Consider the following 144,179-nt stretch of genomic DNA (forward strand, 5'->3'; position numbering starts at 1 on the left):
GACATAACAAGGACTTGTTTTATATTATTCTTGAAAATCCTGCAGCATAATTTAAAACAAGCTGCAAACAGGAGTTACAGTTCATTAATACAAGTTGCATTAAAGTAGCCATGACAGGATATAACCTTACAATTGCATGAATGACTGTTTCCATTTCAGCAGATACAAGCTTATCTGAACTACTGATTTTGTGTTTGTCTGAACTAAGATTGCAATCACACAACAATGGCATCGATGCTTGTTGTCTGTTTGTTTTCCATCACATGGCTCCCTCTCAAACAGTGTATCAAACACCTCTTCAGACACCTCACTGTCTGTCTGCTTCCCATTTGTTCCAAACATCTGCCTGTGTCAGCTGCTCTGCAGGAAACAGGGAAGATTATTCCTCAATTAATTAACAACTCTGTTGGACGTCTCACTGTCTCCAAGTCTCCTGAGAAATATATGAGATGTGAGATAGTATTTGTTTGCACAATAAAACAAAGCAGTAGAAACACAACAGAAAAAGACACAAGTTGTGCAGATGAGAATAAAAAAGCATTAGGAATAGCAATGTACGGTGGCCCTGAAGTGCAAGTCACCACAGCATTTCAGAAAACACAACAGCATTTCACAAAACGCCACAGCATTTCAGAAAACACCACAGCATTTCAGAAAACACCACAGCATTTCACATTGGACGGAAAGGGTATTCCTTAGGAGAACACTTCTTGTTTGTGATTGGACAGAGCCAGCCAGAGAAGCACTGCTGTGATTGGTTGTTTTTGCTGCCAGTCAAGAAATTACGCTGCGTGATTGGCCCAACACATCAGCCGTTAGCTGTTAGCAGCACACACTCAGAGCTCACAGCTCCTCATATCTGTTCAGAAACTGGACAAAAGTTAAACATATACAAAACACAGACTGTCTATGTCATTTCGAATACAGTCGCTGCTTTATTTATGTCTGAATGACGTTGTTGTGAGTGTGGACGGAGCAGCTACAGGTTAGTTAGCCTAATTCTTTCACACACAGTGACGTCACGAGCTACCCACAATGCAACACGCGCCATATATATATATATATATATATATATATATAAATACATATAAATACGCCATTTTCCTGGAGGTGCAAATATCCTGGAAGTGCAAATATAAACAGCTAGCTAACGTAGCCAGGCAGAGCGCACTAGGTTTTTTTTCTGAATTAACGACCGAAGAAATCGCTGCATGTCTTCGGATTACATCTCTGGACTTAAGGGGTGTGCTCTAGGTAAAGGGTCGGCAACAGGCGGACCGCGGTCCGGATCCGGACCCAGAGGCCGACCTATACGGACCCGGAGCTATAATCAATACATTAATAGGGGATTTTTCGGCGCCTCCCGCTTTTGTAACGCTGATTTGGGTGACTTGCGTAATTCGTGGAGAACCGAAGAGTTTTCGTTTTGGGGGTGGGGGGGGGGGGAGGGAGTCCGTCCGTCAGATGGACAACTTCTCACTTCAAAAAAGAAGAAGAAATCTAGACCGCAAAAATAATTAAACAAGCGAGTACCTGTTTTTCCTGGCCAAGGACAGGTTCATGAACACAACACGAGCGTAACGTGTCTTCACGTGGTATACGTCTCGTCTGAAAGGAGTGCTGACAGAGAGCACCGGAACGCCGCTCCAGCCCTTAACATATTGCAATACCCATAAGGAGCCGTACACATGCCGCAGTGTTTGCGTGGCTGTGTCTTTAGTTGTAAGCACAGTGGCGATCTGTTGTTATTAGCATCTGGTTAGCTAGCTATGCTAACGAATTTAAAGAGCTTTTCTACAACCAGGTGGAAGAGAGCTATCTCCTGAGAGGCTCAAATAACCTCAGCTCAGTGAGGTTAAGGCACACCTTGATATGATCATTATAGTTAATGAGACTAAATGAAAAACAGGTATAAAATACTATATGACAGCAACAAAAAAGTTGTTAAAAATAACAAGAATAGAGTTTAAAAGGGGAGTGATTTGTAAAATATCCAAAAAGGAAAATATGCTACAGTTCTGTTTCATATGGGTGTTGAGAGATGTATCCATAGATCTCTTAATGTTGCTCTCAAAGTGCACCACATTGATGCATTTAACTTCAATATTTAAACATTACACATATCCACAGTATTTAAGTAATGTTAATTGACAATAAATATTGTTGTTTTTGAATTGTACTTTCTTTATTTGATTGACAGTCAGTTGTTGATTACATGCAGACGTTGATAAAGCTACAGGTCACTTCAATATATATCACACTAATTCATGAAGCAACTTAGACATTTTGATGTTCCGGACCTTTGCATGGGGAGATTTTCTCTAACTGGACCTCGTTGAATTTTAGTTGAAGACCCCTGCTCTAGGTCGTTACCAGCGTAAACTAGAGCTGTGTGGGTTGTCGGATTGCCCTTACAGACTGCCTGCAGATGTATGGAAAAACGACAGTGGCCTTCGTCGATTTTGGCTGCATCTTCGTCTAATTTCTGGAACCACCAGGTGAATACCCCACTTGTCACAATAATATTATCATGCCATTGCATATATGTGGTATTTTAGAGTTGACTAGATATTGATTAAGGCAATAGACTATGATATTTAGTACCTGAAGCTTAGCAACACCTAGACGGTGTACGGTTGCTTGCACCTCGCGTAAAACGGCGGATACCGGAAGTACGGTGTCGCGCTCGGCCCAATACCCGTATGTGTGTGTGAAAGAATCGATCCGATTCCGATAGGATTTACATGGAGATACGGCCCGCCCCCTCTCCAGAGTCTTGTTTGAATGACAGGAGTAAACACAGAATTAATGCTTTATTAATTCATGGTTTTTAAGGGGCTTATCTCCATGTAAATACTATGGTAGACCACCCAATCGCTCGAGTTTCACCGCGGCTGTCAGCTGTGTTTGCTCGGTTTGCTCTGTCATTCAAACAAGAGGCGCTGGAGAGGGGGCGGGGCGTATCTCCATGTAAATTCTATGGGAGATACCAACAACAACAAAATGAACATATTTTACCGTGATTTAATTGTAATACACGTTTCAAAGTGATGCCGAAGTAACTACATACTGATAACGGTTAGTAAAAACCATGAATTAACGCTTTGACAAGTCTGCGGATAAGACGGCAGGCGAAAAGCTTTTAAAATGCGTGTTTTCTGAATGGAATCGGACCCATCAGGTTAAACTAACCTGTTGCTGCTCCGTCCACACTCACAACAAAGTCATACTGTACAGACATAAATAAAGCAGCGAATGTATTCACCATGACATAGACAGTCTGTGGTTTGTACATGTTTAACAATTGTGTCCAGTTTCTGAACAGATATGAGGAGCTGTGAGATCTGAGTGTGTGCTAACGGCTAATGTGTTGGGACATATTTCGCTGTCGGGTGTTAACCAATCACGAAGCGTCATTTCTTGACTGGCAGCAAAAACAACCAATCACAGCAGTGCTTCTCTGGCTGGCTCTGTCCAATCACAAACAAGAAGTGTTCTCCCTAAAGGAATACCCTTTCCGTCCAATGTGAAATGCTGTGGTGTTTTGTGAAATGCTGTGGCGTTTTGTGAAATGCTGTGGTGTCTTGCACTTCAGGGCCACCGTAGAATGGCTATATATTCAACAAAAGTAAACAAAAAAAGCAAAGTAGCCTACAACATGCAAAAAAATACAATTATTTTGAGTGTTTGCATACGTGTGTGCAGTTTGCCTATGAGTGTACAATATAACATTTGTTAAAATATGAGAACTACAAACGCTAACAAATAATACCCAAACAGATCAAATTTCATAAATATTTATTACATATCAATGAACAGAATCGACTACTTTCACAGCAGTGGTCTACAGCACTTGTTTAAAATAATTGCTCAAATAATAATCATAATAATATAGTTGTTTCATTTGAGGCCACATTTGATACACAAACATTTACAAGTAGTACTTGGCATTAAAAACGATGGCGATACAATATTTTAAGACACTTGGTGTTTTTTTTGTTAATTTTTCTTTCGTTTTGATATCACAGAGAGGTTTAGCAACAGTCTAAACAGTAAATATATAGATTCAAATACAAATAAAACTAAACAAAAAACTGTGAAAATGCCAAGGGGAGGTAGGAACAAAGAGTACTCGACAGAAATACAGGAGAAACATCGTAAAGTGGGAGAAGCAGTGTGACAAACAAACTGCCAGGCATCCCACACTCAGAGTAATAAACACTAAAGTACCTTTTTATAAAAAATCCCCCCGTTCTTCTTCTTCTTCCCTTTTTAGTTTTTCTGAGTTATGTTATAGTGTTGCAGGGTTCACACTGAGACTAGCAGGAGAAAGGAGGAGAGGCGTGAGGAGAAAGAAGAGGAGGCTCATGCAAGATCTGAAGGCTGCTGTGAGAGAAACCACCACAGAGGGGCGCTGTCATTCCTATCAGCAGAACCACTGCTCCCAGTCTGATGCCTCGCCCACCAGTGGATGTTTAAAGACTTCTCTTCCGGTTTTACAGACTGTCTAGTGTCCATCACTTAGACATTTCCCCCTATTTTATGTTAAATTCAGCGTTGTGACAAGACGTATGTAAATATCTGAGGTGCAAAGGAAAAGAAAATGTGTACTAGAGAATACAAGTGCAATGAAAGGCTTCAAAATAAGTATTTTAATAATAATAATAATACATTACATTTATAAAGCGCTTTTCCTGGTGCTCAAAGCGCTTGAAATGAAAATGAGTACTTAAAACTGAACAGGGCCCAATTATGTTTATTTTCAGGTTCATATTTGTATTTTGTGCCTCTCCTGGGACATGTCTCCATGCCTTAATGTTCAAAAAGCTCTTTATTTTTCTCATACTGCCTGTGCTGCAGCACCTCTTTTCACCCTCTGTCTGAAACCAGAGTCCAGTCTGCTCTGATTGGTTAGTTTGCCGGCTCTGTTGTGATTGGAGATGTCCGCACTTTAGCTTATCACGGGGAGATACTCCCTCTCGAGGGGTCTTTGAGATTTTAGCCTTTGCAGACCATTTACATGGACAAAAACCTAATCACCATACTACAGGAAAGAGAACCCCCCCTCAAAAAGCACAATAGGGCCGCTGTAAGTGTATGAAGAATAGTTTATGTCTGAGTGTGTGCATTATTGTCATCACTTAAACCCTTGCACTGCCTTAATTAAAGCCTTATATAGGGACTGCAGTTCGAAGTTTACTATTAGCTAAAGTATTTGTACCGTTTCTTTCTGTGTTTGAACTTTAGATTTGTATTTCAAATGTGTAGTTTTGTCTACAATTCTTTTTACAGACACAGGACAGTCTAGTAAAACATCCACACTTTTTCTCTCATCTCGGTTTGCTTTATGCTGCTCTGTTATGATATCACAGACCTCGTGGCTTCCAAAGAAGATTTTTTTTTGGTGCAGGAGTCTTAATACATGTAGCAAAGGCAGGTCATGCAGAAGTAAGGACGTCTCACTCTGTGTGGCTTTAAAAGAGTGCCTCCTGTAGGTGAATTCAAACTGAATGGAGATGTGGGACACCATAGTAATCATATAGGACTACAATCATGGCTGCTACTCTCAAGACACCAGATTTCGGTGGCTGTTAAGAGGTGTACTTCAGTGGAGGATGCTGGGAAATGGCACTTGTGGGAGACTTTGCCTCCAGCCCTGTCTACCTGTATACTGTGAATAAGGAGAAGAATAAGGACTAATATGTGCAGAGAGCATAACACATCCTACTTTTACTAAATATGGGAATAAAATGATTTTTTTCTATAATATCTATAAATATGCATCACAGGCATGACAGGCATACATGCCCGTCACTGTGTATGCACTCCATCTATAAACAGATGTACACATACATATATGCATATCATACAACAGTTGTAAAGGAAATATCACATAATATACAACACATATGAAGCTCTAGTAACTTCAGAGGGCTCTGTGAGATTTACGTCGTGCCTCGGTGCGCAGATTTACATTCAGTGTGTGGTTTGTGATCAAACCTTTAACATTACCTCAAGGCTGTTGCAGAGCTCTGAATAAACTGCGGCAGCTCACACAGCCTCAACGCCTCTTTGGGTTATTTGCTGTGGGGGGGGCCACACAAACACCCGAAACACACAGCGGCTGAAAGACTTGCTCGCGGAAACAAACGAACACATCCTCACCCCCCGCTGCACCCATCTTGTCTGACGAATGGGGAGACCCAATATACAAGGATATAATCAACAACAAAAAAATAATTCAACAAAAGCAAACCAACCAAAACATGAAATAAAGGTGACAGTATGGGAGTGGGGGGGCAGAGAAGTGCACGGTGGGATTGTCTTCATTTTAGGTCCAGGACGTCTTCTTCGAAGGATGTGGAGAGGGCGAAGGCGCTGGCGAGAGGCGGGCTCTCCGTCAGCAGCACCACCTTCTCCGGCTCCACCTCCGGAGCGGACGTACAGTGCAGCTGCATGTCCAGCTCCGCCTCTCCAGACTCTGAGGCTAACCTGGGGGGCATAGAATTATTATTTAAAATGTACATTAAAGTACCCTATTATACTCTTTTTCATCAATATATTATAGTTCTCAGATATATACAAAACTTGTCTCTGAAGTGTTTGGCTTGAAATACCAAACAGATCATTGTAATCCCATAATCCCATCTGTTTCAGCCCTGTTTCAAAAGTGCTGATTCTCTGTCTGTTACTTTAGATGAAAATAAGGAGCCCCTCCCCACGCCACTCTGTGATGTGATTGGTTAAAAATAACACAATGGTGCTAGGAGGAGATTCAGGTGATAGGGGGGGGGGGTTACCTTGGTTGGTTATTGGCTTAACACAAGCCAAAAAAACATGACATCACAAACTCTGATCAGCTAATTTTCTTATGAGCTAATAAACAATATTTTTAGGCTACAAAATGAAGAGCATTAACATGAACAGTGTTTTCCACCACACCTGTCACTGTTTGTTGACGTCAGTGCTCGTGCTTTGGGCTCTTCCTCCGTGTTCTTCTTGCTCATCTTCCTCTGTTTGACCGTCCCACTGTCTGACTTCCCACTCGGCTCCTCTGTCAAGCCTTCGTTAGTATGAGGTAACAGGAAATATGTTAAATCTATAGAATAGTAAAAACGTTTCTGGGGAATATGTTCATTTGACCAGTCAAAACAGTTAGCCTGGCCTTTTCCTACCCCCCCTACTAACAATGCTAAAACTCTATAACTATCATTATCATACATTGAAGACAAAAGAAGATACAAATCTATTTAAAACAGTTTTATAATGTATTAACATTGAGCAAAAGAGCTACATGTGAGAAAAAGTTTATTTAATTTAAATGAATGTCTGTATGTATAATTTGCCAATACTTAGAAGGAAAGGGGTAATGTGTATGTGTATGTGAGCAATAACGTGTAGATTGGAGTGCACTGTAAACTGAGGCGGGTGTGATTTGTATGTACATCTCCATGTATGTTATCATTTTGTGGAATAAAAAAAAGTAAAAAAAAAGAAAAAAGAAGTGAATAAACAGAAACAGATGCTATTTATCATTACCATTAACATGTGGTTTGTTAAACTTTCAAACTAAAAAGGAATAAAGAAGCATAAAAATCTTTTTTTATATCCAGTTTTTTCAGAAAATAACAGGTTTAATGATGAGCATTAGAGTTGTTGCTAGCTTTAGATAGAGCCAGGCTAGCTCTTTCCCTCAGCGTCCAGTCTTTATGCTAAGCTAGCTAACAGGTGCTGTGGTTTCATGCATGCAGAAATGACAAGGTATTGATCTGATAATCCAACTATATTTGAATATTTCCCAATATGCAAAACTACTGCTTAACACCAGGATTAATGTTTTGACATTATAGAAAATAAATAAAACTAAGTGTGTTATTTCATCTTTACCGAGCAGCTCCTTCCGTGTGCGGCTGGCGATCTCCTTGATCTCCATGCGGGACAGGGAGAGGGAGTGTGTGGCGGAGATGAGGGCAGTGGGGGGAAGCATGGTGGGGGCCGGCGTGGTCAGCACCTTGTTGACCAGAGGGGACTTCAGGGGTCTTTCAATGCTCCGGCCCACGAGGTTACACAGAGGGATCTTGAACATGTGCTTACATGCTGATTCACCTGCAGGGCGGGAGACCAGAGGGAGAGAAGAAGGGAGGAAGAGGAGAGAGCAGCGGGGAGAGTCAGGTGACAAGATATGAACAAGGAATAAAAAGAGCAAAGGTGGGAATAGTGTCGGGGAAAAGACACATATAAAGGGTGAGACGTGTGTAGCAGTTAATGAGAAATGTATGAAACTCTGCCGCTTCAAGCACATAAGTGTTTTTGCATTATTTAGCTTATTAGCGACATTATTGCATTTCTATTAAAAGCACATCTTCACAGACTTTTTACACTTTCAATTTTGAGAAATTATATTGCCGTTGCATGGCAATGAGTTGGGAGTAGTGACTATTTCTCGAAATAGCTTGAAGTTTTGGGAAACATTTTTATTTATGTATTGCAAAGCGTTACATGAAGTCTGTCCGGTAACGAGGATCATTCTGACTTATGTCCATGCACTGGGTTTACCAGTCCGATTATAATAAGCTAGTATCCTATAAAGCATATATATTAGGACTTAGAATAAAAAGTCAAAAAAGATTTGAAAATACAACACTTTTTGGGATCAAATCAGTCGGATGGCAAATTGATATAAAAACTCAAACAAAAAAGGAATAGCATGCCTATACATATACTGTCATTGTACTTACTCTTTGCCGAAATTACACAAAATTGAGATTAGAGACTATTTCTTATAATTGTTTGACATTTTCGTAAATATTTCCTTTTTTATTCCTTGCAGAGAGCTAAATAAGAAAATGGTGAACACTCTCGCACGTGTAAAATAGGTGCCATTGACTCTTGTCAATGCATTAGGTATTTACCTTTAATAGAAACATTGGCTTACATCTTTTGAATAAAACGCTAATAAATAAGAGAAACAAACTGGGGCTAGATGTTTCCCTTGCTGATACTAATTACCCTTTTCATGTATCTTGATATTACCAGGACAGACATGATATCAACCTCCTCATGTAATCCTTGGCAATTATATTTCCAAATGTCAAACTATTCCTTTGAAACCCTCTTGGTGGTGCATTCAAGGACCCTTCAACATTACTCTCATGTGCTCACTTCACAAACACAAGCAAACGTCCTGCGGAGGTTGTTGAAATCATAACATGACTGGTTATTTCATGTATTTCAAATAAAGTCCTTGAATGCACCAATAAAGAAGGTCCAGAGTGTTGAGCGTGAAGGATAAACTGATGTCGAGCAAGTTTTCTAGTGGATTTTCATAGCACAGTAAAAGATAATCGCAAATAATGTCTCGCTAGGATGGTAGAAATCAATCAAAATTATTTGCAAAATGCCCTTTTTTGTGACTGAGACTAAGTTGATGAGCTGATAAAATAAACTAACCCTCCATATTCACACGAAGACACTCTGAAGTGATTAATAGTCCTATTTACCGAAACAGCATGTGATCTTAAAATTAATCATCCTTTCTACAGAGAGCTAACTGTTCAGTTGTAGCCATTTATAGCAGCCCATCTATTATTCAGTGAGGATATAAAGGCTTAAAAGTCAGTTTGGGACACAATAAATGTAGTTTTCATGATCTGCAGCAGTGTGCCAATGTGCAGTGAACGAATCGTGCCACATGAGAGCAGTATTGCAATTGAGCAGCCAAACTCTGCTTCTTTTGAGGCAGGCTGATAGAAACACGGATGAATTGATGCGGAGGCTACAGCGTCGCACAAAGACGACTGTCTCTTCTGAAATGTCAGCGGGTGAGAGGTGAGTGAACAGCCATGGAGGAAAACAGAGGGTCACAGCTGATGTTTGACAAGAAAACTGTGTTCCTGTTGTTACAGATCCTCTCTCCTGCACCCGCGCTGTCACACAGTGGGAATGGCAATAATGTGAAGGGGGAAAGCATGCAGTTATTTTGGAATATACAAATCCCTCAGATCAATATATTCCACATGCGCTTCTGGACCGGGGGAAGTGTCACTCTGCATGGAATCAAATATAAATATTGGGGGTGTTTTTTGCACTAATTGGAGTCGAATTCTTCCCCTGCAGGGGGGGGTTTCGCTGCAGGCGTTTGGTCGCAGCCACATCAGTACCATCATCTTGTTCACATTACTGATGCGATTACATCATGAAACCCTCCCCAAGGAGCAGATACGGCAGGCAGTTAGAGGATGGGATTTTTGTCAGCACCCCTTCTACCTCTCCCCCCCTCCCAGATTGTGGCACCGCTGTTTGGACTTTGGATCGAAGAGTGGGCTGACAAAAGTCTCCATAGCGACAGTGCAATCTGTAAATCATGCTGCGGCAGACGTGTCTTCTCCTTCCTCTTCTCTCCCTCCTTCTTCTCTCCCAAGCTTGTACACAACCCCTCCCTTTCTCTCTCATGCATACCTTCTCTGCATCCCCCCCCAACCTCTCCTCACTCCTGTAATTAAAAAAAACCCTCCTCCCTTGATCGACGTTATCTCCTCTGCCTCACTTTTTCACTTTGCACTCCATCACCTCCCTCTAACTCTACCCCTCGCTGTAATTCTTTAATTAGTTAAGACAGAAAGGAGGTGGGGGGAGGGGATGGGGAAGACATAATGTTCACTTAACATTCGCCCAACGTTCAAGTCAACATGCCGCCGAGGAGCAGACAGGGTGGTGCACTCTGGGAGCTTTTGCATGTGAGTGGGGTTAGCGTTATGAGCGTTATTTTCATGAGCATGTGGGGAAAAGTCCTGCAGTACCTTCAGCATCCTTAGACATGTACAGGGAAAGCTTGGTACCATAGGGGATCCGAATAGAATCTGAACCAGGGATGAAGAAGAGGGTTACACAAACTGAACACACACACACACAGTTTGTCATATGTTGTCCTATATTCATTGTACTACGTTTTTTTTTATATCTATATATTTATATATGGTGTGTAATTGTCTTTATTTTAATTTTTATGCCAAATATTTTAATTTTTTAAATATATAACATTGTTATATTTTGTACCTTCTCCAACAACTTATTTTCTTCTATGTTGTTTATGTTGGCACCATAATACACCACAGCAAATTCCATGTACGTTCAAACGTACCTTGTAATAATCCCTTGGAGAGAAATGATAACCCGAACCAGCCTAAAAGCAAAAAGCCCGTCCTGCGCTAATTACAGCAGCGACAGTCATACCTGCCTCCCTGTTAGCCTTAATGTGACCTGTGAATAACCGGAGGGAAGCAGAGAAAACTGCCTCCATGCTGCACACATGACATTTTAATTTGTCTCCTCAATCCTCGTCCTTCCCTACAGAATAACATCCATGTATCTGGGGACGACTTTGTGGTTTCTGTAGCTGAAAATAAGCTGAAGTTATGGAGAGCTAAAGTATTGGCTGATTTGAAGGCATCTCCCATTGACTTCAATGTAAAAAAAAGAGTTTAAAAAGCTGAATATTCAAAAAGTATGAAATATTTTGAAAAGTTGAAGGTTTCCCATTGATTCCTGAACAGGCTGAATAGTTTAATATTTGAATGGTTTCTGTAGCTGAAAATAAGCTGAAGTTATGGAGAGCCAAAGTATTGGCTGAAATAATAAGGGGAAGAAAAAGTTTTGAAGTACTATAGTGGAATGCTGTAAACGCATTCACACTAATTAAAAAGAAAAGAGCCGAGTTGTGTCCTACTTGTCTATACTATGATGCTTCACTGATTTGGGTCATTAGGTCATGCACATAGCTTGGAAGCAGTTGAAAATAAATGAGACGTTTTAATAAAGGAACTGCTGAATATTCATAACAATATTCATAATAAAACTTACAAAATTGGCGTATCATGAGGGCAGTAATATAATGCTGCCTGATTAGGAATACATAACAAATGATAATTTATGTTTTTTTTATAGTGCTTTCCTGGTGCTCAAAGAAGCTAGTAACTTAATTAATTGATGTCACATGAATGAGATTAGAAAAGTTTGGACTTTTGGAAAAAATTCAATACAAATAAGTTTGTCCAATGGAGGCACTGGATCATGACATAACAAGGACTTGTTTTATATTATTCTTGAAAATCCTGCAGCATAATTTAAAACAAGCTGCAAACAGGAGTTACAGTTCATTAATACAAGTTGCATTAAAGTAGCCATGACAGGATATAACCTTACAATTGCATGAATGACTGTTTCCATTTCAGCAGATACAAGCTTATCTGAACTACTGATTTTGTGTTTGTCTGAACTAAGATTGCAATCACACAACAATGGCATCGATGCTTGTGTCTGTTTGTTTTCCATCACATGGCTCCCTCTCAAACAGTGTATCAAACACCTCTTCAGACACCTCACTGTCTGTCTGCTTCCCATTTGTTCCAAACATCTGCCTGTGTCAGCTGCTCTGCAGGAAACAGGGAAGATTATTCCTCAATTAATTAACAACTCTGTTGGACGTCTCACTGTCTCCAAGTCTCCTGAGAAATATATGAGATGTGAGATAGTATTTGTTTGCACAATAAAACAAAGCAGTAGAAACACAACAGAAAAAGACACAAGTTGTGCAGATGAGAATAAAAAAGCATTAGGAATAGCAATGTACGGTGGCCCTGAAGTGCAAGTCACCACAGCATTTCAGAAAACACAACAGCATTTCACAAAACGCCACAGCATTTCAGAAAACACCACAGCATTTCAGAAAACACCACAGCATTTCACATTGGACGGAAAGGGTATTCCTTAGGAGAACACTTCTTGTTTGTGATTGGACAGAGCCAGCCAGAAGAACACTGCTGTGATTGGTTGTTTTTGCTGCCAGTCAAGAAATTACGCTGCGTGATTGGCCCAACACATCAGCCGTTAGCTGTTAGCAGCACACACTCAGAGCTCACAGCTCCTCATATCTGTTCAGAAACTGGACAAAAGTTAAACATATACAAAACACAGACTGTCTATGTCATTTCGAATACAGTCGCTGCTTTATTTATGTCTGAATGACGTTGTTGTGAGTGTGGACGGAGCAGCTACAGGTTAGTTAGCCTAATTCTTTCACACACAGTGACGTCACGAGCTACCCACAATGCAACACGCGCCATATATATATATAATATATATATATATATAAATACATATAAATACGCCATTTTCCTGGAGGTGCAAATATCCTGGAAGTGCAAATATAAACAGCTAGCTAACGTAGCCAGGCAGAGCGCACTAGGTTTTTTTTCTGAATTAACGACCGAAGAAATCGCTGCATGTCTTCGGATTACATCTCTGGACTTAAGGGGTGTGCTCTAGGTAAAGGGTCGGCAACAGGCGGACCGCGGTCCGGATCCGGACCCAGACGCCGACCTATACCGGACCCGGAGCTATAATCAATACATTAATAGGGGATTTTTCGGCGCCTCCCGCGTTTTTAACGCTGATTTGGGTGACTTGTGTAATTCGTGGAGAACCGAAGAGTTTTCGTTTGGGGGTGGGGGGGAGGGAGTCCGTCCGCAGACTGACAACTTTTCACTTAAAAAAGAAGAAGAAATCTAGACCGCAAAATAATTAAACAAGCGAGTAACTGTTTTTCCTGGCCAAGGGACAGGTTCATGAACACACACGAGCGAACCGTGTCTTCAGCGTGGTAAATGTCTCGTCTGAAAGGAGTGCTGACAGAGAGCACCGGAACGCCGCTCCAGCCTTAACATATTGCAGTACCCATAAGGAGCCGTACACATGCCGCAGTGTTTGGCGTGGCTGTGTCTTGGTTGTAAGCACAGTGGCGATCTGTTGTATTAGCAATCTGGTTAAGCTAGCTATGTCTAACGAATTTAAAGAGCTTTTTCTACAACCATGGTGGATAAGAGCTAATCTCCTGAGAGGCTCAAATAACCTCAGCTCGTGAGGTTAGGCACACCTTGATATGATCATTATAGTTATTAATGAGACTAAATGAAAAACAGGTATAAAATACTATATGACAGCAACAAAAAGTTGTTAAAAATAACAAGAATAGAGTTTAAAAGGGGAGTGATTTGTAAAATATCCAAAAAGGAAAATATTGCTACAGTTCTGTTCATATGGGTGTTGAGAGATGTATCCATAGATCTCTTAATGTTGCTCTCAAAGTGCACCACATTGATGCATTTAACTTCAATATTTAAACATTACACATATCCACAGTATTTAAGTAATGTTAATTGACAATAAATATTGTTGTTTTTGAATTGTACTTTCTTTATTTGATTGGCAGTCAGCTGTTGATTACATGCAGACGTTGATAAAGCTACAGGTCACTTCAATACATATCACACTAATTCATGAAGCAACTTAGACATGTTGATGCTCCGGACCTTTGCATGGGGAGATTCTCTCTAACTGGACCTCGTTGAATTGTAGTTGAAGACCCCTGCTCTAGGTCGTTACCAGCGTAAACTAGAGCTGTGTGGGTTGTCGGATTGCCCTTACAGACTGCCTGCAGATGTATGGAAAAACGACAGTGGCCTTCGTCGATTTTGGCTGCATCTTCGTCTAATTTCTGGAACCACCAGGTGAATACCCCACTTGTCACAATAATATTATCATGCCATTGCATATATGTGGTATTTTAGAGTTGACTAGATATTGATTAAGGCAATAGACTATGATATTTAGTACCTGAAGCTTAGCAACACCTAGACGGTGTACGGTTGCTTGCACCCTCGCGTAAAACGGCGGATAACCGGAAGTACGGTGTCGCGCTCGGCCCAATACCCGTATGGTGTGTGAAAGAATCGATCCGATTCCGATAGGATTTACATGGAGATACGGCCCGCCCCCTCTCCAGAGTCTTGTTTGAATGACAGGAGTAAACACAGAATTAATGCTTTATTAATTCATGGTTTTAAGGGGGCTTATCTCCATGTAAATACTATGGTAGACCACCCAATCGCTCGAGTTTCACCGCGGCTGTCAGCTGTGTTTGCTCGGTTTGCTCTGTCATTCAAACAAGAGGCGCTGGAGAGGGGGCGGGGGCGTATCTCCATGTAAATTCTATGGGAGATACCAACAACAACAAAATGAACATATTTTACCGTGATTAATTGTAATACACGTTTCAAAGTGATGCCGAAGTAACTACATACTGATAACGGTTAGTAAAAACCATGAATTAACGCTTTGACAAGTCTGCGGATAAGACGGCAGGCGAAAAGCTTTAAAAATGCGTGTTTTCTGAATGGAATCGGACCCATCAGGTTAAACTAACCTGTTGCCTGCTCCGTCCACACTCACAACAAAGTCATACTGTACAGACATAAATAAAGCAGCGAATGTATTCACCATGACATAGACAGTCTGTGGTTTGTACATGTTTAACAATTGTGTCCAGTTTCTGAACAGATATGAGGAGCTGTGAGATCTGAGTGTGTGCTAACGGCTAATGTGTTGGGACATATTTCGCTGTCGGGTGTTAACCAATCACGAAGCGTCATTTCTTGACTGGCAGCAAAAACAACCAATCACAGCAGTGCTTTCTCTGGCTGGCTCTGTCCAATCACAAACAAGAAGTGTTCTCCCTAAAGGAATACCCTTTCCGTCCAATGTGAAATGCTGTGGTGTTTTGTGAAATGCTGTGGCGTTTTGTGAAATGCTGTGGTGTCATTGCAACTTCAGGGCCACCGTAGAATGGCTATATATTCAACAAAAGTAAACAAAAAAAGCAAAGTAGCCTACAACATCAAAAAAATACAATTATTTTGAGTGTTTGCATACGTGTGTGCAGTTTGCCTATAGAGTGTACAATATAACATTTGTTAAAATATGAGAACTACAAACGCTAACAAATAATACCCAAACAGATCAAATTTCATAAATATTTATTACATATCAATGAACAGAATCGACTACTTTCATTCAGCAGTGGTCTACAGCACTTGTTTAAAATAATTGCTCAAAATAATAATCATAATAATATAGTTGTTTCATTTGAGGCCACATTTGATACACAAACATTTACAAGTAGTACTTGGCATTAAAAACGATGGCGATACAATATTTTAAGACACTTGGTGTTTTTTTTGTTAATTTTTCTTTCGTTTTGATATCACAGAGAGGTTTAGCAACAGTCTAAACAGTAAATATATAGATTCAAATACAAATAAAACTAAACAAAAAAACTGTGAAAATGCCAAGGGGAGGTAGGAACAAAGAGTACTCGACAGAAATACAGGAGAAACATCGTAAAGTGGGAGAAGCAGTGTGACAAACAAACTGCCAGGCATCCCACACTCAGAGTAATAAACCTAAAGTACCTTTTATAAAAAATCCCCCGTTCTTCTTCTTCTTCCCTTTTTAGTTTTTCTGAGTTATGTTATAGTGTTGCAGGGTTCACACTGAGACTAGCAGGAGAAAGGAGGAGAGGCGTGAGGAGAAAGAAGAGGAGGCTCATGCAAGATCTGAAGGCTGCTGTGAGAGAAACCACCACAGAGGGGCGCTGTCATTCCTATCAGCAGAACCACTGCTCCCAGTCTGATGCCTCGCCCACCAGTGGATGTTTAAAGACTTCTCTTCCGGTTTTACAGACTGTCTAGTGTCCATCACTTAGACATTTCCCCCTATTTTATGTTAAATTCAGCGTTGTGACAAGACGTATGTAAATATCTGAGGTGGCAAAGGAAAAGAAAATGTGTAACTAGAGAATACAAGTGCAATGAAAGGCTTCAAAATAAGTATTTTAATAATAATAATAATACATTACATTTATAAGCGCTTTTCCTGGTGCTCAAAGCGCTTGAAATGAAAATGAGTACTTAAAACTGAACAGGGCCCAATTATGTTTATTTTCAGGTTCATATTTGTATTTTGTGCCTCTCCTGGGACATGTCTCCATGCCTTAATGTTCAAAAAGCTCTTTATTTTTCTCATACTGCCTGTGCTGCAGCACCTCTTTTCACCCTCTGTCTGAAACCAGAGTCCAGTCTGCTCTGATTGGTTAGTTTGCCGGCTCTGTTGTGATTGGAGATGTCCGCACTTTAGCTTATCACGGGGAGATACTCCCTCTCGAGGGGTCTTTGAGATTTTAGCCTTTGCAGACCATTTACATGGACAAAAACCTAATCACCATACTACAGGAAAGAGAACCCCCCCTCAAAAGCACAATAGGGCCGCTGTAAGTGTAGAAGAATAGTTATGTCTGAGTGTGTGCATTATTGTCATCACTTAAACCCTTGCACTGCCTTAATTAAAGCCTTATATAGGGACTGCAGTTCGAAGTTTACTATTAGCTAAAGTATTTGTACCGTTTCTTTCTGTGTTTGAACTTTAGATTGTATTTCAAATGTGTAGTTTTGTCTACAATTCTTTTACAGACACAGGACAGTCTAGTAAAACATCCACACTTTTTCTCTCATCTCGGTTTGCTTTATGCTGCTCTGTTATGATATCACAGACCTCGTGGCTTCCAAAGAAGATTTTTTTTTGGTGCAGGAGTCTTAATACATGTAGCAAAGGCAGGTCATGCAGAAGTAAGGACGTCTCACTCTGTGTGGCTTTAAAAGAGTGCCTCCTGTAGGTGAATTCAAACTGAATGGAGATGTGGGGACACCATAGTATCATATAGGACTACAATCATGGCTGCTACTCTCAAGACACCAGATTTCGGTGGCTGTTAGAGGTGTACTTTCAGTGGAGGATGCTGGGAAATGGCACTTGTGGGAGACTTTGCCTCCAGCCCTGTCCTACCTTATACTGTGAATAAGGAGAAGAATAAGGACTAATATGTGCAGAGAGCATAACACATCCTACTTTTACTAAATATGGGAATAAAATGATTTTTTCTATAATATCTATAAATATGCATCACAGGCATGACAGGCATACATGCCCGTCACTGTGTATGCACTCCATCTATAAACAGATGTACACATACATATATGCATATCATACAACAGTTGTAAAGAAATATCACATAATATACAACACATATGAAGCTCTAGTAACTTCAGAGGGCTCTGTGGAGATTTACGTCGTGCCTCGGTGCGCAGATTTACATTCAGTGTGTGGTTGTGATAAACCTTTAACATTACCTCAAGGCTGTTGCAGAGCTCTGAATAAACTGCGGCAGCTCACACAGCCTCAACGCCTCTTTGGGTTATTTGCTGTGGGGGGGGCCACACAAACACCCGAAACACACAGCGGCTGAAAGACTGCTCGCGGAAACAAACGAACACATCCTCCCCCCCGCTGCACCCATCTTGTCTGACGAATGGGGAGACCCAATATACAAGGATATAATCAACAACAAAAAAATAATTCAACAAAAGCAAACCAACCAAAACATGAAATAAAGGTGACAGTATGGGAGTGGGGGGGGGCAGAGAAGTGCACGGTGGATTGTCTTCATTTAGGTCCAGGACGTCTTCTTCGAAGGATGTGGAGAGGGCGAAGGCGCTGGCGAGAGGCGGGCTCTCCGTCAGCAGCACCACCTTCTCCGGCTCCACCTCCGGAGCGGACGTACAGTGCAGCTGCATGTCCAGCTCCGCCTCTCCAGACTCTGAGGCTAACCTGGGGGGCATAGAATTATTATTTAAAAATGTACATTAAAGTACCCTATTATACTCTTTTTCATCAATATATTATAGTTCTCAGATATATACAAACTTGTCTCTGAAGTGTTTGGCTTGAAAATACCAAACAGATCATTGTAATCCCATAATCCCATCTGTTTCAGCCCTGTTTCAAAAGTGCTGATTCTCTGTCTGTTACTTTAGATGAAAATAAGGAGCCCCTCCCCACGCCACTCTGTGATGTGATTGGTTAAAAATAACACAATGGTGCTAGGAGGAGATTCAGGTGATAGGGGGGGGGGGTTACCCTTGGTTGGTTATTGGCTTAACACAAGCCAAAAAAACATGACATCACAAACTCTGATCAGCTAATTTCTTATGAGCTAATAAACAATATTTTTAGGGCTACAAAATGAAGAGCATTAACATGAACAGTGTTTTCCACCACACCTGTCACTGTTTGTTGACGTCAGTGCTCGTGCTTTGGGCTCTTCCTCCGTGTTCTTCTTGCTCATCTTCCTCTGTTTGACCGTCCCACTGTCTGACTTCCCACTCGGCTCCTCTGTCAAGCCTTCGTTAGTATGAGGTAACAGGAAATATGTTAAATCTATAGAATAGTAAAAACGTTTCTGGGGAATATGTTCATTTGACCAGTCAAAACAGTTAGCCTGGCCTTTTCCTACCCCCCCTACTAACAATGCTAAAACTCTATAACTATCATTATCATACATTGAAGACAAAAGAAGATACAAATCTATTTAAAACAGTTTTATAATGTATTAACATTGAGCAAAAGAGCTACATGTGAGAAAAAGTTTATTTAATTTAAATGAATGTCTGTATGTATAATTTGCCAATACTTAGAAGGAAAGGGGTAATGTGTATGTGTATGTGAGCAATAACGTGTAGATTGGAGTGCACTGTAAACTGAGGCGGGTGTGATTTGTATGTACATCTCCATGTATGTTATCATTTTGTGGAATAAAAAAAAGTAAAAAAAAAGAAAAAAGAAGTGAATAAACAGAAACAGATGCTATTTATCATTACCATTAACATGTGGTTTGTTAAACTTTCAAACTAAAAAGGAATAAAGAAGCATAAAAATCTTTTTTTATATCCAGTTTTTTCAGAAAAATAACAGGTTTAATGATGAGCATTAGAGTTGTTGCTAGCTTTAGATAGAGCCAGGCTAGCTCTTTCCCTCAGCGTCCAGTCTTTATGCTAAGCTAGCTAACAGGTGCTGTGGTTTCATGCATGCAGAAATGACAAGGTATTGATCTGATAATCCAACTATATTTGAATATTTCCCAATATGCAAAACTACTGCTTTAACACCAGGATTAATGTTTTGACATTATAGAAAATAAATAAAACTAAGTGTGTTATTTCATCTTTACCGAGCAGCTCCTTCCGTGTGCGGCTGGCGATCTCCTTGATCTCCATGCGGGACAGGGAGAGGGAGTGTGTGGCGGAGATGAGGGCAGTGGGGGGAAGCATGGTGGGGGCCGGCGTGGTCAGCACCTTGTTGACCAGAGGGGACTTCAGGGGTCTTTCAATGCTCCGGCCCACGAGGTTACACAGAGGGATCTTGAACATGTGCTTACATGCTGATTCACCTGCAGGGCGGGAGACCAGAGGGAGAGAAGAAGGGAGGAAGAGGAGAGAGCAGCGGGGAGAGTCAGGTGACAAGATATGAACAAGGAATAAAAAGAGCAAAGGTGGGAATAGTGTCGGGGAAAAGACACATATAAAGGGTGAGACGTGTGTAGCAGTTAATGAGAAATGTATGAAACTCTGCGCTTCAAGCACATAAGTGTTTTTGCATTATTTAGCTTATTAGCGACATTATTGCATTTCTATTAAAAGCACATCTTCACAGACTTTTTACACTTTCAATTTTGAGAAATTATATTGCCGTTGCATGGCAATGAAGTTGGGAGTAGTGACTATTTCTCGAAATAGCTTGAAGTTTTGGGAAACATTTTTATTTATGTATTGCAAAGCGTTACATGAAGTCTGTCCGGTAACGAGGATCATTCTGACTTATGTCCATGCACTGGGTTTACCAGTCCGATTATAATAAAGCTAGTATCCTATAAAGCATATATATTAGGACTTAGAATAAAAAGTCAAAAAAGATTTGAAAATACAACACTTTTTGGGATCAAATCAGTCGGATGGCAAATTGATATAAAAACTCAAACAAAAAAGGAATAGCATGCCTATACATATACTGTCATTGTACTTACTCTTTGCCGAAATTACACAAAATTGAGATTAGAGACTATTTCTTATAATTGTTTGACATTTTCGTAAATATTTCCTTTTTTATTCCTTGCAGAGAGCTAAATAAGAAAATGGTGAACACTCTCGCACGTGTAAAATAGGTGCCATTGACTCTTGTCAATGCATTAGGTATTTACCTTTAATAGAAACATTGGCTTACATCTTTTGAATAAAACGCTAATAAATAAGAGAAACAAACTGGGGCTAGATGTTTCCCTTGCTGATACTAATTACCCTTTTCATGTATCTTGATATTTACCAGACAGACATGATATCAACCTCCTCATGTAATCCTTGGCAATTATATTTCCAAAATGTCAAACTATTCCTTTGAAACCCTCTTGGTGGTGCATTCAAGGACCCTTCAACATTACTCTCATGTGCTCACTTCACAAACACAAAGCAAACGTCCTGCGGAGGTTGTTGAAATCATAACATGAACTGGTTATTTCATGTATTTCAAATAAAGTCCTTGAATGCACCAATAAAGAAGGTCCAGAGTGTTGAGCGTGAAGGATAACTGATGTCGAGCAAGTTTCTAGTGGATTTTCATAGCACAGTAAAAGATAATCGCAAATAATGTCTCGCTAGGATGGTAGAAATCAATCAAAATTATTTGCAAAATGCCCTTTTTTGTGACTGAGACTAAGTTGATGAGCTGATAAAATAAAACTAACCCTCCATATTCACACGAAGACACTCTGAAGTGATTAATAGTCCTATTTACCGAAACAGCATGTGATCTTAAAATTAATCATCCTTTCTACAGAGAGCTAACTGTTCAGTTGTAGCCATTTATAGCAGCCCATCTATTATTCAGTGAGGATATTAAAGGCTTAAAAGTCAGTTTGGGACACAATAAATGTAGTTTTTCATGATCTGCAGCAGTGTGCCAATGTGCAGTGAACGAATCGTGCCACATGAGAGCAGTATTGCAATTGAGCAGCCAAACTCTGCTTCTTTTGAGGCAGGCTGATAGAAACACGGATGAATTGATGCGGAGGCTACAGCGTCGCACAAAGACGACTGTCTCTTCTGAAATGTCAGCGGGTGAGAGGTGAGTGAACAGCCATGGAGGAAAACAGAGGGTCACAGCTGATGTTTGACAAGAAAACTGTGTTCCTGTTGTTACAGATCCTCTCTCCTGCACCCGCGCTGTCACACAGTGGGAATGGCAATAATGTGAAGGGGGAAAGCATGCAGTTATTTTGGAATATACAAATCCCTCAGATCAATATATTCCACATGCGCTTCTGGACCGGGGGAAGTGTCACTCTGCATGGAATCAAATATAAATATTGGGGGTGTTTTTTGCACTAATTGGAGTCGAATTCTTCCCCTGCAGGGGGGGGTTTCGCTGCAGGCGTTTGGTCGCAGCCACATCAGTACCATCATCTTGTTCACATTACTGATGCGATTACATCAGATGAAACCCTCCCCAAGGAGCAGATACGGCAGGCAGTTAGAGGATGGGATTTTTGTCAGCACCCCTTCTACCTCTCCCCCCCTCCCAGATTGTGGCACCGCTGTTTGGACTTTGGATCGAAGAGTGGGCTGACAAAAGTCTCCATAGCGACAGTGCAATCTGTAAATCATGCTGCGGCAGACGTGTCTTCTCCTTCCCTCTTCTCTCCCTCCTTCTTCTCTCCCAAGCTTGTACACAACCCCTCCCTTTCTCTCTCTCATGCATACCTTCTCTGCATCCCCCCCCAACCTCTCCTCACTCCTGTAATTAAAAAAAACCCTCCTCCCTTGATCGACGTTATCTCCTCTGCCTCACTTTTTCACTTTGCACTCCATCACCTCCCTCTAACTCTACCCCTCGCTGTAATTCTTTAATTAGTTAAGACAGAAAGGAGGTGGGGGGAGGGGATGGGGAAGACATAATGTTCACTTAACATTCGCCCAACGTTCAAGTCAACATGCCGCCGAGGAGCAGACAGGGTGGTGCACTCTGGGAGCTTTTGCATGTGAGTGGGGTTAGCGTTATGAGCGTTATTTTCATGAGCATGTGGGGAAAAGTCCTGCAGTACCTTCAGCATCCTTAGACATGTACAGGGAAAGCTTGGTACCATAGGGGATCCGAATAGAATCTGAACCAGGGATGAAGAAGAGGGTTACACAAACTGAACACACACACACACACAGTTTGTCATATGTTGTCCTATATTCATTGTACTACGTTTTTTTTTATATCTATATATTTATATATGGTGTAATTGTCTTTATTTTAATTTTTATGCCAAATATTTTAATTTTTTAAATATATAACATTGTTATATTTTGTACCTTCTCCAACAACTTATTTTCTTCTATGTTGTTTATGTTGGCACCATAATACACCACAGCAAATTCCATGTACGTTCAAACGTACCTTGTAATAATCCCTTGGAGAGAAATGATAACCCGAACCAGCCTAAAAGCAAAAAGCCCGTCCTGCGCTAATTACAGCAGCGACAGTCATACCTGCCTCCCTGTTAGCCTTAATGTGACCTGTGAATAACCGGAGGGAAGCAGAGAAAACTGCCTCCATGCTGCACACATGACATTTTAATTTGTCTCCTCAATCCTCGTCCTTCCCTACAGAATAACATCCATGTATCTGGGGACGACTTTGTGTCCCTTTTAAAATCTACAAAGTGAGGTCGCCATGATCCATCAGTCTGAATGACAAACCTCCAGGCCCTTAACGACCGCCGTGCATCGTAAATATGCCCACATTTTCAGACAGTCGTGTCAGACTGAGGGGGAGGTCAGCTGCAGGGGGAGGGGAACGGTCAAATACAGAATAAAAGATGGAGGAGCGAGGGAAAGTGGGCTGGAGGGAGTGGCTCATATTGATCCTCCATCATCCGTGAAAGCATTCTTTTCCTGGGAGGACACTTACTGTGTGTACACGTGATGGTGGAGGGTGATTGGTCTGTTCCTCCTTGTGTTATTTGTGGTCTGTAAGACTGGAAAGGATCATAGCGATGCTTTTTAGACCTTTAACTATATTATAATTAAATAACAGCCAACCATTTTCCATATAGATTGGATTATTGTGCTGCAACCGCAAGTCTCCATTTATTTAACTAATGAGGAAAATCAATTTGCAAGAGCGTCAATAGACATTGATGTTTGTCATGTTTTATATGGATGATTGTTTTAAAAATCTGTTTTCATTGATGCGCCAACATGTGATAGTTGGCATACTTTAAAGAATAAGTGAGAGTGATATTCCATATTTTTCCCTATTATCAACAAATCCCATGACAATGGTTCCCTGTGTAACCAAAGTCTGGAATAATGTATTTCTCTGTGCCATAGATCTCCATTGTTATCCAAAACCATTATAAATGATCCAAGCTTGCAACGAGAAAGGCAGACGTGACAGTTAAACAAAGGCACTTCATTTTTCAACAGTCTTTTTGGCATACAAGCTCTAAAAACAGTGTTTCAAATCAGCTCAAAATGCAGAGGATCTTTCACCTTGTATTTTCCTATCTGCTTTTCCCACTGAATGTTTTTTTAATTTATTATTTAAATATACAAAATTAAAGGGAAATAAATAGCTGCATAGCTGGGGACTAATCACAAATCTTAATACAATGGTCAGCCTTAATGTCAAGTTATAACAGGATTTGAAGATAATAGGCTAAAATACTGAAAACCATGCTAGCAGTAAGTTACAGTAGAAAATAGAAGCTAAATACTGTCTGAAGATCTTTTCCAGTAGCGCCAACTATGAGGGCATTTTGTCATAAACTATATTATGTCATGAGTGAGAAAGGATGAGGTAATAATGAAAGGGGAGATTTATGCAATTAATTATCTTGCCCTAGAAACCCACACACGATTCCACTGTGGGAACCTCTAGCTGCAGCTTATGTAAATGAAACTCCAGCTTTAGGCTAACTTGGCAGCATCCAAAGTCACACAGCTCTGCAGAAAATACTGACAATTGAAAACCTTTAATAACGAAGCTTTTACTATCAACCTCCCGTGGTGCTTTCACTGAGCGTCGGGGCTTACCATCGCCGAGCGGGGAAGGGAACACGGGCATCTCGTAGCCCGTGGGCGTTTGTGGGGAACTCTGGGAACTGGTGTCTCTCGAACTGCAGTTTGAAGCTGAGCTCACCGGAGCCGACGAAACAAAATAGATGTCCGACTGTGGGCGGGAAACAGAAGAGAGGAAATACAGGTCAATATAAAGACATGTAAAGAGAAAACATGGACCTAAAGGATGGTTAGAAGGTGAAACATGGAAAGAAAAAACAACGGAATTATGATAAGTAAGGTAGCACACTATGATAAGTAGATTGGTATATAAAAGAGTATTCTCATTTATTCTGAATATTTTATAGATTATGTTGATCTGAATTTTAAAGTAATTTTGTAAATCTTGTAGATTGAATGTCTGTCTGTGTGTCTGTCTGTGTGTCTGTCTGTCTGTCTGTCTGTCTGTCTGTCTGTCTGTCTGTCTGTCTGTCTGTCTGTCTGCCTGTCTGCCTGTCTGTCTGTCTGTCTGTGTGTCTGTCTGTCTGTCTGTCTGTCTGTCTGTCTGTCTGTCTGTCTGCCTGTCTGCCTGTCTGCCTGTCTGTCTGTCTGTCTGTCTGTCTGTCTGTCTGTCTGTCCATTTATTTATTTATGTATCTATCCATCTATAAGTAAGGGACATGGTGTTTGTGGTATGCCATGTGCACTGTGATGTTTTTCAAATGTTCTATGTGTATGAATGATGAGTGCATTATGGAGTCGTAACCATGCAGATTGCCAGCCGTATTTCCCAGCAGGGTAATAAAGATTGATTGAAATGAGGGAGCTGAAACAGCAGTAATGCAGAGAGGCCTCCGAACCCTCACGAGATAAAAGGGCTTTAGCTATAGTGCAGTGTTTCTCAAAATGTTTCATACCAAGGACCACTTCACCAATAAAAAAACACTCACGGACCACCTAACTCCACAAATATCCAAAAACACATCGTTTTTCTAGAACAGATTACAAATCGCCTGAAAATGATACAAACAAGTGGCAACTTGTGTGACGAAGGTGTTGCGCTGGGCTATATCATGCAATCGAAAATGAAACTTAACCTCGCTCCATTGCGGATTTATTTCCGTGAGAGTGCGGACAACTTAAATTAATTAATTAATTTCAAATTAACTGGTGAAATGTTACCAATATACTCACGGACCACTAGGGGGCACTCACGGGCCACCAGTGGTCCGCGGACCACTAGGAGGCACTCACGGGCCACCAGTGGTCCGCGGACCACACTTTGAGAAGCATTGCTCTAGTGAAACCTAGTGTCAAGTAGGTACACTCATAATGCACTTTCTAATTAACAACACTTTGACTATTTTCGGACCTAATTACACAAGTATTAATAATTATTCATTATGTGTTGACCAAGACTGCCTTTTATCAGTTGCACAATAAAGCAAAGGTAATCACTACTGATCTAGCGACATGCAGTAAAGTTAAAATATGCTTTTGTTTTTACTAATCTTACGTACGAGCAAACTAAAACCATGTCCCATTGAAAAAAGACTATTCAAAAAGCTGCTACGAGGATTTTAACGAAAAACTAAAATAAGATATCTTATAGCTTTTGTTTTACACAATCTACACTGGTTCTCCATATCTTTTAGAAGTGATTTAAAGCTTTTCTCTTATGTTTAAAAGGCATTTGATGGCTTGTCCCCTTTAAACTTATGATCTTTGACCAAAACCTCAACAGCTGCTCTTTTAACTGTACTCATACTTTGATATTCTATGCATGCAACGTGCTATATAAATAAAGATAGTTCATTCATAAAACAATAAAATAACAATTTTACATCAGTTCCGTGCAAATTGTTATCAAACAGACATGATATCGTGTTAGCTGTTGATGGTACTGACCCGTGAAGAGGCCAGCTGCAGCTCAGGGACCACCGCGGTGTAAACCAGGTTTCCATTCACCACCAGCCGGATCTCAATGGAGTCCGTTGTGAAGGCCAGGATGTAAGGGAACGCACAGACTGCAAAGAATATATGAGCATATTACTAAACAAGGGAGAGGAAATGGGCTCAGCTGCCCAACTTTAAGCATACCATCCTGGGTGAAACCATTCACCATAACATGTCATCATTAGCCGAGGACAGAGGCATGAGGATGGAAGTCTTCAATTCTTTATTTCTGACTAAAAAACAACATTTACTTTTTCTGCACTTAAATTACTTTGAACAATCATCATTTTACACTTATTTATCAAAACTGCTGTTTGAAACTGAGGCTCTCCAATTGTGTCTGTGTGTGTATCTGTGAGAAAAAATGAAGACAGCAGCTTGTTGTTATGAACTGGGTCAGCTTTACAGATTTAGAACCAATTGTATTTGCTTGTTATCGCCCTCTGCATTCATAAAAACATGACACAAACATAGACACAGACACACAGACACAGAAACACACAGTGTTTCCATGGCGACAGCAAGCCCAGGTCAGAAGCATGGACTGGGTGCGGCCTGGGCTCTGTTGCCGTGGTAACCTACCGATCGCATTGGGCATCTGGTTCCAGCTGAAGTGGAAATCAGAGGTGTTGGACTGGATCATCGGCGTGGAGCCGTTAAACGGACACACTTTCTTATAGGAGCAAATATCTGCAAGAGACACAGGAAACAACTTCAAAATTCAAAATATACTTTCTTACGTTAACTGTTCCTTTTTTGTCAAAGTATTATAGAGCTTTACATCTCAAGTAGGTGTTTGAAGGTGCGTTTTAAAACCAATCACTGAATTGAGCTAGGTCCAAGGGGGATACCTTTAAATGTCTTTTTTTTTCAGAAACGCAAAGATATTCATTTTATAGTGATGCCAGCTCTAGAGTCCTATTATTGAGGATGCTGAGTCAATTTCTGACATTTCAAGATAATAAATGGCAGTTTTAACCAGAAACAGCAAATATTTGTACTCTGAAGGCTGATTTTGACGAGTTTTGGGACGATTTTAAAGATTTCATTTAGATTGGACAAATTGCCTATTTATTTGAAATATAATTGTCCACAGTAGAGCCAATCATTGTTAATGTTGTGCTCTCTATATACAATGGTGGCAACACTATATAGGTAGTCCAAATCAGCCCACCGAGAACAAATATGCCCACTTTTTAAACTGCAATTTTTTTTATCCTAAACATTTCAGAAATTGATTCAGCATCCTCTATAACACCAACACCACTCCAAAACTGTCCAAATCGGCTTCTTGTTTACATAGTCTATAATGCCATTCATTTAGCAACTTATGCTAATTGTGCAAATTGTCCAACATATGCAAGTTAGCACCCGGCAGTTTGTATGTGCTGGGGACCCGTACTATAACTTATGTGTACTCAACATTTCAGGGTTCACTAAGCTGGCAACTAGACTCTAGACGAGATTAATATGATGAAAAAAGGATGAAACGTTTATATTTGCGAGATGAAAAGCACCATTTACTATCTATCATTTTTTGCCTTAAAATGACTTAAATAATAATGAATTATACAAACTCATCCTTCCAGCAGCAGAGTTAAAGAGGGACTCACAGTTGTAACACAGCAGCAGGCCTGCCTCTCCGTCTTCATACACATCGATGGCTGCTACAAAATGTACCTGCAGGCAGAGACAGTTTAGTGCATTCATTTCAAAGGTCAGGTGTTGGGGACAAATCATGCCAAGTCACAAACGCTCAAGTTACTGCGCAACACTCCAGGCAACAGTTTGTTTCTCATTGTGTCTCAAAGTGGAAATGGTCAGAAAAAGCTGCTTTATTGGAACAGCTGCTCGTCCTCCCCACTCTCCAGCTGGTGGCTGTGAATGACAACGTGTTGATTTGCCCTGGCTGATCTGCGGCTAAATAAAGATGCTAACTGGGCCATCTCAGATCTGACAAACTTTAGCAGACAACACATGTAAGAAAAGACAAAATGTGCCTCACCCTGTTGGCGTCGACGTGATGTAGCCGGTAGGCGTCTCCCGTGCTCTCGTTGATGAGGTCAAACTGATGTTTATAGGCCACGCAGATCATGTTGTCGTTCTCCCCCGTCGGCCCGTCCACCAGCGCCATCACCACTGGGGGGTCGCACAGACAGATCTCCTGATTGAGGGAGGAGACGGGAACAAATCTTAGTCTCAAACACATGGATAGGCTTCATTATTTTATAAGAAAGTTGTCATTATATAACATGTTGGTAGATTTAGAAGGGATTCACCATGTGGATTAAATTCTACTTGGTTAAGAAAAGAAGGGCGTTGTTTAACAAAAAATGTAAATATGGGGCTGCTTATTTTTTTCTGGTGATGACTGCATAAAATAAAAGCAAAAATATTGCTGTTTTACAGTATTTAATTACTTGGACTTGACAGATAACCATGCTCTAAGTTGAGGGCTAACCTGAACCCCATTTGTTATTTGTTGACATTTGTCAAGTTTCAATCATTAAAAGCATGCAAAATTAGCTATTAGCAGCTCCTTCTTGCAACCTATACAAGCATTTCCCATCCCAGGATTATTTGATACCGAAGAAAAGATACATAACATACAAGTTCAAAATATAAAAATAGTAATAAACTAGACTACAATAGAACATGTTTTGGGCAAATTGGGGCAATATATATTACAAAAATTACCCTAATTGCCGTAAAAAGGGACAGTACATTCTATTTATTCACTCAAGAATCCATACATCTATCCAATTATTGATTATTGAGTTTTTTTTGGTACCCGTATGTACTGAAACTCCTCCACCGGTGACTCTGCTCCCGGGGCTTCGAAGCGGGGGTGTTTCCTGGTGATGAGGAGGAGTTTGTTCCTGATGGCTGCTACTATCCTCAGCTCGGAGCCGTGGTGCGTGTTGATGGAGTACAGATGACAGCCTGGGACAGAGAGGCGGAGGAGGGTAAGATAAAAGAGAAGCAGACAGAACATGTGCTGCAGGTGGTGTTCCCTGGCTCCATCCCACAGATCAATGCACCCCCCACTAACATCTGGCCTGACACATGCGGCAGGTCAAAAGTTTCCTTTTTGCGCTGGCAAAAGGACGTTCATAAAGGTCGCCGTATCTGCTCCAGGCCCACATGTCTCAGTGCATTACGAAGGATCTCTCAATGGCAATTCACAATCTCTGAATGTGAACAGGAGGAATCATTTAAAGCAGCTGAATCAAAGTACATTTTACATTACGGAATGTTTTTGGGATCTCATCAAGGCTGACCCATTATTCTCTGTGGGCAGTGGACTTAACCATGATCAGTGCTTATTAGGGGGGCACCATTTTGAAAAAATTGCTAAATGCCAATATATTGACTGGTATTGCAAGAAGGATTTCTTCTTCTCTGCAGCACCACAATACCTTATACAGATATATTCATATTTTATAACCTTCTTATTCTATTTAAACTTGTTTTAATGTATATTCCTGTGACCTTTTAATGAGGGTATTGAATGTGTTTAAATGTCATTTTATAATGCGTTTCTGTCGCTTTACATCGTAATTCCCCTATTGTTGTGAACGATTGAATAGCCAAATGTGTATCTATCTATCTATTTATTATATTAGATATACTTTATTGATCCCAATTTCGGAAATGTTTTCCTCACAGCAGCAGCATGTATGTGTGTGTGTGTGTGTGTGTGTGTGTGTGTGTGTGTGTGTGTGTGTATGATCTATCTATCTATCTATCTATCTATCTATCTATCCATCCATCTATCTATCTATCTATCTATCTATTTATTATATTAGATATACTTTATTGATCCCAATTTGGGAAATGTTTTCCTCACAGCAGCAGCATGTATGTGTGTGTCTCTGTGTGTATGTGTGTGTGAGTATATCTGTGTGTGTGTGTGTGTGTGTGTGTGTGTGTGTGTGTGTATGATGTATCTATCTATCTATGTAATGTTTATTATCTTTCACAAGTCTTTTACAGTCTACATTTCTCATGTAAGTTGTAGGGTTTGGGGATGTGCTCACTATGTTGATTTTTTAAGTTTTACCCTTAGTTTTCTCCAGTTTGTTCTCTCGGCTGTCACACTTGCTCCTGACGATCTGCTTCTCCTCCAGGCCTTTCTTCAGCGAGCTCAGTCTGTACACATAGAGCCGGGCGTCCTTCCCTGGAAACAAAACAAAAGACACTTCTGTTTTTTTTGCACGAAGGTTACTCCTAATTTGCCGTCTCCTTTTTAAGCATCCTCCCACGGCCAGACAATGGTGTTGTTCTGCAGGAGGATTACTCGTAGGCTTGTGCTCTCTCAGAAGATTTATCAAAGCCCACACACAGTCGTGACAAATGTTTGCGCTGCCGTCACATAATCACCATCAAACCCGAGTCCACCCTGTTTGTCAATATAAGGGTTAGCTAATCATCTGCAGGGTAATTAATGACATGCTCTTCTAGTCGAGGCAAACAGGGGAGGAATCCTAAAGCCGTCTGTTAACACACAAAGAATGTGAGTAGATCAGAAGGGTCCAATTATGTTAGGGTCAGAAATTGGGTCAGAAATTGGACAAATAAATTAAATAAAATGCACACAGTATTAACAAATGCATTTTAGGGATTTTCCGAAGCAGACAAACATATTTATCTTTTTATATAAATGTAAGAAAAAGGAGGAGGGTTGTTGGTTCGATCCCCAGACCCTGCAGTCAACATGTCAATGTGACCCTGGGCAAGATACTTAACCCCCAATGGCTCTCAACGGCCAACTGTGTTAGTGCGAGATTTTGGGAGTGTGTGTGGATGTGAGTCTCCCTGAGACTGTGTGGCACCTTGTACAGCAGCCTCTGACTCTGAATGAATGCCGGCTTGTATATGTAAAAGTGCTATCATGGGTCACACTGTGTGTGTGTGTGTGTGTGTGTGTGTGTGTGTGTGTGTGTGTGTGTGTGTGTGTAATGGTGGTAGTCCTACCTTTATCGGCCCTGGTGATCAGCAGGTCCTGAGGCTCAAGGACGTGCACCTGCTTCACCACCATGGTTTTATCAAACACCTGCACCGGGGGCACGGACTGCGACTCTGAAACACAACGCATACATCACCATTAAAATACAGGTAATATCTGATGATATGTCACAACTTTGGTTAAATATTTTTACAGCATACATAATCTATTTTACTGTACATTATTTAAGTTTACATTCAGTTCAATAATATACTATTTTGAATCTACGTTGTATTCTAATTGTGTCTTTTATGCGCCACCTTCACTGTGTTTACCTTCATTAGAACGGCTGAATAGAGATCGAGGCTGCTACGTTTTAACCACACACACACATCGAACTGCCCGATTATTCCCCCTATTACTCGTTTTATGAAGGAGATGTGCGGTCACCAGGGCGCATGATGTGTAAATAACCCAATTTGTGTTCTGTGAAACTGAAAAGGATATTACATTGTTTTTGTTACTTTCGTTGCAGTTGTATATATGTCTTAAATGTAATTTAGGTTAACTTCCTGTTTTATTTAGATCCTTTTATTTTGAAGGCGAGTTTACGCTATTGACAGGAAGTTGTTGTTGCTATGGAAACAACGTGACGGAGAAAAGGAGCAGAGATTAACGGAGAAAGTAAAGGATAAAGTCTATGTTTAAGTGTTAGCACCCCCCGAAGAGGCACAAGCTCTTATGTTGATATTGGAGATTTCAATAAATTCATATCATTAGTCAAGTCTTCGACCATTATTCGGAGGGAAATGCTACATGATGTGTGTGTGTGTTTGTGCTCTGCTCAGCTCCGCTCTGTGTGTGTGTTCGGTGTATGTGTGTGTCCGACACCGGCATTTGTTTTCAAATTACCATGAACAGTAATTTACACACAAACACAAACACACACGCCCTGGCAACCGGACTTCTTCATAAAACTAATAATATGGCGTAATAAACGGCAGTTCCCATAAGAAAATGTATCTTGTGCGCACGAGAAAGTATCTCTTGCGAACAAGAAAGGGTATCATGCGCACGAGATACTTTTTTTTTCTTTCCATGAACCTTTAGGGGCTCCGTAAGATCTGATCAAAATTTTGTTTCTTTTGGTCAGATCTAAAAATAAAAATGCCACATATTACAGCCCTAATCCTCTTCCGTAACGTTCAGTATTACAACAAATATTTAGTTTTTTAACGGTGGGACTGAATATTTGCATTGCCAACAACTTTGCTGTATCTATTGTGCAGAGGACAATACAACATTTGAATCCTGAGAGTCTTTAAATCTTGTGGAAAAAGAGAAATCCTCAGAGAATGTTCTACTCACCAGCATTGGAGGAGGCTGGATCAGGGCCTGAAACAACATCATCACCATCACCATCACCATCACCATCATCATCATCATCATCATCATCATCATCATCATCATGATCAAGTTATTGTTAGCTTTGGCATTCTGCTGAGTGCAGTATTGAATGGATTTGGATGAGTGGCTTTATTTTAGAGGGCATAGGGAGATATTGATTATGGGATGACCTCACCATCTAGCAGCATGACCCCCGCCGCGTCGGTGGCCGCAAGCAGAGACTGACCCCAGGAGTCTGAACACACGATCTCATAGGGGAACGTGCTGCAGAACAGCTGGGACTCCCATGGCTGCAGAAAAAACATGCACATATGAACATACAGACACATGTAGATAAAAACAAAGATACAAATAGTGTGATAAGGATCTACTTGCTTTGGCAGGATGTTGTTTTGGAAATATTCTTAAAAGAGTTCTTTTTAGTTTGTTAAAAAAAATACACCTGATCTGTTTTCTTGGTCTTTTGTCTAAATTCTTTACTCTCTAGTTTATATGACTTTAAAACATGTTTTGAAAATATTTAAAATGTAAAATAAGGCATATGTTAGGCATAGAAAGTATATTACAGTCTTGACTGGCAGGTTAAAAACCACTTCCGGTCGTTCATTTTCTGAGTTTGATTAAAATTATTAGCACTCCTGTTTTATGACTAATAAAAACGTATAATAAAAAAAGTTTTGTTAGGGAATTTTTGATTCGTTTTTTTGTTGTTGTAATCAGGGTAGGAATTTCACATGACGGCCGCTTAGGGCTTTTGTTAAAATAAAGGTTTTTAGATTCAGTAAGAGATTAAACTAGAGAATGCAATTCGAAGAAATTGCTAGTAGGAATGCTTTATGCTGAAAAGCTGATGCTGAACTGCTATGCTGAAATGTAATGTGTAAGAAGTTTTGATTGAAATGATACATGAACACTGGGGGCTTGAATGTGTGATGAGAAGAAAATAAAGTAAAAAGGCTTGGAAAAGCAGTAGAATATTTGAACTGCAAACTTTTGAACTAACCTTATGGTGAATGATCTGTTGCCATGGCAACAGTATTTGATGACACCCCATAATACGCTTAGATGTGTTGATGGCTGCATCGTTACCAAACATGTGAAGTTTTGGGCCGTTTGGAGCATTTTCACTGAAGTTATGAGAAAACCGTGTTTCATGGCCAGCATTGTGTTGCCATGGCAACGGCATGTAGATGTCTTCACGGCTGGACTGTTAGCACACATGTGAAGTTTGAGCACTTTTGACCATTTTGAGTTATAGTAATATCTTGTTTTATGGCGAGGGATGCGTTGCTATGGCAACAGTTTTGAGGAAAACTCACTAATGGCACATAGACATGTTGAGGGCTGGACCATTAACCATCATCTGAAGTTTGGTGCTGTTTTGACCATTTTCATAGGCGTTACGACAACATCGTGTTTCATGGCGAGGGATGCATTTCCATGGAAACGACATATGGTGAGATCTCAGATTTGGTGTAGAGCTGTTGAGGCATGGACCGGTGATATACAAGTGAAGATTGCGGGACGATTGTACCGTGTCCATTGGAGTTACAGCGACATCGTGTTTTATGGCGAGGGATGCGTTGCCATAGTAACACCACATTACGTAACATCAGATTTGATGTAGAGCTGTTCAGGGCCACAGTGTTAACCATCATGTGATGTTTGGTGGCGTTCTGAGCATGTCAGTTGGAGTTATGACATCATCATGTCATATGCTTCAACGTCACGCCAACTTAAGATCCATCTTCAAACATACAGATTGTAAATGGTACAAGTTGAAGCGTTTGCTTTAACAGTTTGCAGGAGGCAGGTACTTGCTTTCAAGCAGAACAGGGCAAACAAACTTAGCGGGAGTGTTTTACGTGTTCGGTGTAATGACGTAAAACGGCCTGGACAACTTCTGTAGTCCTATTCAGCCACTTGTTAACAACCATCGTTTTTCAGACACGTAAACTCTTCAAAAATCACCAGCGGGGTCACTGCTGATGTATTTAATGTCGTAGAACAAAACGTGATCTGTCTCTTCAGTGTGTCTCAACCACAGACCTTATTTGGAGCTATTTTCCAAAATCCTATGGAGAAATTGCATTGCTTTTTCTCGAAGGAACCGGACGTGGTAAAAATGCTAACTTACTTCCGGGTTTTAGGACGCGTCACTGCGGTTCTCTATGTTTGAGGTAACGACGTTATGAAACACCTGTGCTTGAGCCCAGAGATCAAAGGTTTCCATGGTGATGTGCAGTAATCAGTGAGAGGAGAGCCTTTCCATTGATCTGAATGAGAAATAAACCTCTTACATGTGAACGTTTTGTTGAAGAACCGTAACAGATATTGGTGAAATTTCAACGTGTGAAGCATGTCAAGGACCTTGAGTATCTGAATGTGCTTTTTGTGTACTTTCGGGTCAATAATGTGGCCTTTTTGTCAGATTAACTAAAGGTGTGCGGCTGATGCTGTGAGGAAAGATCAGGCTGAATTTACAATGGGCCTTAATGGAGACATGTTGAAAGTTTTTGTCACTTCATGGCCTGAAGAGGCATTTTGTTTAATTTTTTTGCTTAATTCTTTTTTAATTTTTCAAGCGAAGAGATGCTTTCCTACGTTTTTCAGGAAAAATGATGTCCAAGGAGTGTAGGTTTGGGAATTATGGCAGATTAAAAAATATATATGAAGGCGAATTTCAAGCTCTCCTCCAATCTAGCTGTGACATCACGCACTCTAACGGCCCGTCTACACTACAGCGTCGACAGCGTCGAAAGCTCCAATCTGCCCATTCACTTTGAATGGGGTGACGTCACGTAGCCGCGCTTTTTCGCCGAACTGAATTGTGGGTAGCAGAGCGGTCCGTCTCAGGCGTCTCCGGCGACAGAAGTTGAACAATGTTCAACTTCTGTCGCCTGAGACGCCGGAGTAGCCAGCGCCAGCCAATCAAATCCCGTTTCCCAAAATCTGACAGCTGAAGCCGTAGCCAATCAAACCGCGTCTAAGCTGGGAGAGATATCCCGCCGTTCATTTCTATATTTCAAAAAAAGGCAGAGGAGAAACTAACTATCGCCGTAGCAAATCACCCGGTTTTGTATGACCAGACCCTCTTCACCTACCGGGATACAAACCGGAGGAACCAAGCATGGAGGGAGGTGGCAGAGACAGTGGGGGAAACTGGTAGGTTTTCGCCTGTTTGGGGAGTTTATATATATATTGCTCCCATACAATCCCCGGGGTTTTTTGCTTTGTATGTCGGGGGCGGGAGATTCATGTGATTGGTTGTTGGCCGTGTTGCTTGAATAAAATCCCCAAGCTCCAGACACGCCCAGCTCCAAGCTATTTTTGAAGCTGTAGTGTGGACGCTCCGTAAGCCTCAACGAGTTGCGCAATACACACAAATGTTAAAATCTGAAGAAGGCGTCTTTACCAAGGTCTGAACAATGTTTGGTATCTCTAAAAGTACAAATCAGAATTTCGTGCGTAGAAGAACAAGTAGTGGGAATGCTGCTAAACTACGAAGATGTCGTGTCATTTAAGGTAAAAATAGATGTGCTCTCACCTCTTTTCTGCACAGGCCGGTGGTGACAAGGCTGGTCGGTGCATCTCCTCTCACAATGGTCTTCAGCTTCAGCGCCTAAAAAACATAATGCCATCAGATATGAAACAGCTTAAAGTGCTGGAAGAAGAAGACGTTACATAGTGCATATAGATGCTTTCCAAGAAGGACAACAGGGGACCGACCTTTCTGAATTATACATCTTTTATTCGTCACTAATATTAATCTAGCCTGAGTCCTTGTTTCCTGATTATTTTGGCAGCGAAACTGTGAAAAACACAGAGGTGGAAAGCAGACTGGCCACAGTAAAACATCATAATACACTAAATTAAAGGTGTAATTGCTTTAGATTTCAAATAGAATAATGTTTGCACAAATGCTCTACAATCTGATCAGATTGAGCATGTCCATCCGAGCTGCACAGTCAAGCATCTCTATTTACATATCTGCATAAACAGGCAATCTGGAGATAATGAAATCAATAGCACCCGACAGAACAATGGTCAGGCTGTGCTGTGTACTTTGCCATCCGTGGGAAAATATCCATAAAAATACATATTCTGACCTATCAGGGGTCCATGAAAACATGAAAGCATTGTGTTAAATGTGCATTGAGGGAGTCGGTTTAGTTGTTTAGTTGAGGACAAACGCCTCGTCTCTACAGAACTAGATAATCAATGCCTGGACACGTCTACCTTCCTTTGTTTTCATGCTTTACAGCACACTGTGTCGATGCCTCGGCTTTGTGTTTATGTGCGGTGAGCGACAGGAGCAAGAGAAAAACAGTAACACCAACAAGAACATGGGTTAGCAAATTAAGATAAAAAACAACAAAAACAAGAGGGACAGAAGTACTTTGGACACATAAACACGTGTTTTTAGAAGCTAGTAAAGTGGCCCTTTATGCTCATTTTCAGGTTCCTATTTGTATTTTGTGTCTTTAATGTTCAAAAAGCTCTTCTCATACTGCCTGTGCTGCAGCTCCTCTTTTCCCCCTCTGTCTGAAACCAGAGCCCTGTCTGCTCTGATTGGTTAGCTGGCCGGCTCTGTTGCGATTGGTCAACCGCTTAGAGATGTCCCGCCCCTTAGCCTATCGTATAATGTGTTGCAGCGCTAACCAATAGAAGCACGAGTGTTACATAGTGATGTCATCATGTTCCGGGGCATTAACATGCACACAAATCTATATAACCCACTCCATAACAGAAAAAAGAAGCATAACAGGGCTCCTTCTGAAATTGCAAACCCACCTTCTTTTATCGCTGTTACTCAGCTGAACTAATAACATATTCCTTAGAGCTTTTGTATATGGTATGGTGAGGGTATTCTGTAGTTCACAACAAATCCTGATAGATTGGTCTAATTTAGTATTTTTCCTCGTCATCACAACAGGCCACAAATTGCTACCTTATTTATTTTCTCAGCATTTTAATCCTGAAATACAAATATCTCGTTTTTTGTTTGGTTTGCTTGGGTAAAAAGACCCAATATCAACAACAATGCCTGATTACTAATATGTTTTAGCTTACAACAGACCACTCATTTGCCCCAAGAATATCAATTATTTTATCAACAACCAGAGACTTTTATTTCTATAATGCCGGAGGTCATCTAGGCTCAGCACCAGGGACAGTTCTTAACTCTTTTCTTTTCTGTGCTTTCAGACTTAGTTCATGTATAATCATAGTTATATCATCTGTAGGTGCTTAGAAAAGAATCATAATGGTGATTACATCAGCCCGTAATGAGTACTAGACAGAGTCTCAGAGATCTGTTCCTGCAGTATATTATTTCACCCTGACCCTCCTGAGAGCAGGTGTCCAGTTCACTGTGATGTCTGTCTGGAATTACAGCTCTTACATGATGTCGTATAAAGACTCAGATATTCCTCACAATTGAGAGAAGCTGGTTTCAAAAGATGTCTGTTGCTTCTGCTACAACTGCAGTTTCTCTTTATTTTTACTTTGGACTCGCTATTCTTAGAGTTTTTTTACACTTTCCTTCTAGACTCTGAAATGCACGTTTTAACAAATCAAGGACTGAGGATTTTGTCCCCCAACTCTGAATCTATATTACATTTCAATGGTGGCAAATAACTTCCCCCCTGTTGACTCAATTTACGAAAGATGAATATGTTTATTACAAAGTGTATGTATAAAATGTTACATGTCACAAGTTAGATAAAAGCTTAATGTAAACATCTGTGTAAACATGTGCATAGTGTTTAAGTTTCCTCACTAGGTGTGTTTCACCCTGTACACTCTTTGTGAGTTTCTACCTTTTATGTGGGTGTGTATCCTGGATTCCATGTGTGTGTACAAGTGGGTGTTTCTCTAATTGGTTGGTAATACCGCCTTTGTGTGTGTGTGTGTGTGTGTGTGTGTGTGCGTGTGTGTGTGTGTGTGTTTCACTTCCTTACCTGCCCTATTCTGACAAACTCTGCCTGCCGTGCCTCCTCCTTCTTGCGTGCAGACTTCGGAGACTCGGGCAGCACGTCGCTGAAGGACCGCCGGTTTAACATGTTCTGGGGAGAAAAAGGAACCTAAACGTGGAACACCAACACACAAACACAGACACACGTGAAGGGGAAAAAGAAAGCAGAAAGGAGACTTAGAGACTGACCCTGGCAGGGGGTGAGACAGCAGCAGTGAGAAGGACATTGTGTTAGCAGCAACATGGAAAGAAGGATAGGGAAAAAACAAGAGAATTAAGATAAAGAAGTGACGTGAGGAGAGAGAGCCCTGCTGAGAAAGTCAGCATTGCAGCAGTCCAGTGTGGCGCAGTATGCAGAGGGCTGCAGTGGATACAGCAGAACACAAGTCAGCAGTGACTGAAGTGACAAGGAGGAGACAACTTGGATAGTAAAAAAAAAAAGAAGGACGTTCATTCAAGAACGAGCAGGACTCAGAGTCACTGGGCAGCGGTACCTTGTGCAGGTCAGGCATGAGGTCTTGGTAGAGCGAGCGGATCAACATGTCCAGTGTCCGCTGGCGCTTCTGGGCAAACGTTGGCGTCTCCAGTGTGGCTTTCTCTCCATTGATTACTGCAGGGGACGAAGACAGATCACATGAGGACATTAGCATATCAGGGTTATTGAATGGCTGTCTTTGTATGCGTCTTTCCTCAAATGTCCTTACGTTTGACTAATAAAAAGTCCCTGAATTCTTGGTGATCAGTAAACACAGGTGGAGATGGGAGAGGGGGTCCAAACAGTGGAACGCTCTCCTCTGAGAATATCTTCAACCTGTGACAAAGAGCAGATATTTGAGATTTCTCTTACACTTATAATGGATGTCAAGCACATCAAACAGTATGCAACATGAACAGCTTGTTTGAAAGAGGACATATTGTGCCTTTTGTGCCGCTTTAATGTTCAAAAAGCTCCTTATTTCTCCCATACTGTCTGTGCTGCAGCACCTCTTTTCACCCTCTGTCTGAAACCAGAGCCCAGTCTGCTCCGATTGGTTAGCTAGCCGGCTCTGTTGGGAGTGGTCAACCACTTAAAGATGACTTGCCCCTTAGCCTATCACGTACAATGTATTGGAGAGCCAGCCGATGGAAGTGTGAGTGTTACATAGTGATGTCACCATGTTCAGGAAGTAAACAAAGTAGTCCAAAGGTAGGATTTTAGCCTTTGCAGACCATTTACATGCACAACAACCTGTGTAACACACTACAGGAAATTGAAAACCCCAAAAGCATAATAGGTCCTCTTTAAAGGGGAAAATGTACCACATTTTATGTTGATGTACAATTAGTCTCAACATGTTCTTAATGAACCAAGAAAGCTGACTTATCCTGTACAGGCGGGTGTATTGGCAGTGCCTACATGTTCCTGCTGGCTATCCTCTCACTTTTCACATTTTCACAAAAGTACACAGCAGAAGAAATGTGAAAATGTGAGAGGATAGCTCTGTTAAAAACTGCTGTATATTTAAGTCCAAAAACAATGTCATAATAACCTTTGAGGGCAATCATTTCTTCTTTTGGAAACATAACTGGTTTGTTATACCTGCAAAGTAAGTTCACTTTGCTAGCATTACAAACCAGAGAGTGGCATCTGGTTCAGGAATGCTGCCTTGGCACGAATAATTGGAGATTAGACATCCACATTGAAATAGTTTGAAGTTCTTCTTTTGCATCAAATACTTCACTTTAACTTCAAATGCAGGAAAGATATAAGGAAGTGCAGCAAATGTTCATGGTGCAAAAGGAGGAATGTATTGTCTCAAAAGACTACCTTAACCTTCAACACCACTGATTGGGCATCCACTTCGAAGGTGGTGAACTCTCTGTTTAATCCTTTAATCAAAGGAACAATCAAAAGGTAGAGGTGGATTGAAGCACCTTAAAGCAGAGTGTTAATCAAAGCACTCACCTGTAACTGTCATTCTGGCTATTATACCTAACTAATGCAAAAATATCTGGACAGGGAGTGAAGGAAACACTGATTACAAAGGAGACACGATGGTGTGGTATCTGCTCATAGCCACTTCATTTGTTCTGAACATCTCTGTCCTTGCGAAGGATACGGGTGAAGTGCGATCGGATCATAGACGGTTTGAAGGACGACGATGCGTCATCCCCTTCCTGGAATACTATGGTAACAATGTCGTTTCCAATGTGTCTCTTTCTCTCCACCTGACAGACGAAAGAGACACAAGGTGAGACCAAAAACATAACCATGTGATTCATGTGAGGCAGGAGGAAGCCTTTAAAGCTGGGTTAATTGATTTTATGGTCACTTAGGGGCACGGCAACACACCGTGAACACAGCATTGATATATAGACACAGTTTAAAGTTGTTACGACACATCCAGCAGACACGGAGAGAAATTAGCATTCGTACTGAGTACTGAATTTAGGTACAAATATTTATTTTATTATATAATATAATATTACATTGTGTTTTATTCTATTCTATTATTTGTTTATAATCATTATTATGTTAATTCTTTAATTTGTGTTGTTGTTACTATTCCCATTAGCATTATGTGTATGTATTTGTATTAACTGTATTTATTTTAAATGTAAATGATGTCATGTTCATTGATTTCTTTTGTATTTTATTATTATTTTAGCATTGTTGTCATTTTATGTTTTGTTTTCGTGTTTTGTGTGTTTTACGATGCGTAAATCTAATAAAGGCTTTCCCCACTGTATAGTTAGTTTAATAGGCTTATTTTTCCCCTACTCCCCCCCCACCCCCTTAACCTGTCTGCCTTTTTTTCCCCTACTCCCCCTCCCCCTACCCGACTTGTAAAGCGACCTTGGGTTTCCTGAAAGGCGCTATAAAAATATTATATATTATTATTATTATTATTAAAGACAACGTAAAAAAAACTACTATATTCACTCTCAAATGTTATTACCATAAGGTAGAGACCATATTCAATAACCAAATTCATAGAGAATTTCTATTTTTAAGAATATAAATCCTGTTGTTTTTAATATTAATGTCTTCTGGAAATCATGCCAGAGTTAACTTTTGTTTACCCTCAGTATCAGTACGGCTTTTTCTTTTACAACACACTTCTGGGTGGATAACAACACTACACTGCAGGCGTTAAGCTGCACTGACTTTACCTCTCATGTGTGATTCATATCCCCCCCCCCCCCCCCCCACACGCAGTAGGGCACAGACTGCTCCTTAATATTGACAGCTTTTTTTTTCTTTTTTACATAAGAAGAAATCCAATTCCATGTCAGATCTGCAAAGCAGCCCTTTTGAGTCATACTCACTAATATTGACATAACAGAAAGGAGCTTTACATTGAAGCATTGACGTCCTCTCTTCTTCCTTTCTTCCCACAGTGAGCACATTGTTGGCTATTTTACTGGCTTCCTATCAGTTAGGGTCTTTTTTCTGCTAAATGACAGAGAGACGACTGTGACTGATGTGCAATTAGAATTTCTGCAATTTCTCTAATTGTAGTGAAAAGCAGAAACAGAGGGCAATTCTTTGGCTTTTTTGCGATCTTAAAATATACAGGAACGGGAGAAACAGGGTAGCAGACCCGATTTAAATGCAATTTTTTTTACTCAATTAAATAATTATTCATATTTTACACTGCATTGTAACTTTTATTCTTGTGTTTTTTACCTATTTTCTTTCTACTTTAGCTTATTTTTCCTCTCTTCTACTCTCTTTGCTTTTTATTGACTGTTTTTAAATGTTTTCATATGTCATTTTATAATGTGTTTCTGCTGCACTATATCCTAATGTATATCCATTGTTTGGAAAGCACTTTAAATTGCCTTGTGTTGAAAGGTGATATTTAAATAAACTTACCTTGCCTTGCTATACTTTAATAGTGAAAACCCAAAGCTTTGGACCGATTTTAACCAAAGCTAAAATGTTAAATCTTTCCAGTAGTTCAAAAACTTTTAATCTCAATCAGATCCGATCAGATTTTGAAATCCCATTTTTTGTGATCCAGGATCAGACAACTCGGACAGATTTTGTCCCTGTATTTCAAAGCAATTCAGGATAGGATCACCCTGATCCAGATTCAGACTTTTCAAGATGACTAGATCCTGAATATCAGTGCTTTAATCCTACCGATCTCCATCTAGTGGATATGTAAAATAATACAAGGAAGACAAGAGACCACATTGCAGAGACATCTATTGTCCGCAATTACGTTTGAAAGGTGATGACAGATGATGGACTTTTTTTGTTGTTGAAGATATATTTTCTTTAATCTAAATTACATTTGTGATTGACAATCTTTGTTGTGATAATTTTATGAGCATAAACATTTATGTCATCAACATGTGGTTGAAACCAAAATAAGCCACCACAAACGTGACCAAAAAATGAAAAATAAAATGTATTTGCCATGAAGGCTAAAAATGATGTATTATTTCAGTTAACAAACTTTGCCATCTTATTTATATTGAAACATATTTTCAAATAAATTGTAAAGTACATTTTGCTCTGGTAATCCACTGGAAATCCACCCCTCTGGGATCAAGATAATCCAGTTTCTTGGGATCAAACTGATCCCAATCCTGTGTTGTCGGTTTGAACTACCCGTTTTGAAGATTTGATCCAGATTAAAGCTCGGATTGGATTTCCTGATCTGATCGGACATCAAAGTGATTCTCAAACTTTTTTCAATAATGTACCCCCTTTCAAAAAAAGATTCAGCCAAGTACCCCCTGACCAGCGCAAAAACAATTTGTTAGGGAAGAAAAGCCTATATAAAGAGGTACAGTACAGCGCTGCACCATCGGTGTCTGATTTATTAAAACAACAACCTTGTAACTGAGAAACACTTAAATGCTACATTTCAAATGTTTACAATCCATCGCTAAATTCATGGCAAACCAATTTTAATATCATGCAATAACACTAAGACGACATTAGTTGCATTGAACTGATCTGTTTAATAAGTTGTTCTTACAATGTAGTGAGAAACATGGGCTTGTGCTTCACTGAGGATCTTTGTCATTCTGACAGGGAGGCACCTGCAGTTATTACACTTCGCGTTTTTAAATATGTGTAACTCTGTTCATATAAAACCCACACTGCTCAAACTTCGTTACTTTTCCTAAAATCTTTTTTTTTTTTTTTTCATTAACATAAAATAAATCTCACGTACCCCCTGGAGTACTCCAACGTACCCCTAGGGGTTCGCGTACCCCCATTTGAGAACCACTGAGATAGGGATTACAAGTTTTGAACCACTGGGCCCTGGGGACCATGAAAAATGTTCAATCATTGTGCAGCTAGAGAATTGCCAAGTTTTGTAGGATCAATCCTCTGGGTACCTTGAATCTTTTAAACAAATTCATGTAAATTCATGTAAATCCAGATCCACATTTGACTGTGGCTGAAGATAAGAAGTATATAACAGATAATAATGCAGAACCCCACCTGCTGCTTGTTCTCTTTAGAGTAGGGCAACATGGTGGAGACGTGGAACATGAGCTCATGGCCCTGATACACCGTGTAGATGGAGTTCATTCCTGTAGTGTCATCTGCAGGAGAAAACGGACCGAAACAGAAGCAGACAATGAGAGTTTGGCACATTGAAAAAGCGTTGTACTTTTTAATCATGTAGTTATTCAGAGGTCTCTTACTCTTGGTGTCCAGCCCCCCCCTGTATCCGGCCCACCCCTGCAGCGTGATGGAGTCACCGAGCAGATTGAGAAACTTGTCAAAACTCTCACTCCCCATCTCTGAAAGAAACACAGGACTCTTAACTTTGCAGGTATCATTTGGATGTATTTAATACAGGGTTGGGTTGACATTTTGGGAAATACCCTTAATTGCTTTCTTGCTGGGGGGTTAGATAAGATGTTTGATATCACGCTCATCAACAGAATCCGAAAGCAATACAATCCACATGGCCACACCTCTAACGCTCTAAGTTATATCTTGTTTTCTATACATGTACAAAAAGCATGTGAAACCTATGAGTAACAGGGTTTATGATCTGATTCTGAACTATGTATTGGCCTTGTGCATCTTAATAAGATACAGCATGTTGTAAGGAGAGATATAGAAGTTCTTGTTGGTGGATTTTGATTTTTTTTTAGAATTCGGCTTTCCCGCTCTTTCCAGTCTTAATGCTAAACTAACCTAAGCTGCTGCCTCCAACAATCGATATTAAGATGTTATTGATCTTCTTATCTAACTTTTGGAAATAAATCACATTTCCAAAAATGAAAACATCCCTTAAAAAGTGTTTGGACACTGAAGTAAAAAAAGTATAAAGGATTTACCGTTGCTGAACATCTCGTCATCTGTGAGCTGGCCGTCTTTGGCAAACAGGACTCCAAATTTAAAGTTGACAGAACCCTACAAAATTATAGCTGGGTTAGAATTATGAAACTATTTACAATTGATATCATTATTTATGTATCACACGATGCTCCTATGCAAGTAAATATGGTGCAAAAGATACACACACGTTTTTTAGAAGTGCTTATTATCAGTGTTGAATGTAAAAATAACAACTTGGGTATTTACAGAAGATGGAACAGTATGCATTTACTGTGCATACTAGTAACTACACATAAAAAGGATTAAACTTGGAGATAAATATAATTATCTTAGACTACTATCAATATAAAAGACAATATCCAAGTGCTTGTATCAACAGTATGTCAAGGACTTTTACCAGAAAAAGCATCAATACAGAATCAAATGGACAATAATCAAAAATACCTCCTGTTCCTCCAACACCAGCAGATCCTGAGGAAAGAGGACACAATAATTATAATCAACAGTGACCAGCCCGTCAGCCTGAGGATGGTGTGAAGTGTGCATGCTGCTGATCAGGCCTGGCATGAAATGGACCCGTGCTTCATTTCATTTGCTCCGAGTCTCACCTTCTGAATCTCGGCATTGAGGATCTCCCTCGGGCCTTTCTCAAACCTGTCCATGTTCATTGCACTGGGATAAAGGGAAGAGGAGGAAGTAGTAATGGATAAAAAGAGAAAGAAAGGGAGTGCTTAGGATTGATGGAAGACAAATAGCCGTAAGGGTTGCACAGAGAAATGAGAGACCTGATACAGGGGATTTCTCTTCCTGCTTGTCCTCATTCATCCCCACTTAGAGGAGTGATGGCGCTCGGCCGGAGGAATTTATAATCTCCAATCTTCTGCTTCATGCATCTTCTTATATCCTGTTACCTGTCACTCAGGTCATCTGATACTGAACACAACATAGGAGTCTCCAGATTGAGTCGTTTTTCGAGCGATCGTGCTATTATTTAACGATTATAGCTTCTCAAAAGTGAGGGTTTGCTGCCGTTTTATTATACATTATATAAATAACTAGAACCTAAATATATTTGAATATATCTCCTTGGGCTCTGGAAAACTATTATCATTTCCCCAAATGTTCAAACACATTTGCATCATAATGAAGATAATTGTTAACAGCAGCATTACATTGACGGCCAACCAAATCAAGAGACATTTAAATCCTTAAAACTATCCCTCTTATTTTTCTTTTCTTTTCACCTTAAATTGTTTTTTTAAAATGGTTTCTTTATTTTTTGGTATGTACTTTATGTCCATTTCACGTATTTAAAATCAATGGCATTTGGTGTTGCCTTTGAAATTTGCATTATTTCCAAATGATCTTTGTGTACGCACGATAGGGGGAAAGTAGGCATTACAGACACTCATCACAAAGGACCAAACCTTTTCTTCTGATTGAAATGAAATGAAATAACAAATGATTATGGGTATGTCCTACCATTGTGAGACCAAGCTGCATATCTTATTCTAACTAAATGTTATCATACCCCAATAGAGACTTTCAAAAATGACATTTTCTTAATATAGATTTAGTGATAATTTGTGGCAAATACAGAATGAATGCACCAAAACACCAGTACACACTGTGTCATGTAGAGTACATAGACTATCTATTATGTGTGTGGGGCTTTGACAACACGGTGCTCCTTAACGGCTACTGGGCAAATGAGAGGCTCTGCTTCAGTCTTTATGTCTCAGCCCAGCTTTAGATAACCAACAATATCCCCTCTCATTCAGTACATGTGTTGCCCAGAGTGTGTGTTGAGCTGCAGGCTGCACACTCACCTTAGGATGGACTTGACGGATAGTGTTTTGGTGGGGCTGTAGGGGAGGCTGATCTTCAGAGTGCCCTGAGCCAACAACAACAACACAGATCAGGGATTACAACTGTTGCTCATTTATCAAAGAACATCCTCAAAACTCAGTATTCAACTAAAGAAAGTCCCAGTATATTTACTTTTATCAGTCATAAAAAAAATCACAAAGTTAAATCGGAGCAATTCAAATCAAACTAGATTGTTCTGTTCAACAACAACAACAACAACAACAACAACAACAACAACAACAACAACAACAACATCCTGCTGCAGTGTGCCAGGAACAAGACAAATCAATGTGATCAGGTGGCGGAGGTGCACCAGCCTAATCAGTTTACAGATGAGGCTAAATTAAATCCCAGCTATCTTGGTCCTAAAGCTGAGTCACTATAATAACTTTATAATAACAACTTTATGTATACAAACACACAATAATAAACATGCATCTCATACACATGCACACAGACTCAAAGATAGAGTAATGAGGCAAAGCACCGTAACTACATTAAGTAATGAGGTCCGTGTAGTTAATTTGAGTATTTCCATTTCATGCTACTTTATGCCTCTCCTCAACTTATATTTGGAGGTAAAGTTTGTATTTTTTATTCTACAAAATTGAACTTAGAGATTTACCATAAAAAACTCCATAGGTAGTGTCGTAACGATATACATTTTAGGGTCAAATAGGAACACTTTTCAAATATGAAATCATTAAAACAAGAGAAAAAAACCCTTAAATAATATCACTGTTTAGCAAAACTTGTTTTAGCAGGGGAACTGACTCCAATAGTTAAGTGCTATGTAGACCTTTATGATCTACTTACTTCTCCCTTAGGATACTTGAAGTGGCGCGCCTCTGTTTACCAAGCAAGGTCCGTACAGACCACAGCCGCCAACATGCATGCCTCTGACTTCAGTGCTATGTTTACGTGTATAAAGGACCTGAGAACTTGTTCCACCATTACTGTGCAGATGTTTATCTCACCGTCTTCCTCCAGAGGATGGCTCGGTACTGAGGGACCCGCTGGTTGTTCTGATCCGAGAGAACGACCGACAGGTAGAAGGGATTCTTCTCCGCGTCTGTACCCACATAGTTCTGGTGGACTGAGGGAGACAGAGAAAGTGTACACAGTTATACACACACCCACTTTAAAGAGGCCCTATTATGCTGTTATGGGTTACCACATCCTGTAGTGTGTTATATAGGATTGTGTGCATGTCAATGGTCTACAAAGGCTGAAATGTGTGCCTCCAGAGGGAGTTTCTCTTGTTTACCTCCGTTACATAGTGACATCACTATGTAAGACTTGCGCTTCTATTGGCTAGCCCTCAAACGCATTGTATGTGATAGACAGCTAACTAACTAGTAGACTGGCCTCTGGTTTCAGACAGAGGGTGAAAAGAGGTGCTGCAGCGAGAACAATAAAGAGCTTTTTGAACGTTAAAGCAGGGAAACATGTCGCAGATCTCCTCTCACAACAAAGTGTTATCGTATCGTACAAAGTGATCAGAGAACTGATGATTTACTTGTCGAAGGACACCGAAATTCAGTCAAATCTCAGTGTGTCCCTGCTTTTTCTGTCTTCTGTCCTTCCTATTCTTTCATCCCTTCATTCATCACCAGTTCTCTCTGTGTGTGGTCGCAGACAGAGATCTCCGCAGCAGACTCACACATTCATGCCTCCTCTTCTTCGGTTGACAGGGCAACATCTTGGGAAACAATGCTGAACAGACCTCCAAACCCAATTAGACGCAGGATATCTCTCTGCATCGCCGTCCCTTCCTTTGTCCTCCCTCTGGTGCTTTCTCTCCCTCTAATGTTTTCTTTAGTCCACATTTTCTCTCTCCATTCGGCTTTTAGCTCTCTTTATTCTCCATTCACAATGTTTTCATGCTTCAGGTGAGCGATGACTTCGCATGGTCGGCTTGCAATTATACAGGTATTAGTTTACACAGCTTGAGCTTTTATTTATTTGGGAAGAAAAGCAAATTGTAATCAGAGTTGTCTTCGTACCTTACGCAAGACAATGAGGAAACAACGTTTGTTCTTCTGCACCTAATCATCAAGACGTGGAGAATTGGAGCCTTTGTTTTGGATGCTTCATTACACAGGAAGTGCCAGTGTTAGAATGATTGGCCCTGGCCTGGTAATGTGTTGTACGATGCAGTCGGCTCTGCTCCGGCTGTGAGACGCAGATGGCTCAGCTGCAGTCCAAACAGGTTTGCAGCCAACTTTCTGGAGACATGGCGACATTTTAAACTGCCCATGCCACACCGTGATTACACCCTGGCTGGAGGAGAAATGTTCTCACTTTTTTTCACTATCCCTTCCATTCATCCGTCCTTTACCTCATCCTGTTAGAGCTGCATATGATTCGAGTCATGGTAAAGAAACCCCGGACAATGATCTTTTGTTGCACACCTTTCTGTGCCGCCCACACTGTGAGCGAGGCGCAGTGATAATGAGGACGGAGAGACGATGAGGGTCGCAAAGGTGAAAGGAGCACTTCTAAATATATATATTTTAACAATCACAGTGAATGGCTCCTGCCTGCCTGCTGCAGAGCGCCAGGCTCATCTCAGGAGCCAACAGTCCGATCTTAATTGCGTTATCTGTTGGAGGCAATTCTTTCTGCCGTGCGTGTGTGTCCTCGAGGGCTTCCTCCCCGGGCGCAGTATGGGATTAGAGTGTGTTTGAGAGTCCCTGTGGGGATATTGCTGGATGCTAACACGTTTTGGCCCTGAATGAAGAGTGGTGCAGAGTAAGGACGTGACTGACTTCATAAGAAGTGTCCTGTGGACCAGGGAAGAGATCCAGACCATGTTTGATTTATGTGGCTCTCCTTTATCATTAACCCATGGTTTCTTGAGCTGTTGTTCAACGAAATAAATCTTCATCAAATCAATTGATGCACGTTACCGTGGATTAACCAACCGGTGCACTGGTAACTTCAATTATGATACAAATACAAATATGCAGCAAAATCTTTTTGAGCAGATTGTTTTATACTGAAAGCTACATACACAGCCCAGACCAGCCCATTCATGCATTTCCAAAATTAGAAGGCACCACGGAAAACGTGATTGGATGTGTTTTACAGTAATATGATAAAATGATTTGGCTATTAAAAAGACCAGTCTTTTTGAACTCTTGTGTTTAGCTGTCTTCATCTAAACAACCGATTATGAGAGCCAGTCTCCACCACCCAATTTGCTAAAAACTGCTTCGTCAACCACCGTTCATATGCCAACTTTTACATGATAGCAGCACTATTCTGAGGCCTTTGAAAATACTGTGTGTGTTTACACAAATCCCCCCCCAGACCCCCACAAATATTGGCCTAGAAACACTTTTCTACTTCAAAGTACCACCAGCGATTGTCCAAAGGTCAGACTAGCACAACGACAAACAAGTTGACCAGAAGGAATCAGCCTTACAGTATGTAGCCCTCTGTGTAACACTTACTGTGTGTGTGGGTTGGTGTGTGTGTGTGTTTTTTAACAGAGCACCACTGACCTTTTCCCAGGAAGTATTTAAAGAACCATCTGGTGTGGTACTCTGGATTCTCCAGATGGACATCGGTTCTCCTCCAGGTTCCTGGCGTGTAGTCCAAAGCCTGTTTTTAACACACACAAACCACACACACACACACACACACACACACACACACACACACACACACACACACACACACACACACACACACACCACACACACACACACACACACACACACACACACACACACACACACACACACACACACACACACCACACACACACACACACACACACACACACACACACACACACACACACACACACACACACACACACACACACACACACACACACACACACACACACACACACACACACACACACACACACACAGCTTGAGTCACAGCGGTCTTCTCTGAACAACTGTTGCACAATGCAGCAGTAACGATTAAAACTCTCAGGTCAGGAAATCAGACGCAGCCTGACCACAGTGAGCCACAGACTGTGTGGTTTCTGTTTCTATTCTGTCACGATGGAACTAATCCATACCGAGATGTGAGACAAAAGCTAGGCAGCGAATCACATGAGGACAGGTCACCAAAATAGACATACACTGCTGTGAAACTGACATAGCTGTGTGTGATAAATAGGAGCCAGCAGGGGTTGCAAACAGCTAGCATGGCTCTTTTCAAATGATAAGAAATCTGTATCCCAGCTTCTTTGTTCTCCAATTCTTACTTCGTTTTGAGAATAAAAGCACCATCAAATATCTTCCCATCAAGCAAACAATGCATTTTTTGGTACAATTTAAATACATGTTTTAATGAGTAAGCTTAAAAGTTGCCAACAGAGTTGGAGGTTGTGTGGGAACATGGAGGCTGACCACTCGCACATTTTCTGGAACTGTACAAAGATAAGGTCATATTGGGAGAAGGTTAATGCAGTTGTCAAAATGATTATGGGGTATGGAATCCCAAATACCTGCCCGGTGATGTATCCTGGGAACATTAAGGATGTTGTGATGGGAGGCGATCTATATTTGACTAAGGTTTTACTTGCAGCGAGTAAGAAAGCTATAACTAGGAAGTGGCTTAATGTGAACGCTCCGAATCAGGAGCAGTGGCTGGAAATTGTTCGAGATCTTTTTGTCATGGAAAAGTTGACATATGTTTTGAGAATCCAAGAGAATGCATTCAATAGGAAATGGGAAAAGTGGAATATTTACATGGTTGACACCAATGAGTAAGTGAATGACTAATTCATTCCTGTACAGCAGTGACCATCAACTGGTGGCCCGCCAGACATTCTGATCCGGTCCGCACGGTGGGGGTGACTGTGGCGTTGGCGGAGTGGTCAGTGCGTTCGCCCCCCACTCATGTCACCTCGAGTTACACGGGTTCGAGCCCCAGGCTCGTCAAAAAACGTAGTTGTGTCCTTGATCAAGACACTACATTCCCAAAGGTGCTGTATAGGTGATATATATATATAAAAAGATGATGATTACTTTTAGAAAAATATGAGGAGAAGTTTATGGTTCGTTCTTTGGTTTTTCCATTTCAAACCCAAATAGGAAAAACTAAAAAACGATGTTGTTTTTTTTGTTTTTCTGTTTTAAAACCAAAACGGAAAAACCGACCTTATTCTGTTTTTTAACCAAAACGGGTTAACAAGAAAGTTACCGGTTCGCCAAGTAGGAAGTGGAGCACACAGCAGACAACCGTTTCATTGCAGACTGTTATGTTTATGTGGGGAAATGGCAGCGCATACATTATTTCAGATATGCGTACCTGGCAAACAATTTTCTTACATCCTGCAACCGTTTCCCACCAATCAGGACACGGTATTAATACAAAAGTTGATTCCTTTTCCTGCCAATCAGGACTGCTTTCAGTTTTATTACCCCGGATACAGGCTTATAAAAAAGAAATCAATCAATTATATATACAGTATATGAATATATATATATATATATATTATATATATATATATATATATATATATATATAAATCTCTGGCCCCGAAAGTGTCTCTTGGATTAATTGTGGCCCTTGGACAAATGTAGTTGGTGACACCTGCTGTACAGTATGTGTGAATATTGAAGGACTTTAGACAACTAGTAATTATTGTGCTTTATTTTATAACTGATTTGTGTGTATTATTTTTTGTTCTTTAGGTTCACATGTTGTTCTGTTATTATTGTTGTGAAAACTCAATACAAACACAAGTGTACAGAGTTGCTGTATACACATTTCTGAAAGAGCCAGGACATTTTTCCCAGTTGCCACTTTATGCTAAACTAAGCTAATCCTTACCATAGGTTCACATTTAGCGTGACGACATAGGATTCTAACTTTCAGCAAAAAAGCATATTTTGTACCTTTCAAACTATTGCTTTAAGTCACCGTTAATAAAATAAATATAAAATATAATAATGTGTCTTCATCTAAAAATGTTTTACCATCCCAGCTTTTTGACTTTGAATTCCGATATACCTCACATACACATACACATTTTAATTTCTTATTTCTATCGTTAAATTGTTGTAAATACTTCATTTTGTGTATATTGTATAATACCTACAAAAAGTTAATATTAATAATTATAATAATAAATGCGTAATGATAATAACAATAAATAAAAATCAATAATAATGATAACTATTATAGTTCTATATTTGCTCTTTTCTCACACCTTTATTTCTCTTATTCTGTCTCTGTATGCACGCGTTTCAGGACAACGCAAGGCAACTCTATGGCATCGAAAATGATCATAATCCGAGATCTTTTTTCTATTTACTGTGCTATGGGTAAGTGGATGGATTGGATGCACATGTGCACAAAAGTGTTAAAAGACAATTTAGTTTGGACCTCATCTGAAGAGCCGTTCTCCACCCTGAAGCGTCCTGCCCTCTGGATGGCCCCATCTGCGTCACTGGAGATTAGCTGGGAGACAGACAGACATGTTTAAAGTTAGGCATGTGACAAACCATGACTTGTGGCAGACAGTAATAAGCAGGTCGTAAATACATTAGAGGCGGCCATCATCGCGGAGGAGAAGAGGAACCATGTGAACACAACAGCACGAGGTACAACACATCTGTCCTCAGCAGCCCTTCACCTGTACATCATCTCTTCTTTCATCATCAATAATTACTTTGCAATGATTGAATGACACGGTGAAAACCTGCTTTTTATTCTTTTTTTCTTGCATCTGCCACCCTCTACTTATCGCTCCAATTATCCGTGTTTTGCTGACTCACCTCTCTCAGACACAGCGTTGGAGAGGAGCGAGCATGAGAGAGAGAGGACACGTAATGATGGTGAGAACAGAACGAACCCTCTGTGAGCACGTACAACTCCAATAAATGGTTCCAATTGTTATCGTCCAAGTGATGCTTCTTTCGCAGGGTGTTCCATGTTGGTGAAGTCCAGCCCCTTTTTGCAGCCTCAGCAATAAGTATGGTACCTGATTAAGTATTTAAGTAGTGGTTGCAGAAGAGTCTAAACGTCATAATTTGAATGATGCAATAAGCGTTGGCTGGTTGGTTTGTTGTGTAGAAATGTGTTATGTTTGGCTGTTACATGGGTATTATATGTCTCGGCTATTTCTACTTTCTTTTAGGGCTTTCAAATAAAACTTTGAATGTCTCTTGTCATCATTTATTAAGGTCATCGTCCGAAAACTTAAAATGATTTCATCACACTTCATATTTTGTCTTTAAAGCAACTTTCTTTGATAAATCTAACTTTTGAGTTTGTCAGATTATTTGGTTTGATAAATAAAGCATTATACATTTTGAATATGAATGCACAGTCTATCTTTTTTCAATATATTTTGATTTTGGACTTATTGCAGTTATTTGAAATGTTTGGATAACACAAGTCATGACATTAATTGAAGTCCACAATTAATATAATACTAATACAATTATTGTAGTCTTATCTTTATGTGCAGCAAACAAACCGTTTTAAAACAGAATTAATAGACATTTAAAAAAAGAAAATGGCACAACATTATGGATTTAAAATCAAAATGTCTGAATCAAGCTTTTGACACATGTGTCTAATCCTCACTGACTGACCTCTGACCTCTCTGTCACAGTAACATAAAACCTATGTATGTAAACACAGTTAATAACGTTCCATTTGATACTGACGTCTCAACACCTTCTTCAAAACCCCTTCAATCTATTCCTTTTCACGTCCCCTCTTTTCCATTTTATCGACCCCAACACCATGACACTGAGGGATATTTTTGTTGCTAGGCAATGGACCGCAGAGTCTCTCCTTCCTTGTTGCAGTTTCCCCTCCTCTCCTCTCCTCTCCTCTCCTCTCCTCTCCTCTCCTCTCCTCTCCCCTCCCCTCTGCGTCTTTCCCCTTTGCTCTTTGACCAGCATGCTATATTTCTGCTCTTGTCGCCCAAGAGAGGTCTCTGCTCTGCCGACATGTGACATAAAAAAAAAAAAAAGTTGGCTGGACATTGAAACGTCCAGATGGCCTGAACTGGTCTGGAAGAGCCCAGCAAGACGAGGATGTGAAGGAAGTTCCTCTGAGAAAAAGGACTGGACATGGAAAGCTAAAATGCACCTCTTAGATTAACTGACCTCTCGGAACCATAAGGAATATTTTAAGTATGCAGATTGTGTCTATATTAATAGTTTACTGCATAAAATGGCAAAACAATGAGAAAAGATATCAATCAGAAACTAAGAAGCATGGGTCATGTCCTTAGATGTCTACTTTTAGTTAAAAAAACAGCTTTAAAAACTAAAGGACAATCAATTTACTCTGACATAAACAGAGAAAGCATGACATCTTTATATCGTTTTTTCTTAGTGTTAAAAGACTTATCGGTGCAGCTCTAAGCAAAACATGTGGACAAAGAGAACACAAGCTTTTCATTTTCTCTGTCTCAGTCACATGACAGAAAATACATTTAGATTTTACCTTTCCTGTCCATGTGTTCTAAAGGTCTTTGTGTGTGCAAAGGTTAAAATCCCCAAGTTCCCTCCCACACTCATTTGTTTAATTCCAGAACATTGTTACATCACTATGTTACACTTGTGCTTGTATTGGCTAGCGCTCCAACACATTGTGATAGGAATTGAAAAATGGCACAGTCGAGGCATAACATAGAAAACAATATTGTGGGAGAAATGGAATTGTCGCTCATTTTATGTATTGCCATGCTGAGATGGAGCAGCTACAGACAGCACCACCTGTGATCATTAAGTGTTGAGGTAACTCGGTCGGCACAGAAATAAGTGGCACCGCTGGTTCAAAGGCATGCTGCAGGCATCGGATGAAAAACATGGATATCCTTATGATCGTGCACACAGGGAAATGAAAACCCAGCTTTATCTTTTCCCATGTAAACGTCATATCCCGACTCTGATCAAAAGCAGCACTCTCAGATAAAACGTCTGACATCGTTAAAGTGTTCCTGCTCTAAGGGTCTACGCACATCGACTCACAGATATCTAAAGCCAGATTGTGAATGGCGAAACACAACCAAACCAAGCCGTGTTTATCAGTTTGGAGAGTGGGTGTAGTGCCCCACTTCAGCGGCTCATTAGATGTCAGACAAAACAATAACGAGAGAAAGTGATGAGAGAGCACTTATCCTAGAGAGGGGGGGGGGGGGGGGGGGTAATGGCCATTCATAACATTCCTGTGGGCAAGTGAGGAGGAGAGACAAGAGCTGTACAGTCTGAATAAAGTCATTAATAATGTCACGCTGACTGTATTGTTCATGCTAAATGAAATCTGATATGCAGTCCTGTAGCTGGGGGATTAGATAGCTCCTAAATGAGATGTTTTAAACTTGGCTCTGAATATGCTGTACAAACTGTGTCACGTCAATAAACAGTTTGATTTTAACGTTACAGTTTTTCATATCTTTCTAAATTGTATATTTTATACATATTTTTCAATAATTATTAATTGAGTGTGTGGGAGAGAAGCACAGGGGTTTTAGCCTTTGCCGTTCTTACATGCACACGAACCTATAGAACACACTTCAGTAAAGGAACAAACTAGAAAGCATAATATGGCCTCTTTGATGAACTGCCTCATCGTGTGCATCGTACATGTGTTTCAATCAAATGTTTTTATGATAAAGAATTCCAATAAAAAAAAGGAGCAAAATGGTGTTTGATTAATTTTGCAATTCAGTGATAAGTAAAAAACGAACTGACATCTTGAAAACATTCCCATTAATATGACATTAAAGTATCGCAGTGGCTGCACTTCGTCCCCACGGTACACTTTATATACTGAGGTAATACATCCAGCGCAGCATGTTTACTGCAGCTGTGAGGCTCTGACCAACGACAGAGAGCTTTCTGTGCAATAATTGGCTCCGTGTGAGAGGAGAGGCGGCGGGAAATAGTGCCTGCTCCTCTTTCATATGCATATCACTGCCTGAAAACAAATACATATTGTGCATACTTCCTGGTGTGGTTGCAGTGTTTATGCTAAGATATGTGCATGGAGAAAGAAGGTACGTGTGGAAGCTATAGGTCTCTTTCTTCCTCTCGCCTCGCGCAACATTAACTGTCAAATGGCAGGATAATGGAGAGGAATATAATGCTGGGTTCAGACTCAGTAATGCACCACCTTCAGAGTGTGTCCGTGTGAGGAAAGAGAGGACGACATGTGTGACATTCTGTATTCAATGTGTGTTTACGTGAGTGGCTGTGCTGCTATGTGTGAGTCTGCTTTCTTGGGTGAAAGATTGAAAAATAGCAGGAGAACGAAGCCATTAAGTGCTCCACACACACACACACACACACACACACACACACACACACACACACACACACACACACACACACACACACACACACACACACACACACACACACACACACACACACACACACACACACACACACACACACACACCACACACACACACACACACACACACACACACACCACACACACACACACACACACACACACACACACACACACACCACACACACACACACACACACACACACACACACACACACACACACACACACACACACACACACACACACACACACACACACACACACACACACACACACACACACACACACACACACACACAGCTTTTAAATCATGCAACAGAAGAGTGGCAAACAAGGACAAGCTGCACTCCAACGATCCCCCAGTGGGGCGGGAAGGAAACGGGGGAGAAGGGGCAGCACGTTATGCTTCTACACTTTAACAAACAACCAGTAAAACACTTCGACCGGGGGGGAATTGAAGAGGGAGAGAGGCAGAGGGAGAGGAGCGAAAAGGGGGAATCAAACGTAAAAAGAGGGAGACAGCATGAAGGATGCGGTTGCTGAGGAAGAGAGCAATGTGTAATGACAACAAAAAGCCGAATGACAGAAGAATGATGGCCGTCTCCACCGGGCGTAACCCCATGGGAAAGGGACAAGTCTTTGGAGCTTTATAGACGGAGAGGAGATGCACACACACGCTCCCTCTCATATACACACACTTAAACAGCTCCCATATTAGGGCATGACTTGAACATTTCACAAACACAATCGAGCTCACGGCGTACTCAGAGTCTCTGATTTCCCCAAGGCCTGCGGGACAAAGGAGCTGCAGAGAGGGAGGGGGGAGGGGGGGGGGGGGGGACGCCTGTGTGTCTGTGTATTACATCAATAGTTTTGTGACGGCTGATAGATAATTGATCTCATCAGTGGGACTCTTCATGCACACTCACAAACCTGCAGGAAGGCGGAGCGAGAGAGGAAGTGAGGAGGGAAGTAGTGAGTAGCAGGGGGGGGGGGGTGGAGAGAGGCAGGTGCATAGTCAGAGAGAAGAGATGAGGGGTGAGAGGAAAACTGGGGAGGAGAGGAATAAGAAGGGAGAATCCAGAGGGATATACCGGTATGGGCTTTCCTGTCTGTTATGAGAAACCATGCAGCTCTGGAAGCTCTGGAAGCTTTTTCTAACCAATCAAAAACCATGTGCGGGAACAACAAATGACTGCCAGGGGAACTAAGCTGTCTTCTTTAGGAATGTGATAGTGTAATGTCATCGGTGTGTCATAACCAATTTGTCATTTCAAGATGATCAGAGTATTGTTTATAAAATGTCGGATTAATGGGGAATAATGTCCATCCCAGTTTCTAACAATCAAATGCATTGACTTCAAATGTCTTCGTTTTTCAATCCTACCCAAGGCTTTCCACCTACACACGATTTAAAACTAAGAAAAAAAAAAAGAGATATCTATATTTCTTCTTAATTTTGCATGAAAAATCACTGCAAATGCAATCATGCAAATCGATGTCGATATTTGTTTGGTCTTGTAGCTCTTATTGTAAGTAGCCATCGTGGGTAGCCATCGGAGTTACTATGGAGGACAGGGCATCAGTAAGAATCAATGAAATCAAAGTAAAGCCAGACGAGTGTGTGTCTGTGTGTGTGTGGTTGTTTCAGGTTATACAGTTAGAAGGTGGAGAATGCTATCATGAGAGTCACTTCTTCAAAAGGTTGCATACTGAGAGCTGTTGGGATATAAATGTCTCTGTGTTACAGGTCGTCGGTGACTCAGACCGTTCACAGGGACACTACTACAGCCACTGCATTTAGAGAAGGAAGTGAAACAAGGCATCAGAAACCATAGTGTGGTGAACAAATGCAAATCTTTTCACCAGTCTTTATTCTCATTTTCAAATTGCATGGTGTCAGAAGAAGAAATCAAGAACTCCCATGACAGTACCCAAACAATGAGCTGAACCTAATAACAAATATGTACTGTTCAGTCAAAGCCTGATTCATCTGTTCAGCAGAAGCCCATTGTGTTTTATTGTTTGATATGACAACAATAAAGCTCTTTGGCGCTCAACAAACAAGCTATACTGTGTGTGGCTTCTGAGCAGTGTTGGGCAAGTTACTTCCAAAATGTAATATATATTACTGTCTTTTGAAAGTAATAAGTTACATTACAATATTACTGTCTCTGAAATGTAATGAGTTACACTACTTTAGTTACTTTTGAGTTACTTTCACCAAAATAACCGCAAAAGAATAGCTAGGTATTTTAAATGCTGAAATGTAGTTCAGTGCAGCTCATTATACATCCAGTGAAGGGCGATGTGGTATAGCAGCATAACAACTGTGTAGGCCCTTAAGGCTACTAACAACTTGTATTACACGGGTTAGTTGAATACTCCATTCTGATTGTAAATTCTTAACATGTGACACGTTGTTAATCCAGCAGTACAGACCGCTGTCAAGGACTATAATGAAGGTTGCTAAGGAGGATCAAGAAAGAGAAAGGACAAGAGGTTAAACGACAGAGCGCTGGACGTCAGATAAATCACCAGAAGAAGGCAGACAGGAAGTGAACACTAACAGGACACGGAATGGGCTCTGTAGTGTGTTTAGTATATGGCCGTGTGCAGGCCCGGTTCCAGAACAACATGACTCCGGGTGCATCTGAGGTTACAGGGGGCGCAGCAGTAGCAGGTTTACATGAGCAATAGTGGCCGGCAACAGCAATGACAGATAGCATTGATGGTCCCAATGAACAGATTATAGCATTTGTTATGTTTTGAAACCAAGCAAGTGAGAACATTTCAAGTGGGTTAAAAGTGCAATCCTGAAATATCTCATATCGTCCAAAGTGGACTGTGGCAAAGAAAAGCACAACAGCTTCAAAACTGTACTGATAAAACAAATGAGAAGATATTGTAGATCAAGGCACATATTATTTAAATCAGCTCATGGTTTGAAATGGCAAACATTGAAAAGCAAAAGTATTATTAAAACCATGTAGCCTACTAAACATCACCTTGGTCCCATCATATACTCTGGGAAGAGAATATTTACTGTGCTTCAAAACTGGATCACATCATCATCATGTGAGGTTGACTTTGTGACCTGGAGAACATTTCAGCTGCAACATCAGCTTGTTGATAAGCTTGGGATATGAGATCTTTTTGTAGCCATTCGTGGTGAAGGCATCTGTGCTATTGTGTGCATTATATTTGACCCAACATTTCTACAGGCAGGGCAGAGTATGGCACTATTTTCACATATTCTAGCCATTGTCTATTTGTATACCACGAGCTGCAAAATGACCGCCTAACCCCACTGTGCAGGCGGGTACTTGTTTAGATCTACCTGGGCAGGCTCTCTCTCTTTTGCCGTGGTATCCTGGCTGGCACCTGCGGGCCGCAGAGGGGCGGCGGTGTTTCGGGCGATGAAGAGTGCTGCTCCGGGGTTGAGGGCGGCGAGTCAGGCGGGAGTAAGCTAGTGTCCACATGGAGGGTAACGTGATGTCCCCATCCGACCTGTTGCTACGGTCTGCAGTAGATGCAGTGGTGCTGGCGTTTAGTGATGGTTGCTTTAACCATTTTCGTATAAATGATTATCCACAGATGTGTGTCACTGCTGTGGAAGCACTTTGGAAATGATGCACGCGCAGCGGAGCAGGTCACGCGCACCTGACACAATTTGTTGTTTGTATTTTTCACTCCGTTCTCTTTTTTGAATAGAGGGTGCACAACATGCAACTGCCCCGAAGATCCCGGCGCGAAGCCTGAAGGGTAAACACCAGGTTTACTAATCTACCCGCACAAGTTGTCTGGTGTCGGAATGTCTCGCTATGTTAGTACATTCTTAAAAAACAAAACACCATTTAATTTCGGGTTCAAATGTGTTGTAACTGCGTCACTGGGCATTGTGGGTAATATATTACCCACATTGCATTAGTAATGCGTTACATTACTTCGTTACAGCAAAAAGTAATATATCACTGTAACTCCGTTACTTTTGTAACGCGTTACACCCAACACGGCTTTTGATACACACTATTATTGTTAGTTGGGTAATTTCCCTGCTGGTTGTAGTCATGTTTTAAGAACAAAAAAATAAAGAACAAAACCAGACTCATCCTATAAATACTTGAGACTGAATTAAGTCTATTCAACCATTAGGATAGGATCAATGTTTTCATGTTAGTTCTAGGAGGTCCTCTGGTCAAGCTGCAGACAAACTGCACAACATACAGAAAGCCCTTTCACATAGGGCAACACTCCTGCAATGCTAATCATGATGTATAATGCATTATGTTGCTGTACACTAACCTGTGTTTTTGTAAATTGTAAATCAAAGACAAACCAGGTCCATAACGTGACTGATTGCTAAGTAGCCATTGACTGCTCCTGATTAGCATTAATGCGGCTAGGACAAATCCAGCTAACAACAGAGACACCACATCCATAATCTTCCCATTTGTACCGCAGCAACACAGGCGATGACTAATGAGATGACTGGGACTAAAGGCATCCTCCCACCCAGGAGTCATGTTAGTAAGGTGGTGCCGCTTTAAGGACACTGAAGAGTGGGCAGATGCTGCAGTGAGCGCCATGCAACGCTGCTTTATTACATTACTACTTATGTATCAGGGGAGATGGGAGGAGGAGGGACAGAGGGAGAGACAAGAGCAGGCCACAATACGTACGCTGTTTTAAAGAGGATTCAACAACAAAGCATGTAAACACGTCACAGCAGGAGCAGAACATACTGTACAAATATGAACCTGGAAATGAGCAGAATAGGGAAATGGAATTAAATTGAGGGATGCAAATTCATGTTTGAAAAAAGAAACATGAATTTGTTTTTAGAAACTCTGGTAGAGTTTGCAAAGGTAGATGAAAGCACGGCTATATCTAACATAGACAGAACGAGACATTTAAATGCAAACGCTACAACAACCTTTAGTACGAGGTTTCGACCCTGTAGCTTATCTGAAGTGTCGAAAAGTTGAGCGACAAAAAAAGATAGCTCTAAGTAAGAACCCGTTTGAAAAAGCAGGATTTCAAAACAGGGGCCGTCCATCATAACACCTGGTTTTCATCAGCTTCACAGGGGGGCCATTTTGAGTATTCTGTCACCAAATCGCAACGACAAATCCTCCTCATTGTGTCTTTTATCACTCTTTTAATTTGAAGGAACTACATATACGTTTCTAAATTGCTGTAGCACATGAATTAAACACACCGTATCTCATAAAAATAAACTCAATCTGCCATTATTTGTTATTGAATGAATTCAGTGTGACCGTGCAGTCAAAAGCCTCTGGGGCAGTCACACGGGTAGGGTGGGGGGGAAGCCGAGGACTGACAGCTGACCTCCCAACACACTGCTTCTCAAAAACACACACATTGGGTATCAAGGCCCACCGAGAGCATCTGATGCACACATTTTGATATACGCTTATTATTTTAAATGAAGGAGCATTACGAGGCGCATACTCCGGCCTCGTTTCACGAACGTGTGTTAAGGATTACATTCTCCAACATTTATATGAGCTTTCCCGTGAAGATTCATAACACTCAGAGGCACGGCACCCACCTCTCTCCTATATCTGTCACCGCCTTTCTCTGTGGGACTCGGATGAAGACAATTCAATTATCTGTAAAGAAAGAAAGAAAAACAACACAACGTCCTCCGAGCTGTTGAGTCAGGATGACACAGGTTTAATTGTTGTTGCCTTCAGCTTTTACCCACACAATTAAGCTTTTAAAAGTGAACCGTGGAGCTGTCACTGAATAAAAGTGACAGGCAGAGTGGGAGATGGCTTTGTTTGTCCCTTTAGATAAAAGCACATACTGTACCATCATTTGTGTGCAGGGTTTGAAGAAGTTTAAGAGCTGATAAACCCACCACTGATTCTCGACACACGCGCCTGTATTCAGGAGAACTTAGCCTAGAAAAGCCTATGATTCAATATGTTCCTGTGCAGTGAGGCGGTGACAGCATGAATATTTTACACTGTGTTCAGAGTGAATGTAGGTGAAGTCTTATGTCAGTGTCTCTGGCTGAGGATGTTTTTAAGCAATACGTGAGTCAGTCTCAACTCAAATATATCACAATTATTTCATCGATTACGGCAACAGTTTGTAAAATGCCCGCTCAGATTGCATACACACAAAGATAGATAGATTTCAAAACTGTCCCTGATTCCTGATCAAATCCGCTTAGAAAAGAGTTTGTACTCCATACCGGATCCTTTACACTTCTTTAATGTCTAAAGGTGTGTGTGTGTGTGTGTGTGTGTGTGTGTGTGTGTGTGTGTGTGTGTGTGTGTGTGTTCGTGGACGAGGGTGAATCATACCTCCAACCGCCTCGGTGTCTGTGGAGGTTCCTCCTGTTATTAGTCACTGCTACCGGCTGATACAAGAAGCCAGCAATAAAACACAGAGTGATGGTGAGTCACGGCTCGGCTCTGTCCTATTAGGGAGACCCTGCTCTGAATCTGTGGCCCCAACTTGGGAGGAGACATTTGAAAACAAGTTTTCTCGTTCACTTTAAAAAAAAGAGTTCTAAAAAGTGGAGATAACATTGTGGTTACATTTAATGCAACAAACTACTTTTTTAGACAACAATTTTAATTATTTTGGACAAATCACATGGAATCAGGTGGCGCAAAAACATTAGGATTTAGCATGTAACATATAATATTTAAAAATAAAATGTTCCCCCTATTTCTTCTGGATGCATTCATTTAAAATGGTTGATTTGGAAGCCAGAATTTGTTTTTCTAAACTAAATATTTTTTATTTTTGCCAAATTCTAAGCAAATTATTATTGAAATACATATTATTATTAAATGATTTAGTATTTCTCCACTAGAATTACATCATGGCAGCATAGAGAAGGCTTTCCAATAGTAACCAAATATGCTTTAAAGAAAATATTATCAAACTGTCATTTAATTCCTGTTGGGGATAGACAAATATTTATTTGGAAGAGTGGGTTGGAGAGTTTAGTATTTTGTAAAATGTCCTCAAAAAAAAAAGGGAAATCAGATTGCATCAAACAACAAAAAACAACTGAATCCATTTATATAATTAATTACTTTAGGAGCTCTAACTGTAGTTTTAACGTCTTAGATAGATTAGATATTCAAGAGAGGGTACAAGTATCATACTTTTCCTAATTGTATAAAATGTTGGAAAAACAGAAATGCAGACTCTCCACACAGATTAAAAACTGTCAACACAAGGATCTGTTGTTGAATGGAACCAACTCTTCCCTTAACTTTGCACACATCTCCTCTGGAGACCCACGGCCTCAAATAGTGTGAGTTACAAAGTCGACAAAAACATTTAGTTGTTTCTTTTGATTGTTACAAAAGCAATTATATTTCTCTTTCCAACAGAAAACAGATTTCACTTCAGAGCAGAAAAACAAAGGTAATTTCTCAAATAATCTGGGCATCATGAGTTTATCCTCCCTGAGGTTATCTCTGAAGATCAACCTGGGGTTATCAAGCTCTGCCATTCATTTCCCATAATCCACTTCTATCAACCATACAGTGCAGCCTTTCAGGCCATGTCTTCAAAACAGACAGGATCATTATTTAAGGTTTATGAGATTTTCCTTTTGGTATATTGGAACTTAAATGTGAGTTATTCGTGTGAATTTCAATGGAAATGATGTTAGCTCTGAATAGGCAATATATCCTGAGCACTTTTAATTAGCAAGAATATGAAAAGGTAACTTCCCCGAATAAATTATTTGATTCAAGATTGACCTAAACATATTTCCATGCCCAACTGACACATATAGTGGCTTTGTAATGTAACCCCCACACACATTATTATTAAAGAAAAACAACACAACGTCCACACACAGGCTGCTGCTGACAGACAGCATGCGGTTTCTCCTCAGCACTAATCTGTCGCCCACATGGAGACAAAGCCACAACATGTCTCTGGTAGGAAGTACGATTGCAGAGAGAAGCCCTACGACTTCCTGTCCCTCTGGGCTATCCACACACACACACACACACACACACACACACACACACACACACACACACACACACACACACACACACAACACACACACACCACACACACACACACACACACACACACACACACACACACACACACACACACACACACACACACACACACACACACACACACACACACACACACACACACACACACACACACACACACACACACACACACACACACACACACACACACACACACACACACACACACACACACACACACACACACACACACACACACACACACACACACACACACACACACACACACACACACACACACACACACACTTCTCTAAAGCTACAATGACTCAACTGCTTAGTAATGTTACTTGAGGTACTTCAATATTTCAAGGTTATTCTATCTGTACTATATGTACTAAAGTAACTTTGCGGCTTCAGATTGTTAAAACACAACTTAAATCAACAATTTATAATATATACTTAATATATTTTTACCATGCAGTTTATAAAGTCATCTAAATGACCCTCAGTTACTCGCTGCAATATGGAAAGAAGATAAAACCCCTACATTGGCTAGGTGGACTAATGAATTAGCATTGTGTGTACCGAAGGACAAGATCACGTGTGACCTGAAGGGGAACTCTGGAGAGTTCACATGTGAGTCAGAGGGCTGTCTTATATCTTTTATCTCATAGTCATTGTTTTTGTTGCCGTTCCCTTTTATTTTTGTAATTTTTGTTTCTTTGTATCCAACTTTCATGACTAAATGTACACCCAATGGCTGTTATCTGTTCCTTTCCTGTTTTCTCAATCACCTGCCCCTTTTTCTCTTTTGTTCTTCTTTACAATATCAATAAAGACCATGTTTAACAAAGAAGATAAGCAATGACCAAATTGCTTGACTGGGAAAGATAGTATTTAGTAAAAGTCTCTTAAAGAAGAAAAGTATATCAGGTTAAATTATCTTAAAAACACCTTATGAATCCATCATTAATAGTTAACAACTTTTAAGAAATTGTATGTATCATAAAGTACCTATATCAATATATCATCATACTCAATGTTGGGCAGGAACTAATATCGCCAACATTTTCTTTTAAAAATATCCTTCACATTTGATATTAAAAGAATTGTGACTAATACATTTATGGAGCATTTTATAGTTAAAAACTAATATTTTGTTTCAAAAGTACTTTAAACATTGACTTTTTCCTTCCCTCTAACCGATACAACAATACCAAGACATCAGCAAGAGGCTCAACATTACTGAACCCCAGATTCTTCCAGTAAGCATGTCTACAGTATGCAAGGATTAAAGTCGGCTAAATAACATGCGATGTAATGTAATCAACCACAAAGACACACACTGTGCTGCAGCGCCAAAACCAGAGGCTGCATCGGTGTGAGAGGAACACACATTGTGACAAAGCCGGACCACACCCAGCACGTCTGACTCATCAGTCCTCTGGTGTCCAGCAGAAAGGCAAACGCAGTCAGGCAGAGGAGGAAGAATCAAGGATGAAGACGGTCAGGAGACACACAGACAAACAGAGACAGAGTGCATTGTGGGAGGGACTCACCAGCTCCACAGACCCATAGTGTTTCCTGCTGAAGTCTCCACGCCTGCAGCCCAAGTCCTCCGAGGCAGAGCTGCAACACAAACACACAGTCACACACATGGCCTGCTGCGTCTCCTCCATCACACACACATCAACTGTTGCATCTGCTTTTATGTCATGTCTCTCTTCCCCTTTTCTTTCTCTTAGCCTTCCTCCTGCCGTCGTGTGTGTCGGTGTGGTGGAGCCGCTGGAGGCCAGCCCAGCTCCGGATTGAGACTAGGTCCAGATTCAATTAGGCCTCAGTGATAGATGGAGACTGTCTGAGGGAGCGGACTGCTGGTCAAATCACCAAAAGCGCACGCAGAGTAGATTCAGAATGCTTAGAAAGACACTAAACACATGTCAGACACAAGTAAAGGCTGCACATATCTCTGATTGAACATGACCAGCAGCAGGATTTAGACGTGACACTAAAAGCCACTTTACACGAGACAGTTTGTACCAAATATAAGAAACACGGCCTCAAGTGTACAGCTGTAGTGGACACAGTCCTCGTACCACACTGTATGATACTCTGGAACGAGTGAGAGACTTGTATTAAGTTAACAAGTAAACGCGCCATCAGGAAAATGTATAGGATAAGCTAAATTGTCTCAATGAGAATGCAATGGCTGTTATACTATTACATTATAGATTATTATTGCTCATGTGTAAATATAAAACACTATGCATGTATTATTACATTTTCCATACAATGTACCAATGCAATCTGTAATAATTGATTTAATAATGCAAGGAAATGTACAGTATGTCATATTTCAGGCAGGCTGTTTATTAAAACATACGGTTTATATTACATTATAAACTCTTGCATTTTGTTCTAAACACTTCCATTTGAATAATTAATTTCAAAATGCAGGGAAATTAATGAAATGTTGCATTCAGGCTATGGGTTTATTACATAATTTGTATTTCATTTTGTCTAGTGATTACATTAGATATTGTTACAGACCTGCATACTTTTTGCTCCCTGTCTCTCCGGACCTCCCCTCCTCCCCCTATATCTGCCCCCTCCTCCCCTCTCCGCTCAGGTCTCTCTCTGCAGAGTGCTGCTGATAATACATAATGTACACTCTAAGTTTAAGGGGACGCATTTTAAAGTGCGTCCATGCTACAGGAAGTATCCATCACTTTTTCCTCACCCACTTTCTTTCCCCTCCATCACATATTTTACCTCCATGTGCTCCCACTTTTTCTCCCTGCGCCCATGTTGCAATCTTTCCTACCCTTCACCTTTCCTCAGAGAGCGGTCAGGAAGAGGATTGGTGTTGGGGAGATTAAGTGATAGCACCCCACCCACCTTCCTAATGACCCCTCCATCTCCCAGGGAAGATCAGCTTTTTAGAGGTATTTATCTTTCATTTAGGGCTGATACAAAAAGGCAGGAGTGACATATAAAAGGGAATATATATAAAAACTCTTACGTTTTGTTATTTAAAGAATTGTGACGAAGCATCTTATACTGTATATAGTTTTAAACAAATATGGTGATCGGAAAGTCCACCAAAACATGAACATTTGACTTTCATCCAACCTAGACAACAGTACCAATAAATCAGCAAGATGCTAATCACCCCAGATTCTTCTTGTAGGCATGTCTAAATGATAGTATGCAAGGTGCTTTGGATAGAAGTCAGCTACATAACATGCACTGTAATGTAATCAACCACTAAGACAAACACTGCGCTGCAGCTTCACACCAGCAGCGCCAACACAAATATACTTTGGTGAGATCACTGTGAGCTTTTTAAACGGTATTTATGGGTAGACATTTTTAATTTAAGGCTGATTTAAAGGCAGTAGTGACAGATGAAATGAAATATTGAGGATTTTGTTTTAACATCTCTCGATTACATGACCCACAAAGGCTGATTTTAGAGATACCTTCAAGGGGACTGGGAAAAGAGAGAATGTATATGCTCAGAGATCTCGTATTAATGGCCCATACAATGATTACCACAAACTGGCATAACCGATAAACCCCCCCCCACCTTGGACTAATCGACACAAATAGTTAAGGTTGTTGACGGCATTGAAATATTCCAGCGAAACTACAACTTACAATGGAAATGTATTCATTTAATGTATGGTCACCTGTTATATAGCAAATTGAACATAATGTAAATATTTCATTAGACACCTTGAACTAGTAACATAATTCTTCCTTTGTTATAAATGTTCAAAATGAATTGCATCCCTCTTAAGGCTGTGGTTCAAGAGAGATGTCATAATAGTTGGATTGGAGCAAGTAAATGCTTGCAGCAAAGCAGTCCCAAAATAAAAAACCACAACACTTGGCTGTATAATTCCCAAAGGCAATGCCTAGCCTTATGCTTTAAAAAAAAACATATTTTAGGACATGCAGGAGAGGGTGGTTTCTGTCAAAGCTGCTGACTAATATAAAAGGGTGGAACAAACCAAGCAGATAAAGAGCCTTCAGAGTGGTGACGAGCATGCACCCGTCAACAGAGCTCAGGGAGTACAGTGGAGACGAGGTGCACATTCTGAGTCAAATGTGCGACAGAAAACAAAGCAACAAAACATACACATCATCTACAGTGTGAACTTGTTCTCAACAGGAATGATTGTTACATAAACGTAAAGAAAGTAAGGATTGAGAATGATTCCAATGTCAAGTATATGTGCATTCCAAGATTTATTTTAATTGACCATTTTTTTTGCCAACAAATGATATCTTAAAGAGCACTGGTCTAATGGCTATGGCTAATTTCTAATCAGTCAGTTGGTCGATCCAGCAGTCCCAAAGTCCAGCCCAGGCTAAAACATCTCAACAATTATTGGATGCACTGCCATATTTGGTAGAGAGAGACATTCATGTACATGATAACCTGTACTATGTTGGTGACCCCTTCATCTTGAAGCATGGCATGCTACTTGATGGGATGGCTTGTTACCAGATACCTGTAAACATAATTCCCATCAGCTTTAGATTACTTTGTAAATAAGCACATTTTAGAGATCCAACACACCAATACTTAGGAAGGAACCAAATACAGGCGGTGCTTTGCGTTACAATAGTTTTAAAAGCAGGACAACAAGAAGTATGCTGGTCAAACAGTTACAAAAATGCATGAGCTACTGTTAAATCATGGCAGTGCAACATGGCTGACTCCATGCAAAAGATATGAAGAGCTTATTCTAATTTAACGAAAACACAAGTTCAGGGGGCAGTAGCTCAGTTTGTAGGGTTGTTTTGGGAGATGGTCTGAGGACGGCCACTGATTCAAGTTCCCGGACAGACCCCCAAAAAATAAAGTATTGCCTGCTTTAGTAGAAGAAGGGAACTGGTCTCGGGGGGAGACACATTGCAGCCCCTTCGCTCCGATACCTCTCCATTAGTGCATTGGTTTATGCACGTTTGTAGTTCGGGACTAATGTCTACAAGTCTTTTTTGTGCGTTTATGTATATGAACTGAATATCAACTACAAAGTGAAACAACCTGCATTGTTTGGACACACAAACTGTGCATCACAACGCTTCAGTCACTTTCTAGCAGGGAAGTGTCGGTCAAGCTAAGAAAAAAATGACTTTTGAAAGCTTGAACAAAACAGAAATAGAAAATATGTCAAATGTATATTCATGACTGAACCGCTGCCCCCGGTGATGGAGAGCGGGAAAGGTTCCTGTCACAAGACAATGGAAAGTCGCCACTGAAAGGCTCCGTGCAGGGAAATGTAAGGAATGAATCCCACTGCCACCGATCATACTCAACCTCACAGTGCTGCTCAAGTAAAGAAAAGCCAATCCTTTTGATCCGTTAAGTTCAATAAGACTCTTTAAACTCTCAAAGCATTCGATATAGTTGCTCTTTTTGAGACTGCGTTAGAAAGAAAAGCAAATACACCAGAAGACCTTGGTGCTTAGAGCTGAAGAAGCTAACTCAAGACTCTTGAGACAGACAATAAAACCTTTCAAAAGAGCCAACGTTCAGAATGTATCCCAGCCAACAGCGCTTCTGACTCATACATCCACAACTGGCAAATACATGTAACAATTAGAGATGTCCCGATCCGATCACGTGATTTTCAAAAGATCGGAAGAAAAAAATCGGGGATCGGGATTTCTTTTTTATAATTTTTTTTAATTTTATTTAATGTTACAAAACAAAAATGACCATGTTCACGTCTTAAAGTCATCCTGAGGACTTAGTTTTGGTTTAAAGTTACACAACATCATGTATGTGTTGCTTCTTTTGGGCTTGTTTTCAGACCTGGTTGCTTATTTCTCTCAAATCTGGCAACAGAGTGGGCGCAGTGTCTAATAGTAGCAGTAAGCTAACGAGAGGCTACGTTCAGCTGGTGACTCGGGAGTCGGGACAGAGAAAATGTCAGGAGTTTGGAAGTATTATAAAATTAAAAGCGAAGGCAGTGTAACAGCCAGATGCAATGTTTGAAAGGCGGAGGTTCCGCGTGGTGGAAAGAACAGAGCTACGTTCAACACGATCAATCTAATTCTGCCCCAGAACAGAGAAAAGGCCAAGAAAATAACAGCCAAGATAGCTGAATTCATCGCGTTGGATGACCAGCCGTTATCTGTTACCTTTTTTACTCTTAATGCATTGCATAAAGATCGGATCGGGAAAAATCGGTATCGGCAGATTGTCAAAATCAAATGATCGAGAGCAAAAAAAGGTGATCGGGACCTAACAATCTAAATTATTCAAACTTCACTCAACCGTTTCCTGCAGCACATTTTAGGAATTACTGCACATATTTGGAAACATTGGTACATTTTTGACAGATTTGTTTTAATCAACAGATCTGTCAAAATATGAGTTTCTTTGCAAAAGATTATACTAAAGCACCACTTCAAATATTGTGTTTACCACAGATATGCTGAGACGATTCTTAGAAATAACTAATTCAGCCTACTTGATACAAAATTGACTTATCAACTAATTCTCAAACGTCCAATCAATCAACCTATTGACAAAGAGGGAGCAGCCCCACAATGCAGATTCATTGCTTCCTTCAATGATCTATGAACGACTCAAGATTGTTCTTATGAATACAGGCACACAAGTCATTTAGCTGTAGATATGTAAAGAAATAAGAAATATAGGGATGATAATTCCAACACAAAGCAAATTCATGCCATAACAAGTCACTGGGGCATTTAATGAACAATTCAAGACATCTTTTGCTCTTCCCTCCTCCCTCTACACAATTGGTGCAGCATGGAGAGGAGGAGGAGTCTGTGCTGTTGGCAGCAGCACTGTGCCATAAGAGCTTTAGGTTCACTATATGATCTATCTGTTCAAGTGTCACTGCAGCCAGCCTCCTGCTGCTAAAGAGCTGCAGCATGCCATTTTCTAATCAACGTGAGTGGCTGGAAATGAGCTGCTACACTGCACCTTAGAATAAAACTAGTACTTAGCTTTGTACCTGCCCACAGTGAGGCCACATTATTCTGTCGCTGTCATACAGGCAGAGCTGCATGCACCTCAACTGAAGAGCATGTCATGCATTATTCATGATTCCCACGGCACATATCTGCACTCCAGAAGGAAAGAAAAGGGACAGTGCATTAATAAGCAATATCCGCACACATGAACCGACTTTACAATTCATAAAACTGGTGCAAAGCTGCACATAAACTGGTCCAATTAAAAGAGTCCGTCGAGGAGCGTCAATACTTCCAGCCTGGATACTTGTGGATTCAGTGGCGCTCAGTTTGCCAGCTGAGTAAACGGAAAAAGATCAATACATTATGCAGTTCATACACAACTAGACTGAAAGCTGAATCCCAAAACCGTCGATTTCCGCAAACACAATTAGCGTAATAACAAGGCACTTTGCGCAGCAACAAATGGTTTGCTTTGCACACCTGTCCTCAGCTTTGTCTCATTTTCTGCATAATAAACCAGTGGTGCAGAGATATGGCAGAGCGACGACAGAGAGCAGCAATGCATTCAACAGATGACATGCAGAAAGGATATTTGTTTGGGATATTATTCTTTTTTTTTTTTTTACCGATGATTGAAAGTCAACAGTTTGTTAGAGGCTTGATCCACACTGTTCATGTCCCCATGCGATGTCAGTCCAGCGGACAAGTCGATAACAAACCGGCTCCTCTGCTTCGGATTCCCCCTCTTTCCGTGTGTTTCTCCTCGTTAAGAGCGCAGGAACATCACTGCGGCGCAAACAACTCCGACAAACTGATCCAAACCCGGCTGCTGGTCTCTGGTCTCCGCGCGCAACTAGTCACAGCATGATAATGAAGCGGAACGGCTCTGTGCCATAGAAGCATGTGTTTACTGTGTGATTCCCCCCCCCTTTCTCTCGACTGTTTCCTCCCCCCTCCCTCTCTCTCTTTCTAATGGTGCATTTCAATCCAGCACACTTTGTTGCTGGGGGCTCTGCAGAGCAAAAGGCACCATTCAGAGCAGATTATGCTTATCATTTGTTGCCCCTTTGAGTTGCTGTTACATCACTGTCAATTATGTGGAGCTCCTCTACAGTAACTCTGTCCTGCAGCCAGAGAGATGTCAGGAAGCAGGAGGACTGAGGCTGCAGGTTCATCATGTCATCCGGTGGGAGCACTGACACAACATGTGAGGGATGTGTCACGTGCATTTACCTTTCTTACTGCACTCAGATGCTATTTCATGTCAGTTCAGTTCAGAGCAGAACAAGACAGGACATGTTGTCTGGGGTCAGCTTTGCGTCATGTAATGTCCACATATTTAGAGCATATCAGCTTTTATTTTGAAATCAATAACATGTTAAGTACTAATAAGTGGTAGAAGAATGAATCATACATTTTCTTTGATTAAAATATAAATACTGTGGTATTAAAATACACTGTTTCAACTCCCTGAATGAAATTGTTAAGTAGAAGTACAAGCTAAATAAATAACATGTATCAAAAATACTCAGAAGGTATGTCTGGGGGCCTTTCTTATATGCAAAGAGGATGACCTTCACAGATGTTCCAGAGAAATACCCAAATCCCTTTTACATATATTTGCTTTACTCATTTACTCAAAACGTTTTATTTTTTATTTATTCTAACCTGAAGAGAATGAGGTAGTTATGTGTTGCAAAACTGGAATGTGACCGCTCTGTCATATCTGTCCATTTGTGTTTGAAAATCAATAAACAAAGAAAAAAGAATGAACTAGAAACCATGAATGTTAAACAGGACATATTATGCAAATTCATATTTGTAGTTAGTGTCTCGAGTGGGACATGTCTCCATGCTTTAATGTTCAAAAAGCTCTTCTCATACTGCCTGTGCTGCAGCACCTCTTTTCACCCTCTGTCTGAAACCAGAGCCCAGTCTGCTCTGCAATGAGTAGGAGCACTAGGAGCACAAGTCTTACATTGTGATGTCACTATGTTCCAGGAAGTAAACAAAGGAGTCCAATGGAGGCGTTTGAGGCAGGGAGAGACAAACATTGATAAACAATTAACAATACAATTTGGGTTGCCATCTTAGGATCAATCGTTCTCTTAGTTATTCCTCAATAAATACATGTCCCACTTCCTCATACGTTTTAAAGTTATAATGTTAGTATGTCCATACTAAAAAAAGGTATAAAAAGGCCAAGTCTGGAGTGGTACATCTTAACACATTAATACATTGATTTTGGTCAACCAGTAAAAGGAAGTTTACTGGCAGCCCATACATTGTATAGGTGACCTTTTGCTCATCTTTACAACAATATAAAGGATCTGAAATGACTAATCTTTCTTACAGAAGATGCTGGTCTTTGTGTTTCTTTGGCCTCTCAGATCCTCACCAATCAATCACTCTTATGTGCTCTCCAGGGTCTACCCATAATCCCACTCAGGACCAATATAATGAGGTCATTCACGCAGCCTCCCTCTTCTCCTCTCTTATGTTGTATCTCTCGCTCTTGTCTCTCTTGTCACCTCTTTAAAATGCACTTTTCTGCCTCTCATCAACCTATTTAACACGCGGCGGCGGTCAGTGGTCAGTCCCAGAGGTACAGCTGATACGCGGTTGCCTTTTGCTACTCGGCTACCACATCTATTAGATCCCAATGCGCAAAGAATATTTTTACTTTCTCCACTTGAATGTTGTCTTTTGTTTAAGCTTTGTTAAAACTAAATGCAGTGAAAAGTATGTGTACAGTAAGTGCACATTCAATTAAGTTGAACAAATATTGCAATGATCATAAAACATTGTTATTACTAAAACTAGACTATTACAGCAGATATATCTTTTTAAGGGGATCATCAGAAGATGTAGGTTTTAAGCACGAGTCCTGGCATTATACACATTATTTAGGTGGTCTGAGAGAAAGCCAGACTTCTGTTTTCAGGTTTTATAATATCTAACTTGTGAGGTTCATCTCTGAAATGCTTCAACGATACTGTAGCTCTCTCGAGACTCAAATCACAGTATGATATCTTTAAGAGCTTTACAAGCACACAAGAAAGAAAGCAGGACGGCCATTCGTATTAAATTGGAAATATATACCAGCATAGCGATCAGGAGATGATGGGATGATTCAATTAAAGTAGAAGTAAGATTCGCAGGATGAGAGCTGTATGCATTCTGGGATTTGTTATGTTTGCCTGTGTTGCGTGCCTTTTACTCTAGCTTTAAGGTCATTTGGAAACGGTGTCTCCATTACCTAATACGTCCACCTCCGACAGATTTTCCACCGTAAATCTCTGCTTATACACATCTTATACAAGTTTGCTACAACTCATGAGGGACATATCTGGCCCTTTAGCTGCTAAATGCTTCACTATGTTCACCAGTGAGTCGCCAACTCGGTCGGTCAGCTTTTTGCTGCCTGCTAAGCAAGTATAGCCTACAGAGGGTTTTTAGAGAACAAGGCTGCTTGCTTCACAATAAGAACAGTTGGAGTAGACTAAAACATGTAAGATCGCGCACAGCTGCACACCGGGCTAAAGCTCACTATAACATTTATTTCGTCAAAAGAGGCTGCAGATTTAAATGATAATAGTATATTGTTTTATTACTATATTATATAACTTTTAAAGTTGTGATAACAAGTAGTGCAGCGCCATTCAGGATGTGATCCTGCTTCTTGGGTTTAAAAGTGAGTATAGCTCACAGTTACAGTAGTGAAGCTACAGGCCACGCACCATGACTGAATTCTGAGATGAACCTTTTATGGCCACAGTAAAGTGACATGTGTATGCAGCAGGTGTAATGAAGACTTTGGGAGATGCTCAGACTGGCCAGCCGACATGCAGTAGCAGCATATTCAATTAAAGCATGGTGCATCTTTTTGGCCGCTCTAGGCCCCCGTACCGTAATGGTATGGATAGAGGTGCAACATTTTTTTAAAGGTCTCATGTCATGGCCATTTCTACTGATCATAATTCCATCATTGAGGTCTACTAGAATAGATTTACATTGTGCAATTTTCCAAACTCACATTGGTTTCTCACAGCATCTCTGTATAGTATGTGTATTCACTCTCTGTCCTAAACGGCTTGTTGGAGCTCCTGCCCCCCGAGCAAACACACACCCGCCCGAGCAAACACACACCCGCAGCCTGGCTGGGAGTTTGTGTGTGTGCTCACACACCGACTCATAGCCTCGCCGCGTCCCACCGTCTCAGGGAGGAGAAATCGGCGGAGCTGCAGATGAGAAAAGATTGAGTGTGTGTGTGTTAACGTAACGGCTCCACGGATTGGTCCATTTGGGTATGGTTACGCCACTGTACCCAGGAAGAAAACAATGGAAAAAGAGAAATCTCCAACGAGGCGTTCTGGGGCAGCATAGACAGCTCTTCTCTGTGTTAGAGTTGTACTCGCTACAGGGTGTACTTTGAGGGTGTGACTCTGCAGACCGTTTACATGCAGAACAAGCTTCATAGCACACAAGGGGACGGGTGAGAACCGGGAAAGCATGACATGGGACCTTTAAACACACACATGCTAATTTGATTTCTATCACCGCTTACAGAAAGGCGTCGGGTTTTGTGAAATTAAACATACAGAGATGTCACATAGTTGCCGTTGCAGACGTGGCCACGCTGTTTTGATGCATGTCTCTTTGCGCTATGGCCTAAGTTCAGGCCCTTACAAAGGTTAAACACACCAAAGCTGGGGTGGGCTGATCGGGTTTTTGCTGTTTTCTTTATAGTACCATTGATACCACTAACTTCACGGCTGGCACTGCACTCCATCAGGCCCTCAGCAAAACACACACAAACTACATTAGTGTTATAATCGTAACTCACAAAGAGAGAAATGATAGTATGATATCAATTACAACAGTAAGTGTGTTTTGTTAACACTGTTTTTAAAAGTTTCTCCAGTATTCAAAACAGGCTGGGAAAAGAACTTGTTGCATGTCAGAATATTGAATAAAAGGGATGGACTCCACATGGACAGAAAAGCAAGGGATGTGGCAAAAAGATGTAAAAACAGACTTAATTATTTTCCACACACACACACACACACACACACACACACACACACACACACACACACACACACACACACACACACACACACACACACACACACACACACACACACACACACACACACACACACACACACACACACACACACACACACACACACACACACACACACACACACACACACACACACACACACGAAATGTGAGCTAAGGTAAATCTGATACCTTTACAATAGCCAGCTACAGCCAGTGTCTCCAGCTCAGCCGACGAACCCACGCACACACGACATGAAAGAGTGCAGGAATGCTCAGCTCAGGCTACATGGCACTCAGCTGCGCATCCATTTTTAATCAGTAGAAACCCCCCTCTGTGGCACGCCATGCCACAGGAAACCACCAAGAGCTACCAACACACATGGCATGTCTCTCTCTGTGAATGCGACTAATATTAAAAATAGCTCATGCTGAAATGCCGATGAAATCCACATCAGCCTGGAGAAGAAAAACAAACCCTTTTTCAAAGACACCTCTGAAAATAAAGCCTTTGTTTTCTCACGCTGGGATCGAGTTACAAACAAGACACCTGAACACCCCTGCCTCTAATTAGAGCCTGAAGACACACACACGCACACACACACACACACACACACACACACACACACACACACACACACACACACACACACACACACACACACACACACACACACACACACACACACACACACACACACACACACACACACACACACACACACACACACACACACACACACACACACACACACACACACCACACACACACACACACACACACACACACACACACACACACACACACACACACACACACACACACACACACACACACACACACACACACACACACACACACACACACACACACACACACACACACACACACACACACACACACAACACACACACACACACACACACACACACACACACAGTAAAGACATTCAAACATGTTGCATAAACACAGCTCCATCACACACCCTCCCATTGTCACACTGACACCCCACATAAGCCTTTGCATAAGGCTTCTGGTTTTAACGGTCGCTGTGAAGGCAGGCTGCAACAAGGGATGTCGGAAGGGGAAGACTTCCTGTTCACAGATCAGAGTGTTAACCAGGCCCAGGAGCTACAGTTTCATCCTGAATACTTAACAACGCTGCCATGACAGAAATAACTAGTATAATTAGGTCTATCCTGTATAATCAACTGATACCTAACAATGGCTGAGAAGACATGCAATCCAACAGGTGTTCATCAGTCCTGGTGTCTCCCTTCTTCTCTCTCACCTACATCAAACTGTTGGATTATGATTGTATACAGCTGCAACTAACACAACAGTTTTGAAATTGTAGATTAATCGCAACCCTGCGTCCTGCGATAATGTTCCCATACAAAAACAACTGCATTTTCAATAACTACATTCCAGTTAACATTTGCGGTTTTAAACATTTGGTAAGCGTTGTAAATTGAAATGTTCAGCAAAAGAATCCTGATTTGGTTTCAAATCAGTACATTTTTTTCAACATTTAATTTTGTTTAGTGTTTTCTTGATTGTTTCCATGCGTCCTCCTTTCTACATGGATGATTGTGTGATTATAAGATGTGGCGATGCAGTTTTCTGTGTAAGAGAGTAGGAGACCTGGAGATCATTGTTGGGCTCCGGATCGCCTCACAAAATGTTTAATGTGCATAAACAGTTGGGGTTATATAAAAAAAGTGTACTAGTACAACACCAGGCTGTACATCTGGAGATGTTTTCATATTACACGAGGTCTTAAAGTAGATTTGTTTTATTAAACCAACAGTAAAAAACCTTACAGTATTAATATTATAGAAGAAAATTAGCGATTCACTTTTAAGTAAGTGGATTCAGTGACATATTCAATATTTGCGCTAAAAACAAACCTAATTGGGTCACACACCCACCCTAAACTCAACCTTCCACCATGCTGAATAATCATTTATTTCGATTTATATGGGGTCTCAGAATTAGTTAAGAAGTGAAATATAAACTATAACCCTCAATCTTCAACTCTTGTGTGTGTGTGTGTGTGTGTGTGTGTGTGTGTGTGTGTGTGTGTGTGTGTGTGTGTGTGTGTGTGTGTGTGTGTGTGAGACACAGAAGTGTTGGACTATCCCAGGCTTCGTGTTCCCCAGACAGAGGCGAACTTCAAAGCTCAGGTTATAACTGGAGGTGTAAGCATTATCGTGAGTGGGCTGATCCATGTGTCCATGCCAGTAGAGGTTGTAATGGTGCAAATGCAGGTACACAACATGTGTGTGTGTGTGTGTGTGTGTGTGTGTGTGTGCGCACAAGCACTCAGCAGCTGAAGCCGGTGAAGCTGCATGATGCGGATCAGGAGCTCTCGACTCAATAGTGTGTTAATCCCTGGAAGCTCCGCCGCCTTCTCTCTGGACGGCTGCCACTCCGGCCTTTTAGTCTCACCGAGCAAACTACGGCACCTTTCCCACGCGTCGGATAAACAAAACCCTGGTACTGTGTGTGTGTGTGTGTGTGTGTGTACAATGTAATTAGATGTGCAGCTACACTGGCTCCAATGGGAGTCATGTCTCTAAATAGCTGTATGGAAATGAATAAAGCATGTCATGCAAAGTGTGTGTAGCACTGCTAAAAGCCCCAACACAGCAGGGCTTGTATCTGTCACACGTATCTAGAAACAACATGCACATGTACAGTCCACACCTCACCTGCTATGACGCTACCTATCATTGATAGGGCTTTGCTCCCTGATTAATATCTAACCTGGAGGAGGAAGCTGGCTTCATTTGATTATTTTTGATTTGATATACTTTATTATGGCATGATTAGACCTGCACCACACTCTGGAAAAGTAGAGGCAGCAAAATGATAATATAAGAAGACATTTAGTTTAGATTGAGGAGTTGTTGGCAGGTCTGGAAAGTACATTTACTCAAGGAATGTACTTAAATACACTTCTAAAGTACTGAGCTTCTTACACTGAACAAAAATATAAACGCAACACTTTTGTTTTTGCTCCCATTTCTCATGAGATGAACTCAAAGATCTAAAACATGTTCTATATACACAAAATAACCATTTCTCTCAAATATTGTTCACAAATCTGAAAGAGTCTGTGATAGTGAGCACTTCTCCTTTGCCGAGATAATCCATCCCACCTCACAGGTGTGGCATATCAAGATGCTGATTAGACAGCATGATTATAGGCTGGCCACAATAAAAGGCCACTCTGAAACGTGCAGTTTTGCTTTATTGAGGGGGTCTGGGGGGGTCCCAAAACCAGTCAGTATCTGGTGTGAGGGGGAGGGGTAGGGGTAGGGTTAGGGTAATGTTGTGAATCGAGTGACCCATGGTGGTGGTGGGGTTATGGTATGGGCAGGCGTATGTTATGGACGACGAACACAGGCCACTCGATTCACAACTCGATTCATCTTCTTATTACAGACACATGCATTTCCAAACATTTGGTCTTTCCAAACATTTGGACTACCTATGTTGTAAATGTATTATCTTTTCGATTTACACACGGCATCTATTGCACGTCTGTCCGTCCTGGGAGAGGGATCCCTCCTCTGTTGCTCTCCCTGAGGTTTCCCCATGTTCCCTTTAAACTGTGGGTTTTCTTTGGAAGTTTTTCCTTGTACGATGTGAGGGTCTGAGGACAGAGGGTCTAAGGACAGAGGGTCTAAGGACAGAGGGTCTAAGGACAGAGGGTGTCGTATTGTCATACTGATATTCTGTACAAAATGTGAAGTCCACTGAGACAAATGTAACATTTGTGATATTGGGCTATATAAATAAACATTGATTGATTGATTGATTGATTGATTGATTGATTGATTGATTGATTGATTGATTTGACCCCTGAACATGGCAATATTACCAAGTGGCTTTACTGGGCACTGAGCCTTATTTTGCAGTTAACATTTCTTGTTTGAGAGTCATACATAGCAGACTAAATGAAGACAAAGAGACGCCAAACAACCAAAAGAGACGCAAAATATCTACAAAAAGATGTAACATTACCAAAAATGTACATTTAATCTCTTCAATAAGATGTCGAATGACATAAAAAGAGAATAGGTATAGTCCGTCTACAAAGACATGTACAATTCAGTCTCTTTGAATCTGCAGCTTTAGTGTCTATTGATATCACCGTCCTCAGGGGGCAATAGAGTGGCGAAGTCCCTCCCCTTCCGGTGGACCTCCATGGGACCTTATTTCGGAAAAATTATGTATTGAAGTCAATGGAGAGAGTTGGAGCCCATTTGCTTTGGGTTGTGCACGGGGTTTGTCTATATGTGTGTGAACGCGTCATCATCCAATCTGCGCACCTGCGAGCACGGGAGGTAATTAACCTTTATATGTGGGCACAGGTGATCAGCTGGGATGAGAGGTTAGAGAGGAAGCCACACGTTTTTCAACCGTGTTGACCGTGATTGTTTGTGTCTGAGCTTCTGCGTGATCGTTATGTTTTAAACAAGATTTTAGATACGTGAGTCGTAAAAGAACATTTTAACCTTGGACAAATAAATAAAGCATTACAAATGACGTCATGGTGGACCTCATCCTTCACCACAACACGCATCGGGAACTCTGACTGCTAACCTCCATGGGTGGCCTTTTTTGATGAGCGATCGCCGCTACACTTGTTGAAAAACTCGCTCCAATGAATGAATCAAAGGATGTCAGATACGGAAGAAGGAGCTGCTGCGCTCCCACACAGCTCCAGATGATTGCTGACATGTGAACGCTGTGAAAGCCACGGTAGGATCATTCAGAATTGTTACAAGCTGTGAAAGACCTTCTCATATCAGGATAAAGGTAAATCCTGCGACAATGAAAGGAATTCAAGGATAAAGAAACTGCATACATTAACAAAGGATGTTGAACAATTGATACTTTCAAGCCTGAGATGGAATCCATGTGTGAAATGTTTGTGAAAACAATGACCGAATTAAATGAGTTGCATGAGTCTCTGAAACCATTAATACCAGAGGATGAAGTTATAAAACAAAATGAATGGTTTGAAACACGAATGCACGGCAATCGAGAAAGGATGAATAAAATGGAAAGGTGGTTGCAAACTACAAAGGAGTAATTTACACATCCCATTGACGATGATGTGGTAAATGTCAACGCTGCAACCACAACTAACGTGGTAATTGATGATATCTGTCTAAATGACAGCGTTTCTAATATAACCGGAAGAACATGCACATCAGCTGGCCGCTCCAGCCACAGGTCCAACATGTCATCCATCTCCTTCGCATGTATCAAGGCGGAGGCTGAAGCGGCTCCTTTCATTGCTATCCTCAAAGAAAAACATGCACTGGAGTGTGAAGAGCTTAGCCTCGCAGCAGCCAGAAAGTGTGAAGAGGAGCAGATCAGACAACGCAAGGAGTAGCTTGAATTGCAAAGTGGAATGGCTGCCTATACAGCAAAGGCCAATGTGCTCAGGTACAGAGGATCTGAGGATCAAAGCTCAAGGGCTGCTTCAAATGGAATGCATTCGTATCTAGACAGAGCCAAAGGGAACATCTCTCTTAGACCCTCTGCGACAGAATTCATCCCACAAGGTTCAGAAGGTCAGTTCAACCCCTCACCAAAAGGGGGCAGCAGAGCTGTAGTGTCAGTGGAGACTCTGCACAAGGATGCAAACTTGCAGTACCATAATCCAACAGAACAGGATAAGAACTTTGCTCTGTCAATGGGTGCGCGCCCCAAAGATTCAAACCAGCAGTTGCATCATCCATCAGTCTGTGGCAGTAATTGCCAATGGAGGCATTCACAGCCACGGCAATACCAGAAGGAAATGGATCTAAAGCCGATGAACTTACGTCATCTCAAATATGTCAGCAGACATTCTCTGCCACACAAGTCACGCATGATCTTGACACACATTTGGTGCAGGAAACCAACCAACATACGGGTTCAGTGCAAAGTAACGTGAATCAAAGCATCCTTATCAACATCATGCAAAGGCCACATGATATCACAGCTCTGCTGGGGCAGCAACCGTTAACATTGTCACTGCCACCAAGAGAAATACCAACCTTTGATGGAGACCCTTTGGAGTATAGTGCATTCATACGAGCATTTGAACATGGAGTGGAAGCAAAGACTGCTAATAATGTTGATTGCCTATTGCCTTTTGGAACAATACACCAAGGGGCAACCCAAAGAACTGGGTAAAAGCTGTCAACACATGCCACTCGACAGGGGATACCAAAGAGCAAAGACACTTTTGAGAGAACGCTTTGGAAATCAACAAATAATAGCCACTATAGCTAATAATAATAATTATTATATTATTATATTATATAATAATAGCTACATGGAGCAAGCGCTTGGATGGACACCAGGGAAAGCAGAGGATGTTCATTTCATTTCATTTCAAACCTTTATTTAACCAGATTGGTCCCATTGAGATCATAGATCATAGATGTTAAAGCTTTGAAAGCTTTTTCTTTGTTTCTCCGTGTTTGCAATGCCATGGAGGACATACGCTACATGTCAGAGATGAATATGCCAACTAACATGCGGGCGATGATCTTAAAGTTGCCCTATAAAATGAAGGAAAGATGGAGAAACCCTGCTGACGAGCTACAGGAGAGGCGACATCGTCAAGCAGGTTTCAGCGATATTGTCAAGTTTGTTGAGCGACAAGTATCTATTGCCTCTGATCCACTGTTTGGAAACATTCAAGACACATCCATCTCTTCACCAAAATACATAAGTGGAAACAACATATCCCAGCCTGGCAGCCGCCAGAAAGGAAGCAGTTTTGCTACTTCTGTTGAAGCTGTCAATCGTGGAACTGCACCTGAAAAGCAAAAGGAGAATAGCCTACCATATAGGCCAAGAAGGATACCTTGTCTGCTGTGTGAAGAGGATCACAAGTTGTCTGCTGCTGTTGAGAGGATCACAAGTTGGAGACATGCTACAAAATGGAGAGGATGATGCACACAGAGAAAAGTAATTTTCTGAAAGAAAAGGGTGCTTGTTTTGGTTGTTTAGCTGTTGGACACATGAGTAAGGACTGCCGCAGCCGCCTGCACTGCCAAGTGTGTAATTTAAAACATCCCACCATCCTCCACATCCATTCACCGAGAAAGGAAGTCTCATCAGAGGACAAACTGCAAGAAACATCAATAGAGGATCACAACGTTTCTACCAAAACATGTGGCCATATTGGGGCTGGAGGACAGGAGTGTGCCTTGCCCATTATGCCCGTTCAGATCAAGGCTACAAATGGCAGCACAGTGATAAACACTTATGCCTTCCTAGATCCTGGTAGCATTTTTCATAGTCTTATATTTCAACAGTTTTACGACAAACTGACTTTTTGACATGGAAATAATTTTTTAAGATTGACAAACATCATATGTGTAATTCGTGGCACAATTAAAACGGGATCGAAAGATAAGTTTTCTCTCTCCATTGACTTCAATACATAATTTTTCCGAAATAAGGTCCTATGGACCGGAAGTAGATGGGCGTGAGCCTGACCCCTAGATAGGTAGACGCTGGATTGAACTACTTCACTGTATCTAGATACAACAAGCATGCAAGTTTCAAAAATAACTATGTTTACTCACTTTAAATACATATTTATGTTAATAATTCTGTACTTTGTCTGAATGCATACTTTTAATTGCAGTGCAGTAACAACGATTTATTGAGTAATCCAGCGACAAAGAATAATTCAGCAACTATTGGTAATTCTTTAAACAGTTTCTTTAAAAAGCGCAATATCTTCACTAGTTTCAGATACTCAAATATGAGATTGGATTATTTTTTGTCATAGATGGAACAAGTTTTTTTTTTTTTTTTTTTTTTTTTAAAAATACTTCACAATTTGTCATTTCTTTTACAAAAATGGCTAATCAATGATCAACTAAGTTATCTGCAGATATTACAAAGTGTATGCTTTGTTATTGGAATATTAGCTGTGTTTCAGTTAAGTACAAGACCTTGGTTCTTCTTGCATCTCTGTTTATATTTTATTTTAGATTATGTTATAACTTCAAACCTCTGGATGTATTTTCAGTCTATCAGTATAATGCTGCTTTGATGGTTTCCCATATTCTCTAACGGCGGTCATTTGCACACAAAAGCCAAAACATAAACACACACAATTTGGATTCAGTGCTCAGCCTCTTTGTTTCTCGTGCGTCCCAAATGCCAGCAGGTCACCGTGTGGCCTCTGTGAAATGCCACTGTGTCGGGCCGCAGCGATTGATGATGAGTCTCTCATTAAATGTGATCAGGAGAATTAACCTCCGCCTGTAGCCATCAGGACGGCTCTGGACACACTCTGCCCTTCGCCCTGTGGCTACATGCTGCAAATATACACACGTGTTTCCATTTGTACACTTTTTTGGGACACTGACAATGCACGTTAGGCCTGAATAAACATAAGGGAGGAATTAGTACTTAAGGTCAAAAATTGCCATTTCCATTTTAGAGAACACAAAGAAATTCACTGGGTTTTTTTCTGAGTCCAGCTGCACTCCGTAAATGTCACTGCGTCTTAATGGACGTTCTCCTCCTTGTGGAAGAGCATGTCATTCATATAATGTTTCACCTATTTGTAAATAGCTTACACTTTTAAATGTTTCTGCAGCTCCTCAGCTTCCTTTTCTCAGAGTTGGGCAGAATAAAAAAAGCTTAAACTCCATGCATAAAGACCTGAAGGTTGTTTTAAATCACCTTTAAGTGGTCCTCCACTTTAGGGTGACATCAGTGCTTTGACAGGGAGAGTCTGCCCTCTTGTGGTCATAACTTGTAGCACAATTCAACAAGAAACATGCATACATTTGACTTGTGAGTTTATTCAAACAAGATATATTATTTATATGATGTATTAGAACAGTAATATCCACCTTCCTCTTTTTAGTTTTTTTATGAAATACTAACATTTGTATCCTATTTTCTTGAAGATTAGGGTCTTTTGATTATCAATCCAATAAAAAACAACTATTAAAGTTGGGGTAGGTAATTTTGGAGAAACCCGCTTGAGTGCGCTGGAATTTGAAAATACAAAGCCGGAACAAATCTGCCACTTCCTTCAGACTTCCTTACAGAGCCCCTCCTCCAACACACACCAACGCGCACATGACCAATGAGGGCACGAGATAAGTTTGTGCACAGAGGAAGGCTGACAGGCAGGTCGGCCATCCAGTTACTTTAGCCGGGCCGGCTAAAATGACTGGTCGTGCTTTTTACAGTACTACGGCTTCCACAGATGACATTATTTTATGGATTTTTTGTCAAAGCACTTAAGATGTTCATTGCTATCGGGATGTTAAGAGCATTCCATGGAATATAACAAAAAGTGTATCTCGAGCCGGTTTCTCAAACTTACCTACCCCACCTTTAATCCATCTAGAATATGTTTTGTTGCTTCAGGGCAAACATTTTCATAAATACTGGAGAAAAAAACCCAGAAACCTATTTGTGATCATAATTTATGTAAAAAGAAAATAGTGAAATATGCATTTAAAGTGATATTTTGGGAACACATTAAAACTAGTTTTGTATGAAGTCATTTGTGAATCCTGACATTATTTTTTCAGTCTGTGTTTTCAGTTTTTTTAGACTTTTGTTTGTGAAACAGTATCTATGTTAGTATCTCCTGTTTGTTACCTCCATCCTACACATCACAAAAAAAAACCTGTTCATATAATCATAAATGTCAAATATTTACAATTTACACACGGCATCTATTGCACGTCTGTCCGTCCTGGGAGAGGGATCCCTCCTCTGTTGCTCTCCCTGAGGTTTCTCCCATGTTCCCCTTTAAACTGTGGGTTTTCTCTGGAAGTTTTTCCTTGTACGATGTGAGGGTCTAAGGACAGAGGGTGTCGTATTGTCATACTGATATTCTGTACAAACTGTGAAGACCACTGAGACAAATGTAACATTTGTGATATTGGGCTATATAAATAAACATTGATTGATTGATTGAAATATGAATCATTCTTGGCTTTAGATTTATGTAATTCTTAGAGGACCAGGTGTGGTTTCTGTGAGCTGGCTACAGATTGATTAAACCTACAAACAGTCACTGCCTGTGTCCAAGTAACAAATGGAAAATCACAATTTAGTTATATAGGTTAAAAAAAAGAAAGAAAGAAAGTAGCCTCTGTCCATTTGCCATCAATTATGCTTATTTGACCTCAGCTTCACTTTATGTTAAGCACTAGTTAGAACATTTTAGCATGCTGAGATATGTGGTTTTGATCATGTTAAATACTATACATGCTAAACGCCAACATGTTACAGTATCATTTATGCTTACATGTATTTCTCAATAAGTTATCTTGATTGAAAAGGTGTAAAATAGTCAAATGTATATTTCTGGCACTTTACCACATGTGGCTCTGCTCAATATGGGTGTTACAAGCCTAAAAAACGACATTATGTCCACCTCAGTTCCTTATTTTGTTGATTAGAAAAACATGTCATGAGATATTTTAATATATAAAGATTTACATTTCTTTGAATGGCAGCGTCTAGGAGTCCAAAAGTCGTGCTGCGGAGAGTTTAATGTCCCTACTGAAGATGCATTTGTTGGTACACATCTCATGCAAATATGCACCTGTATCTTTTACATCACATAGCTTTTTTTACCTAAAATACCTAGAAGCCAATACGGAAAACAGGAAATTACATACAGATGTTCTAATTTCAAGATGGTGCAAAAGGAAATGGAAACATGCAATGTAATCCATACACTACAGTCTTGGAAAGTCCCTGAGAGATTTCATTTAAACAACTTAACTAGAGCCACATCTTTCCAGCCTCTCCTGAAAATAGACCCTTCCTAGATAGTTTCCACACATATCTCCACCATTTGGTTCTGTTGCTCACTCTCTAACCAAGAGGAGGGGTTTCTTGGCGGGCCTCCCTTAGAAACCGCAGGGTAAAAATGTCCAACAGTAACCCTTCACAGGCTCCATTTCCTGGATGGCTTTTTCAGGGTTATGACGGGGGCAGTGGGCAGAGTACACACAGACGCACTCACACTGTGCACACTTCCTTTGATCCCTCTCGCTTCAACACACACTCACTTTTCACTTTGCGTCATCTCTTAACCGTGGTTAAAAGAGGAAATGTATACGAGGTCTGGAATAAAAGTGGCTTGTGGCATCTCAACGATACCTTTTCTTTAAGCTCTCTCTGTCTCTCTCTCCACGCTGCAGCCAGCTATAAAGGGAAATGTTTTTCCAGTTTCCAAGATTTCCCGGAGCAGTGTATTTTAAATGTGTAGGTATGAAGCCCTAAATGGAAGCAGCTGTTTCAGTTTGAGAGAAGAAGAAGTTTACATAGGGCTGTAATCAAGCGAGGGATTTTTTCTCCTTTCTTTTTTTTTTTCTTCCAGTAATTTGAATCTATTTTTCTGTCTAAATGTGGCCGATGCGCTGCATTGTGCTCACGACTGCACCGTGCCGGGTTGAGCTGAGCTATGCAGCCACATATGGGAGTGATTACAGTCCATGTGTTTATCAGACCACTCTCCGGCTGAGCGGAGCACAACCAGCCTCACACAGCATTCACATGTCCCCGCTGCAACCTTCTATGGAGATCAGACAAGTGTTACAGTTTTGCACCAATGCTGGACACAATCATAATACCTCAGCTGGAACGATTACTTATCAACGCTGTAATGGCTGCAATTGAATGGAACAAACCTCTAATATCGATGAAACCCATTGAAGCAAGGAGAAATGTTAAGCGTGGCTCTCTGAATCAGGAACATGCTTAAATGAACACATGATTGATCTTTTTTATCTTGTTATATTCATCAAGAAGGATTTGTTCTTTGTTCGGTTTGTTTGACTGTTTGTCAGCAGGATTACGGAAAAAATACTGGCCTGATTTTCAGGGAACTTGTCGGAAAGGTGCATCATGTGCCAAGGAAAAAACTATAATTATTTTGGTTTGGATCCAATCACAAGGCGGATACTCAAATGATGTTTCACTTTCCTTAAAGAGGCCCTATTCTGCTTCTTGGGGTTTTCACTTTCCTGTAGTGCGTTTTAGTGCATGTAAATGGCCTGCAAAGGCTACAATCCTAAAGTTCCCTGCAGGGGGAGTTTCTATTTTCCAATAGGCCGACAGACCGCAGTACTTTTCCCACAAAGGTTCATGAGAACTTAGTTCATGAGAACTCTTTAGTTCTCATGAACTAAATACAGATCGCGTTCACACCGCAATAAGTCCCTGGGGGTGGATTAGGCAAATGAAGGCGCTGAGGTCACTTCTTCTTCTTCTGTTTTGGGTTTACTGGCAGGCCGCAAACAACTTCACGGCGTATACTGCCGCCCAAAGTCCCCGGCCGGAAGTCCCCGGAGTTGGGGACTGGCTTCAGTAGAAGCTGCTGGGACTCCCAGCGGCTTCTACTGAAGCCTTCCGAGTAAATCGCCAGAACGCCGACACCTCCTCATCTCCACCGCTCCCATGTTTTATTTTGTGTTGCCATAAGTTAGTCTCTCTGCGTTTCTGCGCTGGGCTAATGCTAATGCGAGGATAATAAAATGGCGGCTTCACAAAACTTTTTGGGAGTTTTACGGGCCGTGGTTTGCAATCCGCCCAGCCAATCAGACAGAGGAACCGTTTTCTCCCACGAAGGTCCCTGCTCTCTAGCAGGGACAGCAAAGGGGGTAAAAAAGGTTAATTTCAGTTCCGGCTCTTTTTGGTGTGAATGCGACATTTCAGAACTAAAGTGAGAAAAGTACTGCGGTGTGAACGCGGCTAATGATAATAAAGGATTGATTTCAAAATAACCAATAATGTTTCACAAACCATGTATGAAATGGTGTTCACAGCTTTGAAACATTGCCAATATATTGAGGCAAAACGCCAACCTAATACAGCTTTATCAGCTGTGTGTGTGTGTGTGTGTGTGTGTGTGTGTGTGTGTGTGTGTGTGTGTGTGTGTGTGTGTGTGTGTGAGCTAAATTAGTTCACAGTATGCGCAGCACAGGAGTGCCTTAAGTCAGCGAAAATGTCAGTAAGTCCATAAATCCCCCTCCCGCTGGGGGCTTTATGACAGACTGTAACGCAGAGGGAGACCCTGCAGCAGAACGCCTTCCTCTTTCCTTCTGTCTGCAAGCACATGCTCCATCTTTGCTAGTGCATTTTTAAAACTAAAAACATAGAAAACACGTCTGACATTGAGAGCATATGTTCGTCATTCACGTGCTGCCTTGAAGCCTTCTGTAAAAACCACAAGAGGGTCCCAACACATTTTTCCTCTCTTAAAAAAGGCATTTTTATTCAAAACTGCCTCGCCCGACCCTTTTTAAATAATAATAATAATTCCTTACATTTATTATAGCGCTTTTCCAGATGCTCAAAGCGCTTTACAAATACACATTACACACATGCAATGGTCACCACAGTGGACAATACCCACAGGAGCAAGTTCAGGTGAAGTGTCTTGCCCAAGGACCTTAATGCAGCACTTGAGCTACATCTGGCTCTCGTCTTGTGCAAATCTGACACGCAGGCAACCCCCTGGCAACTGCAGTCACAGAACATCGTGGGTTTGGCAGCAGGAGAGCTTAATGAAGACACCGATAGCATTTCAGAGCGCACGCACTCAAATGACCTCTGAAATGAGCAGTTCAGGCAGCGGGAGAGAGAGTCAGAGTGTTGGCGGCTGCAGGATGTATTTTTACTCCGTTAATGTTGCACGGAGAAGTTATAGTTGCTTTATGAGAAGCTATTTGTTCATTCAGGCTCGCATGGATGGAAAAGAAAGCAAGGCGGGTTCTGTATTGATTAATGAACGACACACAAAGCAAACTAATCCAGGCCCGTCAAATCTAATCTCCCTCTACATCAGAACCAGCGCCTTATCTCAAAGTGTTTGTTAGGCGCGTTACCAAATTAGACCATAGTAACATGTTCTCTTCACACACTGGCCTGTGTTCGCCTGGTGATAAAAGGGCTGTTCTGCTCTCCGCATGCCTTTCCTTACATTAACTACAAATGTTCTGTTATGGATTGACAAGAGAGCCCAGAGACAACATGCTGAGGTTAGTTTCCACCACATCAGAATGTCCTGATGTGGCCATGTTCTGATGTTTAGCATCTTCCTCTGTTGGAGCGTTTGTATGTGTGTTGCTTCTTAATGGGTTCTACTTTCTTTCAGATGTCCCTTTGTCTCTCTGCTTCTGTCTCTCAGAGTTATGTTTGTTCTGCCAGAGATTTATGTGACTCTTCAAGTGTCACTCACTGTGTAGCCCAATTTCATTCACTCACAATTAGTTTGGGCTCATTCTGTGAAGTCTGAGACGGACCAGAACCAAGAGTTCAGTGACAGGCGGAGTCGATATGCTACAATTGTTATGAACATTAATAGGAAAAGACATTCAATATCTGGATTTGTTATTCCTGGAGTATATCCAGATGCTTCATGACTGAAGGAGAAAGAACTTGCCCACAGTTGTGTGTGCTTGTTTTACCCACCAGCATGTTGTTGGATGGTGGGAGATTCTAGCGAGAGATATGGATACAACCAAATGTGTTGTATGCCAAGCACACAGCTGATGCTGCAGCCCCGCTCCTGCCGCTCGCTTGCGGCAGACCACGCTTGAACGTTTGCCGGGGAGACGCCTGGACACGGTGTCTACGAGCAGCAAGCTTTCAACAGCGATAGCTAAATGGGTAGCGGTGGCTTCAGCTTGCAGGACAATTAACATTGTGGAGGACGAGGCGCTGTGTGAGATCATTCGGATCGCATCCGACGTGTCGACTGCACATCACAGCGCATTGTTTTGACCCAAGGTGGGAACTTCAGTCTCATGCTTTGAGAGAGAGAGAGAGAGAGAGAGAGAGAGAGAGAGAGAGAGGGAGGTTCCAGGTTGTTGTGTTGAGAATATTCAGGAGAATATTTGTCATTGATCAAATGATAATAAACAAACATTTGCATAAAGCATATTTGTCCACTCATATGTTGATAAGAGTATTAAAAACTTGAAAATATTCCTCTAAGGTACATTTAGAACAGATACAAAATGTGCGATTAATTTGCGATTAATCGCGATTAACTATGGACAATCATGTGATTAAATATTTTAATCGACTGACAGCCCTAGAAATTTGCAACAGATGCAGAGATCTCTACCGTTTGCCGATGCCAACATAGTGCATACTATATGTTCCATCAGTACGCACTGCATACTGCCTACTAAACAAAAAGTTCAGTATGCCATCAGCCTTTTACTTCATGTGACTGGACACATGACTAACAGTCTGACCCGGCCTGCAGCTCTCATATCTCTCACAACTTCCAAACCAACATTATTACACTGACATCATACTGTGAATCTATTGGTCACTCTCAAGTCTGTAGACCAATACAAACTTAATTAGGTGACATATGACAGTTTATAGCCTGGCTCAAAATCTCTGCCATTGCCCAGCCTGTAGTGACGCAATGCATATAGGGAAATGTCATTATATCCAGTAAGCTCATGCCAAATAATCAGAAATATGGGCTGACCTAGTACAGCCAGTCATTTTTAGCATACAAAAAATACACACAGCATGCAGTTGAGCATGTCCATTAGGCTCACTTGCTAATATACATCCAGGTATTTTTCACATAGATAAAACCCACACATGTATACAGTTGGAAAGTACTTTGTCACCAACTTTACCTCATAATTTGTACGCATGGAATAAACACTTTCCAGATTCCAAACAGTCATTCCTTTTTACTCGATGCATTCTGATTACCATTTGGTTGTATTATGCAAGTGCTGGGTAATGTAGCCATAAACTGCTAGCTCTGAGCAGAGAGAAACTCACTTCATTTCAAAACTTTGAATAACCAACGCTGACTCATCATGTGACATCACCTGAGGCGATCTATTATGTTTTGTCAACTCCCACTGTGACCACACAATACTTAAAAAAATAAAAAACGTAAGCAGCAGAATTCCCTTCAGCTGGAGATATTTATGCTTTTCAACCACATCAAGGTTCTCGGTTCTTTATTTTGTCATACGAACATATCTACAGTTATGCCGATTAAATTCTTAGGTCACCGGCTTCTCCAACAGCGCAACACAATAACACAGACAGACAAATATAGTGCAAGTAATAGTAAAAGTAAATACAAAAATAAAAATAGTTTCAAAAAGTGAAATAGTGCAATTAGAGTCTATATGCAAGTTATTGGAATGGTATATTAGATAAATAGTTACTAAGTAGCAGATGAAAGTTATGGATGTTGTTTCAGCAGTTCAGTTGTTTAGCAGTCTTATTGCCTGTGGTATGATTTACTTTTGCAACATGTAACGTTAGTTTCTGAAGACATGCACAACTAACACTCTTAATGCAGGAAAGCATTACACTGCCATCACACACAAACATCATCAAATAGCCCCGTGAACAGACTTTGATGTGTACAATCGGTTGTTTTCCACATTATGCTCTGCCAAATGTGGTTACACAAAACTGTTGACATACAGCATGCACTGCAGATAGACATCAATATCAAACTAGGGCTGCACGATTTGGGGAAATAATCTAATTGCGATTTTTCTGACAGATATTGCGATTCGATTTGTGATATTTGTTTTTAAGCGACCCAACGGAAGGTTGGGTTCCGTTGGGTTGCTTTAAAGTCAAGCTTCAGTTTAAGATTCACCCTGTAATAGAAACATGTGATGGAGCATCACTAACCTGACTCAGATGCTTTGTTTCACCAGACCATCTAAAGCTCCATTGGAAGCCATTTGGAAAAGTATTTCAAAAATACTTGGCAGGTGATTGGATCAATCTGTCTATCACCTTCTATCATGGGCCACTTCTGATTGGTTAACAATGGCTGGTACATGTGGAGCACCTACGTTTATTAAAAATAATGTTTTTTTTATATCGCAGGCTTTGCGATTTGATAATCGCATCATTTAAAATCGCGATTTCGATTTAAAATCGATTAATCGTTCAGCCCTAGTTCAAACACGTGAAACCAGCACATCGGAGGGAAATGACCAATCGATCGGCAGCTTTCACCTGCAGCTCTGCAGATACCTGCTGTCAGAGAACTCCTGCCAACTGGCTGTCCACTCACTTTGTTAGATAAAGCTTAGTCACTGTGAAGCAGAGTCCAAAACACACTCAGAAATAATAATGTGATGCATGTGTTTTTATACTGAAGCAGATCAGCATGTAGAGATGAGCCCAGATCATGAGCATTCAACACTAACATTGTACATACTCTTGGATCCCCACACTAAAATGTCAGTGGTAATTAACAAAGTACATTTAATCAAAACCTAAATCTAAACTGTTGGAGAGAAACTCCCTCTGGAGGGAACATGGGGATTTTAGCCTTTGCAGACCATTTACATGCACAGAAACCTATAAACACACTACAGGAAAAGGAAACCCCCAAAAGCAGAACAAGGCCCCTTTAAAACGTCACTTAAAATAACATATTTCAAGGACAAGTTGGAGATTAGTAGTGATTTACATTTTGGAGCAAAACTTTTCTTATTCCTTATTTCCTGCCTTATTAATCATCTCACGTCCACTCAGATGTACCAGTAGAGCCTTTAGAAGGTCCAGACCCCTAGGTTGGGAACCACTTCCCCATGTTCCCCACTCCCCCCATATTTCCCATGTTGTTTTGGTGCTTAATCAAAGGACGCAGTATTTTCCTCCCTGTCTCTGAGACTGCTCCTGCAGCCTGGAAGAGAAAGAGGGCAGATCGATATCCAGATAAAAACCACCTCATGACATACTTCCACAGGCAAACACACGGAAACACTTCATCCAGTGTTAGTGTGTGTGTGTGTGTGTGTGTGTGTGTGTGTGTGTGTGTGTGTGTGTGTGTGTGTGTGTGTGTGTGTGTGTGTGTGTGTGTGTGTGTGTGTGTGTGTGTGTGTGTGTGTGTGTGTGTGTGTGTGTGTGTGTGTGAGTGAGGGTACTATGCGTGAGAAAGCACATTTCTAACATACTGTGTGTCTACAGATGTTACGTCCGTTTGGTCATGCACCTCTGCAGCACAATGAACTATACACAGAGTTCTCCCCAGCCCTTTTCCGTAAGTGTCTTTCATATCACGGAGAATCTATTTCCCCTGCAGTAGCACTCCAGGCTTGCCTCTGATTGATTGTGTGTTAAACTGCTGGTGTCTGAGAGACAGTCTGCCAGGAAGCTCTGCTCTATGACTCCGGGTCCGCGGCACGCAGACAAGAAGCGAGCATCTTCACCGCACAGGATAAATCAAGCTCATTACAAGAGATGTGTAATTTGAAAGTAAGTGTTTGGCACAAAGCTGGCCAAATCTCGCATTTGCACTTCATGTACACCTCCACAGATTGTCGGAAATAGCAGGAAATGAGAGTGGAGGTGGAAGAAAGGGAGACGATGTGATCGGAACAATACAGACAATCAGATCAGGATAATGAGAACTAGAGCTCCAAATGTTAAGGGGATTGAAAAGAAAATGTATTGGCCAATTGTTAGAAAAAAAGTAATTTTCTCAACAAAAATGCCAAACATTCTGATGGTTTAAACTTTAAAGTGATCAACTTTAGGCAGTCTTACACTTAAGTCAATTGAATATTTTTGAGATTCTTAAAGTAATAATGACAAAACCAGATATTTAAGAAGGAGATAACTGGTGACTGTTCACTAAAACATGTATAAAGGTGGCAGGTGTGCTTGGAAAATGGTGAATGGAGGCACTCACGAATGTGAGATCAAGTAACCACGAGAAAGTATGAATCCAAAAGCTTTTATTTTGGTGACTAAATACATTTTGGAGTGAAAGGATGACCTTCCTGTTCAAAACAAGAAATGTTTTGATTGTTATGTTGTACCTTTAAATGGGTTTGCAGATTTGTCCCTAACACTTTAGGTCACTGGGTTCAAATTGACCCATTAGGTCTACTACGTTTCCTTTACTAGTAGGCTACCAAATTGATATTTTGACCGAGTGTTAGTCAATATGTAACCTTAAAACCTTAATATGTAACCTTAAAACTGTCATAAATCTAGGGTTATTCGTCCAAAAACATCTGAATATGAAATTGAAAACTACACAAGATGCAGATTAGATACAGATTAGAGACCATAATGAGTAAACCGATAATGAGAATAAAGATGTGTTGCAAGCCAAAAGAAAACACACATGTCATCACAAGTTCTTGACAAACAATGCTTAGCCAGCGAGGAAGTGTTGTGCACAGCCAGTGGTTATGCAAAGAGGAAGGAAACAGTGTGAACTCAGTAAAAGTGAGAGCCTTTAAATAATGCTAACTATAACCACAGGACACAAACTGACACTATGTAGAAAATGTAGTGCATTAGGGACAACCAGTGTCATCCTGTTGGAGCTGCGCTCAGAATATCTAAAACACCTTCAGGAGGTTTGCCAAAAGAACACTCCCACCACGCTGAGAAGTCAACTCAGTCTGTGTTCCATCTATCACCCTGACCCCCTGTTATCACGTGTTTATCGCCTCAGGGTGTGTGTGCACTCACAGGTGTGCATTTAAACACTACAGCAGGAGATTTGATCCCAAGAATGTATACCTCCTGTAGGTGGAATTAAAAACTGCATATTCACAGTCGCTCTATTGCGCATTATTGGACAGCCTTCAGGCACTGCTGGTCCACCCAATGAAAACCAGATTTTGGCAATACAATTACGATTGACGGCGTCCTGCCACTCAGCAGCTTTGTCAACATTGCAGGTGCAGACAAATGTATCCGTGCGTAACGATTCCAAACACTGGAAATCAGAGCGCACGGTGTCAGGATACAAAAAAACCGATGAAATTAACACAATAAATTAGGCTTTTAGGTTCAAATCTGACTCCAATCTCTTCAAATGCAGGTTTTAAGAGCTACTAATGTATGCACACACACTGCTAAATCCCCAAATCCACAAGGTTAAAACACTCATGGCGTGGCTTCCTTTAAAGTGCCAGTTTCTGTGGGGTAGTCGAGCCTGTCCCAGACATAACATCGTAAAAAGACAGAGAGAGGTCCTACCTGGTAATCTCGAAGCTGCAACCCTTCCGAAGGAGCAGGGCTCTCTTCCGCATGATGCCTTTGTCTCTGCCGAGGAATACATTTTTATCTGAATTCATGGGTGCTGGGCGAGCAGGTAGACTCGTGGAAACGGCAGCGCCTTTTTTTCCAAAGGAGAAGAAAATAAAAAGTCCCAAAATGCGAGAGTGAAGGAGGCGGAGGAGAAACAGAGAGAAACGGGCTGGTGGGAAAAAAAGAGAGGTGGAAAAAAATCCTTTGACGCTCGGTCCGAGGAAAGTGATCTTGCAGACTTCCCCCCCCTCAGGCGAGACAAAATACGGTGTGGTTGGAGCTCTTAGAGGTGCATGGTGTCCGGGGAGGGGAATGTCTCCATGCGGGCTGTAATGCTGCTGCTGTCAACCTGAGAGACCGAGAGTCCTGATCCACTGATCCTGAGGAGTAGAGCCACAGCGCTCCTTCTACTGCTGCCCGGCACTGAGGGCTGTTAGATGGAGAGGGAGGGAGGGAGGGAGGGAGGGAGAGGGAGAGAGAGAGAGAGAGAGAGAGCAGCACTTCCTTAAACAATGCCCACAATTTAAGTCTGTCCTGGAACATTTTGTTTCCTAAATTCTCTATAGACATCGACAACTTATCAAATCATTTAAGAAAAATCTTTCCTTTATTGAATATTTGGGAATTTCCAATATTCTTTAATAGTGTAGTGATCACTAATTAACTAATTAACATAATTCACTCATGGAACTACAGGTTGGGGGTATTGTTTCCGCACGGACATATATGTTGTTGACTGTACTTATTGTGTGCCCTCCTTGCTTCTTCCTCTTTGCTTCCCCGGCTTCAAGCCGGCAACATGTGGTTTTCTGCTGTTCAATAAAGCCAACTTTGCACCTTCGATGCACCGCCTCTGACTCCCTCGGCACTACACTGGTGACCCTCCCAGAAGTTTCCGAGACTGAACCGAACATGGCTAGAAACGCAGTTTTTCTTCAACTGCCGGAGATTTTTGGAGACGTCCGTGGCTGCCTCGTGCACACGGACTGAGGCTCGGTGCGCCCTCCACGGAATGGCCGAGGACGTCGCTCGCCATTCCCACATCGTTTCGGCACTGGGAGACAGCAAGCCTTCCGACCACATGGAGACTATACGCGACCTGCTAGGTACGGAAGAACCCGATTTCTTGTTCATGGCACTGTTTCTTCGGGACATGCGGCTGCATGTCCAGACAGCGCTTGCTAACACGGCTAGTGTTGAGCCCCACGCTTTACCCTTGAGGTGCTGGCCCCGACACGCAGCGGCACCTTCCCTGGTAGAGGCACGCCGCCTAGCAGAGACTCTGGGGCCGACGACATCGAATAACGGCTAACAACGGCTAACAGCGTCAGCTAACGGCTAACAACGACAGCTACCGGCTAACAACGGCTAGCAGCTACCGACGACTAACAGCTAACGGCTAACGACGACAGCTAACGGCTAGCAGCTGACGGCTGACTGCTTCCATATATTAACATCTGACTGTTAACCCTTTTTGGTGGTGCCGGAGAGGAGGTTCGACCAAGCCTGGTTGACCTCGTGTGGATCCTCTCACAATTTCACCCACCTGTTTTGATCGTGGACAGGACGACCCTTTTGAGCTTTTTCCGGTGCCTGAGAGGAGGTTTGATCAGACGGTCGACCTCGTGTGGACACTCTTGCTTTTTCACCACCTCAACGGCGGTTTCGGACGTCGCCCATGCTTTAATCGGCGCCTGGGTGGCGCACTTCTGGACCCCGTCTCGCCTCGACAGTTTCGGACGTCGCCCATGCTTTCATCGGCCCATGGGTGGCGCGCTTCGGGACCCTGTCTGGCCTCTTCCCTCGCCTCGGCAACAGCTTCGGAAGTCGCCCACGCCTTCATCGTGCTACGATGACCTCGTAAGAACTCAGATGCTCGATTCCGTTTGCTTGGTAATATTCTTTATTGTAAATAAACCAAGCTATCCAATAATGACTACTAGGATCTACTAAGATTCTACATCGAATCACTAGATTCTACTCGGTCTTGTAACATGGTTCTCTGGTACGCAGGCATGGAGATAACGACAAGACAAAACAAACCAACACCAGACAAAGGGAGAGAAGGACTAAATATACACATTAGGTAATGGGACACAGGTGGACACAATCAGGGGCGGGAACAACAATCAGTCTAGCAGGTGCCACACGGACAGGAAGTGCCGACACCTGGAGAGAGAGAGAGAGTAGTAATTATCATCAAAAGACCGATAGACAAAACACTAAAACACAACAGCTAACAGGATACTAGCACTAAACCCTGACACATCGGCCGGTGGGTGGCACACTTTTGGACCCTGCCTGGCCTCTCCTCTAACCTTGGCTCACGGTTCGCCTTGACGGCGGCTTCGGACGTCGCCCACGCTGTCATCAGCACCTGGGTGGCGCACATCTGGACCCTGTCTCGCCTCTCCCCTGTCCACGGCTCCTTCCTCCCGGGGGGACTGCTCCTGCCTTCCGTGGATACCGCTCCTTCCTCCCGAGGACTTTGTGCCCGCTGCCGGGTAGCGCTCCTCCACGGCAGGGCCCAGGAGGTGAACTGGGACCTCTCCAAGTACCATTCCACACTCCATATTAGGTCTGTTCAGGGACTTGAACCGGCGATCCCCAACATCCCCAACTAAAAAACAACATTATTTTGTTTAATTTTTGGGATTATTTTCGAATATACTGCCATACTCATCCACACCTTATTAAATCAGAATATATACTTTTTATTTTTTTCAGAAATGAATTTAATTAGTTTGTTCGTGATCCAAAAAGTGCACTGGTTTGCTGGTACAGAACACAAGCTAATTGTGCTTTTGTTCTAAATGTATACAGACAGGCCTATTCCTTAGCATAGTCTTTTGTATTTGTAACGTGTTTTGGTTTTACCAATACAGCTATTCCAATTTTCAAAAGAAAGGTTTGTGGTGAGACTATCTGAGAAAAAGGTAGAACATGAGAGTACACATAAGTGCCTGTTTCTACAGCCTACAGCACAATGCACTGTTGTTGACGTCAATAATATGCATCTATATTAATTGTCTTTGTCTAACTTGTAGCTGGGAAATCTCAGGATATCACACTCAGAGTAGCAGGAGGGGAGACCTTGAAGCTGTGTTTACTCTGCTAAACCCTCGCTCTGCTGCAGGTGCACCCAGCTGTGGGTGCTATGGATTAGCTGATTAGCTCCAAATATATAAAGGTGTGGGTGGAGGTCTCATCCTGTGCCTCATTAGGGCCAGACGAGGAGGGGGATTCAGAGGGCAAGCCGAAACACACACACACACACACACACACACACACACACACACACACACACACACCACACACACACACACACACACACACACACACACACACACACACACACACACACACACACACACACACACACACACACACACACGTAAAAGTATAAAACATTTGTCCCCAATACAAAAGTTCCCTTTAACATAACCTGTTGTAATGACATTACTGTTTAATATAATAAAGAGTACAGTCTGCACCTGCCCTGCTTCAAATAAAATGTTTACTGAGATAACTTTTACGATTTGGCGCTGTAGGTAAAATGTAATGTAATTGACATTTAGCAGCTGAAGAGCCAGACATTTCCCTCAGGCGCAAACACAGGATAAAAATACAATAATGATAACTGCTAAATATGTTATCAATAATCAATTATCTGCCATAACATCTTAAAAGGCAATAATATGTCACTGTTGTTTATGGTGCCCCCAAGTGGCCAGAAAGTCTGTTAATGCTAGTTAACCTGAAAATGAGAATAATAGGGTCTCTTAAATTAAGGTCCCTACTTTGATCGGGAGATAGGCTACTCATGTGCATGTTGGAAGTTCTTATTTGTTCGTTTCACCTTTTCCATCCAATAGAAGAGAAGCTGATCACACACAGACACACACTGTCTAGCATGTGATGTCTGCCCGCTGTTTATATGAAGAATTCTCTCAACGTGACTCACACGCTCTGCATTCAGAGAGGCATATTTGTGTGATTGGAGAGACTTCAGATGTGTTGCTAAGACCATCTGACTCTCTGCGCTACAACAGCTCACCACATCTTCTCCATCTATGGTAACTCAGAGAGACGCCATAAAAAGATTCTCCTCTCACTAAAACCACTTTTCAATCTCATCGTGTCTTTACAGCAAGAGAAAGAGTTGAAATAAGACTTTCTTGTTAAGGTTTAACGTTAGAGACCCAGAATTTACTGTAATCTAGACTTCCATGAGGCAACATAGCAAGGATATTTATTTTGCTTACACAGTCAAATCTGGAGTGTTAATTTAACACTCTGAGATAAGGACCATATGTTCACTGGCTCAATATTCAAATTGACTTGATTGAAAGGGAAGTTTAAGTGTTAAATTAACACTTAAAGAGTCAATTTTAACACTGAGCCAGTGAACATATGGTCCTTATCTCAGAGTGTTAAATTAAGGCCCCGGCCACACGAGGACGATAACGGTCGTTTCCATTACTGTTTTGTGTCATATAGACCATTCGGCCACACTAGGACGACAGAATACGGCACTAAACGACTACGATAACGGGTCCCAAGGTGGATAGAACGGCATACGCAACGCTCTGGGGGGTGCAACGGCTCCGTGTGTACGCCCTATACGATCATTTTCTGATAATGATGAGGCAATAGCCCCGCCTCTCCCCACCTCTGCTGCTCACCCCCACGTCAAAGTAAACTGCACACTGAATTCAGATTATTTATCTTTCTCTCGATATGGACCTAAACGCGAGTGAAGTCTAATCTGACAGGACGGAGACACGCAGCTCTGCTCACCTGCAGCTCCTCCCGCTGTGATGCGGCGGTGAACGGAGCAAAACACACACTTCAAGTCAGATCATTCATCACCCTTAGCTATTTTAATTACTGTTGTAAGGTCATATCATTGCATGTTAGTTCACCAGTCCACTAGGTGGCACTGTGACCACGAAGTTGTTGCCGTTCCATAAGCATAAAAGAGGAACTGGGGGCTATGTTGTTATGCTAAGTATGTGATGAACCGGAGTTGCAATTCGGCGCTACCAGAAACAAATAAACTCCACTATGCTCACCAGAAGCCTCCTGTGAGTTACTACATAATGGCGACGAGGATAAAAGTACAGCAGATGCCTGGTGGAAATACACACAAATGAGCGACACTGTGGAGTGGCTACGTTAACGGCACCAAACACCGGACAGTGGTGTGAGCTAGAAGATGGCGGCGGCAATGGTAGGAAACACCGCTCCTTCTGATAGTCAATCCCAGACGTGGGAGGAATATTGTGAGGTTCTCCAATATTTCTTTGAAGCTAATGAGATCGAAGATGCAGGTCGGCAGAAAGCTATTTTGCTCAGTTCAGTTGGCAGTCAGACTTACAGCCTTATGAGGGATCTTATCAGCCCGGCGAGGCCAGGAGAGAAGACGTTTGATGAGCTTGTTCAGCTGCTGAAAGACCATTTCAACCCCAAACCCAGTGAAATTGTACAGCGCTACAAATTTAACTCAAGAAGTAGGAAGCTGGGGGAAACAGTCATGGAGTATGTTGCTGTGCTAAGGAAATTAGCACAAGATTGTAACTATGGAGAAAAGTTAACAGAAATGCTGCGTGACAGGATGGTCTGTGGGATTGGGGAGGATCGCATACAACGGCGATTGTTGTCAGAGCCGGATTTGACCTTCGACAGGGCACTGAAGCTGGCCCAGGCTATTGAGACAGCCAGCAAGAATGTGAGAGACTTACAGTCATTGGAGTCAGCACCCTCGCACATGAGAGCACCTGAGGCAGTGCACAAGATGACGGCAAGGCAGAGCCCCAGTGAGCAGCAGCACCAGCATAAGGCTTGTTACAGGTGTGGCAGTGAGCAGCACATAGCTGGGGACTGTAGGTTTATTAAAGAAACCTCACAAGTGTGGGAAGATAGGCCATATTCAGAAAGTGTGTAGGTCAAAAGGCTCAGTTAGTGCTTCACAAGCAAAAGGGGGTGGAGTATATCAGAGATATAAGCATGTGAAAACTCAGGGAGCAAACTATGTCAGCCAGGGGGAGGGCGAAAAAGATGACATAGACACAGATGAGGTCATGTTCACTTTGTACAAAGTGGAGGACATAGACATACCGGCAGAGGAGCCATTTATAGAAACACTGACTCTTAACGAAACTGAAACACAGTTTGAAGTAGACTCAGGATGTGGGGTAACAGTGGTGAACCACTCAGTGTACAAAACCTTATGGAGGGGAGAAGTACCAGCCCTACAACCCTGCAGAGTGAGACTCAGAACATACAAAGGACATAGGGTGAATGTTTTGGGAGCAGCTATGGTAAAAGTGCAGCACAAACAGTCAGTAAAGAACCTACCGGTGGTAGTTGTGCCAGGGACGGGCCCTAGTCTATAGTTGGCAGGAACTGGATTAAGAAGCTAGGTTTGCAGTGGAGACCGGAAAGACAGATTCACCATGTCAGGGAAGAGACATTGGAGGAGGTACTTGGGGAATATGAGGAGGTTTTCAAAGAGGAACTAGGGAAATTTAAAGGGCCCCCAGCTAAACTATATGTGGACAAGGAAGCAACCCCCAGGTTTTTTAAAGCTAGACCGGTCCCGTATGCGATGAGAGGAAGGGTTGAGGCCGAACTGGACCGTCTCCTAGCCCAGGAGATAATTGAACTGGTAAAATATGCAGAGTGGGCAGCGCCTGTGGTACCGGTGTTAAAACCAGATGACTCAGTAAGGTTGTGCGGTGATTACAAACTGACTGTAAATCGAGTATCAAAACTGGAGCAGTATCCAATTCCCAGAATTGAGGATTTGTTTGCCAACCTGTCAGGTGGACAGAAGTTCACAAAGCTAGATCTCAGTCATGCATATCACCAAATCCCTTTGGATGAAGCAGCAAAAACACATGTGACCATAAATACACACAAGGGCTTGTTCACGTATAAAGTGTTACCTTTCGGAGTATCATCTAGCCCAGCTGTTTTTCAACGGACCATGGAGGGACTGCTACAGGGCATCCCTAGAGTGGCAATATTCTTGGATGACATCCTGCTGACAGGGAAAGACGACAAAGAGCATCTGCAGACTCTTGTCCTTGTGTTGAAACGGCTACAGGAGGCCGGTCTCAGGCTCAAAAGAACCAAGTGTTCGTTCATGAGTGATGTTTCTAGGTCATAAGGTGGATGCTACAGGACTGCACCCTGTGCATGAGAAGGTGGAAGCCATCAAGGATGCACCCACACCTTCAAATGTGACAGAGCTCAAAGCATATCTAGGACTGTTAAACTATTATAACAAGTTCCTGCCCAGTCTGTCAACCATCCTTGCTCCAGTGCACAAACTGCTAAAAAAAGACACAACGTGGCAGTGGTAAGATGCACAACACACAGCGTTTGAAAAGTCAAAAGACATAATGCAGTCAGCTGAAGTGTTGGTGCATTATGACCCAGAGAAGGACATTGTGCTATCATGTGACGCATCACCATATGGACTAGGTGTTGTGCTCTCACATCGCATGTCAGATGGAACTGAAAGACCCATTGGATTTACATCACGGACATTAAATGCTGCAGAGAAAAACTACTCACAACTTGACAAGGAAGGACTGGCCGTGATTTTTGGAATAAAACGCTTCCACAAGTACATCTATGGACGGAAGTTTACTATAGTGACGGATCACAAGCCCCTGTTGTCACTTTTCAGTGAGATGCGAGCAGTACCCCAAATGGCATCACCGAGGATCCAACGTTGGGCCGTGAGCTTGAGAGCCTATGAATACACCATAGTGTACAAAGAAGGGAAGTACCACAACAATGCAGACGCACTGAGCCGCCTGCCCCTACCAGAGAAACCTGACCTGGGGAGGCCAGAAGAGAGGGTTCTCATGCTGGAGAGTTCTGACATCACACTTGTGACTGCTGACCAAGTGAAAGTATGGACAGACAAGGATCCAGTACTCTCACGGGTGCGGGAATTGGTCAACAGAGGCTCGTCATCAGAATTAAAAGAGATTGAGTTTGGCCCTTATGTAGTGAGGAAACATGAACTCAGTATCCAAAATGGGTGTGTGTTGTGGGGCGCAAGAGTTATTGTGCCAAAGCCAGGCCAAGAAAGTGTTTTGAGACCGCTTCATCAATGCCATCCAGGAGTGTCCAGGATTAAAGCACTGGCTAGGAGCTATGTATGGTGGCCAAACCTCGACAAGGATGTAGAGGATACTGTCAAGTCCTGTATAACATGTCAAGAGCACCGAAATGTTCCGGCACCAGCTCCGTTACACCCCTGAGATTGGCCTGATAAGCCCTGGAGTCGTATTCATGTGGATTATGCTGGGCCATTCATGTTTTTTGTGCTCATCGATGCACACTCAAAATGGATGGATGTGGTTCCATTCAATTCTGCCACTTCAGCCACTACAATTGAGTGCCTGCGTACCAGTTTCAGTAACCATGGACTGCCTGAATTGTTGGTGTCTGATAATGGCACCTGTTTCATCAGCACAGAGTTCGAAGATTTCCTGAAAAGAAATGGTATCCGTCATGTGACCTCGGCACCCTATCACGCCTCCAGTAACGGGTTAGCAGAGAGAGGGGTACAGACATTTAAAAGGATGATGAACATTTTTCCAGAAGGCACACTGACAGCCAAGTTAGCCAGAGTGTTATTTAGTTATCGTGTGACTCCTCAGACTACAACAGGTCTGTCACCAGCAGAGCTGCTTCTCGGGAGGAAGCTACGTTGCTGTTTGGATTCAATTCATCCAGATCTGTGCATGAAGGTGAAAGAAAAACAGGAAAGACAAATAAGAGATCATGACAAAAAGGCAAAGGGGCGCTGGTTCAAAACAGGAGACTCAGTGCTGACGAGAAACTTCAGTTTTGGACCCAAGTGGATTCCAGGAATCATAGAGTCAGTGACAGGGCCAGTGTCATATACAGTGATGCTGGGTGATGGGAGAGTAGTCAGGAGACATGTGGACCAGATTCATGCTCACCACCAAAGACCAGAAAAAGACCATGAAAGACAACAGACTGACTCGACTCAGCTAAGTCAGGCAGTCGAAAAAGGAGAGACATGGCAGGACGTTGAGAATGTGGTGCTCAGTGGGGACGAGTTGGAAGAGCCAGCAGCTACAGAAGCTGCAGCAGCAGAGAAGGTCCATGGCACTGTGGAAAATACAAGTCCAGGGAAGAGACAGTCAAAAAGAGAGCCAGCAGCTACAGAAGCTGCAGCAGCAGAGAAGGTCCATGGAACTGTGGAAAAAACAAGTCCAGGGAAGAGACGGTCAAAAAGAGAGCCAGCAGCTACAGAAGCTGCAGCAGCAGAGAAGGTCCATGGAACTGTGGAAAAAACAAGTCCAGGGAAGAGACGGTCAAAAAGAGAGCCAGCAGCTACAGAAGCTGCAGCAGCAGAGAAGGTCCATGGAACTGTGGAAAAAACAAGTCCAGGGAAGAGACGGTCAAAAAGAGAGACTAAGTTACCCAGTTACCTTAAAGACTTCCAGCTGAGCTAAGAAGGGAATAGATAATACTGTTGTGAGTCATCCGTTAGGTTTAATAACAAATTTGTTACAGTGTTACAATGTTCCTGTTGGATGTATATAACCTGCTTGAGGGGAAGGGGATGTTGTAAGGTCATATCATTGCATGTTAGTTCACCAGTCCACTAGGTGGCACTGTGACCATGAAGTTGTTGCCGTTCCATAAGCATAAAAGAGGAACTGGGGGCTATGTTGTTATGCTAAGTATGTGATGAACCGGAGTTGCAACTCGGCGCTACCAGAAACAAATAAACTCCACTATGCTCACCAGAAGCCTCCTGTGAGTTACTACAATTACCTCTCAAACTACCTAAACTAGTTATAAATATGTTTATATTTACTGTCGGCCGGGTCACTCATTACTGGATCAGCTGCTGCATGAGACAGACACTGACGCTGTCCGAAGAGAGGGAGGAAAAAGAGAGGCTCCGTGTATTTTATTATTATATTATATAGAGTCGTTATTCATTTGTTTTAAAGTTCAATAAATAACAAAGAAGACCTTTGACCAGCACTTTTATAATTTTGTCCGTAAGATTTCAACTTTAATACACGTTGACTGGCGAAAAACTGCCCGGTTCCCTCGGCCCCCACCGCGGAGAATAAACAGAAGGGCAACCATGACACCCATGCTTCTTCGCTGCTTTTGTGGAGGAAGTTACAGCGCCACGTACAGGCTCGGCATATGTACTGCAGCTTTTCCAGCGGTTGGAGCTAAACGGAGCTGTCTCGTGTGGACGGAAACTTTCCGGTGTCTATTGCGTGTGGACGGAAGCCTTTTTGCGATTGCGATTGCGTTTGCGTTTTACCGTTATCGTCCCCGTGTGGCCGGGGCCTAACACTCCAGATTTGACTGTGTACATATGTTTTCCAAATCAATACCATCTAATAAAAATGCATTCTCAGGTGGAGTGCAGCAGTGAGGTTATGCAATGCTCTTTTCTGTATTTAATGAACATGGAGGACACTGAAAGGCCTTGTGGGGTTGCAACCTTCAGCACGTCTGAAAAAAGCCTGGAAATATTCTGGCTTTGTGTCACTGTCATGGGCGTAGGAAGCATCCTGAATGTGGGGGGGACATTTAAAAAATATATATATTTCCTGTATTCTGGTGCATTTTAACAGGTGGTTTGATACTTTTATGTGGCTATACTAGCATGAGGAAAATTATGGGTACATTTTGTTATTTCATCCAGTAGTAAAGAAAGGAAACATATTTGATTATTAATTCAGAGCTGTCTTTGAATTAATAAAAAGCAGTTTAAATGCCCATTTTTTGTACATTTATATACAACAATAAATATTTGTGAGTGCATTGAGAGATATTGTTGTGGAGAGTCATTTATATATAAATCGCAAAATACATTTGTGAATCCTTCTGTGAGCATTTATTAATATTGAGACTGATCTGACTCCATACCGATGTTAAGTTCACCTAGGAATGGTATCATTGACTTAAATGTTGCTCTTCTGTCTATATTGGTCATATGATGCCCCTTGCCTGAAATGCTTCCTGTTCAATATCCCCACTGATTTCCTTAACATTCTGGGATGAGAGTCCACTTCACAATGTACTCTAAACTGTCATTTCCCTTTCATCACTCACCTCAGCAACGGACCTCTCTCCACTGTCCCTGTGTTCTGCCTCTGACTCACTCTCAAGCGCCTAGATGTCAAGAGAGGTGGTGAAGTGATCATTATTTATTGAGCAGTATACTCTTTCACATTGAATCATAACAAGTCATACTGAATGTAAATACAACTGACTCAAAAGTAAGTCCCAGTCTGTGACCTTGGACATTTTGAAGACTCAAAGTCCCAAGCAGTAGGTAAAATATTAGCTAGTCTATGTAACGTGTACAGAAAATAAACAGTTAACTGAATACTGGGATGGAAATTGCCTATAAGCACTCAGTAAAACATAAACACACACACAAAGCTTCTGAATGATAAGAAGTATAATTAAAACATAATGCACATTACCATTTTGAGAGAGAGTACCGAAGTTAAAGAACTCAGAAAATAATCTCTTATCGAACTGAGGCTCCAGTAAAACACACTGACTGCGTCTCTACATGGACATCAGTAAGCCGTTTATGAGTATTATCCCAGTTATGATCATATTGGGGATATGGTGTTTACATAAGCACAGAGAGATCGGGTTATTCATGTTCCCTGTTTACATGATAAATACTAGTAACCTGGCATTTCGATGCCTTTTCTCATCTAAACTACTCAGTATTTATCTCTCTATCATGACATAAAGACGAAACTCCTCCGCCGCCATCACTGTTAACTGATTAACTGCTACCAGCTGATGACTTACTTTCCTCTTCTTTTAAAACAATGTTCTTATGTCCATGTTGTCTGGGGGAGAAAACATATCAAACCAAGAGATCGTCAGCTTTGATTTTCGCTGTATTAACAATGTCCTGAACACTTGGTGTGTGTGCCTTACCTCTTCTACCGGCATCGCTTCATACAACAGATCTGAGCTGTCCAACTATACAACACTCCTTGAACATGCGCGCGCTATGGGAGAATCTGCCTTGGTACAAAGCAGCAGTGAAAACATGGTACGGAGTTTCATTGATTTGGGCATTCTCTCAATAAGCAAGTGGAATGGATTTGATAGTGAAGCACTGACACAGCGCTCTACAGAGTGCGGCGAGTGGATAGACCGATTCACGGACTTTCCACATGGTAAAAGTGGGGGGGTCTAAACTAATCATTTGAAAAAGTGGGGGGGACTTGTCCCACCCTCATATAATGGCTGCGACGCCCATGGTCACTGTCGGCTAAATTAATAAAACTACATCTGAGTATTGCTGCTTTTAGGTTGTAACTTTGAGAGTCTTTGCCTTATAAGTTTCACAAACCAAATGAAAATATTTTTTAGAAGTCCAATTTGGTTTTAAAATACCAGTAAATGAAGCATGAGAGAGTTTTGGAAAGATTCAACACATTGAATGACAGAAGAGTTTATGGAATGGGTGTGATGATCATCGCCATCAGGAGCTCCATATCTGTGCAAGCCTTCATCAGCTCGATCTGCACAGTAATGACCAGCTGTCAGTTTTAAAACTCCAGTGTCATGGGGAGTGTGGCGTATGATCCGTATCCAGGCCTCCTGCTGTGATTTTGGCTCAATCACCCGACCCATGACCTTCACACGAGCACTTAAAGGTCATATTATCTCGACAGCAGCAGAGGGTACTTCTGTGTGCATCCTCCATTAGTCAGGAAGTGGCAGTTTGGGGAGACGTAACACTCACACACTTAAAGGGGTAGTTTGAATTGTTTAAAGTGGGGTTGTTTGAGGTATTATCCATAGTTAGCGTATACAGTAGATGTGGTCGGCATGCTTTTATTTAGGAATACTGGCAAATAAGCTAACTAATGTACTGCTTTAGACAGGGGCAGCAACTAAATGTGTGTTGTCAACCTAAAAAAATCAATACAAGTTAAAAAGTATGCTATTTTTTTGAATATTTTCACTGCTTTACCCTAGCCTAGAGGAAGTAAATTAAACCATTAACGGAATAAAAATTACTATTTTATTTGAGTTGCTTTTCTTCCACTCCCTCAATGTATATGTGTGTTATTTTGTGACTTTGATGTTTGTATATTATATTATATATACATTTGGATATATAGTTTTTTTTTGTACCTTGGTTAGCTGTTTCCAGTCTTAATGTTATGCTAAGCTAACCATCTCTTCTGGATGTAGCTTCACATTTTGCATACAGATGTGAAGAAGGCCTCATTGTTGTCATCTAATTCTCTACATGATAAACTAATAAGCTATTCCCCCAAATGACTTTATCTGCTGGTTTAGACTCAAGAGGGCTTGCATCATAAAGCAAAAAGAAAGAAACTCATTATGCAGTTATTAAATAATAGTTCTCCTCAGTTTCCCAGCCTGCTGTGTCAGAGTCTGTTTCTGCAGGAGGACTTTTGGAGCCGAACGATGATCTGTACCCAACATGTCTGAACAATTATCTGAACAATGGACTTCTGTTGTCAGACATAATTGCATAAACCAATCCCCTCTAAGCTGCAGCTGATATTAGAAATTGCAAGTTGGACTAAGGTACCTCTGAAAAAGAAAACGGGCATGTTTCATATCATGGCTCAAAGATGGTGGGACGAGCCCCAATGATACACAAAAAAAACACCTGTTTCCTCTGCACCGTGGAAAATAAAATGATTTTTTTTTAATATAAAACATCAAATATACACATTGTATTCATAAACATGTAACACAAATATGCTTTATTTGATCTTGTTGTGCCTTAACAAACTAAAACAAATGTATGTGCTGCAGCACCTCTTTTCACCCTCCGTCTGAAACCAGAGCCCAGTCTGCTCTGATTGGTTAGCTGACCGGCGCTGTTGTGATTGGTCAACCACTTAGCGATGTTTTCGCCCTTAGCCTATATCGTACAATGTCTTGCAGCACTAGCCAATACAAGAGCGAGTCTAACATTGTGATGTCACTATGTTCCAGACCATTTACATGCACAAAAACCCACGACAGGAAAGGAACCCCCAAGAAGCATACAACATGGAGCTTCCTCTATGTCTCTTCACCTCCTGTTTCCACTGGCTGTAAATGGACTGCATCATCGGTGTCTTGCTGACCAGAGCAATACAAAAGAGCACAGAGGAGGTGGGGGGGGGGGGCAAACACCAGCTGAGATGAGTCCATCACTGACAGGAGACCACAGCAGCCCACATCTAAAACACACTGTGGTGACATACCAAAACGATGCCAACACTGGCACGTCTCTCTGGGTTTCTGGCGCTGGGGTGTGTGTGTGTGTGTGTGTGTGTGTGTGTGTGTGTGTGTGTGTGTGTGTGTGTGTGTGTGTGTGTGTGTGTGTGTGTGTGTGTGTGTCAGCAGGCTGAATGGGCAGCAGTGTGCAGGAATGAGAAGAGCCAAATGCTAAAATCACGCTTTCAACGGGAGCACAGAGAGAAGCTGTTATCAAGCTCTGAGTCATACTTATATGAATTCAACGCTTTCTGAAAACTGAAGCGTAGGACGTGAATGAAAATTAAAGCAGAGGTCCTTAACCGCTTTGTGACTGCGGATACCTCTAATGGAAGCAATAAAGCATATCTGAGTGACCCCATCACTGCAGATTATAGCCTTTGTTGCCATTCAACCATAGAGTGATTTGAACTTTCACAGATTGATTACTGTGGAGGGAGATCAGAGGTTGAAATATCTTGTATTTCACATGAAAAGGTAATGTAAAACTTGGCAAAACTCTATCAATCCCCAAGAAAATGGCAGAGATTTTCCACAAGAAAGTGCTTAACAAGTTATACTAAGAGAATAGCAATTAGAGTAAGATAAGTAAACATCATAACACATAAGAAAAATGCAAATATAAAATGTATTAGTACTTATTACGCCAGTCTTTAACAGAATAAAATAAAATAAATAAATAAAATAAATAAAATAAATAAAATAAATAAAATAAATAAAATAAATAAAATAAATAAAATAAATAAAATAAATAAAATAAAATAAAATAAATAAATAAAATAAAACATCATACTAAACTCCCTTTACCGATATTCTTTTTGTACAGTCACTAAAAATGTTTAAAATGCAAATAAACTGTTTCATGCTGCAATCCCCTGCAACATGATTATCCTTATCTCTATTCAAATCCATAGAGGAGGCTCAATGCTTGAGATCAACTGTTGGTGTGTGCGTGTGCGTGTGTGCATGTGTGTTGCACATAGCTGTGTGAACAGGTGCGGGGGTTTCGTCGGGGTTGTCAGTGTTCATTCAGGCTGAGGAAAAAGTCTTCAAGGGCATCGTTGGCGTGATTAAGGACGACCTCTCTGTTTCCATTCTTCTCACTCTGCTGCAGAAATGCACACACACAATCTTTCTGTTAATCATCACACAACTCTCCTTCTCCTTTCCCATCCCGCTTAGAAAAAACCACACAGCTAATCAGAGCGATCACTGAAAGCATGATTAGAAGGAATCTGCAGAGAAGTACATGTTTTGCTCTTTTGGCAACAACTACAGACATGCAATATAGATGCAGAGTCAGAGCGATATTCCAGAGGGCCTGACAAACATCTGAATACTGATGTCCTGTGGTTATTCGCTGCTCAAATTGCAGCTGAAAATGATCCTAAACGTACTTCTGTAGAGCGTCTGACAGGCCTATGTGTGCACTTTAAAGCCATTGTCAGCTGAAAGATGAAATACAAAATGTCAAGATTCCTTTCAAACCATCTGCTGAGGGGAGAACATATTCTCTGCTGTGTATTGTTGACCTCTTGTGACACATTGCTCTCAATCCTTCAGCTGCCTCCAGGGAGTTTTTAACATCTGTAACACAGAAGCAATCAATGTAATAAGGCACGTTTATGTATTTCATATTCTACAGATGAATTACGTGCTGTGCATGCCTGTGAATGTAATGTCCACGTTGATCTGTTTAAAGTCCTCCCATGGGAGCACATTATAATCTCTGTGTGAGGAATCATCTGTTCTCAATCACCTCCTCTTCATCTTTATTCCACTTATCTTGCACCTGCATCCTCCTAACTGACGCTGGCCATCTCGAAAGTGCTTGAGTCTTTATTTATCTCTCTAATGGTGTTGTGTCTCGTCAGATCTGTTAGTATTATTTCTCTGTGAGTCTATATTGTCAAGTCCGTGTCTGCCATTTCCTGTTTTACTTTGTCATTTCTCATTTCAGGTAGTTCGATTCCTACCTTGCCTGTTTGTCCACGGACCTGATTACCTGCCCCGCCCTTATTGTTTGCACCTGTGGAGTCCCTTGCTTCTGTATATATTCTGTGTGTTCCCTGTGCCAAGTGCCAGATCGTTTTGAACCTTGTGAATGGATTACCTTGTTTTATCATCACAGTAAAACCTTTTTTTGAATCATCTTTTGTCTAGAGTCGTGCATTTGGGTCCTATCAGTTTTGGTGTGCTCCAGTCGTAACATTACGATCTGGCCAACAAATGGACTCAGCCGACTCTCAAACCCTGAGGGCAGCGCTCTGCTCTCAGGCTCAACGTCTGCGGCAGCAGGAGGAAGAAATGAAGGACATAAACCAGGGAGTAATGACCCTGACTAGCAGCCAGAGTGAGTTTCGTGGCGTAGTTACAACACAAATTAATCACCTGGCTGAACAGCTCCATAATGTACTCACACGGTTGGGTAGTGTGCCTGCCGCTCCTTCCAACGTGGCTGCCCCGGCCCCAGAGCCTACAGCTGTTTTTTCCATGCCAGCTTCCATGATTCGTCTTGTTCCTCCAGCGAAGTTTTCGGGCGAGTCCGGTAACTGCAGTCCATTCCTAACGCAGTGTGACCTACATTTTACCTGCCAGCCTGCTGCTTTCCCCAGTGATCTAGCCAAGGTGGCGTTTGTTGTGTCCCACCTCACGGGAAGAGCGGAAGCCTGGGCTACGGCGGAGTGGGCACGGGAGTCTCCGGTGTGTAAATCTCTCCAACTATTCACTGAGACTATAAAAAAGATCTTTGACCAAACCACACCGGGGAGAGAAGCTGCCAGAGCCCTGACACAGATCTCCCAGCAGAATCAGAGTGTGTCTGACTACGCCATTGATTTTCGTACTTTGGCCACGGACAGTGGTTGGAATGAAGACGCACTATACGATATGTTTTTGAGCGGACTCAGTGACTCTGTGCGGGATCTTCTTGTTCCTCTTGATCTTCCGCCGGATTTGGACAGTATGATCGCCTTGGCTATACGTACAGACACTAGGCTGCAAGAGCGACGGAGGGAGAAAGCCAGGAAAGCGCCACCTCCTGCACGATCTCCACTACGACCCGGATTTCGGACCCACAATTCCTCCTCTACCGTGGAACCTGCTTCGGGGAACACAGAAGAGGAACCCATGCAGCTCGGAAGGGCCAGGCTGTCTCCAGAGGAAAAGCAGCGGCGCCTCCGGGAGCGTTTATGTTTCTACTGTGGGAAGCAGGGACATTTCCTGGGAGCCTGCCCGTTAAAAGACGGGGCTTACCAGTAAGACGGAGGGTGCTGGTGAGCCGATTGACAACCGCAGATTTCCCTTCACGATCCATGACCCAGGTTGAGGTTAGTAATAATGAGCACAGCATAGCTTTGAAAGTACTTGTAGATTCAGGGGCTGACGCTAATCTTATGGACTGGGGGTTAGCTAAACGTTTGAAAATTGCCTCCGTGCCATTGACTCAGAAACTTGAAGCTAGCGCTCTGGACGGTACTCTCATGTGCAAAGTGACTCATAGAACCATGCCTCTTAAAATAACTATTGATCATGAACACTCAGAGTATATGACTTTTCATCTGTTTAATTCTGCACAGCATGCAGTAATTCTGGGCTATCCCTGGTTGTGCAAACATAACCCTCACATTGATTGGCGGACTGGTAAGGTTTTGGGGTGGGGAAGCGAATGCTCTCATTCGTGTTTCAGGGACAAGACTGCTGAAATTGTCAGAGAGCCCATTATAGACAATGACAGGGAACATGAAGATAATCAAGACTCAGACTTCCCTGACCTTTCGAACGTACCCAGCTGCTACCGAGATCTCAAGGAGGTGTTCAATAAAACTGAAGCGACATCCCTTCCTCCTCATCGCACCTATGACTGCGCCATCGATCTCCTGCCTGGGTCCCCCTTGCCCAAAGGAAGACTGTTCTCTCTCTCAGCTCCAGAGAGAGAGTCTATGAGAGAGTACATAGACGGCTCTCTCAAAACGGGTCTTATCCGTCCCTCGTCATCTCCCGCCGGAGCTGGTTTTTTCTTCGTTGAGAAGAAAGATGGATCCCTAAGACCTTGCATCGACTACAGCCCCCTAAACGACATAACCATCAAGAACAGGTACCCCCTCCCGCTTATGACCTCAGCGTTTGAACTGTTGAAAGGAGCTAGAGTTTTTTCAAAACTTGACCTGCGTAACGCTTACCACTTGGTGAGGATACGGGAGGGGGACGAGTGGAAGACTGGTTTCAACACTCCAAGCGGACATTATGAGTATCTGGTAATGCCTTTTGGTCTAACAAATGCACCTGCCGTTTTTCAGGCTCTCATAAATGATGTGTTGAGGGAATTTTTGAATCATTTTGTTTTTGTCTATCTTGATGATATCCTGATTTTTTTTTTTTTCCCGTGATGAAGGTTCACACGTTTCGCATGTTCGTCAGGTATTAAGAAAGTTGTTGGACAATCAACTTTATGTTAAGGCTGAAAAATGTGAGTTCCACGTCAGTTCCACTTCATTTCTGGGTTTCATCCTGGGTCCTGACCAGATAATGATGGATCCTGCTAAAGTGAGCGCTGTGGCTGAATGGCCCACACCCTCTTCCAGGAAAAAAGTCCAACAATTCCTTGGATTTGCTAACTTCTACAGGAAGTTTGTTAGGAATTTTAGTTCTATTGCCGCTCCTATGCATGTACTCACCTCTCCTTCTGTTCAGTTTGTGTGGACCCCACAGGCAGACCAGGCCTTCCAGAAGTTGAAAAAAGTTTTCACTACAGCTCCAATACTTACCATCCCGGATTCCCAACGGCAGTTCACGGTGGAGGTGGATGCCTCCAACGAGGGCATCGGGGCGGTCCTCTCACAGAGGGCAGAGAAAGACAGTAAGCTCCATCCATGTGCCTACCTTTCCCGTAAGTTGACTGCGGCTGAACGGAACTATGATGTAGGCAATAGAGAGTTATTAGCCGTGAAGGTAGCACTGGATGAGTGGAGGCACTGGCTAGAAGGGGCAAAACAGCCATTTATTGTGTGGACAGACCACAAAAATTTGGAGTACATACGCAAGGCTAAGAGGTTAAACTCCAGACAGGCACGATGGACCTTATTTTTCAATAGGTTTAACTTCACTCTCTCCTACCGTCCTGGCTCACAGAACGCCAAACCAGATGCGTTATCCAGGCTTTTTGACCCAGAGGCTCTTTCCAAGGAGACAGAGTCCATTTTACCGCCCACTCAGGTGATAGGAGGGGTGACATGGCCAATTGAGGCTAAGGTAAATCAAGCTTTAGAGGGAAAAACCGTACCCAGTGTGGCCCCCTAACCGTCTCTTTGTTCCCCCATCTGTCCGTTCTGATGTGATTCACTGTGCTCACACATCTGTATTAACATGTCATCCAGGTATCAGACGAACTATGTACATGATAAAGCAAAGGTTTTGGTGGCCTAAATGGAGAAGGAGGTTACTGAGTATGTGGCAGCCTGCACTACCTGTGCTCGGAATAAGACCTCTACCCAGTCTCCTATGGGTCTACTGCAACCTTTGTCCATTCCAAGCCGCCCATGGTCTGACATCTCGCTGGATTTTGTCACTGGACTGCCTCCCTCTGCAGGTAACACCACCATTTGCACTGTTGTTGACAGATTTACCAAAATGACTCACTTTATCCCCATGCCCAAATCTCCCTCTGCTAAAGAGACAGCAGAAGCGCTCTTATCTCATGTTTTCAGGCTGCATGGATTTCCTCGAGATGTGGTGTCAGACCGTGGGCCGCAGTTCGTTTCCCAGTTTTGGAAGGAGTTCTGCAGCCTGATAGGAGCCACTCCCAGCCTCACATCTGGTTACCACCCACAGGCTAATGGTCAGTCAGAGAGGATCAACCAGGAACTGGAGACGTGTTTACGGTGTCTAGTGTCCCAGAATCCCACAACTTGGAGCAAGCAGCTGATATGGGTGGAGTATGCCCACAACACCCAACCTACATCTGCCACGGATCTCTCCCCTTTTCACTGCGCCTATGGTTACCAACCTCCTCTGTTTCCAGAAGTAGAGAAGGAAGTGACTGTACCGTCAGCACATGCCCTGGTGAGGCGGTGTCACAGAGTCTGGGCAGGAGCTCGCCAGGTTCTCCTGAAGAGTGCTGCTCGCATGAAAAAGACAGCAGATCGACATCGTCGTCCGGCACCTGCCTACAAACCCGGGCAGAAGGTTTGGCTATCTCCAAGAGATCTGCCCCTGTGTGTGGCCTCCAGGAAGCTGGCTCCGAGGTTTGTGGGTCCGTTTCCCATAACGAAAGTTGTTAACCCGGTGGCTGTTCGCCTGCGCCTGCCCAGGTCCTTGAGAGTCCATCCGACCTTTCATGTTGCCAAAGTCAAACCGGTTCGGGAGAGTCGTTTGGTTCCTCCATCCAAGCCTCCTCCTCCCCCCCGGATGTTAGACGGCGGTCTGATATATGACGTCAAGAAACTGCTAGCAGTCAGGAAGAGAGGACGCGGCCGACAGTTCCTTGTAGACTGGAAAGGATACGGTCCAGAACATCGGTCGTGGGTACCAGCAAGTTTTGTTGTGGATCAGAAACTGATAAAGGACTTTTTCAGACTTAATCCACAGGACTCTGGGCCGTCCGGAGTCGGCCGTAGAGGAGGGGGTACTGTTGTGTCTCGTCAGATCTGTTAGTATTATTTCTCTGTGAGTCTATATTGTCAAGTCCGTGTCTGCCATTTCCTGTTTTACTTTGTCATTTCTCATTTCAGGTAGTTCGATTCCTACCTTGCCTGTTTGTCCACGGACCTGATTACCTGCCCCGCCCTTATTGTTTGCACCTGTGGAGTCCCTTGCTTCTGTATATATTCTGTGTGTTCCCTGTGCCAAGTGCCAGATCGTTTTGAACCTTGTGAATGGATTACCTTGTTTTATCATCACAGTAAAACCTTTTTTTGAATCATCTTTTGTCTAGAGTCGTGCATTTGGGTCCTATCAGTTTTTGTGTGCTCCAGTCGTAACAAATGGTGAAATGTAAAGACGTAACAATACAAAAAAAACACTTAAAACAATGTAAAATCCAAGTAAAAAAAACGATTGATAGAAAAGCATGTGTGTGTTACTTTAGATGAATGATTTCAATTTTTTTTAACAATATGGCGATTTATACTTTATATGTACTGCATTAATGATCTACTGTATAGACCACACTTCTACAGCCATGCTAACAGCTCTGTGAGGCTGTACTCGTGCTGCACAAACATATAATACTAATAACAACAGGTGTGATGTACTAGGTTCACGATACTGTGTTCAGGATGTTGGTTTACTAATTGAAATGTCAGCTGAGGCTTGAATGTCATGATTTCACCAACTTTTGGGAACAAATGAAATTGTTGCTAGATGTTGGCCTTGGATGAAAAGTCCATACCAAATGTAATGGCAAAGCATCCAATTGTTGTTAAGGTATTTCAATAAAAAAAACTACCTTTGTGATATCAGGACCAAAGTCTAACATTCATCCAACCTCACATTTACATTGTTCATTTGATGGCAAACCATTTCATATTTGTTATGTCGTAGACCAACTGACTGATTAACAATGCTAACATTAGCATAACGCTAATGTAAAGGCTTTAATTAAAGGAGAACGGACCCTGCAGCAAACAAGATCAAAGTTAGTGTGCAGAGTAGAATCAAAACCTTTCTGACTTACTTACAACAAAACTGCAACATCAAAGCGTCATGTGATCAGGATTATTGTGTTGGATCAGACGGAGCAGGTGTTCCTGGTATTCAGGCGCCTCTTGAATCTCTCTGAGTGTCGGTTAGAGCTGAACCCTCCTCAGCAGCAGCATGGAGAAGAGGACAAGCAATTACAGTCTGCTGTTTGTGATCACAGATGTCGACTTAATGACTGTGAGTGTGATGTGTGTGTTTCTGTGAAACTACAGCTGTATTGCTATTTATGAATCTGATTATTTTTGTTTTAGTTGCTGTGTTTCACCGATATCAGCCGTAGAGAACTCTGCCATCCTTCCAATAACCTGAATAAGACAGCGACCAGTTTGTGGTGCTCAAAGCGCCCCAAAAATGACATTTTAATAATTAAACAGCAATATTTCTTTATACCACAACCTGTTTTAAAAAAATAAATAATCCATTGACCTTGTTGTGGGCATTTTCATTTAGGGACTATTTTCTTTCCACCGAACTTTACACAATAAAGAGTAAGCTCAAATTAGATTCACAGCTCCTTCTGCGCTGTGACACGGTTGGCAGGCAGGTGTATCATTACATTACATTTTAGCTGACACTTTCAAGCAGGTGTACAAAGCACCTCTCCAGAGGCCAATATCACATGGTTGGTCATGCCCAATGACATGTTGACTGCAGGGGCCATGGATCGAACCAAAGAGCCTCCAATTGGTAGATCAACCTTCTACACCCTAACGGCCCGTCCACACACAGGCATGAAACAAATCTTGAAAAATCTTGATGCCGGGCGTGTCTGAAGCTTGGCGATTTCTCGCGCCCAAGGCGACCAACAACCAATCAGGAATCTCCCGCCCGCCCCCGGCATACAAAGCAATGTTAAAACGAAGTAAACTGGATATAAAATCCCCAAACAGGCAAAAACCTACCAGTTCCACCCACTGTCTCTGCCTCCTCCCTCCATGCCTCGCTCCTCCGGTTTGTATCCCGGTAGATGAACACAACAGAGACTGATCATACAGCACCGGGTGATTCACTACCGCTCCATTTTTTTGAATATGAGGAAATGACCTGCGTTGTCTCTCCCAGCATACACGCGGTTTGATTGGCTAGCGCTTGTACTGTCAGATTTGCATACGCGGGATTTGATTGGCTGATGCGAAGCATCGAGCCTCAAAACTTTTGATGCCGATAGATGCTCGTGATGCTTGCAAAGCCATGCTCCCCACAATGCAGTTCGGCGAAGATTCAAAATCTACTACGTCACCCCATTCAAGTGAATGGGCGAAGCTTAGAAAGATTTTTTTCATGCCTGTGTGTGGACGGGGCGTAAGCCACAGCTGCGCAGGGTATAGTTTGGTGGAAATAAATAGTTCCTATGAAACTGCTACACAGTAAGGTCTGAGAATGATCTTGATTAACATTATTTCTGTAATAGAGAGACATTGTTTTTTTGTCCATTTTGAGCACGACAAGTTGAGTGCCATCTAGTTTTATCTCAACTGTCGATATCTCCAACTTTCGACAACTCAATAAAACACTCTAGTGTGCTTTAGTATACACTACAATGATAGCGTTGTTGTTCAAAGAAAATCAGTGTTGTATTTCTATATGAATTAAATAATAGATTAGTTTAAATGCAGGAAAAGCAAAATGTTCTATCGATATGTATCGTAAAAACATTTGGTGCCTTTTGCCTCTCAGTGAGGATGATAATGCAAGAGATGATTATGATGAGGCATTATAGCCTGGAGACTAAAACAATATGTCTTTGAAAATACATTAGAAAATGAAGGCTTTCTAATGTATTTTCAAATAAAACATTTGTTTTGATTTGGGGGTGAATTGTCCCTTAAGGCTTATGCATACCAGGGTTAGTCTATAATAAAATAGAAGTAGTAATGTTTGGCAGAACTACAAAAGTGTGTATTTGTGGGATGAAGAAGCGGAAGCGTGTGTAGGAGTTTTACTGCTGACTCACTTTAGGTAAGTCTGTCTGTAGGTCTCTATGTTCCCTGGTTCCTTCTACCTACAGGGTGACTCACAGCGTATCACTACTGAGCCTCTAAAGTACACACACACACACACACACACACACACACACACACACACACCACACACACACACACACACACACACACACACACACACACCACACACACACACACACACACACACACACACACACACACACACACACACACACACACACACACACACACACACACACACACACACACACACACACACACACACACACACACACACACACACACACACACACACACACACACACACACACACACACACACACACACACACACACACACACACTCTCAAACCTACTCCTATCAGGATGCCAGTAATACTATTTCCCACTCTCAGCTCATCAGAGTCGGGGCAGTGATGAACGGGCAGATGGTGCCACTCTACTGCTTCCCCTCCAGCAGCTTTGATAAGAGAGGCAGAGAGGATCGCTTCACTTGGAGTTATGTCTCCCATCTCCCATCTCCCAGTATCTAAAGTATACCAATATGGCTGGAAGATGAGCCCAGGTGAAAGCCAACTAGACCCTTTTAGATGAAATAAAACAGAAGCAGAAATAGAGAAGCAGAAGATTCAAAAGTGACATTTTAGGCCATGGTTGTCCATTTTTATATTCTAATTGTGTTAAAGAATCCAATAAGAAACCTCTTGTGTTAGTCTGACTGCATCCACCAATCAGTGGCTCTCATCCCCAAGTTCATCAAGTCTTTCTGTATATTGGACGTCTTTAAATACATGTCACAAATGTAAAGTTTTGTTTTAGCCATGCTCGCACTACGGCTCCTTGGATGTCAATGTCTTTCCACCATTCTAATCTAGACAATTACAGCAGTATAGAAGCGACTAACGAAATGTGATGTTAAGAATCATGGTCATCAAAAGAAGAATCCTAACGACTTTGGTGGATATCTGATTTCTCATATTGCAGTTTTAAAGAGGCCCTATTATACTTCTCGGGGTTTCCCTTCCCTGTAGCGTGTTCTAAAGGTTTGTGTGCATGTAAATGGTCTGCAAAGGCTAATGTCCCCAAGTCTCCTCCAGAGGGACTTTCTCCCCCACACACCTGCCTGAAAGGCTTCGTTGGTCTCCTTTGTTTACTTCTCGCGCTTCTATTTGCTAATGCTCCAACACATTGTACGTGACAAGGAGCGGGAAATCTGTAAGCTTTTGACCAATTACAACAGTGCCGGCCAGCTAACCAATCAGAGCAGACCGGGCTCTGGTTTCAGACAGAGGGTGAAAAGAGGTGCTGCAGCACAGGCAGTATGAGAAAAATAAAGAGCTTTTTGAACATTAAAGGTCCCATGTCATGCTTTTCTGGTTAGTACCCGACCCTTGTGTTTTTAAAGCTCGGTTGGATGCTAGTCAATCGGAAGCTATTGGTACCTGCTTATGTGGATAATTATGTAAATGATGCTGGATGATGTCCTTTTGTTGTTCTATTTATGTTTTTATGTTTCATGTGGAACTACTTGAGCAGGTCTCCCTTGAAAAAGAGATCAATGATCTCAATGGGATTTATCTGTATAAATAAAGGTTTGAAATGAAATGAAATGAAGGTCTTTATGCATGACGCCATGCGGTTCCCGGAACCAAAATGGACCAATCCGCGGAGCTCCTCACACACCAGGATATATATATATATATATCCTTTATTTAACCAGGTAAAAAAACTCATTGAGATTAAAATCTCTTTTCCAAGAGTGACCTGGCCAAGAAGGGCAGCATGTACAAAGTTACAACATATAAAACACAGACATGAAAGGCAGACAAATACAGCTGTAAAACACAAATAAAATGGCACATTAGCGAGTCAATATGTGAAGTAAAACAAACTATTAAAATCATTCAAAAACTGGCAACATTTAAAACGATTTCAGGATATACGAGCACTCACATCGACCAATGGTGTCGTGTTCTCTGTCCTTTAAGATGGACCTGAATTCCCCCATAGTGACTAAATCTGAGAGTTTCAGCTCCTTCTGTACATTGTTCCAAGCTGTGGGGGCAACATATCTAAAAGCTGTTTTTCCCAGTTTTGTTCTCACTGTAGGGACCAGCATCTGAATAACATCTTGGGAGCGCAGGCCAAATGGACTTTCTCTTTGACACATATATGTGCAAATGTAGGAGGGAACCAACCCAAGCAGAGATTTATAAATAAAACCCAACCAATGGGAAAGTCTGCGAGCAGACAAAGATGGCCAATTAGCAGCAGCATATAAAGTGCAATGGTGTACTCGATATCCACATCCAGTGATAAATCGTAAGGCACAATGGTACACAGTATCCAAGCTCTTTAGGCATTGGTCAGAGGCATTCATGTATAGCAGGTCACCATAATCTAATACAGGTAAAAACGTTGCAGATATCAGATGTTTCCTTGTCTGAAAAGAGAAACAGGATTTATTCCTGTAAAAAGAAACCTAATTTTATTTTTAGCTTTGAAACAACATTTTCCATGTGTAACTTGAAAGACAAGTTCTGTTCAATAAGAAATCCCAGATATTTGTAAGTAGTGACCCTCTCAATGTCAGTCCCTTGTGCAGTACACATATTGGGTAGAACAGATGGTAACTTTTTGCCATTCGAAAATATCATTACTTTGGATTTTTCAGCATTTAATACCAACTTTAGTTGATATAGATGGGTTTGTCCCAGGATCCCTTGGCGTTACTATCAAACGCAGTGGGGGGACCTTTAGCGTACATTTTCAACTAACAGGGAGTCCCATTGACTTGCAGAGAGCTCCCTGGTTGGTAATACACGAGTTGGGATCTCGGAGAAATGCTCTCCGCAGCAGACCCATTCTCACAGCGTTATAAACCTTTTTCTAACTCAATACCAAGCCACACTTATTGTTTTACTTCGGCTGTGAGTGTTTGTGTGAGCTCAGGATGAGTTTCTCGCTGTCCCGCTGTATCGCCAACCCGGAAACCACACCAGTAAGCCAGCTCACTGAGCAGCGAGCCTCGAAACGTCCCGACCAATCAGAGCACACTGGGCTCACAGGGAGGGGGGGGGGAGCCACAACAAGCCGTTTAGGACAGAGAGTGAATACACAGACTATACAGAGATGCTGTGAGAAACCAATGTGAGTTTGGAACATTGAACAATATAAATCTATTCTATACCTCAACAATGGAATGATGATCAGTAGACATGGCCATGACATGGGACCTTTAAAGCAAGGACACATGTCACAGTAGAGGCACAAAATAGAAATATGACCCAGAACATTTGCTTAGTATGTTTTTTCTAAAGTCCGAAACGATTTTTTTTCCAAAACAAAGCTCTCATGACAAGTTAAGCTAGGTTTCCTACCTTCTTATTCCCATCTGGCTGTGCGTGTCTATGGCAAAGACTAGTGTTGTATATGTTCATTCAACTTGTCCCAGGCTGGTAATTAAATGCAGGGTAATCCCTCAGATGGAGACATGGATGAATAACTAGGAGTCTTCCATCTTTATCCTCTCTGCTCGCTATGTATCTCTTCTGATTTCCTCCATAACCCTATTACACAATGCACAGTTTTACAGGATAATTCAACATAATGACTCTCATCTGTAGAACAAGTCCTTTAAGCAGCCGCAATGCAAATCAGCCCCTTCTTTGCAGCAGATCTGGCTGCTGGTGGCTTCCTGGGGCTGTGGGAGGATGAGAGGAACAGATGTCAGTTATTCATGAGGTCCGTGTGTCTCTCAGAGATGGGATTAGGATTGTCTGATGCATGCATGTAATAACCTCACCCTTCCTCTTTAAATGTCACTCTGACCTTTAATGCTCCGAGATGAGAAACATTATTCTTTCTCGAGCAGAGACAGCACTTTGCACATGTCTATTTGTCCGTGGGGCGTGCACGAGAGGAAATACAGTATTGATGTTCGAGCGAGAGGTGAGCAGGTGCAGTCGCTGCAGGCAGGGATTCCCAATCTTTACAGCTGTCCATCACCTGAGTGAGGCTTTTCCTGTCTGCAGCTAGTTACACAGGGATACAAAAGCAATCTTATTATCCCTTATTTGTGATTCCTACTCGTCGTCACTAAAAAGAAAATAGTGATTGTTCTTACAGTTTCTGTCGCTTGTCACCTCTATTCTCAGCCTCTTATCCTCCCACTCATCCCCCGTCTAGTGTCTGGATTTTGAAAAAGCTACACTTCATTAATGGACAAAAACCTTAATGTATGTTAATGAACATATTAGGGGACTCAACAGGAACACTGACAATAGGGAATATATTCAAGCTCCACTCGGCTTCTCCATAGTTACAGTAACACATGATCACATTGATGTAACTATGACACAATAACGCACAGGGAGGCATACACTATATTGTCACTGACTGTGCAGGTTGATCTTTACTTGTGTGTTGAACAGGAACACGACACCTGTTGCTGTTCTTCTTCAGAGCCGAACAGAGGGTGCAACAATGGGTTGAAACATTCTTAGCATTTATAATTAGCCTCCATGAATAAATTAGACAGATATATCCTCCATTGTCCTCTGATTTTCTTTTCGATTGGTTGGTGTGCAGAACAGGAGACCTATGACGCTGTTGCATGCTGAGTTTGCCACGTAGAAGTAATAACAAATATATATTTTTAATAGGGGTGTGGCTGCATACAAAATATATACAGTATATTGAGATCATGGTAACGATACACACATGATACTATAATATACTCTATGGAGTATATCCAACCAATCATTTAACTGTTCAATACTCATCACTTTGGCGTTATTACATCATTTTTCCACTATACATATTTATTGTTGTTCTATATTGTGGTACAATCTGCACATTTTTACTTCAACTTCTCCATGTTTTTTATAATATTTTTGAATTTATTTTAAATTGGAGCAACCGTTACAAATCCAATTTCTTCCCAGATAAAGTACTTTTGATATTGATCTGATATCTTGTAAATAATCAGTGTCTCTTAAATGATATATATGTCTTTCAATTCTCTCTCCCCCAGCACCTCACACACAAATGACTGCAATCAATTTGCCAAAAGGAGACAAAGAAGAAAAATAAAAGATGAAATTGAATCATTATAATAATTTTATGTCGGTATTGTGAATCTAGAAACTTTAAATCGTGACAATTTTAGTTTTGGCTTGTGTGTTTTCTGTCGCTGTGACTCACGATCAAGAAGAAAGTGTGGACATCTGAGAGTCACACGAGGCGAGGCTGCATGGTTCTGTCAGATCCGCTGAAGGCTGCAGCGCGTCCTCTCACAGTGTGACAGTCAGATCCGTCCTTCACGTCCCTGTGACGGGCTGCACTTCATTTCTCTCATTACCAAAACTGAACTGCAAACTCTGATCTCTGTTTTGATGCCGCTACTTTTGTTCTTTAATTTAAGTTATATTTTGAGTGCATAACCTTTTCTTGTAACAGAATAGGTTTACATTTGTTTTGACAGAAGTAGTGCTACTTTTACTTAATGTCTCCATGCTTTAATGTGCTGCAGCACCTCTTTTCACCCTCTGTCTGAACCCAGAGCCCAGTTTGCTCTGATTGGTTAGCTGGCCGGCTCTGTTGTGATTGGTTCACCACTTACTGTAGAGATGTCCTGCCCCTTAGCCTATCAGGTACAATGTGTTGGAGCACTAGCCAATAGAAGCGCTGGTGTTACATAGTGATTTGTAATGATGTGTAGTATGTTACTGAAGTAAACAAAGGAGTCTAGGGGGGATTTTAGCCTTTGCAGACCATTTACATGCACAGAAACCTACACACTACAGGAAAGGGAGAACCCCGAAAAGCATAATAGGGCCTCTTTAAGTCAAATATCTCTGCATGGTCCTCTACTGGTTAAATATCACAGAGGGTGAAAACAAGATTGCTCCCTTGTACAATGCTTCTTTTCACTACCTATTCTTCTGTATGTTGTTAGTCATTCATTCAAGCTGAGACAACACAAATGGACACACACACACACTAGTGTTCCTTCTTTTGAATCCAGATAATAGGAGACGAGGAGGAGGATGTGAGAACAATCTCTTGGTGCATTCCTTTTAAGAGAGGAAAGATGTGAAGGTATCTGGAGAGATAAGACGTCAGGACAACAGACTCTTCATCTTTATCCTCCTCACGCTCTGCTCCTCCTGCTGTCAAATGAATTACACCGGTGTCGCCTTCTGTGTGTGCAAGAGTCCAATGTGTCATTTGTTTATCTTTTTATTTTTAGCACATTTCTTTCAAGCTACTGCAACAGTGTCCCCTTTTCATATTTAACAGCCTGTCAGTTTTCTATGTTGCAGCATTCCTAGAAACAATTTGTTTAAGTGGAGGTGGTGGTGAGCATCTGTTATTCATGCAAGTACCCAGATTTGGGTGGTACAATTATTTGAAGGTTGAATGCATCTCAGTAGCCCCAATATATAAATATAATGCTTTTCAGAAATAGGGTGAACATAGTTATTTTAAACCTCCTGTTGTGTTTGGGTCAAATCTGACCGATTTACTACGTTCATCAATCATAACTTTTTTGTTTTACATTCGATTGCATTAAGGCTTTATGATATCCTTCACAGGAGACATTTGAACATATACAATTGCTGATCACCACTTTCATTGCATTTTGGATGATTTAGTCAACTTTGTAACACCCATGGTGTTCCCGGTTCTGGCCGAATACATCACATTACATTGTATTTATCCAAAGCGACTTAGAATAAGTGCGTTCGACCAACAAGATACAAACTTGAAGAAAACAGAATCATATAAGTACATCAGGTTTCATAGAGCCAAAAATATTTCAAGTGCTACTGGCTTTAGATTAGTATATAAGTGCTTTGTTAATAGTTCTATCCATGGGCGTAGGAAGCATCCTGAATGTGGGGGGGACATTTTTAACGGGGGGTGTGGGGGTCCCCCCCCCCCCACAGAATTTTTTTTTGGATTTCCTGTATTCTGGTGCATTATATTATTAACATATTTGATTATTAATTCAGAGCCGTCTTTGAATTAATAAAAAGCAGTTTAAATGCCCATTTTTTGTACATTTATATACAACAATAAATATTTGTGAGTGCATTGAGAGATATTGTTGTGGAGAGCCATTTATATATAAATCGCAAAATACATTTGTGAATCCTTCTGTGAGCATTTATTAATATTGAGACTGATCTGACTCCATACCGATGTTAAGTTCACCTGGGAATGGTATCATTGACTTAAATGTTCAAATAAATGTTGCTCTTCTGTCTATATTGGTCATATGATGCCCCTTGACTGAAATGCTTCCTGTTCAATATCCCCACTGATTTCCTTAACATTCTGGGATGAGAGTCCACTTCACAATGTACTCTAAACTGTCATTTCCCTTTCATCACTCACCTCAGCAACGGACCTCTCTCCACTGTCCCTGTGTTCTGCCTCTGACTCACTCTCAAGCGCCAAGGTGTCAAGAGAGGTGGTGAAGAGATCATTATTTATTGAGCAGTATACTCTTTCACATTGAATCATAACAAGTCATACTGAATGTAAATACAACTGAGTCTAAAGTAAGTCCCAGTCTGTGACCTTGGACATTTTTTAAGACTCAAAGTCCCAAGCAGTAGGTAGAATATTAGCTAGTCTATGTAATGTGCACAGAAAAATAAACAGTTAACTGAATACTGGGATGGAAATTGCCTATAAGCACTCAGTGAAACATAAACACACACACAAAGCTTCTGAATGATAAGAAGTATAATTAAAACATAAAGCACATTACCATTTTGAGAGAGAGTACCTAAATTAAAGAACTCAGAAAATAATCTCTTATCGAATTGAGGCTCCAGTAAAACACACTGACTGCGTCTACATGGACGCCGTTTATAGTATTATCATATTGGGGATATGGTGTTTACATGAGCATAGAGAGATCGGGTTATTCATGTTCCCTGTTTACATGATAAATACTAGTAACCTGGCATTTCGATGCCTTTTCTCATCTAAACTATTTAGTATTTGTATCTCTCTATCACAGTGGCGAGCCGTGACTTTTATACCTAGGCCCTCTGACCCCCACCCATTCCCTCGAAAAAAAGAATAGTTATTACGTCACAACGTACACTTCAGCGGAATATCAAAACATCGGTCCGGGGTGCAAAACGCATCAATGACAGCGACCCTCTACCACACAAAACAACACCATTTATATAAACACCTATCATGACAGGGCGCCCACAGCCAAGTAACAATTACAAATGAATGAAGTCGGCACGGCGGCCCACATTGAAAAAGGACGTTGAGAGCCTACCTTTGATGATCAAATCACTTAAACACAAAGTCCATCCTCCTGTCCTTCTGGATGAAGCACTTGATGGCGGGTCATGTAGCTGATCCTTTGCCACTCCAGTTTATCATTGGAACTCAATCTTGAAAATGACTCGGTTGATCATTTCGCAACGATGTCATCACTATCACTGAAATGAGCCATCATGAACGAACTTATGCTAATTATAAATCTATCGATCATAAATCTAAACGATAGATTTATGATTCGAAAATAATAAAAGTATGGTAGACATGTGAATATTATCCGACTGAACAAAACGTGCATTTATCTAACAGGTTCGTTTTCCACAGACCTTATTTCAAGCTATTTTCCAAAATCCTCTGGAGAAATCCCACTGCTTTCTGTCGAGGGAACCCGAGCGCAGCTTACTTCCGGGTTTCAGGACGCGTCACTGCACCACTTGCAGACCTCACAGCGGGCGGAACTTGTCATAAAGTCCGCGAAAATAGAGCCCACCCATTTAGAGGGAAGATATGATTGGTCAATTGTACTGTCATTTGACATTACTCTCTCGTTGAGTTACTATTGCGGGCCCTCTGTGAATGTAGAGAGGGACTAACAAGCTCTCCCGTCTTCACAGTAACTCACAGAGACTGCATTTAACCCTTCACATTCCAACAGAAATTGAACAGGCAGATTTGAAGGATTTATTTCTTTGGAAATATTATTTTAAATACAATTAAATCAAGTTATTTTGGTAAAACTAATGAAAAATGTAACAACAAAAACATATAAAAAAAATATTTAAAAAAAAATGTTTTTTTTTTTATGTTTTCAAATATTATTTCTTAGAATATCTTAGGCCCTCTGTAGATCTGTAGTGATCTCTACAATAAAACAGTTTAGTGCAGGACGTCCAAAGATATTAACAGGAGGATGTGCAAAACAGACAAACTGATAAGGCTGAATTTTACTCATGTGTAACTAAAGTCTGATTTAAGGGTTGTTTATATTTCACATCATTAATCAGAATCTGCAAAGTAACAAAAATAAATGTAGTAGAGTAAACATACCAGGTTAACCTCTGAATTGTAGTGGAGTAGAACAAAGTAGTACATGCTGCTGTAACAAAAACATTTCCCAACTTGGGATCAATAAAGTATCTTATCTTAAGATGATCGATGGCTACTGCCATATTTGCTAAATGTGCATCTGAACCTTGACGAGTGCATGTTTCAGGCTTATCAATTAACAACAGGAGGGGTCACAGACATAAGTCCAGCTGTCATGTGGTATTAATGCTGCCCATTATGGACACAAGCAATTTTCACCCATGTATTAATTATATGTTTTACATTTGATAACACCAATGTGTTTCGTGTCCCCTAAACCTCCAGGGATGTATACAGTTTAATACTGGCAACTTCTAATTGTGGGAAATACGAAAACGTCTTTTAAAACTACATTTCCCAGTAGAGACGTGCCATAGAACATGTTGCGAAACACACAATAGCCAGCAAGTGTAATTCTGGGGGGGAGGGCCGGGCTGGACCCGTCCAAGTCCAGTTTTGGATAGTCTGGCGTGGTTCCATTCCATTTCAAAGAGCTCCACTCCAATATCCAATCACAGAGCTTGAGGGCTAATCACGGGGTTTTTAAAGCAAGGCGGATGTTGTAGTCCCAAACGATAGCTGGGGATTCTGGGTAGTGTAGTGTCTTCGGAAACTCTGTAGTGTCTAAACTCCGAAAAAACAATTTGTTTCTCCGAATCGAAGGTTAAAAACACAAAAGCATTGTACACAATTTAAACCAATCAATATTGTGTAATTAACAAGGATAAACTGATGTTTTTTAGTGGATGAGTAATGGAGATATCACTGCGTAATCATTTGACAGTGTGGGGAATACTTCCGGTTTTATTATGAAAACTTCGAGACCGGAAATACTGTTTTCACCCACGCTAACTTTACATGGAAGTTGCCCCATATACAGTACACGTTCTCCTGGCGAGACCTCAAATCATCTTCGTATATCTATCAAACTGTAGATCCTACACATCCACTGGACGTGGATTATAAAAGTACAATATACACTTCTCGCTAGAAATCTAATAAAAAAGCATTTTAATGGCCAAACTATTCCACAATTTAGGATTTTCCAGAGAGGGTTATTTGTGAATAAACGACCCTCCGGAGCGTTTGCAATCGACAGGAGCATGTTGTTTCTTACACGACCACTAGAGGGGCTACACTTTAAAACGTGTCTCTGGGTCGTATTTAGCTGCTGAACAATCGACCTATATGGTCGTTTTTTGTAGGAGGACAGGCTGGAGGGTTAATATAGACAGTAGGATAAAACAAATTTATTTATTTATTTACAGACAGAAGCTGCCTTAGAGTCTGGCTAGATGTTGTTTTAAGATTGACTATTCTACAAAATGAGTGACAAAAAACTAGCTGCACAATAATAGATAGGTAGAACAAGAGTGCACTTGATTGACTGACTGAAGTTCAGCCATAAAATACTTTTCTGTTCGATTTCTTTCCCATCTCGTTCTCAAATTAAAGTAACCAAATACATATTGTAGCCTCTTAGATCTTTTGGCTCAGACAATCATTTTTGGTATTTTTCGGGTGCCTTTGACTTTTAAATTACAGTCAGATGATTTATAACTTAATAGAGATTTCTTCAATTGCCTTGAAAGAGAAAGCATTTTTTCCTGCACTACAGATAACTAACTTTTAAGAGTGATCAGCGTTAAGTTCTCTCCATAACATATCATGATGTGACATTATAGCGTGTGTATCTGTATGTGTGTATAACCAGCAGCTGCACCGTTGAGTCGATTAGAGTAATTAGATTAAGTCTTCATGTTCTGCCTTTCAGGTTACATCTGCCTCCGTCAATTACCGCCTAATCTAATGAAGAAACCCCAGGTGGGACATGCAGACAGGTGTGTGTGTGAGATGCATTCAAGGCACCATTATGGAGGAAAACAAAACTAACATATAGATGAATAAGAGACAATAGAAGGATAAGATGAGAAGACAATGAATAATTCGAGCAGGAGAATAAACTCCAGAGTAAAAGTTCCCCTTCGATTTTAGGAATGCAGAAAGTTCCATGTTCCATCAAAGACAACAAAATAAAATCCTGTTTCAACTTCACCATGGCTAATAACAAAAACAATCTATTCTAACTTCTGTGAGTAGCATTAAGAAAAATGCAGCTCTTGCTGTAGCAATTTCTTTTGAGAATTAAAAGCTAATGCACTTATTTGACTATTTATAATTTTAGACATATTTTTTACATATTGAAAAAAAACGAAATTCCTTAGAAAAGGCATGCGGGTCATTTTTGACCCACTTATGGAAGCTTGGGGTAGTAATACAAAAACTAAATTTAAATGTAAATTTAAAATGTGAATGGCATGATATCCAAAACATGTTTTTTGAGGAATAGCTGGAATATGAAATTATAAAAAAATGCAATTACAAAGATACTCTAAGAAAACCACCTCACCGGGTAAAAAAAGACCCACTTATGCATCTAAGGGTTAATTATGACAGAAGGTGAGGTTCAAAATGGAAAAGGGAGAGGAGATGAAGAGAGACAAACACATGCACTATATTCAGAGAGGGAGAACAGCAGACTAGATACAAAGAAATGGAAGCAGAATACCAAACTGAGTCAAAATGAGTATACAATCAAATCAAAAGAGAAAGTAGACCAGAGTAAAGACTAGGGTCATGTAAAGGCCACCGTCCAATCACAGTCATGCGTTTGGATGAGCCTGATGACAGCTGCAGCTTTCAGGACCAACGCTTTAAAACAGCAAGAGAGTATTATTTTCTGATATTCAGTTTGATTTGCTGATTGTGAATAATAGGGGCTTTGTGTGGCTGCTGCCTAGCAACATGACAACGTTTCTTCAATGATACAGTCACCCCATCCTATACAAAAACAGAAGGCAGATTAAAATATATAAATCAGTTTTAGAGAAACAGATAAATCAATGCTCCTTGGCTCATGTGTTCATGGCATTATGTTTGTGTGTGTCTTTGCGTACACACACACTTTTATTTGTGACAGGTGTGAGATTGATGCTGTAAATGAGACGGGATGTTTCCCCACTGCGTGTCCCTCAGAGAGAGGTGCACATGCTGCTTCAGCATCGCTGCAATCAATTTGTCACTCGGCTAATCTGATTCTTCTCCATAAGGGACACATTCATTTAAAAAACGTGTGACCGCAGGGAGGGTGAGGTGCGGCTTTGAAAAGTCATTATATATTCTTCAGGGGGTCTCAAAAATCAAAGTTTTTTGTTGGTAGGAGAGCTGAGAAATATATTTGAAAGGTGAGGGAGATGACGAGTCGAAGACATTTGAAATGATAGAGAATAAGAATTGCAGATATTATACAAGATAATACAAATACAAACAACAATACAAATATCCTCGTTTTCCAGAACATAGTGACATCACTATGTAATACTTGCACTCCTATTGGCTAGCCCCCCCCAAAACCAAGTGATAGGCATCTCGAAGCGATTGACAAATCTCAACAGAGCTGGCCAGCTAACCAATCAGAGCAGACTGGGCTCTGGTTTCAGACAGAGGGTGAAAAGAGGTGCTGCAGCACAGGCAGTATGAGAACAATAAAGAGCTTTTTGAACATTAAAGCACGGAGACATGTCAGAGTAGAGCAGGGATGAACTCTATTTCATCACGGGCCACATCAGCATTATGGTTGCACTCAAAGTGCAGGTTGTAACTTTAAGACTATATGAAAATACATATATAAATATTTAATATATATAAACGTATGTATTATATTACATTATTGCCTCTGCATTGGATTAGGCAAGGCAAGGCAAGGCAAGTTTATTTATATATATATTTCAGCACCAGGCAATTCAAGGTGCTTTACAAAAATGAAAGACATTCAGACAGGCATTTAAAAACAGTAAAAGATAATAAAATAAACATTAAAACAAAAACAAAAAATGAAAGAAATTAAGAAAATGGCATTTAAAATCAGTCATTAAAAAGAAAAGCTAATAAAATAAACATTAAAAGATAAAAGTTACAGTGCAGTCTAAGATATGAATAATTCAATTATTTCGGTTCTTGATTTTTTATTTATTCTCAGAACCTCCCTTTGCAAATCCGAACATTTCCGTCCCGATTGTTAATTTAGACTGATTGTTTTCACCATGTTTTGCTCGCATGACATCCACAATCGGACCCTCAGGAGGGTGTACTAGCCCCCTACTCTGCTTTGCGTTCCATAACAAAGTGTTACCTGAACACCCCGTGTTACCAAAACGCTATTTTTCACCCGTCGGTGCTGTGATACTTGTTCCTCAGTACAAATCACCCAAAAACTGATCGTAAACCCTGGCTACGATGGATATCCCAAATATCCTACTTTCGAGCAGTCCCTCAGCAGGATTAATATGGGATAGGGTAATAACTTTATAATTAACTACGTCTGAAAGCAGAATTCTAGGGCAAATCATTGGAAGTCTCTTCAGTGAGAATGTCACAAAATGATTTTTTTAAAAGTCAAATTCTGAAGAAATGTAAAAAAAAAGTCAAATTCTGAAGAAAAAAAAGTCAAATTCAAATAATTAAAAAAAATCATATTTGAGATGCATTGTGGGACATGTAGTTTATGGGCAACGTGCTTCTGTAAATCTGCATGTAAACGTATAATAAACGTATTATATTATTTCAGAGCTCTTGTGGGGCCACATTAAATGAAGTTGCGGGCCGGATTTGATCCCCGGGCCTTGAGTTTGACACCCCTGCAGTAGAGGAACAAAAAAATATATATCAAGCTGAAAATAACCATATGTAATCCAAATGTATTGTTAGTTGTACGAAACAATGTACATATGACAGTCATAACAGCAAAGATTCAAAACATATACATTTATTGTTATAAATCAGTGACAAATAGTGTTTAAAACATTTGAGTGGATTTTGACTGTAAGAAACTGAACACTACACATTGTGTACATTATTACCTCAGGAGAAGGGGTTTGCTTGACATAAGTAGATAAAAGAGCACCATAATTACTAATATTGATCTTGAATTGTTAATTTAATAAAATAATAATATTTAAACTCATTTAAAGTCAACCCAATCAGAAGACATCCAGGAGTGAAAGGGAGCCTGGAAAGCTACAGCTGGAGTCAACCCCAGAGAAACCAGCAGATTTGTTTGTATTTGTCTCGTGTTGTTCTTGGTAGGATTCCCCTGCTGCTGCAGTTCAATCGGATCTCTCTTTGGGATGTGATCAAATAAATGGCGTGTGAAAACGTATCAGATTTGCAGAGAGCTGAAGCAGCACAGCTGAGTGAGCGTCGCTGTGTGTCTGTTATTACTGTCAGGCAGGCGCACAAATGAAACACAGGCACATGGGCTCTGAACAGAGGGGACATGTATCTCATCTAATGAACAGCCAGGCAGAGGAAACAGCAGAAAATGCTGAGTCATGCTTTAGTATAATGTAATACAGATTGAACCTGCAAACTTCAAACACATCACATCGCTCAGCGTTTACAGGCCTGTCGTGTTGTTCAGTGTTGGGTCGTGGTCTTTCGGGAAAGTGAAGATGTATATGATTGATTTTAACTGGCAGTGACTCGTCTAATCTAATTTGTAAATACTTACATTGGTGGAAGAAGTGTTTAGATCATTTACTGAAGTCAAAGCACCAATTTAACTCTAAAATCAAATACGAATGTGGCTTTACTAATGTGAAAGAAGTATCTTTTTCAAAATGATCTTAAAGTGTCCCTGTTATGCTTCTTGGGCTTTTCCCTCTCCTGTAGTGTGTACACGTTTGACGTCATGTAAATGGCCTGCAAACATAAAAGGGAGTTCTTATATTTGCCTGTTTCTGTAATCTTTGCCTCTGTTAAAATGTGATGTTATGTTTTACCTCTTTGTGTATTCATCTGTTGTATTACTCTATTCACCTCTGTCTAAAAGTCATTTGTTTTGAGGTCTTTGTCACAGTCTTGTTATGTATTTGCGTGTATTTCTAGACTCCAGGAGGATGTTGAAATGCATTAGTGGACCCTCGTGGGGATCTTGTGGAAAATGCAGCACCCCTGGATGGATGAACTTTGCTTTCACCGCATGAACAATCAATCAAAAGGTTCTGCAGACCACAAAGGCTAACCACAGCTTCTAAACTGGGTCAAGTGTATGCTTATACACATAAATCAACTGACGATGATGTATTGTTGGATAAGCTAGCGTAACACAAATACAGACCCAACCTTTAAAAGCTACAGCATTGAAGCAACTGATTTAGATCAAATAATAATGTTTCTGAAATGGGCTATAGTCTGCTTAAGGATTATTATTTGATGCTTATGCCTTCCATTATTGTTCACTGTTGCTCCTTTTACTAAAGAACTAAGCTATCCTTTACCATTTGCATCTTCTATCATTCTTGACTAACTTATTTATTGCAAAACATAACACATAAAAAGAAAGAAAATAACAGTTCAAACTAAGACTTTGACACAAACTTTAAGTCTCTCAAACGAAGGATTATCAAATAAAATCCTTTTTTATTTTAAAGGCAAAGCAGCGGTTGAAGATAGGATAAGCTGGTGAGTGCAAGTGTAGCAGTTTATAAATATATATGTTCTCAGCGCAGTGAGTGCTTCTCTCTCTGTCCACTTGTGTGAAGGCCTGGCTCAGCAGTTTGTCCAGGTGGCAGATTAAAGGCAAGGTCACACACAGAAAGAGAAGGAATGAAATGATTGTTCACTGCTGGAAGATATACAGGGGGGATGCTCCTCTAGAACATATTGACCTGTTGATAACCACGGGAAGAAGTCGCTGTAACACATGAATGCCACGACAACCATGGAAATAAGAGTGGTGGTCACTCTGCTAAGGCAGGGAGGCGGGAGGCTAAAGGAAAGCTGGTGAAAATGGAGCAAGGTAAGCTACATGTGTGCTTGTGGGAGAATGACTCCTTATGGATGAATTCAGTCAACAACCATTTACAGGTGGAGCCAATTGTGAGTGTAAGTCAAAGCAAAAGAAAACGTCTACTTTTATTAAGTCTTTCTTTTGCATTTAGTGTAAACTAAATTGATGGGGAAACAATGCTGAATGAAGCAACATTACTGATGTAATGACAACATGACTTAAGCTTGTATTTAATATATTATTATACTCATGTTCACTATTTTTTGATCAGTTATGCCCGATAGAAGGTGCAGCTTCCAAAACAGCGCTTTTGGCCACTTGGAGGCAGAGAAAACATTCTGTAAACACGATACTGACAAGTTATCTAGATTGTGCATTTTAATGTGCTGTAAAAACTTTATTCTGTTTCCAAACAATCGCAATTTCAGCATGTGGTCAATTATTTTACCTAGATTAGCTTCAATATTTCAAAATGTTCTCCTGCTAAATTAAAAAAATAAACAGGAATGACCAACTCTTCCTTGTTGAGAAAATAGGATTCAATTTCACGGGGGAAATGTCTGGCTGCAGAGATGCTGGGATGGAAGCTAGGGGCAAAACAGCATCAAATAAAACTAATGAGTGATACGACAAAGGATATCTCCAAATCAAATAATGAGCTCCCCATTGAAATCAGGACGGCAGAAAGCTTACACACCTTCCGGCGCAGACTGAAAACTCATCTCTTTCGACTCCACTTCGAGCGATAGAATGACTAACAAAGAACTATTAACAAAGCACTTATATACTAATAAAGGACTGGCTTACCTAAAGCCAGTTGAGCAGCACTTGAAATACTTGGCTCTATGAAACCTGATGTACTTATATGATTCTGTTTTCTTCAAGGTTGTGTCTTCCTGGTCGAATGTACTTATTGTAAGTCGCTTTGGATAAAAGCGTCAGCTAAATGCAATGTAATGTAATGTAAAAAATAAGCCACATTTTGGAAATTAATTAGATTGAGGACTTTTTGTGAGGTGCAGCAAAAATGTATATTATGCTTGGGTGGTCTAACTACAACACTTCAATGTTTCACACAAAGCAAATAACCCAGAAGAACCGAGGCAAACCGGTAGAAATGTTATAACTAAGGACAGTCTACTCCCACATTCAGAGGCTTTGGGACAAGCTTTGAGAAAGCACAGCATGTCTCATCAGATGGAATTATTCCAGTCATTCAAACTAAAATAATAATCCTGACATGCTATTGAACATGGTGAACAACAGCATGCTGTTTTATCATTTTGAGCGTGCTGACATTTAGCTCAAAACACAGTGTGTCTAGAAAGTAATATTTACCTGGTAAAAACAAAGTCAAGGATCAACTAGGTCACGTGACAACACGGAGCGATACACTGTGCGCACTGCAGTTATCGCATGAGGACTGAAACATGAGCAAAGTAAATGTTGATTACTGTTGAGTAAAATAACTTGTTATAGTATTTCATCATAAGCAAGCAAGTTAAATACAATATTCATCTCACATAATCATCTCGCTCCCTGGTGAAGGTTGAACGGTTGTAAAAACACAAAATAATTACAGAAGAATAATGAGCCTATTACGAATATTATCACGACATTAACACTCTGTAGCACAACCCATCGTCCCTAACAACATACCAAATGGTGCCAAACCTCCGACCCGTATCATCTTCCTCGCTCCTCCTCCTCCGGGGGGGGGGGGGGGGCTGCCAGTCGCCTGCAGCAGACCCACACTCAGAGCCCTGTCACCTTCAAACCCATTTTCCTCACTTTCTGTGCAAAAACATCAATTACCATTACCCTGAGACGCCCGCTGGATGTTTGGCTTCAACAAAATGGTGTTTACATTGTTATTCAAACACTGAAAGAACAGTCATTTTCTCTGCATCGCTGAGACTTCTTCTCTTTTTCACCCAATATGTTGCTCTGTATGTGTGGTGTTCATGGCTGTTACTCTCCATTTTCTGAACATGTATCACTGGTATCTGCACCTTTTCTTCATGGCTACGTGTGACATGGGCTATAAAGTATTTGGGGAAATATGCTAATATGCTTTTATAGCCGAGTAGGAGGAAAATATATAAAAGCTTTATTATATCTAATTTGTTATACTTTTACAAAAAGCAAAGTGGTACTAGAAGGGTGCAGACCTCCACCAAGGCTGTTACAAGTAAAAAATAATTTATGCTCAATTTAACAAGTTCTACTTTGGACCATGCTTAACACTTCAAAATAAATCACGACAGTAGCTTTTCTCTGTAGTCCTGCTGAAAAACCAGATTTTATTTACAGACATTCGTGTTAAAAATCTTCTATTGTCACTCTGCATAAAGCTAATGTTTCAAAACATGTTGCAGTCTTGCTTTAAAGGTCTCCTATCATGCTATTTTTAGGCATATATTATGGGTCTCAGATACAGTGGGGCAAAAAAGTATTTAGTCAGCCACCAATTGTGCAAGTTCTCCCACTTAAAAAGATGAGAGGCCTGTAATTTTCATCCTAGGTACACTTCAACTATGAGAGACAGAATGAGAAAAAAAGTATTTGGTCAATAACAAAAGTTCATCTCAATACTGTGTTATATACCCTTTGTTGGCAATGACAGAGGTCAAACGTTTTCTGTAAGTCTTCACAAGGTTTTCACACACTGTTGCTGGTATTTTGGCCCATTCCTCCATGCAGATCTCCTCTAGAGCAGTGATGTTTTGGGGCTGTCGCTGGGCAACACAGACTTTCAACTCCCTCCAAAGATTTTCTATGGGGTTGAGATCTGGAGACTGGCTAGGCCACTCCAGGACCTTGAAATGCTTCTTACGAAGCCACTCCTTCGTTGCCCGGGCGGTGTGTTTGGGATCATTGTCATGCTGAAAGACCCAGCCACGTTTCATCTTTAATGCCCTTGCTGATGGAAGGAGGTTGTCACTCAAAATGTCATGATACATGGCCCCATTCATTCTTTCCTTTACACAGATCAGTCGTCCTGGTCCCTTTGCAGAAACACAGCCCCAAAGCATGATGTTTCCACGCCCATGTTTCACAGTAGGTATGGTGTTCTTTGGTTGCAACTCAGCATTCTTTCTCCTCCAAACACGCCTAGTTGAGTTTTTACCAAAAAGTTCTATTTTGGTTTCATCTGACCATATGACATTCTCCCAATCCTCTTCTGGATCATCTAAATGCTCTCGAGCAAACTTCAGACGGGCCTGGACCAGGGTTTCCGTTAGCCGGTAATTACCGGTTTTTAGCTGGTAGAATTTATACAAAAACGGTAAATTCAAAACCTGACGGTCAAAATGTCTGGTAATAATTAGGGAGGCTCCGATCGATCGGCCGCCGGTCATTATCGGCCGATATTCACTCTTAATAGTTTGATCGGTGCTCTCTATAAAGGCCGATCAGGAGAGCTGGATCTGATCGATATGGACATAAACGCGAGTGAAGTGTAACCGGACGCGAGAGAGAGATCAGATCAGCTGCTGAGTCTGACGGAGACACGCAGCTCTGCATGATCACCTGAAGCCCCGCCCTCTGTTTAGCGGGCTGCAGGAGCTGCATGAGAAACTGACGTGCTGTCAGGAGAGAGGGGGAGGAAGAGGGGAAAAGAGAGGATCCGTTTCTCCCGTGTTATTATTCAAAGTTGATGTAAACTTCTGAATAATGTACGTTATCTACTACAAGTAGTTTGTTTGAATGTAATAATTATGTTGTTTGTTGTTTGTGGAATCATTTATTGAAAAATGAATCTGAATTTTTCGATCTGTTACGATTATAAACTGAAGCAATATAAAAATGAGCCCCGTGAACTGAGTTTTAAACTGAAGCATATCTGCTCATAGTCCGGTAATTACATGCTAACGGAAACTCTGCTACACAACTATTATTATTATTATTGAAATATGACCGGTAAGTTTCAAATTAGTCCGGTAAAATGAATTCTGCCCGGACATTTGACCGGCGAGAAAAAATCCTAGCGGAAACCCTGGCCTGGACATGTACTGGCTTAAGCAGGGGGACACGTCTGGCACTGCAGGATTTGAGTCCCTGGCGGCGTAGTGTGTTACTGATGGTAGCCTTTGTTACTTTGGTTCCAGCTCTCTGCAGGTCATTGACGAGGTCCCCCCGTGTGGTTCTGGGATTTTTGCTCACCGTTCTTGTGATCATGTTGACCCCACGGGGTGAGATCTTGTGTGGAGCCCCAGATCGAGGGAGATTATCAGTGGTCTTGTATGTCTTCCACTTTCTAATAATTGCTCCCACAGTTGATTTCTTCACACCAAGCTGCTTACCTATTGCAGATTCAGTCTTCCCAGCCTGGTGCAGGTCTACCATTTTGTTTCTGGTGTCCTTTGACAGCTCTTTGGTCTTGGCCATAGTGGAGTTTGGAGTGTGACTGTTTGAGGTTGTGGACAGGTGTCTTTTATACTGATAACAAGTTCAAACAGGTGCCATTAATACAGTTAACAAGTGGAGGACAGAGGAGGCTCTTAAAGAAGAAGTTACAGGTCTGTGAGAGCCAGAACCATCTTGTTTGTTTGTAGGTGACCAAATACTTATGTTACCGCGGAATTTACCAATTCATTCATTAAAAATCCTACAATGTGATTTCCTGGATTCTTTCCCCCCATTCTGTCTCTCATAGTTGAAGTGTACCTAGGATGAAAATTACAGGCCTCTCATCTTTTGACTAAATACTTTTTTGCCCCACTGTATATACAAATATATAAAAAACATGTGTGTTTTACTCAAAATATCAAACAGATCATGCATGTTAGAAATCCCTCATATCCCTCTGTTTCAGCCCTGTTAGAGAACAGGTTCTGGGTCCGTAGCTTGAAAAAAAGGTGGAGCTAATGCCTGATCAGAATTACCCGGCAGATACAGCTAAACGATGCCGTGATTACATGCCATATCATGTTCCAAACCACATCAAGGATTATTTCTGAAACAGTATGGAGCTCAAATGCTTTTCCTCTTGTGGGTTTACCACAAGGCGAGTTCCTTTTTTTATTTGCTGCTTTTTTTACAAATACTCTCTCCAGTACAGGTTAGCTCTGAATGTTAGCGATGCTTGCTAATGTAAACAAAGACCATATAACGTCCAAAACACGTCAGGCCTTGTTTCTGATAGCAACTTTCTGATTGTGCCGTGGGTCCACATTTCGCAGACGCAAATCTGGATCAGCTCCGTTGTACCCCCGTTTTTAGAGATTTGGGTACGGAGGAGAAGAGAGAGGGTTTTGTTCTCTGACACTTTGTGAGTTCCTTGACACACGGGACACATATTTATCAATAAAAGTGCATTTTGCATGATGGATCCCCTTTAGGAGTGAGAATATCTACGGTCGACAAAAAAGTTATGTCTTTTTCTGTCAGCAGGAAAACAGAAAAACAACCGGCCCGATTTCAATGAAACTAGGTGAAAAGGTGAATCATGGGTTGACCTTTGTTACAGGTGTAGTTTACATAAACCAACCATACTTGGGCTCTTTGGGAGTCAACAGAAAAAGAACACACTTGAACCCACCTCCTTTTGAGCTTTATCTCGTCTTCATCTCCTCCATGGTGGGCTTGTAAAGCAGCAGCTCTGAAACATCATCTCCTACACAGCTCTCGTCAACTAGCTGAACAAATTAGAGCAGTGTTACTTTCTCTGGGAAACTCCTGTTAGCTAAAAAAAGTAAGAGCAAACATTACTTTCCAGTGTGGTCATTTTAAAAGTATATTTAGCTTTTGGAAAAGGCACGGTTGTATAAGATCTCTTAGAACAAACACTCTTCAGAACGTGGCTGACCTTGTTGGGCAGGGTGTAAAAGCAGTATTACTTCTCCTTCACTGGACTTTACAGGGAAAACATTTCTGTGGAAAGGAAATGGTTTGAACCCAGGAGGTGTTGTGTTCCTCCAGGGCCCGGCTCCAGACATGCCTCTCGGGAACTTGTATCCCCCTTTTTAAGAAGAGGAGGGAAAGAACAACTGCAGTAATAACCTCTACAAATACTTGTTTCAAAGGGAGCTAAATGTCAGCCAAATCTAAATGTTAGACTGTAGATGTAATTAGCAGACGCTCATGTTGTTCCTTACGCACAGTCCCACCTCTGTTCTGTTATTCCTAGCTCCATCTGGCCGACACCACTGTTTACATATCTGAGAGACTGTTCCTCAGAGCCATGATGACATGTAGAGGAAGGACTCAGAGTGGGCTGTTCTACTCAGTCCGAA

General features: G+C 41.4%; 3 protein-coding genes across 3 annotated transcripts; 2 read left to right on the forward strand and 1 right to left on the reverse strand.

Moving 5' to 3' along the window:
• Positions 1-3,781: 3,781 nt before the first annotated feature.
• Positions 3,782-98,128, reverse strand: garnl3 (GTPase activating Rap/RanGAP domain like 3). Its single transcript, XM_034095359.2, has 31 exons — positions 97,664-98,128; positions 67,152-67,221; positions 53,640-53,714; positions 50,789-50,888; positions 48,257-48,375; positions 47,240-47,304; positions 46,019-46,082; positions 45,855-45,881; positions 45,410-45,485; positions 44,765-44,863; positions 44,559-44,662; positions 41,209-41,317; positions 41,055-41,100; positions 39,814-39,920; positions 39,604-39,719; positions 39,096-39,218; positions 36,680-36,754; positions 33,308-33,422; positions 33,094-33,120; positions 31,755-31,859; positions 30,841-30,957; positions 29,569-29,720; positions 28,783-28,941; positions 28,391-28,457; positions 27,360-27,467; positions 26,730-26,848; positions 24,858-24,993; positions 22,877-22,936; positions 19,955-20,173; positions 19,008-19,128; positions 3,782-6,492 (listed from the first exon to the last, which is right to left on the reverse strand). The coding sequence occupies exons 1-31, from the start codon at positions 97,759-97,761 to the stop codon at positions 6,327-6,329; spliced, it is 3,144 nt and encodes a 1,047-aa protein (XP_033951250.1). The 5' UTR covers positions 97,762-98,128; the 3' UTR covers positions 3,782-6,326.
• A 4,804-nt stretch (positions 98,129-102,932) lies between these two features.
• On the forward strand, positions 102,933-103,661 carry LOC139432847 (uncharacterized). The gene has a single exon (XM_071204923.1). The coding sequence runs from the start codon at positions 102,933-102,935 to the stop codon at positions 103,659-103,661; it is 729 nt and encodes a 242-aa protein (XP_071061024.1).
• Positions 103,662-104,034: 373 nt separating this feature from the next.
• Positions 104,035-107,223, forward strand: LOC117455891 (uncharacterized protein K02A2.6). The gene is given in 3 exon segments (XM_071204924.1): positions 104,035-104,057; positions 104,180-104,866; positions 104,868-107,223. Coding segments are annotated over 3 exon segments (3,066 nt in total).
• Positions 107,224-144,179: the final 36,956 nt, after the last annotated feature.

The sequence above is a fragment of the Pseudochaenichthys georgianus genome, chromosome 12 (assembly GCF_902827115.2).
Source record: "Pseudochaenichthys georgianus chromosome 12, fPseGeo1.2, whole genome shotgun sequence".
NCBI lineage: Eukaryota > Metazoa > Chordata > Actinopteri > Perciformes > Channichthyidae > Pseudochaenichthys > Pseudochaenichthys georgianus.

What these genes read in the sequence shown, in the direction of transcription:
- garnl3 (XM_034095359.2), bottom strand. Translation starts at nt 97,761, where the DNA reads ATGAATTCAGATAAAAATGTATTCCTCGGCAGAGACAAAGGCATCATG. An exon ending in ACTATGGGTCTGTGGAGCTG is followed by an intron (nt 53,715 to 67,151) that starts GTGAGTCCCTCC and finishes TCTGTCTCCCAG; the next exon opens with CTAATCTCCAGTGACGCAGA. An exon ending in AGAACGGCTCTTCAGATGAG is followed by an intron (nt 50,889 to 53,639) that starts GTCCAAACTAAA and finishes TGTTAAAAACAG; the next exon opens with GCTTTGGACTACACGCCAGG.
- LOC139432847 (XM_071204923.1), top strand. Translation starts at nt 102,933, where the DNA reads ATGGCGGCGGCAATGGTAGGAAACACCGCTCCTTCTGATAGTCAATCC.